Source organism: Zea mays, chromosome 8, assembly GCF_902167145.1.
Source record: "Zea mays cultivar B73 chromosome 8, Zm-B73-REFERENCE-NAM-5.0, whole genome shotgun sequence".
NCBI classification, from domain to species: Eukaryota; Viridiplantae; Streptophyta; class Magnoliopsida; order Poales; family Poaceae; genus Zea; species Zea mays.
The window spans coordinates 99,098,126-99,241,455 of record NC_050103.1 but is presented as its reverse complement, the minus strand read 5'-3'; the positions used below and the strand labels follow the sequence as shown (position 1 = coordinate 99,241,455).

General features: G+C 51.9%; 4 protein-coding genes and 2 pseudogenes across 4 annotated transcripts; 4 read left to right on the top strand and 2 right to left on the bottom strand.

Annotated features, from left to right (window-relative positions):
• Positions 1–36,474: 36,474 nt before the first annotated feature.
• Positions 36,475–37,582, bottom strand: LOC109941986 (dehydrin DHN4). Its single transcript, XM_020543310.2, has 2 exons — positions 36,947–37,582; positions 36,475–36,843 (listed from the first exon to the last, which is right to left on the bottom strand). The coding sequence occupies exons 1-2, from the start codon at positions 37,547–37,549 to the stop codon at positions 36,475–36,477; spliced, it is 972 nt and encodes a 323-aa protein (XP_020398899.1). The 5' UTR covers positions 37,550–37,582.
• Positions 37,583–38,283: 701 nt separating this feature from the next.
• Positions 38,284–117,170, bottom strand: LOC109941455 (ubiquinone biosynthesis O-methyltransferase, mitochondrial-like; annotated as a pseudogene).
• Positions 89,972–103,835, top strand: LOC109941456 (ubiquinone biosynthesis O-methyltransferase, mitochondrial). Its single transcript, XM_020542435.2, has 9 exons — positions 89,972–90,328; positions 90,818–90,907; positions 91,427–91,505; positions 101,147–101,224; positions 101,369–101,417; positions 101,780–101,829; positions 102,333–102,482; positions 103,161–103,241; positions 103,317–103,835. The coding sequence occupies exons 1-9, from the start codon at positions 90,066–90,068 to the stop codon at positions 103,458–103,460; spliced, it is 984 nt and encodes a 327-aa protein (XP_020398024.1). The 5' UTR covers positions 89,972–90,065; the 3' UTR covers positions 103,461–103,835.
• LOC103635599 (dehydrin DHN4) lies at positions 104,520–105,626 on the top strand. Its single transcript, XM_008658012.3, has 2 exons — positions 104,520–105,154; positions 105,258–105,626. The coding sequence occupies exons 1-2, from the start codon at positions 104,552–104,554 to the stop codon at positions 105,624–105,626; spliced, it is 972 nt and encodes a 323-aa protein (XP_008656234.2). The 5' UTR covers positions 104,520–104,551.
• A 9,483-nt stretch (positions 117,171–126,653) lies between the features above and the next one.
• LOC109941457 (ubiquinone biosynthesis O-methyltransferase, mitochondrial) lies at positions 126,654–129,144 on the top strand. The gene is made up of 6 exons (XM_020542436.3): positions 126,654–126,754; positions 126,899–126,947; positions 127,310–127,359; positions 127,863–128,012; positions 128,690–128,770; positions 128,846–129,144. The coding sequence occupies exons 1-6, from the start codon at positions 126,689–126,691 to the stop codon at positions 128,987–128,989; spliced, it is 540 nt and encodes a 179-aa protein (XP_020398025.1). The 5' UTR covers positions 126,654–126,688; the 3' UTR covers positions 128,990–129,144.
• A 10,274-nt stretch (positions 129,145–139,418) lies between these two features.
• On the top strand, positions 139,419–139,806 carry LOC109941832 (uncharacterized; annotated as a pseudogene).
• The last annotated feature ends 3,524 nt before the right edge of the window (positions 139,807–143,330 follow it).

Sequence of the window (143,330 nt, the reverse complement as noted above, 5' to 3'; positions counted from 1 at the left end):
TTGGGTCCTTTTACATTAGAAACAAGTACCTTGGGTACCCAAACACAAGTCTCAGAGCCCTTGTGTTTGCCCCCAATATATTTGGCAACTACTTTGCCTGGTTTGTTAGTAAGCACATATGAAGCATCAAAAGTCTTAAATGAAATGTTATGATCATTTGATGCAATAGGAGATTTCTTCTTAGGCATTTTAACATGTGTAGAACACCTAGAGCTAGAAGCCTCATTCTTATAAATAAAAGCATGGTGAGAATGAGTCTTCTTGGCATGAATTCTCCTAATCTTATCTTCAGGATAACCAGCAGGATATAAAATGTAACCCTTGTTATCCTGAGGCATGGGAGCCTTGCCCTTAACGAAATTAGACAATCTTTTAGGAGGAGCATTAAGCTTGACATTGTCCCCCTGTTGGAAGCCAATGCCATCCTTAATGCCAGGGCGTCTCCCACTATAGAGCATACTTCTAGCAAATTTAAATTTCTCATTTTCCAAGTCATGCTCATTGATTTTAGCAGTTAATGTAGCTATATGATCATTTTGTTGTTTAATTAAAGCAAGGTGATCATGAATAGCATATACATTAACATCTCTACATCTAGTGCATATAGAAACATGATCAACGGTAGATGTAGAAGGTTTGCAATCATTTAATTCAACAATCTTAGCATGTAAAATAGCATTCTCATCTCTAAGATTGAAAATGGAAACATTGCAAATATCTAATTCCTTAGCCTTAGCAATTAATTTTTCATTCTCATTTCTAAGGCTAGCAAGAGAGGCATTCAATTTATCAATAGCATTATCATTTCTAAGATTGACAATTGAATCATCACAAATATTTGACTTCTCAACCTTAGCAATCAAATTAGCATTCTCAATTCTAAGGTTGGAGATAGTGTCATGGCAAGTACTTAGCTCACTTGTTAATTTTTCATTTTTCTCTACCTCCTGAGCATAAGCATTTTTAGTCTTAACATGCTTTTTGTTCTCCTTAATAAGGAAGTCCTCTTGGCTATCCAAGAGTTCATCCTTCTCATGAATAGCACTAATCAATTCATTCAATTTCTCCTTTTGTTGCATGTTAACATTGGCAAAAAGGGTAAGCAAGTTATCCTCATCATCACTAGAATTATCCTCATCACTAGAGGTTGCATATTTGGTGGAGGATCTTGATTTTACCTTCTTCTTCTTGCCATCCTTTGCCATGAGGCACCTGTGGCCGACGTTGGGGAAGAGAAGTCCTTTGTTGACGGCAATGTTGGCGGCATCCTCGTCGGAGGAGGAGTCGGTGGAGCTCTCGTCAGAGTCCCACTCCCAGCAAACATGTGCATCGCCACCCTTCTTCTTGTAATACTTCTTCTTTTCCTTCCTCTTTCCCCTCTTGTCGTTTTCCCTGTCACTATCACTAGACAATGGACACTTAGCGATAAAATGACCGGGCTTACCACATTTGTAGCAAACCTTCTTGGAACGGGACTTGTAATCTTTCCCCTTCTTTTGCTTGAGGATTTGGTGGAAGCTCTTGATGATGAGCGCCATTTCCTCATTGTCGAGCTTGGAGGCATCAATGGGGACCCTACTCGGTGTAGAGTCTTCTTTCTTCTCCTCCGTTGCCTTGAATGCAACGGGTTGTGCCTCGGGTACGGAGGAGGAGGCGCCTTGCTCGATGATCTTCTTTGAGCCTTTGATCATCAATTCAAAGCTCACAAATTTACCTATCACTTCCTCGGGGGACATTAGTTTATATCTTGGATCACCACGAATTAATTGAACTTGAGTACGGTTAAGAAAAACTAGTGATCTTAGAATAACCTTGACCATCTCATGGTCATCCCATTTGGTGCTCCTGAGGTTACGCACTTGATTGACCAAAGTCTTTAGCCGGTTGTACATGGCTTGCGGGTCTTCTCCTTGGTTGAGCATGAAACGACCGAGCTCCCCCTCGATCGTTTCCCTCTTGGTGATCTTGGTCACCTCATCACCTTCATGCATGGTCTTGAGCACGTCCCAAATCTCTTTGGCACTCTTCAATCCTTGCACCTTATTATACTCCTCTCGACTTAGAGAGGTGAGGAGTATAGTAGTTGCTTGGGAATTGAGGTGTTGGATTTAGGCGACTTCGTCTGCATCATAGTCTTTATCCCCTACGGATCGTACCTGTACTCCAAATTCAACAACTTCCCATATACTTGTGTGGAGTGAGGTTAGGTGAAATTTCATCATTTCACTCCACCTAGAATAATCTTCACCATCAAAAGCCGGTGGTTTGCTTAATGGAACGAAAAGTAAGGGAGTATTTTTAGGAATGTGAGGGTAGCGTAGGGGGATCTTACTAAACTTCTTGCGCTCATGGCGCTTTGAAGTGACGGACGGCGCGTCGGAGCCGAAGGTGGATGGCGACGAAGAATCGGTCTCGTAGTAGACCACCTTCTTCATCTTCTTTTTCTTCTAGCCACTCCGATGCGACTTGTGAGAAGGTGATTCCTCCTTCTTCTTGTTGCGGGACTCTCCCGATGGAGCCTTCCCATGGCTTGTGGCGTGCTTCTCGTCGGTCACCATCTCCTTCTTGGCGTGTTCTCCCGACATCACTTCGAGCGGTTAGGCTCTAATGAAGCACCGGGCTCCGATACCAATTGAAAGTCGCCTAGAGGGGGGTGAATAGGCGGAATCTGAAAATTATAAACTTAAGCATAACTACAAGCCGGGGTTAGCGTTAGAAATATAAACGAGTCCAAAAGAGAGGGCGAAAACAAATCACAAGCATATAAGAATAGATGACACGGTGATTTGTTTTACCGAGGTTTGGTTCTTGCAAACCTACTCCCCGTTGAGGTGGTCACAAAGACCGGGTCTCTTTCAAACCTTCCCTCTCTCAAATGGTCACTTAGACCGAGTGAGCTTCCTTCTTTGATTTCCTGGGTCACTTAGACCCCGCAAGGATCACCACATAATTGGTGTCTCTTGCTTCGCTTACAAGGTTTTGAGAGTAAGAATGAGAGAAAGAAGAAAGCCAACCAAGCAACAAGAGCAACAAAAGAACACAAGTCGATCTCCTCACAAGTCCTAAAAACTAGAGTTGAATTAGGGACTTTGATTCGATCGGAGGCTTTGATTTGTGTCTTGGAGTGTTCTGTATTGCTCTTGTATTGAATGAGATGTAGTGAATGCTTGGATGCCTTGAAGAGTGGTGGTTGGGGGTATTTATAGCCCCAACCGCCAAAGTTGTCGTTGGGGAGGCTGTCTGTCGTATGGCGCACCGGACAGTTCGGTGCACCACCGGACAATGTTCGGTGTGCGAGCCACGTCACCCAACCGTTAGGGTTCGACCATTGGAGCTCTGACAAGTGGGGCCACCGGACAGTCCGGTGGTGCATCGGACAGGTCCTGTTCACTATCTGGTGCGCCTTCTTGCGCCTGCTCTGACTTCTGCGCGCGCAGGCGTGCACTGTAGTGCATTTAATGTCCTCTGCAGACGACCGTTGGCGCGAAGGAGCCATTGCTCCGCTGGCACACCGGACAGTCTGATGTCACACCGGATAGTCCAGTGAATTATAGCGGAGCGGCCTCCAAAATTCCCGAAGTTGGCAAGTTCAGAGTCGATCTCCCTGGTGCACCGGACATTGTCCGGTGGTGCACCGGATAGCCCGGTGCGCCAGACTAGGGCTGCCTTCGGTATACTTTGCTCCTTAGTTTTGAACCCTATCTTTTGACTTGTATTGGTTTGTTGTGAACCTTTGGCACCTGTAGAACTCATAATTTAGAGCAAACTAGCTAGTCCAACAATTTGTGTTGGGCAATTCAACCACCAAAATTCATATTGGAAAAGGTTTGACCCTATTTCCCTTCCAAGTATGAACATAACTCTTAATATAATGAGAACGACTAGCAACTTTTCTATCATAGATAAATGCATGGTTCTTTTGAGGACTACTAGCCATAGGGGCCTTCCCTTTCTCCTTGTTGGGAACGGGAGTCCTTTGGCTTGTTAAGTTCTTGGTTTCCTTTCGAAAACTAAGCCCATCCATAATTGAGGGGTGTCTACCAACAGTATAGGCATCCCTAGCAAATTTTAATTTATTAAACTCAATTTTGCAAGTCTTAAGTTGAGCATTAAGACTTGCCACCTCATCGGTTAATTTAGTAATAGAAATAAGATGTTCATTACATGCATCAACATTAAAGTCTTTACATCTATTACAAATACTAACATGCTCTACACATGAACTAGTTTTATTTACTTCCTATAGCTTAGCATTAATTCATCATTTAAACTCTTTAAACTAGAGATAGATTCATGGCAAGCAGATAACTCAGAAGATAGCATTTCATTTCTCTTAGTTTCTAAAGCAAGATATTTTTGCACACTAACAAATTTGTCATGTTCCTCATACAATATGTCCTCTTGCTTTTCTAGTAGTCTATCTTTTTCATTTAGAGCATCGATTAATTCATTAATTTTCTCTACTTTGGCTCTATCTAAACCTTTAAATATACATGAGTAATCTACTTCATCATTGGAGGATTCTTCATCACTAGATGAAGTGTACTTGGGTGTGTCCCGAACACGTACCTTTTTCTCCTTGGCCATAAGACATGTATGGCGTTCGTTGGGGAAGAGTGAGGATTTTGTCGAAGGCTGAGGCAGCAAGTCCTTCGTCGTTGGAGTCGGAAGAGGAGCAGTCCGAGTCCCATTCCTTTCCAATGTGCGCCTCGCCCTTAGCCTTCCTGTAGTTCTTCTTTTTCTCCTTCTTCCCACTCTTCTCTTGTCCCTGGTCATTATCATTATTGGGACATTGAGCAATAAAGTGACCAGTCTTACCGCATTTGAAGTAGGAGCGCTTTCCCCTTGTTTTATTCTTGTTGGGGTACTCTTTGCATCCCTTGAGTGTGATCTTGAAACGTTTGATGATGAGTGCCATCTCATCTTCGTTGAGGCTAGCAGCCTCCACTTGAGCCACCTTGCTTGGTAGCACCTCCCTGCTACTAGTTGCCTTAAGAGCAATGGGTTGAGGCTCGTAGATGGGTAGTGGACCGTTTAGAGCATCGTCCACGTATCGAGCCACCTTCACCATCATGCGCCCGCTCATAAATTTGCCAAGGATCTCCTCGGGCGTCATCTTGGTGTACCTGGGGTTTTCATGAATAAGATTGACAATGGGGGTCAATTACAGTAAATGACCTTAGCATGAGTCGGATGACATCATGATCCGTCCATCTTGTGCTTCCATAGCTTCGGATCTTGTTGACCAGGGTCTTGAGCCTGTTGTATGTCTGAGTTGGCTCCTCTCCCCTGATCATCGCGAATCTCCCTAGTTCGCCTTCCACCAGCTCCATTTTGGTAATCATGGTGGTGTCGTTTCCCTCATGAGATATCTTGAGGGTGTCCCAGATTTGCTTGGCGTTGTCCAAGCCACTCACCTTATTATATTCATCCCTGCATAGAGATGCTAGCAAAATAGTAGTGGCTTGGGCATTTTTATGAATTTGCTCATTAATAAACATGGCATTATCAGTACTATCAAAGTGCATTCCATTTTCAACAATCTCCCAGATACTAGGATGGAGAGAAAATAAATGACTATGCATTTTATGACTCTAGAAAGAATAGTCTTCTCCATCAAAGTGGGGGGGGGGGGGTTTCCCAAGTGGAATTGATAGCAAATGAGCATTAGAATTGTACAGAATACGAGAATAATCAAATGAATAGTTTTGATTAACCGTTTTCTTCTTTGACGAGGAGTCGTCGTTGTCGTGTGGTGAAGAAGACGAGGCATCACTGTCGTAGTAGATGATCTTCTTGATGCGCCTCTTCTTCTTTCCTTCTATTTTCTTGTGACTCAAGCTTGAGTCAGTTGGCTTGTCGTCTCTAGGCTTGTTGAGGAAGGACTCCTTTTCCTTGTCGTTGACCACCATCTCCTTTCCCTTGCGATCCATCTCTTCGGGCAATTAGTCCCTTAAGTGAAGAGTATGGCTCCGATACCAATTGAGAACACCTAGAGGGGGGGTGAATAGGTAATCCTGTAAAATCAAACACTAAATAGCCACAAAACTTAGTTATAGAAGTGTTAGTGCGACTAAGTAGTTTTGAGGCGAGTTCTTGTGGACAAAACAATCACAGAGAAAGCAACACAAGAGACACGTGATTTTATCCCGTGGTTTGGCCAAGTAACACTTGCCTACTTCCACGTTGTGGCATCCCAATGGACAAGGGTTGCACTCAACCCCTTTCAAGTGATCCAATGATCAACTTGAATACCATGGTTTTTTCCTTTAGTGTATTTTCCCGTTTGCGAGGAATCTCCACAACTTGGAGTCTCTCGCCCTTACAATAGAGATCACAAAGAAGGCACAGAGTAAGGTTGGGAAGAGCAACACACACAACACTCAAATCTGTAGCACAACCATGCACACAAGTCATGACTTGAGCTCGAAACACAACACACGGAGTTCGTAACTCAAATGGAGCTCAAATCACTAACACAATGAAGCGAATGCGCGGGAGCGGAGTCTGGATGCTTAAGATCTCCTTGTCGTTGATCACCATCCCCTTGCCCTTAGGATCCATCTCTTCGGGCGGTTAGTCCCTTTCTTGAAGAGAACGGCTTTGATACCAATTGAGAGCACCTAGAGGGGGTGTGAATAGGTGATCCTGCAAAACTTCAAAAACTTATAGCCACAAAAACTTGGTTAATTGTTAGCACAATAATTGCCAAGTGGCTAAAGAGGAATCCTCAACAAAACACAATAACCAACAAGGATCAATCACAGAGATGGCACAGTGGTTATCCCGTGGTTCGGCCAAGACCAACGCTTGCCTACTCCACGTTGTGGCGTCCCAACGGACGAGGGTTGCAATCAACCCCTCTCAAGCGGTCCAAAGACCCACTTGAATACCACGGTGTTTTGCTTGCTTTATCTCAATCCCGTTTGCGAGGAATCTCCACAACTTGGAGCCTCTCGCCCTTACACTTGAAATTCACAAAGAACACGGAGCAAGGGAGGGATTAGCAACGCACACAAGACACAAGAATCAGAGTGTCAACACGCACACAAATCGCAACAAGAGCTCGCAACACGACTCAATGAGTTCACAACTCCACAAGAGCTCTATATGCTATCACAATGAAACGAATGCGCGGAATCGATGTCTTGGTGCTTAAGAATGTTGTAGGAATGCTTGGTGTACTCCTCCATGCGCCTAGGGGTCCCTTTTATAGCCCCAAGGCAGCTAGGAGCCGTTGAGAGCAATCAGGGAAGGCAATTCTTGCCTTCTGTCGTCTGGCGCACCGGACAGTCCGGTGCACACCGGACACTGTCCGGTGCCAGATTTCTTTCCTTAAATGGCGAAGCCGACCGTTGGCAGACCTGGAGCCGTTGGCGCACCGGACATGTCCGGTGCACACCGGACAGTCTGGTGCCCCCTTCTAGCCGTTGGCTCGGCCACGTGTCCCGCGCAGATCGCGTGGCCGACCGTTGGCCCGGCCGACCGTTGGCTCACCGGACAGTCCGGTGCACACCGGACAGTCCGGTGAATTATAGCCGTACGTCGCCGGTGAATTCCCGAGAGCGGCCAGTTCGCTCGAACCAGCCTGGCGCACCGGACACTGTCCGGTGCACCCAGACTCAGCAGATTCTTGGCTGCTCGAGCCAAGACATTTCAAATTGGATTTTTCCTGTTTTCAGCACTTAGACACAATACATTAGTCCATAAAACAATGTACTAAGTCTGAGAAACATACCTTTATCCTTAATTTGTACTTTGTCCACCTCTTTACACTTAGGCACTTGTGTTGGACACTAAATCACCAAAACACTTAGAAATGGCCCAAGGGCACATTTCCCTTTCACAAACGTACATGCAGTGTACATGCATACGTACGCCAGACATGCCATGGAGAAAGAATAGCAACTTCTGTATCGACTGATTGAGTCAGAAGAAAGCAACTCCCACACGCTCCCACGATTAACGCGCTCCGCGATTCAAACTCCGGCGCCGGCATCATTAGCAAAAGAAAATCAAATGCAAAGAGCGCCAAAATTGCTCAGGAACTGCTGGCCTCCCTGCGCTATAAATAGCAGGCCACAACGATCATCCAGGGGACTCGATTCGATACTGCCGTGAGGCTGCCTCCAAATCACCGCAAGACCTGCTGCAGTTCATCTCCAAAAAAAAATAACCATCACCCTGACTCTCTGCCGCACCATCATCAGCCCAGAAGAGGAGTTCGTGGTGAAGGCCGTCGTTGCACGTCGGAGTTCCTGTGAAGGTGAGAAAAAAAAACAGCATGGCGCTCTCTTGATCCCCTTCCTCTCTTCATCTTCGTGGCTCCACGGCGCTCGGCAGCAAGCAAATCTTTATCAACATCTCCATGATCAAGGCCCCACGCCGGATTTGCCTTGCAAACCAGACAGGGAAGAGCATTGTTCTTATGAACAAGAGCTATGTCCACCATCACCTCCATGATCAAGGCCTCATTTGTGGCTTCGCTCCCTCGAGGAAGTCGCTGTGAGATGTCTCAAGGCCCCACGCCGGACTTGTCATACAAGCCGGATAGGGAAGAGTCTTGTTCCCAAGAACGAGAGCTAAGATCAACATGCCGGAAATATTCCTCGCTGTACTCCACGCCTGTGTTCAAATCAACAAGGGCACCTGCCGTGAGATGCACAGGAGGAACTCCAAATCCTATGCCAAATGCTATGCCCGTGTCATTCTTATGTCTAAATATAAATTTGCATGCTGCTTATCCAGTCCATGCATATTCGTCGTGGGTTTTGATAGCTAGTTAGCGTCTTCTGCACAAAGCTAGCAACTGCCACATCTAATGCCATGATGCATTGTAAATCAGTTAGCCATCATGGGTCGGTATATACATGTATTCGAAATCAGCCCTTGCATCACAGATAAGTTAGCTGGCGTCTGTTTGTATATCTGTATGCTAAACTCAGGCCATGCATTGTGGGTCTAGTTCATGCATGTGTGTCTCGTCATTAGCATACATACACTTAGGTAAGTCAGGTGCCTAGAGTCCCGACCTAATCGAAAGTTAAGATGCGGATAAAGAAATCCCCACGCCGGATTTGCCTTGCAAACTGGATAGGGAAGAGCCTTGCTTCTTCCAAGAACAAAGGCTAAAGATCGTAACATGCTATAATATTCCTCACTGCACTCCGTACAGGTGTTTAAATCAACAAAAACACATGTCGTAAGTGGTGCACAGGAGAAAAGCAAGTTCCATGTTAAATGCTATTTTGCTTAGCTATTAAGTATAAATAGAAATCTGCATGTTCTATATTTAGTCCATGAGTATCCGCCATGAGTGTCGCTAGTCTGTTAGCGTCTTGCACACAAGTCTAATCTAGCTAGCACTTGCATGTCCGACCTGCAAAAGACTTTGCACGTTCAAGCCTAAATACATGTGCATCCATCATGAATACGTCTGGCTTACGTCAGTCATGCATGATAAATAATGACAAAATACATATAGCTCAAACGATGATTGTATGAATCATCGTGTCCGAAATAATCCGAACTCTCTCATGGGCACATAAAGTCCATGGTCATAAATCTCGTACGCTGCGCGTGTGTCTTGCATGAACAGCAGCTTGATCAAATTGCCCACATCATATAGGCAAAGTCAATTTAGTATTGCACTAAAATCAGCACGGCGTGCATGCTTGTCCAGGGGTAGCCCTGGTGGTTATTGTCCTAATCAAAATTAAAGGATAGGAAATATTTCCTTTATACGTAATACTCTGCCAAATTGAAACTGAGCTAAACAAATTTAGTTCCATGCCAAAACATAACACCATGACCGCTAATGCTAATTTATTAGCTGTGGCGCCATAATAAAATAAAATAAAATAGCCAAATATATTGACAACTCGTGAATTTGGTTAAACCACATAGACATTCTCAAAAGTAAACCATATGCCCAGTATAGACCTTCCAGGTGATATGCATCATGATCAACTAAAATCTTGCACCTTCGCCTAATTAAATAAATAAATAAATCAACAGTGCCAGCCACGATTGGATCAATCCAAGGCTGCCTTAACCCAAACAAAATATGGCACCACCTGATGAGGGCTTCAAACGTGCTAAAAAATGTCATTCGGCGATCTTGCATGGTGTAACAAGACTATGTCAAATTTACTCTCTAAGTAGAATTACGTGCGTATAAGATACAATGCACTACCGACTAAAAACAAGAGAAATATTGGATAACTGTACACGCCTCGCCGAGCTAGGTGCTGCCTCGGCAAGGTACCTATGCCCAAAAGAAATATAGCACCATGCATGTACCAAGTGCATCCATATATGCCACGACACGTTGTCGCACGATCCAGCAATATAGATTATGTCAAATTTAATCTTCAAGACAAACCACGTGCATGAATACGTGATACGATGCACCAAAAAGATGTTTATCCTCAAATGAATTATTTTCCTTTGTCATGCATATACGCCAAACCATATGCTGCTAAGCACAAACATGGCCAAATAAGTCTCAACGTCATGCTATAGTCTAAAAAATGATATTCACAAAAGAGTGCATGAATTAAATATATGCATCATAGTTTCCGAGAAGCTAGCCAAGCTAGTAACCAAGTCATACAAGGAGTACATGCATGTTAGCTCCTCAACAAATGAAATGCCATTGATAAAGGAAATGACCATCGTCAAGTGCAAGATGTGCATGCATCCACCTGCAACTTCAGGACCGAAGACCTTTTTTTTCTTTTTTTGTAGTTTGTAATAGGAAGCTACATGATGTAATCATCTTTTCATGTACTCATGTTGGAACTCTTAATCAGGGGTGTTCTCTTCGGAGATGTAATTAACATAATTTTTATGCAAATATAAGAATTATGGAAGTATGGACTCGCAATACCCGTTCTTTTACTTTTTGTCCCATGTAAATCTAACTAAAACCAAACTCGTCTCTGTTAACGTGGAGGCGGGCCCTAGCCGCCCGTTTTCCCGACATCAGATTCTGGCACGCCCGGTGGGACATACTTTTCCCCTCATCTTTGAGTTCCAACATGGTTGCATCATATAGCTTGCATCTAAATGGTCAAATGAAATTATGTGCACATGATATTCCATTCAAGAAAACTCATAAATGGGTTTCTTATATGAAGGTATGGCTGCACGTGTTCAAGACTTCGTCACCATCCGCTTCGGTTCCATGTGGGTTGATGTTCCCATGGGTCCCATTCAAGCTTCCAACAGTGCTGGTTCACTCCAAACCACGGCCACGTCGCCGGCTGTAGTTGCTCATGACCAAGAGGTCAATTCCAAAGCTGAAGAGGGGTTCACCCCCGTCATGTCCAAAGTTGCCAAGCGACGGGCAAGAAGAGTTATTGCCAAAGCAAGGGTGGCGGCCACCAACGAATGCGCTGCAAATTGGCACAAGGCTACACCTACTAACTCAACTCCTGATTCATCCAAGTACAAGGGCGCCAAGCCCTCCAGCTTCATGATGACGCCTAAGCTGTTCCACCCTATCACACTGGGGGAGTGGCCCATCTGTGCTAGAAAGGCGCCACCAACCAAGTCAACAGTGCTGATGGTGTCTTCATCTTCTCCAAAGGAAAAGGAAGCGATGCCACCTGCTGTCACTCATGAGAAGCAGGGGTCCGATTCCTCCACACCTTCTCCAAGCATACTGGGGGCACCTCCAAGGAATTCAACATCAACAAAGTCTTTCCCACCTCCAAATGGGGGGATAGTGTTGCAGGACCAACCTCAGGGCTCGCAGCCTCACGGCAAACAAGGGACCGAAGTGGCGGAAGAAATAAACCGCCCACGTCCTATTGACAAAAGAAAGGCTGTGATGGCAGAAAGTGACTCATTGCCCAAGCTCCATAGCGATCCCTCCTGTTTCACGGACCAACACAAGATGATCATAGTCGGTAAAAGTGAGGTCCAAGTCGCAGTCACATCTGCAACCATGACGGTAGAGCGCTTCCTGCGGGATGTCCGCGGCGAGGAGCCTAAGCCCCTCATCGTGGGTTTAGATACCGAATGGTTTGAAAATGACCGTAAGAGGATAGCCCTCATTCAAATATGCGTCGATAAGAAGTGCCTTCTCTTCAAGGTGGGCATTGCTGGTGACATCCCCGACAACCTCAAGAGTTTCCTGGCGGATGAAGATCATGTTTTTGTCGGTGTTGCAATTGCTAATGATTTGGATAGGCTACGGGAAGGCCACCAAATCGAGCTCTCCAACAAGGTGGAGTTACAGGCCATGGCGCCATTCATAATTTCAGATAGACAGTGGAACAATGTGCCAAGCCTGGCAACACTCGCACAAGAGTTGTTGGGCGTGGCCATTGGAGGTAAAGGTACGAACGTACGTTACAAGCATTGGGATAACAAACAGTTGACAGAAAACCAAATCAAGTATGCATGCACTGATGTTGTTGTACCATACATGGTTGGGGACATGATACAAAAGGAGTATGGATGTGACCTTCACGTCACTCAATCCCCTTATCCCAGTACCAACTCCATGGACAACAATGAAGATGGGGAAGTTCAAAGATCACAGTTGCACTTTGTTGAGGATCCACAAACAAAGAGGATTAAAACTTGCCCAGCTTGCCCAGCTGGTGCGAAACAAAAGAATCGGATGTGGAATGAGGTAATTTCTCATGTTGTAAGTCAAGCTGCCTCCGAAAAGGGGAGCGAGGATAACCGAAGGCGCCATAAGTGTTTGCTGCGCAACCATGGTTTCCATGTTGAGACAAGTGACGATAGTGGGTCAAATCCCGAAGAAAGAGGTGAAGCGGTGGAAGAAATAAATCCCCGACATCCGGCTAATGAAGAGAAAGCTATGACGATGGAAAATAGTTTGTCATCTACTGACAGTGATTCATCCACCAAAAGTCGACTTCGGGTCGAAGCTCCAGAATTTATCCCTATGCTGGTCCATAATCCCAGCAATGGTCAACCCAAATATGAACTCCGCTGGCAAGGGCTTCATCTCTCTTTCAATGACATAACAAGGGGACATGTAGATCCAGCTGCATCAATATCTGATCCCATATCATCAGAGGTGGTGGTGTCTTGGCCCTCTGCACAAAATTCAACATCTCCAAAGCGACGTCGCCGAAGACAACGCAACATCCACAAAGCTTGGGCCAATTTTAACAATTCAATAGACTCTTTGACCAATGCACAACGAGCTTATGTGGCTGATTCAATCTTGGCTCAACAAAGAGGAGAGTACCGTAGGATACAAAATGCTGCAATGCAAGCTTTTCAAGCTTCCATAGAAAGGACCATATGCCAAGATTTAAGAAGTTTATTGCCTGGAGCATCTACATCTTCAGATAATGTTGAAGGTGAGCTCATGCGACGTGCCAAAGCTTTAGCAAAGTTACCTGAGCATCATGAGTTCATAAAAAAGGACCCGCGCCGAAGAAAATATGCAAAACAAGCTGCTAATGTGTGTGCAAGACGTGCTAGCTTAAAGCAAAGAGAGCTGGCAATTCCTACAAATTCCATGGCTAGTAAGGCACAAAGGGGTGTGTCCTCAAATCATGCTGGTGGCAAAACAATAGTACCTTACCTTCCTCCTCATAAAAGAGCCTTGAGCAACCGTTTTGAAGTGCTCTCTTCTATGCCGGTGAGTGTTGAGGAAGAAGGCTGCAACACAAGTGATGCTTCTTCCACTTCTGCGCACTTCAAAAGAAAGAAGCCTCGCAAGCAAGTTCCAATGGGTCATCGTCCGGTGACTCGAAGTTTGACAAATTCTGGTAATTCAGAAAATAATATGATCTATGTAGGGTCTTATAATCCCTTGTTTGATGATCATTCTAATTTTGAAAATAAATCATTGGATGTTGCAGACTCGACGAATCTGAACCCATCAAGTGGTGAAGATCCACAGACTGCAACTGATGATGACTTACGGTCTCCGCATAGTGAGGGTGAGCCTAGTGAATCCGAACGTGATGCTGAACAAGTACTTACCACAAATCAAGGTCAGTCCGTTGAAGAGCAAATGAATCAAATGATGGCTGCACTTCAACAAAAGGAAGAAGAGTTGGCTGCCCTCCGTGAGCAAGTGGCTAACACCAGAAATAGAACAAGTGATGCCAATGCCTCAACTAGCCAAGGAGGTCCTCCTCCTCACCCTCCACCTGAAATCTCCCTCAAAAGCATACAAAGGATGATTTCTGAGGGCGTAAGGGCGCAATACATGCAAACACACTACTCCATGCGTCCAGGGTATGTGAAACCATATCCGTCGGAAGTTGACATGGTTCCTTTTCCAAGCAACTATCGGTAGCCACAATTTAGCAAGTTCAATGGAACTGGGTCACCACATGAACATGTGGCCCATTTTCTTGCTGCCTGTCAAGATACTGCACATAATGGAGCTCTTCTCCTCCGCCAATTTGTATAGACATTATCAGGTCCAGCCTTCACTTGGTATAGTAAGTTGGCACCCAGCTCCATCCGTACATGGGAGCAAATGCAAGAGGCTTTCTTAGAACGCTTCTATAGCACTCAAAGGACAGTGGGGATAACCGAACTGACTCAAACCATGCAAAGGGCAAATGAGAAGGCTGCTGACTTCATAAATAGATGGAGGAATTTAAGTCTCCATTGCCCACAACCAATCACAGAACCAGAGGCAGTTCGGATGTGCATGAATAATTTGAGCCCGGACATGGCTATTCATTTGCAAGGTATGAGACCAATAACTTTTGAGGAGTTGTCCTCGAAGGCAACGGATATAGAGAACTACATGAATCATGTGTCTCGTCCGTCAAGGGCATTCAACAAGCCGTTTGACAAAAACAACCAACGGGATAAGCAAGTACCTTCCAAGCCAAAGCAAATGCAAGCAATGGAAGCAACAGTAGCTCCCCACAAATTCCAAACTGGGGGCACTGCTGCAAGATTGCCAAATAAAGGGGGTGCATCAGCTTCTAGGAGGCCAACTCTTAGCGAGCGTCAAAATCAGAAGTTTTCCTTCCCTGCTGAAGAAGTGGAAGACCTCTTTATGGGCTTACGGGACCTAGGACTCATTGAGCTCCCTAAACCAAAAAGACCCGAAGAATCCTCTAAAGTTGATGAACCAAACTTCTGCCACTATCATCGCATCTTGGGTCACACTCTCAAAGACTGTTTCGTGGTTAAGAATATCATACAAAAGCTCATAGACGATGGTACTATAGATGCTGATTTGCTCAAAAGCATGAAGAGCGGGAAGAAAACGGCTACCTCAAATGTCGCCACAGTTCAAAGTGATCCGGTGAGTTGTGCAACTCTAAAAATGTGGCCAACTTATGACAAATTTATGACATCAAAACCTGAGCATGTTAATATGTCTTTCTCAAGGTATCCACAACAGCAAGCTAAGCGCCAGCATGAAGGCAAGGCTTTCTTACGATGGATCCACACCCCAAAAGGTGGATCATCAAGTTCCCAAAGATCAAGAGAGCGTCAACAGCAACTCTCAAGACGACTTGCTCTCCAACGAATGATAGAGTAGGGTGAAGGCCCGCGCATCTACCAAAATGTAGAGAGGTGCGAGGACAACTCCCATAAAAGATATGATGCTTTCCCCATCGGAGTTTTTGAGGATGATGAAGAGTCTCTTCACTTCCCTGAAGAAGAGACACTAGAAGTTGACGAAGTTAAGCTTAGATCAGGCCGTCAATTAGCTAGACCATCTCCTCCACAAAAAGATCCCCTAAATGTCACTCCGAGTGATGTGGCTGACCATACTCATAATGTGTCGGTCAAGTATGATGTAATCTCGCACTTGAAGAAAATACCAGCTATGCTTTCCGTGTATGATGCTTTGTGTCTTTCTTCTGAATTGAGAAATGCATTTATTAGTGCACTTTCCTTCCCTGAAGATTATAAAGTTGAGGTCTCACAAGCAGAAATAAAAGATAAAGCCGAGGTCTCGCAAGCGGAAGTGAAATTACCCCAAACTCAAAGTATTTCATTCAGTGATGAGGATTTATTGTTAGGAAATAAAACGCACAATAGACCCCTCCTGATGTTTGGTGAAATCGATGATCTCGCCATTAATCGCATAATGATAGATGGTGGTTCAGCTATAAATTTGCTACCCTTGCGAACTCTGAAAAAGATAGGGTACTCTAAGGGAGACTTATGTCGATCAAATGTTGTTATTCATGGCTTCAATCAATCAGGCCAAGAAGCATTGGGTACCATATTCCTTATTCTGAAACTTAAAAATTTCACGACATATGTGAAATTTCACATCATCGATGCGGCCACTTCATATAATGCTCTTATTGGTCGCCCGTGGCTACATGAGAATGGAGTTATTCCATCTACTCTTCATCAATGCATCAAGTACAAAGATCAGTCGGGGGATATAGTAAGGATCTTCGCGGATAAGAAGCCATTCACTATAGCGGAAACTTTCTATGCTGACGCAAAGTTCTATTTTGAACCTGTTGATAAAGTCTCAAAGCCAACATCAGCATTGCTATTGGAACAAAACTTTCCAAAGATAGAAGATGACGAGTCTTCGTCAAGCCAAAAAATATACCGATACATACCAAGCAACCAAAGGAAGAAAGGTGATCCGATATTTCGCATTATAAATAAAAAGGCCTCTCAAAATAGAGGTATTTCATTCCCAACTCCCTTACCTCCTTTGGTGCAATATAAAATAAAACAAGCCCAAACTGAAAGGGATAATAAAAATAACAAAATGGCTGCGCAAGTTACTTTCTTAAATAGAGATGATAAAGCATTACCCATCTCTTTATATGATAACAAAGTTCTTTATATTATGCAACAGATGGGATATGATATATCTACCGGTCCTTCTTTATGCGACGGCCGGGGGCAGCTAGCACCTTTCGAAAAGCTGATGTCCCAAGCTCAGTTTAACGCCTTACACCAAGATGGAGTGTTGAAAGAAGAGAAATATGGTTTAGGCTATGAAGTTAATATGACTTCCACCAAACCTCTTGATGCTACTGAAGCACCTTCACAGATTGAAGATGGAAATCAACCAACTGTTGACGAGTTGGAAGAAATTAATATTGGGACAGATGATGATCCTCGTCCAATCTTCATTAGCAAACATTTATCTAAAGAAAGTAAGGAAGAATACCATAAATTCCTTGCTGCAAATAGGGATGTATTTGCTTGGTCTTATGAAGAAATGCCAGGCCTAGATCCAGCGGTGGCTGTACATAAATTAGCAGTTAGAGAGGATGTTCCTCCTGTGAAGCAAGGGAAAAGAATATATCGGCCAGAACTTCTCCCACAAATAGAAGCTGAGGTCGATAAACTCATAGCTGCTAGTTTTATTCGAGAAGTAAAATACCCTAAATGGGTGTCTAGTATTGTTCCCGTGAAAAAGAAAAATGGGAAGATATGTGTATGTGTAGATTTTAGAGATTTAAATAAAGTGTGTCCGAAAGATGACTTTCCAATTCCGATCTCTGAAATCCTTATTGATGCCACTATGGGATATGAAATATTCTCCTTTATGGATGGTTACTCTGGCTACAACCAAATAAAGATGTCGCCAGAAGATGAAGAGTTAACAGCATTCCGCACACCTAAGGGCATATATTGTTATAAAGTAATGCCCTTCGGGTTAAAAAATGCAGGCGCCACGTACCAACGTGCCATGACCATTATCCTTGATGGGTTGCTATATAAGATTGTCGAGTGCTATATAGATGACATTGTCGTAAAATCTAAGCGTGAGAAAGATCACTTAAAGCACTTGGAAATGGTGTTTGAGCGCCTTAGAAAGCATAAATTAAAAATGAATCCTATGAAGTGTGCCTTCGGGGTGTCTTCAGGAAAATTCCTTGGTTTTGTAGTCACTAAGCGTGGCATTGAAATTGATCCAACCAAAATCAAAACAATCGTTAACATGCCTCAACCAACAAATTTACACGAATTGAAAAGCCTCCAAGGTCACTTGGCATATATTAGGAGGTTCATCTCAAATTTGTCCGGGAGGTGCAAGCCCTTTTCTAGGCTCATGAAGAAAGGAGTCCCATTTCAATGGGATCAAGCATGTCAAAATGCATTTGATGATATAAAGAAATACCTAACAAATCCTCCTGTCTTAAGTGCACCTGTTAAAGGGCGGCCACTGATCCTCTATACGGCGGCGATGCCAACTTCGCTAGGTGCTCTTTTAGCACAAACCAACGATGATAGGAAAGAAGTCTCCCTATATTATTTAAGTCGCACCCTGCTGAAGGCAGAGTGCAATTACCCAGACATAGAAAAAATATGCCTAGCACTTGTGTTCGCATCTCAAAAGCTCCGCCATTACATGCTAGAACATACTATACATCTCGTCTCAAGAGCTGACCCACTCCGACATATTCTAAGTAAAATGACATTATCAGGTAGGTTGGCTAAATGGGCAATGTTACTTTCACAATTTGACATTGTGTTTGTGCCTCAAAAAGCTGTTAAAGGCCAAGCCTTGGCTAATTTTCTAGCTGCACATCCCATACCTGATCATTTCCCCATCGATGATGATTTGCCAGATGAAGCAGTCTTCACCACCATGGTAGTGAATCCTATATGGCAAATGTATTTTGATGGCGCCTGCCGAAAATCAGGAGCAGGCGCGGGAATTGTGTTTGTCACGCCTGATGATGCGATACTTCCATATTCTTTCAAACTAACCTCGGCAGTTTCTAACAATGCCGCTGAATACGAAGCATTAATTATCGGCCTTGAAATAGCTCACAATATGGGTTTAAACAAGCTCCTGGCATATGGAGATTCCCAGCTAATAATTAATCAATTGTTGGGAACATACACGGTAAAAAAGGAAGGGCTCTTACCGTACTTTAAAAGGGCAAAATAATTAATGGCTTTGTTTGCTGACCTGAAAATTCAGCATGTTGTAAGAAGTCAAAATGAGAAAGCAGACGCGTTGGCCAGCTTGGCTGCTAGCATGTCACTAAATCCATACCAAAATATAGACGTTCATGTGGAAGAACGAAGAGTTCTCCCAATACTTGCTGAGGAAGAAGATATACCATCTACTTCAGTTATGACTATAGAAACATGTGAAATAGAGACAGGCGATTGGAGAACACCTTTCTTAGATTATCTACTTCATGGATATCTACCACTGGATTCTAATGAAAAGTCTAGGATTCGAAAGAGGTCATTAAATTATACATGCATAAATGACACCCTTTATCGCCGTTCGTGTGATGGTATTTTACTTCGTTGCCTTGCTGGTAGCGAAGTGATCGAAGCCTTAAATGAAGTGCATTCTGGAATATGTGGCGCACACCAATCTGGGCCCAAGTTGCACTACCAATTAAGACATTTGGGTTATTATTGGCCTACAATGTTCGACGATGCCATGAAATTTGCAAAAAGATGCCATGAATGCCAAATACATGGCAACTTCATACATCAGCCCCACGAACCATTACACCCAACCAATATGTCTTGGCCCTTTGAAATGTGGGGAATAGATGTAGTCGGGCCAATAAACCCCCCATCTTCTAAAGGACATAAATTCATCCTTGCTGCAACCGACTACTTCTCTAAGTGGGCAGAAGCTGTTGCACTAAAAGAAGTCAAAGCTGAAAATGTAGAAGATTTTATAAGGACGAACCTTATATATCGGTTCGGGGTCCCAGCTCGAATTATATCTGATAATGGGACATCTTTCAAAAATTACAAAATAGAGAAAATGTGTGCCAAATTCAAGATCAAGCATTCTCCACGGGCTATAATCCGGCTGCTAATGGTCAAGCAGAAGCATTCAATAAGGTGCTATGCAAGTTGCTTAAAAAGGTCGTTGCACAAAATAAGCGACATTGGCATGAAAAGTTACTCGAGTCCTTGTGGGCATATAGAACCACGACTCGGACGCCAACCAAAATGACTCCTTACTCTCTGGTATATGGAGGAGAAGCAGTCCTGCCGTTGGAGGTGCAAATTGCCTCTTTAAGAGTCGTTATTCAAGAAAAGCTCAATGAAGACGAGTCAGTGAAATTACGCCTAAGGGAACTAGACAACCTCGAAGAAACACGACTACGTGCGTTGCAAAACTTAGAGGCATACCAAGCTAGAATGTCTCGAGCTTTTGACAAACGCGTAAAAAGGTCGTTCAAAGAAGGGGATTTGGTTCTCGCGGTAATTCGGCCTATGAATATTACTCATAAGATGCAAAGCAAATTTGAACCTAAATGGGAAGGCCCGTACATTGTAAAAGATGTATACTCTAGCAGCGCTTATCGGATCATATCTCCGGATGGCGAATATTGTCCACCGCCAGTAAATGGGAAGTTCTTAAAGCGCTACTTTGCATAAAAGAATGTTGTGCTCCAACGCTATACGAGCCTAAACTGTTAGCAACAAAAAATAATAATAATAATCATCATCATGCTCCAATGCTATACGAGCCTAAACTGTTAGCAACAAAAAATAATAATAATAATAATCATCATGCTCGCACTATAGGAGCCTAAACCGTTAGCAAAAAAAAATAAAAAAAAAATCACATGTTCCGTTGCTATATACGAGTTCGAATGGTTAGCCAAAAAAAAAATCTCTCCATTGTGGCACGAGCCATCTTAATTGCTGATGGAAAAGTCGATTCATCAATTGGAAGTGATCCTTCAGTTCAGCGTGTATCGAAAGACATGTCACTGATCATAAAAAAAAGGGTATGTAATGAAATAAACGTACGAGCTTCGCCACTGCATTGGAAATAAATAAAGGTTCTGGTGTGCAGTTGAGTTAAACAGGTAGTTCACAGGAGAACAACTGATAGTTACAGACTCAAATTAAACATGACACATGTCCAACAAACTTAAAGGAATAAAAAGTTTAGAACCAACAAATAGTAAAATATTTAAAGCTCAATGGAAAACAAAGCAAGGCTGGTCTAGCTTGATTTATCAATTGCCCGTGGAGGCGAATTGGTTCAGGTCAGTGAATAACTTTTCAGCCTCCCGAACAGGAACCATAGTCTTCTCCTGGAGGTCATCATTGGCTCTCTTGCTCACCTGTGCAGTAGCATCACGCAGTGCCTATTCCTGCTGCTTCACTTCTAAATCCTGAGCTGATTGAAGTTCTGAGAGTTGTTTCTTTTTCTCCCCCTGTTCCAGCAGGGTGAGTTTAAGTTTTTCAATTTCTGCAGAAATTTCAGCTTCCTTCTTTTCAACTGAAGCTATCTCCTCGGCAATAACCTGGAGTGTATTGCTCTTAGCCAAAAGTTCTTGCTTAAACCCCTCAACAGCTTGATCTACTTCTCCAGAGCTTGCGTCCAACGCAGAGTAGGCAAGCTGCAGTTGCTCAGAAATAACAACTAGTTGCTCCAGCATAGCCTTGATCTTGGCAATACTAGGAAAATTGACTGGGAGATTGGCTGATGTACGTCGCAGGTCGGCGCATCGCCCCGGCTCTCTAAGCGTAGTAACATCTAGCCCATGGAGAACCATTTGAACCACCTGCTGGGTAGTCTTGAGGAACATCGTTGTTAGAGGTAAATAATTGTATATGCTTAGGGCTAACCCTAGAGGGTAGCTATATAGTGTTTGTACATGGGCCATATGGGCCTAGCCACATGGGCCTAACCACATATAATCTAACACCCCCCCCCCCCCCCCCCCCCCGCAGTCTGAACATCCGTCGCAGCGGAGTTTACAGACTGGATCCAAAAAGAAGAAGTACATCACACACTAGGATCCCCCCACAGACTCAACTAGCCACTACTGATGTTGAGGCTGGAGCGAAACTCGGCGAAGGTCGAGGACGGGAGACCCTTGGTGAAGATGTCGGCAAACTGGGAGGTGGTCGGGACGTGGAGGACCCGAACATCACCGACGGCGACCAGATCTCGGACGAAGTGTAGATCGATCTCCACATGCTTGGTCCGCTGGTGCTGCACCGGGTTGGTGGAGAGGTAGACGGCGCTGACGTTGTCGCAGTAGACCAACGTGCTCCTGGAGAGGGGACTGTGGAGCTCGGCGAGGAGCTGCCGGAGCCACGCAGCCTCCGCCACGCCGTTGGCCACGGCACGGTACTCCGCCTCAGCGCTCGAGCGGGAGACGACCGGCTGGCGCTTCGACGACCAGGACACCAGGTTACCGCCTAAGAAGACGGCGTAGCCGGAGGTGGAGCGCCGAGTGTCCGGGCACCCAGCCCAGTCAGCGTCGGTGTAGACGACCAGCTCGGAGGAGGTAGACCGGTGAAGAAGCAGCCCGTAGTCGACAGTGCCCCGGAGGTAGCGGAGGAGGCGCTTGAGAGCCGCGAGGTGGGGCTCTCGGGGGTCGTGCATATGGAGACAGACCTGCTGCACAGCGTAGGAGATGTCCGGCCTAGTGAAGGTGAGGTACTGAAGGGCACCGGCAAGACTCCTGTACCCGGTGGGGTCCTCGACTGGGTCACCCATGGCCTCAGAGAGCTTCGCCTGCGTGTCGACTGGGGTAGAGCAGGGCTTGCAGTCAATCATCTTGGCCCGCTCCAGAATGTCAAGAGTGTACTGCCGCTGGTGAAGTAGGAGTCCTGAGGGGCGAGGCTCAGCAGTGACCCCCAGGAAATGGTGAAGCACACCCAGATCCTTAACCGGAAACTCCCGCTGAAGTGCGTCGACAAGGCGGCGAAGAAGTGACTGACTGGAGGCGGTGAGGACAATGTCATCCACGTAGAGGAGCAAGTAGGCAGTCTCCGCTCCATGATGGTGGATGAACAGAGACGTGTCTGACTTGGCCTCCACGAAGCCCAGTGTAACCAGAAACGTAGCCAGTCTGGAGTGCCACGCCCGGGGGGCCTGCTTGAGGCCGTAGAGGGACCTGTTGAGGCGGCAGACCATAGTAGGGCGAGAGGAGTCGACGAACCCCGCTGGCTGACAGCAGTAGACGGTCTCGGTGAGAGCGCCGTGCAGGAAGGCGTTCTTGACGTCGAGCTGGTGAACTGGCCAGGAGCGAGCAAGGGCCAGCGATAGCACCGTGCGAACGGTGGCCGGCTTCACAACCGGGTTGAAGGTCTCATCGTAATCGACTCCGGGGCGCTGAGTGAAGCCCCGAAGAACCCAGCGAGCCTTGTACCGCTCCAGGGTACCATCGGCCCGCCGCTTGTGCGTCCAGATCCACTTGCCGGTGACGACGTTGGTGCCGGGCGGACGAGGCACCAGATCCCACGTCTGGTTGGCGACGAGCGCCGCGTACTCCTCCTCCATCGCTCGACGCCAGTGGGGGTCCAGCAGGGCGGTGCGAACGGAGGAGGGTACCGGAGAAATCTGCGAGTCTGCGGTCATGGCCGCCAGGACACGGGGCGGCAGGGTACCAGCCGCGTGCCGTGTCACCATCGGGTGGACGTGCCGCGGGTCGCGGTGAAGGAGCGGTGGGTGGTACACCGGCGTCTCGACATGGGCCGCGGGTGGCCGAGGCGGAGGTGTGGGTGTCCCTGGCGGGGACTGGGCCACTAGCGGTGACAGCGGCAGGGGCGACGACGGTGGAGGTGCGAACCCCGGCGGCGGCAGCCGGCGCTGGTAGACCCGCACCGGCTGGGCGAAGCGGGCCGGAGGGGTCAGAACCGATGGCCCCGTAGGCGGTGCAGTCCCACCACCCTCGCTCGGCCCGGGGGCGATCGGAGACGGGGCTCCGCGGAGAGGCGACAGCACCGTAGGCGACACCACCAGACCTGAGCAAGGTACCGGGCCGGGGGTAGGACCGACAGGTGGTGAGCGAGTACCTGCAGAGAGAGGAAGGAGAGGTGGCTCGACCACCGTGTCAGTCGGAAAGAGAGTGAAAGGGTCAAGGTCAGGGTCGGAGGAGGGTGGTGTGGTGGTGGAGGAGTAGGGAAATACACATGGCGAGAGATGAGGACCCGGCGAGAGCAGAGGTCAAAGCAGCGGTAGCCTTTGTGGTCCGGGTAGTACCCGAGAAACACACAGAGGGTGGAACGGGGTGCTAGTTTGTGAGGAGCAGTGGCAGTGGTGTTCGGGTAGCAAGCACACCCGAAGACACGGAGGTGGTCATAGCGCGGAGGGGTACCGAAGAGTGCCTGGTGAGGAGTGGGGGCCGGACACGCAGTGGAAGGGAGACGGTTGAGGAGGTAGGTAGAGGTGTGGAGGGCCTCGGCCCAGAAACATGCCGGAAGGTGCGCCTGGAGAAGAAGAGTGCGGATGGTGTCGTTGGTCGTGCGGATCATGCGCTCAGCCTTGCCGTTCTGGGAGGAGGTATACGGGCAAGACATCCGCAACTGCATCCCGTGGGAGAGAAAGAAGTCGCGGGAGGTGGAGTTATCGAACTCCCGACCATTGTCACACTGAACGGCCTTAATGGTGAGGTCGAACTGAGTGAACACCCAGGCGAAGAAGTGGCGGAGAGCGGGGAAAGTCTCAGACTTGGCACGCAAAGGAAAAGTCCACACATAATGAGAAAAATCATCAAATGTTAGAGGTAAATAATTGTATATGCTTAGGGCTAACCCTAGAGGGTAGCTATATAGTGTTTGTACATGGGCCATATGGGCCTAGCCACATGGGCCTAACCACATATAATCTAACAATCGTCTCCATATTGGACAAATCCATAAGCGGTGTATCCCTAGATTGTGCTTGATCGAAGGATGGATGGTTAAGCTGCTGTTCAGAATCTGTAAAAAAAAAAAGTTCATGATGTCAAAATAACATGTGGTTGTTACGTGCAAAGGAAATTTCCAAAGTTCAAGTATGTAAAAAATATATATACACACACATATATATACCATTTAAAAAGATGGAAATTTCAGGTGCATCAACATGAGGACTAGCAGCGCGAGTCATGTTATATGGGGACTTTGAAAAATCCCCACTTGATCCCACAGTGCTGTCAACAAAAGGAAGAGGCTGCAAATTGCCTTTCCTCTTCACTATACCAAAATTTGTGATATCTGTATAATCATCATCCTCAAGAAGCTCGGCACTAGCAGAGGGCTGATTTATAGTATTGATACTACCAATCGAGGCAGGTGCAATGGTTGGGCTACAGTTCTCATCCGTGTCGCCAAAAAGTTTTCGCTTGAGCTTTAGCTTGGTTGGAGGCTTTGCATTGATATTTGGAATAACAATATTGGGCGTTTCCCGCCTCTGAGTATCTTGAGGCAATAAAACAGCCTGATTGTTTATTAAGTTTTCTTGAGCCGGTATGTTGTCAATTAATATAGGGCTAGATGAGGACCCGGCAGGAGGGTCAATGTCAGGGTTGTTTCTTGGTCGCTGAAAAGAGCGTACAGAGCAAGACAAAGAAGTCAGTAAATAAAAAATGAGTGGGCAAAAGTATTAACACCCGGGGAAATGGAGACAATATAACAACCTGATCATCCACCAAGTTCTCTCGAACTAAAATATTTTCCTGTGTTGATACATTTTCAGTCATTATTGGTCTAGATGAAGGACCAGCAGCGGGATCCATCTGAGAACTGCTGAGGTGCTGCAGAAAGCACGCAGAAAATAAGATAAGAAAACTTGGTTTAAAAAAAAAAAGATGCCAAATTTACTAATATTTTGAAGGCAAAAGAGATATGCCTGTTTCAATTGAACTGGAGGAAGGGTTCCCGAGCGTAGGAAATCATAAAGTATTTTCTTCCAAGGGGCATCAATTTCCGCAATTTTTGTTTGAATAAATTCAACATACTTGGTGCGGTGCTCCTCAGACACTTTGTGTACCACAAATAAGGCCCCGTTTCAATCTCACGGGATAAACTTTAGCTTCCTACTAAACTTTAGCTATATGAATTGAAGTGCTAAAGTTTAGTTTCAATTATCACCATTAGCTCTCCTGTTTAGCTTACAAATGGCTAAAAGTAGCTAAAAAAAAGCTGCTAAAGTTTATCTCGCGAGATTGGAACAGGGCCTAAGGCCCTGTTTCAATCCCGTGAGATAAACTTTAGCAGCTTTTTTTAGCTACTTTTAGCCATTTGTAATCTAAACATGAGAGCTAATGGTGATAATTGAAACTAAACTTTAGCACTTCAATTCATATAGCTAAAGTTTAGCCGGAAGCTAAAGTTTATCCCGTGAGATTGAAACGGGGCCTAAGTCACAAGATAAAACCTGACGGCTAACAATGCTTCTGTTAACTGCTAGTCTTGTCCTATCACTGTAAGGCACTCTACCACAAATAATACCATGGCTGAGGCCATCCAAAATTGAGAGAAATGGTTCCGAAAATTTTTTGTACCACTTGAGCCAATATATCGTGGTCCTGCCAGTGCGGTCATCATCTGGGAGAAGATGTAAATTATTCTGTACTGGACGTAGAAGATGCCTCCAATAAGCATGAGCAATTCCAAAATATTCCTCAGTATACAAGCTTGATAATGAAAGATATGGAATCTCTTGGTCAAGTCTAAATTGGCGAGCCACACGATCTGGGTGATACGGTTCAGCAATGCATACGTTAGCTCGCCTCCAAGGAAGCATGCCACGATGGAGAGATAAACAAAATATCCGACTGACCCGTGCTGGAGGAAGTGATCTCCGCGGATCTGAGAAATTTGGTTTATAAGGAGACCAAAGAATGTTCACATCTTTACACAATAGATTGAATGCCTCTACAATACTAAAGTGTTTGGGAGTTCTGAACATAATATTTGCCATCATTGGTTTCTTTGAGGCATGATCATAAGGCGGAACTCGCGTATTTCGCATTTTATCCCCAAAAATGTTCCTGATATATGCATTCATCCAGCCAATGATATAGTGAACTGGCCAACACCTTTTTATATGAGAAGGACCAACCGGATCAGTGCTGATCAGCCTTAAAGAGTAGTATAAAGAGCATAGCGCTGGCTGTGCTAGAGCATATCGACGGCCCATAGCCATCCAAGAGGCCATTACTAATACTCCGGGTCGAATCCACGGCCCTCCCTCAACAACAACAAAGCAACAGAGCCAAAGTGCTAGGAATGCTGCTTTATAGGTGAGTGAAGACTCAATATCATCAAATGAAGGAGAGCTTCCAGGCGCGTTGTGAAAATAATCACACCATTCCTGAAATGAGACCTCACCTCCCACCTCGAGATCTCTCCACACATTTAAAAGTCTCGATAGGATGCTGGGATAAGATAAAAGAGAAGGATCTCGTTCAATACGAGAAGGGACAAATTCCTCGTAGAACTCTCCATCTATGGGCAAACCCCCGATACGAAGCATGTCCAAAAGAGTTATGGTGCGTTCACCATCAACGGATATGAAAGTATTGGTCTCTGGATTCCATGTCTGGAGTAAAAACTTGAGTAATGAAGGCGAGATGGAGTAACGTCCTAAAGAGCAATAAACAGCCCCATAGATATAATCAACACCTTCTCCATCCCCTTTCAAGTTAAAACCGTGACGAGTTAACACTGCGGCACCCCATTAATTCCTCGTATCCTGAAGGAATCGGAACATACTCTATCTCATAGCGCTCCCATCCGAGACCATGAGATATCATGCGATTGCCCAATGTGAATGCTCGTTCGGATGGTGCAGGGGGATAAAAACAACGGCTGGGCAGAGTTGCTACTCCTCTCCATCCACGATCACTATTTTCTCTCTCACCCATCTTTGCCTCACGCGCAATAATTACTGGACTAGCCTCATCACTGAGTGTTGGAGCATATGTGTGAAATCGAATAACTCGAGAGAGTGGCAGCCTCTCAAATGAAGGAGGTAGCTCGGTTGATTCCATCTACACCAAATTTAATACAGCTAGGTAAAGTAAATATGACAATGAAATTTGATTAAAAAAAAACAGAAAGAGGAAAAGGAATACAACACATATGAATATCGACAATCCTATTGTTGGAATTAAATTTATAATCCTACAATGACTCAAGAGAACAGTTCTGACTGTAAGAAAATAAATAGGCTGGAGCAAATCCTAGCCCCAGCTATCTACGTATATAAATCATGTATGCGTATAAAGCATGGTTAAACAAGCAGGTGATAGTGATGCTCAAAAAAAAAAAAAGTACCTCTCTCTGCTGCCGGCAGAGACGGCATGACTGGAATACGAGCTGGGTATAAAGAATTACAGTTGATCCTAGTTTAATCTATACTAGTTCAGCTGAACGACAAATCAGTTGTAAATGACTCTCAAAGATCGCGTATCGATAAAATACATTGGCCAGAAGGGGTTAAATTGACCGTACCTCTTTTGTTACCGATCGCCGCGACAGCAAAGAGATCAACACACCAAAGCTGAAAATTTTCTTAGCCGATCAGATTTTGACGAGATAAAGGGAAACGCAAGGAAATTTCATCGACAGAAAGAGAAGAGTAGAATATATATATATATAAAATATTGGATCAAAGCAAAAATCACCTTGATCCAGGGAAGGTTTGTCAGGGCCGCCGGCAGATTGAGTTCCGCCGACAGGACTTCTTGGTTGATGATAACTGAACGTGAGTAACGGACTCTTAGTTTTAAGCCCTCACCTCCACTTCCTTACATATCGGGGAGTTGGAATAAAGAAATTGTGTCCACGCTAAAAAAAAGAAGAAGAAGAAAAGAAAGAAAAAAATATGTAAAATGTTATACCCTTCAAGAACCTCATGAAACCTGCATAGCCTCCGTATAAGCCGAGACTATGTGCCAAGGCTGGATAAAAAAAATCATTTATATATGTGAATTCGCATACGAATCAAGTGCCCCAATATGTGTCCTAAAAAATGGAGAGATCGTAAAAAAAATGATCTCAAGTTTCGAGATCCGGATCCGTCAAAAAAAAATTAAAAAAAAAATCTTCCGCATCCGGACCTCGAGGGGCATCTGTTGACACTAATTTTGGCGTAACCAAATTTATGATATTATTTATACCATATTTTAATAAATGGTATGGATGATAAGTTTTATCTAAACACGATATAAATCAACAAGAATAATATAATATAATTTCCTTTTAAAAATGATGGAGCGTATATGTATATAAGCATGAGCGTGTTCATGTCATGACAAATAAACAAAGCACAGCAACCTCTTCATGTGCCATATATACACTCGATCAGCCATATGTGCATGTATGCTTTCACGTATACATGGGCTAATTAAATATAAGCCGTGCAATGGACGTATGTGTACAGGCATATGTGATTACGATGGGTACGGCAAAGAAGAAGGAAATGTATACCTATGTATAGGAGTGTGCTCATTGCTTTGATAAAGCAAAATAAAAGCAACGAGACATATCAATTGTACTTTACCAAAATTAAAAAGATGAAAATTCAGTCTTATATGGGCATACATTGCCACGTACAGTGTCAAACGTACATGCAGTGTACATGCATACGTACGCCGGACATGCCATGGAGAAAGAATAGCAACTTCTGTATCGACTGATTGAGTCAGAAGAAAGCAACTCCCACACGCTCCCACGATTAACGCGCTCCGCGATTCAAACTCCGGCGCCGGCATCATTAGCAAAAGAAAATCAAATGCAAAGAGCGCCAAAATTGCTCAGGAACTGCTGGCCTCCCTGCGCTATAAATAGCAGGCCACAGCGATCATCCAGGGGACTCGATTCGATACTGCCGTGAGGCTGCCTCCAAATCACCGCAAGACCTGCTGCAGTTCATCTCCAAAAAAAAATAACCATCACCCTGACTCTCTGCCGCACCATCATCAGCCCAGAAGAGGAGTTCGTGGTGAAGGCCGCCGTTGCACGTCGGAGTTCCTGTGAAGGTGAGAAAAAAAAACAGCATGGCGCTCTCTTGATCCCCTTCCTCTCTTCATCTTCGTGGCTCCACGGCGCTCGGCAGCAAGCAAATCTTTATCAACATCTCCATGATCAAGGCCCCACGCCGGATTTGCCTTGCAAACCAGACAGGGAAGAGCATTGTTCTTATGAACAAGAGCTATGTCCACCATCACCTCCATGATCAAGGCCTCATTTGTGGCTTCGCTCCCTCGAGGAAGTCGCTGTGAGATGTCTCAAGGCCCCACGCCGGACTTGTCATACAAGCCGGATAGGGAAGAGTCTTGTTCCCAAGAACGAGAGCTAAGATCAACATGCCGGAAATATTCCTCGCTGTACTCCACGCCTGTGTTCAAATCAACAAGGGCACCTGCCGTGAGATGCACAGGAGGAACTCCAAATCCTATGCCAAATGCTATGCCCGTGTCATTCTTATGTCTAAATATAAATTTGCATGCTGCTTATCCAGTCCATGCATATTCGTCGTGGGTTTTGATAGCTAGTTAGCGTCTTCTGCACAAAGCTAGCAACTGCCACATCTAATGCCATGATGCATTGTAAATCAGTTAGCCATCATGGGCCGGTATATACATGTATTCGAAATCAGCCCTTGCATCACAGATAAGTTAGCTGGCGTCTGTTTGTATATCTGTATGCTAAACTCAGGCCATGCATTGTGGGTCTAGTTCATGCATGTGTGTCTCGTCATTAGCATACATACACTTAGGTAAGTCAGGTGCCTAGAGTCCCGACCTAATCGAAAGTTAAGATGCGGATAAAGAAATCCCCACGCCGGATTTGCCTTGCAAACTGGATAGGGAAGAGCCTTGCTTCTTCCAAGAACAAAGGCTAAAGATCGTAACATGCTATAATATTCCTCACTGCACTCCGTACAGGTGTTTAAATCAACAAAAACACATGTCGTAAGTGGTGCACAGGAGAAAAGCAAGTTCCATGTTAAATGCTATTTTGCTTAGCTATTAAGTATAAATAGAAATCTGCATGTTCTATATTTAGTCCATGAGTATCCGCCATGAGTGTCGCTAGTCTGTTAGCGTCTTGCACACAAGTCTAATCTAGCTAGCACTTGCATGTCCGACCTGCAAAAGACTTTGCACGTTCAAGCCTAAATACATGTGCATCCATCATGAATACGTCTGGCTTACGTCAGTCATGCATGATAAATAATGACAAAATACATATAGCTCAAACGATGATTGTATGAATCATCGTGTCCGAAATAATCCGAACTCTCTCATGGGCACATAAAGTCCATGGTCATAAATCTCGTACGCTGCGCGTGTGTCTTGCATGAACAGCAGCTTGATCAAATTGCCCACATCATATAGGCAAAGTCAATTTAGTATTGCACTAAAATCAGCACGGCGTGCATGCTTGTCCAGGGGTAGCCCTGGTGGTTATTGTCCTAATCAAAATTAAAGGATAGGAAATATTTCCTTTATACGTAATACTCTGCCAAATTGAAACTGAGCTAAACAAATTTAGTTCCATGCCAAAACATAACACCATGACCGCTAATGCTAATTTATTAGCTGTGGCGCCATAATAAAATAAAATAAAATAGCCAAATATATTGACAACTCGTGAATTTGGTTAAACCACATAGACATTCTCAAAAGTAAACCATATGCCCAGTATAGACCTTCCAGGTGATATGCATCATGATCAACTAAAATCTTGCACCTTCGCCTGATTAAATAAATAAATAAATCAACAGTGCCAGCCACGATTGGATCAATCCAAGGCTGCCTTAACCCAAACAAAATATGGCACCACCTGATGAGGGCTTCAAACGTGCTAAAAAATGTCATTCGGCGATCTTGCATGGTGTAACAAGACTATGTCAAATTTACTCTCTAAGTAGAATTACGTGCGTATAAGATACAATGCACTACCGACTAAAAACAAGAGAAATATTGGATAACTGTACACGCCTCGCCGAGCTAGGTGCTGCCTCGGCAAGGTACCTATGCCCAAAAGAAATATAGCACCATGCATGTACCAAGTGCATCCATATATGCCACGACACGTTGTCGCACGATCCAGCAATATAGATTATGTCAAATTTAATCTTCAAGACAAACCACGTGCATGAATACGTGATACGATGCACCAAAAAGATGTTTATCCTCAAATGAATTATTTTCCTTTGTCATGCATATACGCCAAACCATATGCTGCTAAGCACAAACATGGCCAAATAAGTCTCAACGTCATGCTATAGTCTAAAAAATGATATTCACAAAAGAGTGCATGAATTAAATATATGCATCATAGTTTCCGAGAAGCTAGCCAAGCTAGTAACCAAGTCATACAAGGAGTACATGTTAGCTCCTCAACAAATGAAATGCCATTGATAAAGGAAATGACCATCGTCAAGTGCAAGATGTGCATGCATCCACCTGCAACTTCAGGACCGAAGACCTTTTTTTTCTTTTTTTGTAGTTTGTAATAGGAAGCTACATGATGTAATCATCTTTTCATGTACTCATGTTGGAACTCTTAATCAGGGGTGTTCTCTTCGGAGATGTAATTAACATAATTTTTATGCAAATATAAGAATTATGGAAGTATGGACTCGCAATACCCGTTCTTTTACTTTTTGTCCCATGTAAATCTAACTAAAACCAAACTCGTCTCTGTTAACGTGGAGGTGGGCCCTAGCCGCCCGTTTTCCCGACATCAGAACCGGGTCGAGAACGGCGCCCGTCGTATGGCCCGGCTGAAAGCCTGCGGACCGGGTGGTTCGGGCGAGGGACTCCGATCCTCCCCGCTGTCATAGCGTCCCCCACGCCTGGGGTGGTAGCCTCGGTGCACCCTCTCATCGAGGTGGGCTCGACGGTTGCGGTGGTGGTGCTCATTGCCGAGGCAACCCGGGGTCGCAGGCGCCGTGTTGCGCGTGCGCCGGGTGTGGACTGAGGCTTCCCGCATGAATCGGGAAGTCGCGGCGTGATGCTCCGAGGGGTGCCCCTGCCTTCGGGAGGCAGAGCTTTCGGCCCGTCGGACCGCGGCATCCTCCAGGAGATTCTTGAGCTCTCCCTGGATGCGCCGCCCTTCGGTGGTCGATGGTTCCGGCATCGCGCGGAGTAGTATTGCTGCTGCAGCCAGGTTCTGGCCGACCCCACTGGAAGCCGGTGGCGGCCTTGCCCTGACGTCGTCGGCAATGCGGTGCTGGATGACCTGGGGTAGATGGCGCGCTTCTCCGGCCAGAGCTTGGTCTGCCCATTCCTGCCCGATGTTCCGCCGGAACGGCTCAAGTGTTCCTGCTCCCTCGTCGAGCCTGGCCTGCATCTCGCGGATTTGCTTGAGCTGTGCGTCCTGACCCCCCGCAGGGACTGGGACCACATCTAGCTCCCGAAGGATGTCAATGCGAGGCGCAGGACTAGGGGGATCGCCGTTTTCCGGCATACCAAGATGGTTGCCTTCACCGGGACCCCCTAGATCGACGTGGAAACATTCACGACTTGGGCCACAGTCCTCGTCGCCGAAGCTACGGCTACCATCGGAACAATCGGAGAGGCAGTAGTCACATGCGGTCATGAAGTCCCGCATGGCACTGGGGTTACCGAGCCCGGAGAAGTCCCAACAAAAGTCGGGCTCGTCATCTTCCTCGGAACCCGAGGGTCCGTAGGTCGAGACGGCCGTCAGTCTGTCCCAGGGGGACCGCAGATGGTACCCCGGAGGGTCGGTACATGCCTCTTTGAAGGCTTCCACCGAAGCGAGGTCACTTGGTGGGTCGGAGCTGAATCCAAAAGGCACGAGATGGGAATCGATCGGTACCTCTTGGTCGACGGGTGGTGACGAAGTCGCGTCAGGGGCGGACTGCACCGTCGTCTCAGGTACGAGGGTGACGCCCAGCAAGTCCTTCGCGAGCGTGCTGGCGTCGGTCGTCTGCTTGGGGTTGGCGTGTTGCGGGGAAACGGCGCTCGTCTTCGTCTCAGACGCAAGGTCGAAGCCCGACGTGTCCCCCGCTGGGGCGCCGACGTCGTCGACTTGCTCGACATCCGACGAGGTGCCGCCTCCTGCTTGGCATGGTTGCCCCGCCTCCTCCTCCGTCGGCGGGGGAGGTGACGGGACAAACCCGGATGCTGTTCTTCCGCCACGTGGGGAAGACGTCGTTGATTCCGCCGCCGGCGGGCGGGCTGACGACCGCTATTGTCGTTGTCGCGCGGCGGAGGAAGGAGTATCATGTCGTAGCTGCCGTCGAGGGACATGAACTCAAGACTCCCGAAACGGAGCATCGTCCCGGGTTGGAAAGGTTGCTGGAGACTACCCATCTGGAGCTTGACGGGAAGCTGTTCGTCAACACGCAGCAGGCCCCTACCTGGCGCGCCAACTGTCAGCGTTTCGACCCCGGGGGGTCCCTGGACTGACGAGTAAATTGTCGCCGCGTGCCCTAGCCCAGATGGGTCGGCGCGAGGCGGAGCACGAAGGGGGGGAAGAAACAGGCAAAGGGGAAACCCGCGGCCTTCGTGTTGCCCTACGCCCAGGTCGGGTGCGCTTGCAGTAGGGGGTTACAAGCGTTCGCGTGGGAGAGCCTTGCGCGTCGGCCCGTCCTCCCGCGTGGCCAACCTTCTTGTACGAGAGCCCTGGACCTTCCTTTTATAGGCGTAAGGAGAGGGTCCAGGTGTACAATGGGGGTGTAGCAATGTGCTAACGTGTCTAGCAGAGAGGAGCTAGAGCCCTAAGTACATGCCGTCGTGGCAGTCGGAGAGGTTTTGGCACCCTGTTCATGTGATGTCGTGGTCGTCGGAGGAGAGCTGGAGCCCTGCGGAAGGATAGTTGTCGGGGCTGTCGAGTCCTTGCTGACGTCTCCTTGCTTCCGTAAGGGGCTGAGCGCCGTCGTCATGGAGCACGCGAGGCGCCATCATTATTTGTTTACCGGGGCAAACCAGAGGGGACGCCGGTCTTGTTCCCCGTAGCCTGAGCTAGTTAGGGGTAGGGTAATGATGGCGCCCCCTGTGACGTGGTCGGTCCGAGCCCTAGGTCGGGTGAGGCGGAGGCTCCTCCGAGGTCGAGGTCGAATCCGTCTTCCGAGGTCGAGGCTGAGTCCGACCCCTGAGGTCGGGCGAGGCGGAGCCCGTCTTCCGAGGTCGAGGTTGAGTCCGAGCCCTGGGGTCGGGCGAGGCGGAGTCCATCGTCGTACGGAGCCGAGGCTGTGTCCGAGCCCTGGGGTCGGGCGGGGCGGAGTTCGTCGTCGTCCGGAGCCGAGGCTGAGTCCGAGCCCTAGGGTCGGGCGAAGCGGAGTTCGTCGTCTTCCGGAGCCGAGGCTGTGTCCGAGCCCTGGGGTCGGGCGAGGCAGAGCTTCCTATGGCGCCCGAGGCTGGACTTAGCTGCTGTCAGCCTCACTCTGTCGAGTGGCACAACAGTCGGAGCGACGCAGGCGACGCTGTTTTCTTGTCAGGCCGGTCAGTGGAGCGGCGAAGTGACTGCGGTCACTTCGGCTCTGTCGACTAAAGAGCGCGCGTCAGGATAAGGTGTCAGGCGACCCTTGCATTAAATGCTCCTGCGATTCGGTCGGTTGGCGTGGCGATCTGGCCAAGGTTGCTTCTCTGCGAAGACTGGGCCTCGGGCTGGCCGAAGGTGTGTCCGTTGCTTGAGAGGGCCCTTGGGCGAGACGCGAATCCTCCGGGGTCGGCTGCCTTTGCCCGAGGCTAGGCTCGGGCGAGGCGAGATCGTGTCCCTTGAGCGGATTGAGCCTTGACCTTAATTGCGCCCATCAGGCCTTTGCAGCTTTGTGCTGATGGGGGTTACCAGCTGAGATTAGGAGTCTTGGGGGTACCCCTAATTATGGTCCCCGACAACATGTGAGCGAGAGATATATTAGCTCTATTGCTCAGGTCGTTTACACACGAATTTGCAGGGATGATTCATATTCCCTTCCCCATGTATTTCATCTTTGTTGCTGCTATAGGCCGGAAGATCTCAGGGCACCCCAAATTTTAGATTTAACGTCTAGTTGATCATTCAATTTATAAATAACACCTTTCACTACTACACACCTCAAACGTTTGGAGGGTGTCCTTAATTTACAAATAACACCTTCTACTACTAAACACCTCCAACGTTTAGAGGGTGTCCTTAATCCTTAATTTACAAATAACACCTTCTACTACTACACACCTCCAACATTTAAAGAGTGTCCTTAACAAAATATACTGTTTAAAGAGTGTCCTTAACAAAATATACTGTTTGGAGGGTCAAAACACACCTCCAACGTTATACTGTTTGGAGGGTCAAAATAGATGTTAGATCTAAAATAAACAAAATATACTGTTTGGAGGGTCAAAATATACTAAAGAGACGTTAGATCTAAAATGAGTGGTGCTCCCTTTGCCAATTACACATGTGAGCGGGAGATATGCCAATTACACGTGAGCGGGAGATATATTAGCTCTATTGCTCAGGTCGTTTACACACGAATTTGCAGGGATGATTTATATTCTTTTCCCTGTTTCCGTCGAACCCATGTATTTCATCTTTGTTGCTGCTATAGACCTGCTATAGACCGGAAGATCTTAGGGCACCCTAAAAATGTAGAACCTCTGCATATCCATGATAATAAGATTTGACTCGGAAGCATAATAAAAGTGTAACTTACATCTCATTCCTTCTACTTCGTCACATTAACACACACACACAGGATCATGAACTGAGGTGGTTACAATGCAAACACACAACACATACGTTCGTAGCTGCCGCTTATTCTTCATTGCTTTGTTTATTCTGTATACATGTAGTTATCGGCAGTCGTCAGCCGGGAGAGGCAGTTGCTTAGTGCTGACCTAGGAGTTTCTCCTTGATCTTCTCCATGAAGCCCTTCTTCTCGTGCGTACCCTCAGTCGTCGTCCCATACGTCGTGTCGGTGGTTCCGCCATAGCCACCGCCGCCACCGGTTGCCGCGGTGGTGTGCTGATGCTGGTCGTAGTCCTTGTGGCCGCCTGGGATCTTCTCCTTGATCTTCTCCACCACACCCTTCTTCTCGTGGGGGCCTCCGGTCGTCAGCCCAGCCACGTACCCTGTCCCGCCGTACGCGCCGGTGGCCGTCGCCTGGCCTTCCCTGTGGCCTTCTGGCATTTTCTCCTTGATCTTCTCCTTCAGGCCCTTCTTTCGGCGCCCACCCATGCCGTCGTCTTCAGATGACTGCATGGAGAGAACATGCAACAACCAGGTACTGCATGCACATGCATGGTGTGGGAGTGGATATAGGCGGACGAGAATATTGCGATGGAGCAACGAAACGCACCGAGCTGCTGGAGCTGGAGCTGCTGCCGGAGCGGCGAAGGATGTCGTCGCCCGTCTTGTGCTCAGCTGCATGGGGGAACGCGCCGCCGGTTCCAGATATGCCTGTGGCGCCGGGACGCGTGCCGTGGCCGGCGGGCATGCCGGTGGCCGCGTGCCCTCCGCCGCCTAAGACCCCCGTGTCAAGCATTCCGGTGGCACCGTGCGCGCCAGTACCGGCAGTCGTACCCATGCCTGTTGCGCCATGCAGACCACCACCGGTGAGGCCAGCGGCGCCGTCCTGGATCCCGGTCACGCCGCCATGAGTGCCGTGGGCTCTCGTGCCCGTGGCTGCTCCATACGCACCTGGGCCACCGGCGTCGTGGACGCCCGTTCCGGTAACCCCGTAACCCGGATGGCCCGAGCCGCCGTAGCCCCCGGCGTCATGCGTGCCGGTGCCCGTGGGTCCATACCCGGCCTGCTGCTGGCCGCCGTAGCTGCCGGTGCCTGCGACGCCGTACCCGCCGGCGGATTCACCCAGCTGCTGGCCCTGGACACCGTGGCCCCCAGGGACCGGGTTGCCGTACTCGTCCACTTGCTGCCGCCTCCCCTGCTGGTAGTGCGCCATACTTACTGTCCTCCTCCTGCTCGCTCGCTTCTTCTGAACTTTGGCTGGCTTTACTGAGCTCACTTGTGTCACTGCACGAGATGCGATGGATGAAATGGACGAGGCCGGATCCGTTTATTTATAGACGATACATGCGTGCAACGTGTTGGATCTGGCAGTTTTCGACACGTCGCAGCTACGTGTCCGTCCGTCGTCTAGGCAGCCGAGCTGAGGACGCGTGGACTGGCCGGGTGCCTGCGTACGTGTTGTAGTGTAATAAGAGCAGTAGAGCACTACAACTAGAAGCACCGACGCGGTTTTGGCGTGGGATTGCTTTTCCTATTCCGTTAATCCGTTCCTTCCAAAGAGACCACGCGACCACCGATCAACAACCTATAATAATATAACGGAATCGCAGGCGCTAGCTCATCATCTGGCGACGGTACGCACCGGTACGCCGACATGTAAGTGGCACGCAAGTGCATTTCAAAGTTCGTGGATTTAAGTAACGGTCTTTGACCAGCTAAAGAGCTGCACATGCATTTAGATGGTGTTTAAATGTAATAAACTAATAATTAGCGGTTAAAATTAGCTAAAGACATTTAATAGACTAGCTAATAATTCGGCTATCAGCTACTTTTAGCAAATTATATAATAATTAGTAGCTATTTGTTAGCTAGCTAATTACCCTAGCAATTTTTTAGACAACTACCTATTAGCTTAATACCTATTAGCTTAGTGCATTCAAACACCCCTTAACTGTTAAAAATAGTTACATTTCCAGACAGCAAATCTGTTCAGTTTTCACGTACAGCAGTGTAGTAGTATTTTTATTTAGATCAGTGATTGCCACAAAATTGAGAAAAACTGCCTGAAACATTACCCAAAAAAGGCAGATAGCTCTACTTGTTAGCAGTCACGTGTTGTCAACTTGACTTCTCAATGGCGCTTCCAGGAAGCATCACTCCACAAGCTCCAGTTTCCAAGACTAAAAAGAGCAAGAGAATTATCTTCTGCTACTTGGTTGCATCCTTAGCAGTAAGATTTCAGTGACATGAATTGGTCCTCTGAAAATGATGCCCGACAATTCAAGGTCACGTGTTTTTCTTCAGCTATGATAAATTTGCTTCTCTGTCATTTGTCGATGATGCCTCGCCCTTCTTGACGCCAAAAGCAATGTAGTTCACACTGATATCATCTGACAGGGACCATTCTCCGCTCAACGGATTGTAAACGAACCCTGCCATCTCTTCGACCTGAGGATAGATGTCAAGATATCAGCAACACAACTTATAGTCAAACTCAGTGTGATACAGTGGCTGAAAACTTACGGAGACGGAAGCCTTTTGCAGCATTAGGACAAGCTCCTCCGGGGTAACCAGTTTGGACCACTCATGTGTGCCTCTAGGAAGCTACACAGGTACAAAAGCTCAGAATGAGATATCAATCTTAAGCTGCATTAGTAGTCCACCTCAAGAAAAGCTATGCCAGTATAACTGTAGAACATCATAGCATGGATGTTTCTCTGGAGAAGTGGGAGCTCTTAACCGTCTAGGGCCATTACTGGATTCTAACCTGGGCAACAAAATATCAGAAAGCCAGAAGCCTGAACTGACATGGCCTTGATAGAATGATGATGGATTAGCTCACAGGTTCTCTTCGTTAGATCATAATAAAGAGTTTCAAATTTGAAACAAAGTCTTCAAACCAGACCAACTTTGAGGGGCGTAAACCACTGGTTTATGGATCTAAAGACAGATTATGACAACCGAACCTACAGAAACATGTAGCTGCACAGAACAAGGGGGGCACTCTAGATGTGCAGTCCGTGACATCATATGCTAGGAAGAATAGAAGTATAGAACTACCATGTCCTTTACAACATAACTGAATATTTAATAGATTTGAAATACTGATTTGTTATAGCTCAAGTTCATAAGAAGCATTAGCTGTCAGAGTCCAGACTACAAGTTCCACTCGAGTCAAAACGTCACTAAGCAAGCGTATTTCTCCAATACAATGGGCTACCCAACAAAATTTATTGATCCCAGAAAATGATTCCAAAACATGAAAGAAAGCTAGATACTAACCCATCTGAGGATATACTCAGCAGCAACTATTGCAGTGGCATATGCTCGCATTGATCGGTTGATTGTGGAAATCACAGTGGCACCATTAGGAATTGTCAAAGCCGAGAGGGATTCACAGAACTCCAAAGGATTGGCGACATGCTCAATCACCTGTAAGACATACAAAGTTCAATCCATATTACAGATCCAAATTACATGGGTTAACAAAGCTGTAAGCTAAATGACCCCCACCCCAACAACAAAAAAAGGCAGTGGTCACATGATCTAAAGATTATATTGTTCAGAATAAGCATGCATGCTGATATTTTGTTTCACATTTCACAAGTTTCTCATGATGAGTTATGTTGATGTACACACAGTGCTAATATCCAGATGTATGTGAAGTAAATTAGTCCTATGTAACTTTATGAACAAACTAATACAAGTATAAATATATTCTCTTATGGCTAATACACACAAAAGCATTGTCGTCCTATGATCTAATATTTCTAATAAGTAATTATGCTCAATCAGATAAACAAGATGGTGCAAACAGAAAGCTCCAAGCAATAAAGTGCAGGACCACCATGGTCTTTTTCAGTATTATTGAAACGGCTACTCCATATTATTTTGATGGAGAGGATAAATACTGATGGAACCAAAAGTATGCATACCTCAAGAGAAATTACAGCATCAAACAACCTTTTTCTCTTTTACCAGTCCCTCTGCATATAAACAGTTCTCATATAAATTTCTTCTAGTCACAGTCATAAGAAATATCAGGAATGGATAACTTTGATATCCAAATTCAGTCTCATCAAAATTTGAAAGGTAATGCTCTTTATTTTGTGCTATGACTAGTTCTACATACAATACAATGCATTAAAACTGTAACCACATTAAGTATTAGCAAAGTTTACAGTAAATAATCTGCACAGCTTAACCCACATGCGAACTAAGGACCTTATTCCTTGTAAAAGATTACATCAAAGTATGGTGTCAATGGAAAAGAACTCCCAGGATCAACTCAGTAGCTCATCTATCATTGTTCAACAGATACAATAGGTACATGGAGGGAGGAAAGTACCAGCTGTTGCACAACAATACTCAATCGAAGCAGTTGTTGGATCAGATGCCTGAGAAGATAAGAACAAAGAATCATTGACTGAAGGAATAGTGAAGTTACTGATTATTGTGCTTATAAAAGCCAAAACTAACTCTTGAGACAAACAAACAAACAAACCTAAATTCATATTACATGATCAAGATTTTGCACATACCGCATGAATACTTGCAATCTTTATATTCTTGTCAACAGCATCAATTGCAGTAACCGTAGCACCCATTCGAGCAAGAGGCTGCAATCCAGAAGATAGAATTATTTTAATACCCTTTTCCAGATTGATCACAGAACAAAGAAGCACTTCTTACAGTCTATAATTGCACTCAAAACACCCGAAAGGGATTGCACAAACATTATGATAAAATGTTACTTTCAAACAATTACTTACATTATATTAAGCCATATTTGTAAAATCTATTAAACTAATTAGTAATAGCATGTGCAATGTTCCGAGCTGAACTAATAGGCGTTGATGTTCCGATGTTCATTGATATTTAAAGTTTTGGTGTTTCATCATAACCATTTGGACTAACATTATTTGCTAGTGTCTTTGGTTATAGTTCAAAGAATGCAGAGTAGACTTGGACAAAGGCAAAGTGGTGATCCAGATGATCAACACCTCAAAAAAGACATTAGAAGACTCGTTGAAGACCTACAAAAACATGCAAGAATCTAAGACACGAAATGGAACCGAGCCAGTCGAAAAGATAACGAAGAAATGAAGCAAGAGAAAGGTTTGCAGGCGTCAAATCGAGACATCGAACCATTTCCGAGGGAAGCGTTGAACCATATGGTTGAATACAACCCTAACCGGCATAAAAACAATAAGCTTCCGACACATGTGTCGAACCCACCAAGGCCAGGCAAGGGTGTCAGACCAAAGTTTCCCACTGTTAACACTCATAGAAGGCTTCGGACCATTGTAATAGAGTCTGACAATCATGCTGAAAGGTTCCATAGAGTGAAATAGGGCAACAGACTAGTTCGACTAGGGATATAAATAGCATGAATATTATCCGTCTGTATTCGAATTCGGTTTGTCTAAGGCCTTGTTCGGTTGCATGGGGGCCAGAGGAGATTGAGGGGATTAAATCCCTTTCTATTCAATTTTGACTAGCAAGGGATTTAATTCCCTACAAAAGAGCTTCTAGCTGAGTTGGTTAGGTCGTCTGAGTAGCACTCCTTAGGTCATAGGTTCGACTCCCCTTGGGAGAAAAATTGGTTAAAAAACTTCCTTGTCTGTCCCACGCCAGAGCATAGGTCTAAGGTCCAGTCCCGGTAACGGACGTTTCTCACATGGGCTACGGTGCTGCTATGTATGGGTGGGGTAGGGGATCGAAGGTTTTCTCGACCTGTGTGAGAAGGTCTTCTTAATATAATGCCCTGGGGTTGTCTTACCCCCTGCAGGTCGAGTTTTTAAAGGATTTGATTTCCTCCAATCCCTTTTAATCCACTCCTAACTAAACAATCTCTAAGGCCTTGTTCGTTTGCATGGGGAACAAAGGGGATTGAGGGGGATTAAATCCCCTTCTATTCAATTTTGAGTTTTTGACTAGCGAGGGATTTAATCCCCTGCAATCCACTTCATTCCAATCCACTCCTAACCGAACAAGCCCTAAGAGGGCTGAGATCTAATCTGTATCAAGTCCGGGTATTCAATATCCGATTCGTATCCGATTTATATTCATATTCGTATTCTTGAAGTTGAATATTTAAGATGTCGATATTCATAACTCGATAATATCTGTATTTGATACGAGTCCGAACAGAAATTTGAAAATAAATATGAAACGAGTAATATACGTCCATATCTGATCCAATTACATCCCTAGGTCCGACAGTAGACGTCAGATTATACGGGCTTACCCAACGATCGGCAACGGCTAGTGATGACACTACTAAGCTAGTGTGTTTGGTTGCAATGACAGGACGGGATGGGATGGGACGATCCCTCAAATTAGGTTGTTTGGTTCTGGGTCAAGGGTTAGGACAGTACTATCTAGTGTTGTCCCCTGTTGTCCCTCAAAATTGGAGGGACGAGAGAGGACATCAGGGGACGATCTCGTCCTAGCTGTCCCACAATCAAACACACCCAAGAGACATTGGACCCTAACACAATGGTCATGAAACTCCATGGATAGCCCCGGACCTTCTCCACGCGTAAGTGGTGCTTTGGTGTGGGCTCTCCCGGATGCTCTTCGATGCCTTCACTATCGAGTTTTCGATTGTCGAAAGCCTCGTTCCCTCTAATAAATGGTGGTGGCCACACCATAAACGCGGTTGATGTGATCTCACAAGACTACAAGCCTCTCTGGTACGACTAATACAATTGTGCGTTCTACTCGATACTTTGATAAAAATACCAAAGTCGTTGACAGGAACAGGAGTTCATAACTCTATCGACAAGATTGCTTTTACTCTAATGCAGGTAACATGAATGTTGTTAGGAGTTTCATTAATTTAGAAAATTCAAGTAAGTCAAAATGCACACTGCTAAAAGGTTATTATATATGTGATGATAATCTCAACCTAAACTTTTAACAAGCTTGCCTATACATTAATAGATTTCATCAAGCAATGTTGAAGCTCAATTCTATCTGAAAATCACATATGAAATTCATAGTGTGTAAGCCACAAAGAACTACTACTTTATACCAAATTGTAAGTCATTTCAGGTTTGTCCTACACTTTTGTAGCTTTAACCAAGTTTATAGAAAAATACACAAACATCTACAACATCAAAAAGATTCATTACATACACCATGAAATATATTTTGATAGTGCATCTATTTGATATTTTAGATGTTAATGTATTTTTCTATAGATTTGGCCAAAGTTAGACGATTGTCTTAGGACAAAACTAAAATAACATACAATTTGAAATAGAGGGAGTACATCATAAGCCATATGAATATATGCGTGCACTAAATCACTAACAATCCCATTCTCCAAAGACATCCTCCAAGGAACAAAGTTCATGCATGCACAAGATCAATTAACAAAAAATCACCAAGGTCCACCACCAACTCAATCCACTAAGTAGTATAAAGATATGAGTGCATTGCACAAAATACAAACTCAAAACAATTGGATAAACAAAATGCCAACTACTAGATGTCAGTATCTGTTTCTATAATCTATAACTGTTGTCAAACGATGCACGCACTTGTTCCTTTGTTGGTCTTTTATGTTGGAACCGGACTGCCGACACATGGCGTGTCCGTCGGGGCCGCCCGCACACACGGCGCGCCCACCCAGGCTGTCGGGCCGCGACACACGCGCCCGCACGTATAGCAGCGGGCTTTTAGGTCTCTTGGGCCAACACTCCCCCAAAAAGCTAGCCTTTCAGCGGTTGCACCCTCAACCATATTGTCGGTGTTTCGAGACCGGGGGGTCCCCGAGCCGACGAGTGAGAGTGCCGCGTGCCCCAGCCCAGATGGGTCGAGCGCGTGGGCGAGCGCGAAGGGGGGAACAGGGAGAGAGCGAGAGGTCGGTGGCCGGAGCCGGGTCGCGACGAGGGAGACGGAGATTCCCGCGGCCTTTCGTGTTCGTCCCGCGCCCAGGTCGGGTGCGCTTGCAGTAGGGGGTTACAAGCGTCCGCGCGGGTGAGGGGAGCGAGCGGCCCCAAGAGAGCGCCTGCCCCTGCCCTCGTTCCCGCGAGGCCAACCTTCTCTAAGAAGGCCCTGGTCCTTCCTTTTATAAGCGTAAGGAGAGGATCCAGGTGTACAAAATGGGGGTGTAGCAAGGTGCTACGTGTCTAGCGAGGGAGAGCTAGCGCCCTAAGTACATGCCAAGGTGGCAGCCGGAGAGATCTTGGCACCCTGTTGGTGTGGCGTCGTGGCTGTCGGAGAAGTAACGGAGCCTGATGGAGGGACAGCTGTTGGAACAGCTGTGCTCTTGCTGACGTCTCCCTGCTTTCGTAAGGGAGCTGAGAGTCGCCGTCGTCATGGTCTAGCGGGGCGCCATCATTGCCTATCTGGCGGGGCTGGCCGGATGGGACGCCGGTCTTGTTCTCTGCGACCCAAGTCGGCTCAGGGCAGGGTGATGATGACGCTTCCTGTTGACGTGGCGGTCTTGTGTCCTAGGTCGGGCGTCGTGGAGGCTCCTCCGAAGTCGAGGTCGAGTCCGTCCTGCATGACAGAGGCCGAGCCCGAGCTCTTGGGTCGGGCGAGGCGGAGGTCGTTCGGCAGAGGCCGAGGCGGAGTCCGAGCCCTGGGTCGGGCGAGGCGGAGTTCGTCGTCTTCCGGGGCCTTAGCCCGAGTCCGAGCCCTGGGTCGGGCGGAGCGGAGTTCGCCGTCTTCCGGGGCCTTAGCCCGAGTCCGAGCCCTGGGTCGGGCGGAGCGGAGTTCGCCGTCTTCCGGGGCCTTAGCCCGAGTCCGAGCCCTGGGTCGGGCGGAGCGGAGTTCGCCGTCTTCCGGGGCCTTAGCCCGAGTCCGAGCCCTGGGTCGGGCGGAGCGGAGTTCGCCGTCTTTCGGGGCCTTAGCCCGAGTCCGAGCCCTGGGTCAGGCGGAGCGGAGTTCGCCGTCTTCCGGGGCCTTAGCCCGAGTCCGAGCCCTGGGTCGGGCAGAGCCTCCTATGGCACCTCTGGCGAAGTCTGGTCGCCCGTCGGTCTTACCTTTTGCGTTAAACGCCCCGGGGACTTGGTCGGTTAGCGCAGTGATTTAGTCAGGGTTACTTCTTATCGAAGGCGGGGCCTCGGGCGAGCCGGAGATGCGTCTGCCGTGAAAGAGGAGGCCTCAGGCGAGACGGAGTCATCTTAGGGTCGGCTGCCCTCGCCCGAGGCTAGGCTCGGGCGTGGTGTGATCAAGTCGCTCGTATGGACTGATCCCTGACTTAATCAAACCCATCAGGCCTCTGCAGCTTTATGCTGATGGGGGTTACCAGCTGAGAATTAGGCGTCTTGAGGGTACCCCTAATTATGGTCCCCGACAGTAGCCCCCGAGCCTCGAAGAGAGTGTTAACACTCGCTTGGAGGCTTGCGTCGCACTTTTTTGCAAGGGGACCAGCCTTTCTCGGTGGTACTTTGTTCCGGTGGGTGCGCGCGAGCGCACCCGCCGGGTGTAGCCCCCGAGGCCTCGGAGGAGTGGTTTCACTCCTTCGAGGTCTTAATGCCTTGCGTAATGCCTCGGCTGGTCTGGCGATTCCCTCATGCGAGCAGGGCGTAGCCCAGGTGCACTGTCGGGGCCCAAGTTCTCGGGCTGGTATGTTGACGCTGTCAACGGTTCGGCCGGAGCCGGGTTTGCGAGAGCAGCCCCCGAGCCTCCGCACGGAGCGAGAGGACGATCAGGGACAGACTCGGCTTTTTTACATACGCCCCTACGTCGCCTTTCCGCAAGGAGGAGGGGGGGAGTGCGCCATGTTACCCTCGATGGGCACCGAACATGGTGTCTCCGGTGAGCTGCAATCGGGTAATCCGAGTGGACGTCCGTGCCCCGTTCGTTGGGGGTCGGCTAGGGGCCCGGAGGCACGCCCAAAAGTACCTGCGGGTGATCTGCCGGACCCGGTCCCCTGGCGACGGGGTCCGAGGGCTCGTTGCCTCCCTCCGATGGGATTCCGTTACAGAGTCGTTCCCGCTGGTCTCGGAAATGTCCTAGGGTACCTCGGGAGCGCAGCCCGAGCCTTGGTTATGTATCGAACGTACCCCTGGTCATCCCTCGCTCGGTGTCTGAGGCGACTGTGAACCCTTCGACAGGCCAGCCTTCGAACCCCTGATCAGTAATGGGCGCGGAGCCCGAGTAGCCTGAGGCGGTCGTGGAACCTTTCGGGAGGCCGACCTTCGAACCCCTGACCAGTAGTGGGTGTCGGGCCCACGCAATCTGAGGCGGCTGTTGAACCCCTCGGGGGGCCAGCCTTCGAACCCCTGATCAGTAGGGAGGCTCGGAGCCTAGTTCCTTCACGGGGAAGGATCCCTTTGGGGGTACCCCCTTTCCCGGTCCCTTTTTTAGGTGTGGTCGTTTTGGTGAAGGCGAAGCGTCGCCAGCCGCCCCTGCCAGAAGCATCGCCCGTCCAGCCGCAGAGTTAATGCGCCGGGGCGAGTAGTTGGCGAGGCTGCCGTTGCGCGTGCGCGAGCCGTTCGAGGTACGGGTCACGGGCGCGTCGTCTTCACACCGTGAGAGAGGGTCCTCTCGCTGCCTCCGGATGGGACATGAGCTTGGCCGATGGCGTGACCGCTGCTCTCGCGCGCCTGCCACCGTCATTACTGTCGGCCCACTTTTGACCGCGTTTGACCGCTGCGCCAGGCTGGCGCTGCTGGGTCGCGGGCTGGGTCGCCTCGAATCGCGGTATCGGTTCCGCAGTCGAGGAGGTGCGGTGGTGGTGCAAGCGGCACAGCGGTTTGCATGCAGCACCCGGCGCGCCAGTTGCGCGACGCGTGGGCTCGAGCCGTCGCGCTGGCCTGTTAGGAGTCGGAGAAGCGCGTCCACTTGGCGCGGTTGCATGCCGCCTGCCCCTTTCGCCCGCTGGTCTGGGCAAAAGTGGAGGGTTACTTGTAACCGCTGGGTGGTTGCGTGCGTCGCGCGCGCGGCGGTTCGGCTTCCTCTGCTCGGAGCCGGTCTCCCTGACTTGTGGATCCCAGCCCCCGCGCCGCGGGGGAGGGCTTTAAAGGCGTGTTGGAGAAGACTCGGCTCGTGACGGTTGGGAGCTCAAGCAGGGGGAGTTGCCTTTAAAAGGAGGGCGTCCCCCTTCGTAAGGCGACCATGTCTTCTTCCTCCCTTATGCATCGCGTCTTTCCACCTTTCAAGCCCCCGGATGGGGGAAACCGCCGTCTTTTCGCCCCATCGTTGGAGGAACGCAACTCCGTGGGAGTTGGTACCTTTCAGCCATCGTTCGGCTTCAAGGATTTTCATCATGCAGCCCGGCTGCACCCCTCCACCGGCGGTCACCCAAGAGGGTGGCTTCCGGCTTGATGGTGGGGGAAAGCGAGCCGGGCTGCGGCCTCCGCCCCTCCCTCAGCCTCAAGGATTTTCATCACTAGGCCAAGAGGGAGGACGAGGCGAATCAGGGGGCTGCCTCCGCGTGGGTCGGTTGCCCTCTTCTTCCCCGTTCGTCTGGGGGAGAACGGCATCCTCCAGCATCACGGAGGCTCCCTCCAGCCAGGCCGGGAGAGGCGGGTTGTCGTCGCACAGCCAGGGCGCCATGTCGCGTCCTCCGTCCGGACGACGATTGCGCCGCGCACCGCGAGGGCAGTGCCTACGCCCTGGACGGCCCTGGCATGGGCGAAGACCTGCCGGCGCGGTCCGAGGCGTCGGTGGACGGAGGTGGCATCTCTACCGATGAGATTGCCAATTCCGCCAGTAGCCCTGGATTTCCGTCTCCTGGCCTGAATGGCTGGCTCTCGTCCTCGGGGGGTGAGAGTTTTTCCGCCGCCCCGCAGGCCCGCCCCTGTCGAGTGGGGTTGTTCGTACCTGCGGGGGGGAACCGGAGTTCCCTTTGTAATGGCACTTCGAGTGCCGGGTTTTTTGTTCATTACGGCTTTCGGGGCCTGAACATGTATGTAATTACGGCACGGAGCCGTGTTTTTTCCTCATTTTCGAGCACTAAGACTCGCCTGTTGTTTGTCTGAACCGCTTCACCAAGCGTGAGTCGCCCCGTGTCAAGGTGACGAGTGAGGTATCCGTATCCCGGAGGCGTAGGAGTCCCTCGGCTCGGTCGGACCTGTTGTCCGAGGCTCCTCTAGCTTAGTTAAAGAGACCCCTCGGCCGCTCTTCGACGAGCCGAGGCCAGGGGTAGCGATATCAGCACGAGCAGAGGCGGAGTTGGCTCGGAAATGAAACCTGGTTGGGCGGAGCCTAGCCGGGTTGTCTGTTGGCAAGATTGTCGTCGGAGTTGACCAGCCGAGGCTTCGGACCGGGCTGGCGCCCTCGGAAGGTGGTCGGCCGAGGCCCCGGAGGTGGCCGGCCGAGCCGTCCGCTCGGGCCGGGTTCTCGGAGAAGTCCCTGGCAGAGATTGCTCGGGCGTGGTGATGACGTCGTCCTTCGGAGCGGAGGCCCTCGGACCGCGTCGCCGTCCGAGGCTAGGTCGGGCCTTGCCGAAGGTGCTGTCGATGCCGAGGGTGTCATCGCCCTCTTCCAGCGTCAAGATCCGAGCCTGCAGGGTCAAATCGTCTTGTAGCGTGGGCCTTGTGCGGCCGTCGAGGCCAGAACACACACCCTTGCTGCGTTATAAAGCTGCGTCTCTTTTCCTCTTGTTTCGAGTATCTGGACTTTTTGTCGGTAGCAGGGATGTTAGTGCGAGCGAGAGTTGCTTCTCGCGGAAGGTGATGAGTGAGGTATCCGTATCCCGGAGGCGTGGGAGTCCCTCGGCTCGGTCGGCCTCGCCGCTTACGCGTACTTTCACCCGTCCCTGAGGCCCTGTCACCGACTCGGTCGAGAAGGCTCGAAGAATCGCTTCGACAGAAAGGCTTTCGAACGTAAAGACTTATTCGATCCGCAGAGTCACCTTATCCGAACGCGAGTTACTTATCGCAGAAGGTGATGAGTGAGGTATCCGTATCCCGGAGGCGTAGGAGTCCCTCGGCTCGGTCAGCCTTGGCTGCTTACGTGTACCCCGTCGTTTCCAGGACTCACTTTTCGAAGTAGTCAAAAAGCACGAAAGATGTTCTGGTAAAAGAGATTTTCTTTTCGAGGAAAATTTTGACGCAGAGGGGGTTTCCCCCCTTTTAGCCCCCGAGGGAGGGTCGGGCCTTGCCGAGGCGAGGCCGACCCTTCCTTGTTGACTAAACTTTGCGTGGGTGCGGGGTATATGAACAACTTGGAAACATCTTAAGGGTAGAAGCGACGTAGCTGTTGGATGTTCCAAGCGTTGTCGTAGACCTCGCCTTGACTGTTGGCCAGCTTGTACGTTTCGGGCTTCAGAACTTTGGCGATGATGAACGGCCCCTCCCAGGGGGGCGTGAGCTTGTGCCTCCCTCGGGCATCTTGCCGCAGCCGAAGCACCAGGTCGCCCACCTGGAGGTCTCGGGGTCGGACCCCTCGGGCGTGGTAGCGTCGCAGGGACTGCTGGTACCGCGCCGAGTGTAGTAAAGCCCTGTCCCGAGCCTCGTCCAGCTGGTCCAGCGAGTCTTCTCGGCTAGCTTGGTTACTTTCATCGTCGTAGGCCCTCGTCCTCGGGGAGCCGTATTCCAGGTCCGTGGGCAAGACGGCCTCGGCCCCGTAGACCAGGAAGAACGGCGTGAAACCCGTGGCTCGGCTCGGCATCGTCCTCAGGCTCCAGACCACCGAGGGGAGTTCCTTCATCCACCGCTTGCCGAACTTGTTGAGGTCGTTGTAAATCCGAGGCTTGAGCCCTTGTAGGATCATGCCATTGGCGCGCTCTACTTGCCCATTCGACATGGGATGAGCTACGGTGGCCCAGTCCACCCGGATGTTGTGATCCTCGCAAAAATCCAAGAATTTTTTGCCGGTGAACTGGGTGCCATTGTCGGTGATGATGGAGTTCGGGACCCCGAAGCGATGGATGATGTTGGTGAAGAATGCCACCGCCTGCTCGGACCTGATGCTGTTCAGGGGTCGGACCTCGATCCACTTGGAGAATTTGTCGACGGCGACCAGCAGGTGCGTGTAGCCCCCGGGTGCCTTCTGCAGAGGGCCGACGAGGTCCAGACCCCATACAGCGAAGGGCCAGGTGATGGGTATAGTCTGCAGAGCCTGAGCGGGCAGGTGGGTCTGCTTCGCATAGAATTGGCACCCTTCGCAGGTGCGGACAATCCTAGTGGCGTCAGCCACCGCCGTTGGCCAGTAGAAGCCTTGGCGGAAAGCGTTCCCGACAAGGGTTCGAGGTGCTGCATGATGGCCGCAAGCCCCCGAGTGTATTTCCCGCAGGAGTTCCTGACCTTCGGCGATGGAGATGCATCGCTGGAGGACGCCCGAGGGGCTACGATGGTAGAGCTCCTTCTCATCGCCCAGCAAGACGAACGACTTGGCGCGTCGCGCTACCCGCCGAGCCTCGGCTCGGTTGAGGGGCAGTTCTCCTTGGCGGAGATATTGCAGGTACGGGGTTTGCCAATCTTGATCTGGCATGACCCCGCTCTGCTCCTCCTCGATGCGCAGTGCTTCGCCCTCGGGGGCCGAGGGTTCCTCGGGTCGAGCCGAGGGTGGCTCGGGCTGGGCCGAGGTCGCCTCGGACGGGGCCGAGGGCACCTCGGGCTCGGACGCGTCGCCTATCTTGACGGAGGATTGATGCAGATCCCGGGAGAAGACGTCCGGGGGAACCGTCGTTCACCCCGAGGCTATCTTCGCCAGCTCGTCCGCAGTCTCGTTGTAGCGCCGGGCGATGTGGTTAAGCTCGAGCCCGTAGAACTTGTCTTCCAGGCATCGAACCTCCTCACAGTAGGCTTCCATCTTCGGGTCGCGGCAGTGGGAGTTCTTCATGACTTGGTCGATGACGAGCTGCGAGTCGCCGCGTGCATCGAGGCGTCGGACCCCTAGCTCAATGGCGATTCGCAACCCGTTGATCAGAGCCTCGTACTCAGCCACATTGTTGGACGCCGGGAAATGGAGGCGTAGCACGTAGCGCAGGTGTTTCCCGAGGGGCGAGACGAAGAGCAGGCCCGCGCCGGCTCCCGTCTTCATCAGCGACCCGTCGAAAAACATGGTCCAGAGCTCCGGTTGGATCGGAGCCGTCGGCAACTGGGTGTCGACCCATTCGGCTACGAAGTCCGCCAGTACCTGGGACTTAATGGCCTTCCGAGGGGCGAACGAGATTGTCTCGCCCATAATTTCCACCGCCCACTTTGCGATCCGTCCCGAGGCTTCCCGGCACTGGATGATCTCCCCCAGGGGGAAGGATGACACCACAGTCACCGGATGAGACTCGAAGTAATGTCGCAACTTTCGCCTCATCAGGATCACTGCATACAGCAGCTTCTGAACTTGTGGGTAGCGGATCTTGGTTTCGGACAGCACTTCGCTGACGAAGTAAACTGGCCTCTGAATGGGCAACGCATGCCCCTCTTCTTGCCTTTCGACCACGATCGCGGCGCTAACCACCTGAGTGGTGGCGGCGACATAGACCAAGAGGGCTTCTCCATCAGCCGGGGGTACCAAGATGGGCGCCTGGGTGAGGAGCGCCTTCAGGTTCCCGAGGGCTTCCTCGGCCTCGGGGGTCCAAGTGAAGCATTCGGCCTTCCTTAAGAGACGGTACAGGGGCAGGCCTCTTTCGCCGAGGCGCGAGATGAAACGGCTCAAAGCCGCGAGACATCCCATGACCCTCTGCACGCCTTTTAAGTCCTTGATGGGCCCCATGTTCGTGATGGCTGCGATCTTCTCCGGGTTGGCTTCGATGCCCCGCTCGGAGACGATGAATCCCAAGAGCATGCCTCGGGGCACCCCGAAGACGCACTTCTCGGGATTGAGTTTGACGCCCTTCGCCTTGAGACACCGGAATGTCAGTTCGAGGTCGGAGAGAAGATCGGAGGCTTTCCTCATCTTGACTACGATGTCATCGACGTAAGCCTCGACCGTGCGACCGATGTGTTCGCCGAACACATGGTTCATGCACCGCTGGTACGTTGCACCCGCGTTCCTCAAACCGAACGGCATGGTGACGTAACAGTACATGCCGAAGGGCGTGATGAAAGAAGTCGCGAGCTGGTCTGACTCTTTCATCTTGATTTGATGATACCCTGAGTAGGCATCAAGGAAAGACAGGGTTTCGCACCCTGCAGTGGAGTCCACGATTTGATCGATGCGAGGTAGAGGGTAGGGGACCTTCGGACATGCTTTGTTAAGACCAGTGTAGTCTACACACATCCGCCATTTCCCCCCTTTCTTCCTCACAAGTACAGGGTTGGCAAGCCATTCGGGATGGAATACCTCCTTGATGAACCCTGCTGCCATCAGCTTGTGGATCTCCTCGCCTATCACCCTGCGCCTTTCCTCGTCGAATCGGCGCAGAGGCTGTCTGACCGGTCGGGCTCCGGCCCGAATATCCAGCGAGTGCTCGGCGACATCCCTCGGTATGCCGGGCATGTCCGAGGGACTCCACGCAAAGACGTCGGCGTTTGCGCGGAGAAAGTCGACGAGCACTGCTTCCTATTTGGGGTCGAGCCCGGAACCGATCCGGATCTGCTTGGATGTATCGCCACTGGGGTCGAGAGGGATGGCCTTGACCGTCTCCGCTGGCTCGAAGTTGCCGGCGTGTCGCTTCACGTCCGGCACCTCTCGGGAGAGGCTTTCCAGGTCGGCAATGAGGGCCTCGGACTCGGCGAGGGCCTCGGCGTACTCCACGCACTCCACATCGCATTCGAACGCGTGTTTGTACGTGGGGCCGACGGTGATGACCCTGTTGGGGCCTGGCATCTTGAGCTTCAGGTACGTGTAGTTGGGGACGACCATGAACTTCGCGTAGCATGGCCTTCCCAACACTGCGTGGTAGGTTCCTCGGAACCCGACCACCTCGAACGTCAAGGTCTCCCTTCGGAAGTTGGAGGGTGTTCCGAAGCAGACAGGAAGGTCGATCTGCCCGAGGGGCTGGACGCGCTTCCCGGGGATGATCCCGTGGAAGGGCGCAGCGCCTGCTCGGACGGATGACAGACCGACGCGCAGGAGCCTGAGGGTCTCGGCGTAGATGATATTGAGGCAGCTGCCCCCATCCATCAGGACCTTGGTGAGCCTGACGTCGCCGATGACGGGGTCGACGACGAGCGGGTACTTCCCCGGGCTCGGCACGTGGTCGGGGTGGTCGCCCCGGTCGAAGGTGATGGGCTTGTCGGACCAGTCTAGGTAGACTGGTGCCGCCACCTTCACCGAGCAGACCTCCCGACGCTCTTGCTTACGATGCCGAGCCGAGGCATTCGCCGCATGCCCTCCGTAGATCATGAAGCAGTCGCGGACCTCGGGGAACTCTCCTGCTTGGCGATCCTCCCTTTTATCGTCGTCGTGAGCCCTGTCGCCCTCTGCGGGTGGCCCGACCCGGTGGAAGTGGCGCCGAAGCATGACGCACTCTTCGAGGGTGTGCTTGACGGGCCCCTGATGGTAGGGGCACGTCTCCTTGAGTGCTTTGTCGAAGAGGTTAGCACCTCCGGGGGGCTTCCGAGGGTTCTTGTGCTCGGCGGCGGCGACAAGGTCTGCATCGGGAACGTCGCGTTTCGCTTGCGACTTCCTCCTGCCTTTCTTCTTGGCACCGCGCGGAGTAGACGCCTCGGGAGCATCTTCCGACGGGCGGCCCTGGGGCTGCTTGTCCTTTCGGAAGATGGCCTCTACCGCCTCCTGGCCGGAGGCGAACTTGGTGGCGATGTCCATCAGCTCGCTCGCCCTGGTGGGGGTCTTGCGACCCAACTTGCTCACCAGGTCACGGTAGGTGGTGCCGGCGAGGAACGCGCCGATGACATCGGAGTCGGTGATGTTGGGCAGCTCGGTGCGCTGCTTCGAGAACCGCCGGATGTAGTCCCGAAGAGACTCTCCCGGCAGTTGCCGACAGCTTCGGAGGTCCCAGGAATTCCCGGGGCGCACGTACGTGCTCTGGAAGTTGCCGGCAAAAGCTTGGACCATATCCTCCCAGTTGGAAATCTGCCCCGGAGGCAGGTGCTCCAACTAGGCACGAGCAATGTCGGAGAGGAACAGGGGGAGGTTGCGGATGATGAGGTTGTCGTCGTCCGTCCCACCCAGCTGACAGGCCAGGCGGTAGTCCGCGAGCCACAATTCCAGTCTCGTTTCCCCCGAGTACTTTGTGATAGTAGTCGGGGGTCGGAATCGGGTCGGGAACGGCGCCCGCCGAATGGCTCGGCTGAAGACCTGCGGACCGGGTGGTTCGGGCGAGGGACTCCGATCCTCCCCGCTGTCGTAGCGCCCCCCACGCCTAGGGTGATAGCCTCGGCGCACCCTTTCGTCGAGGCGTGCCCGACGGTCGCGATGAGGGTGCTCGTCGCCGAGGTGGCCCGGGGCCGCAGGCGCGGTGTTGCGCGTGCGCCCGGTATAGACCGAGGCTTCCCGCATGGGTCGGGAAGTCGTGGCATGAGGTTCCGAGGGGTACCCCTGCCTCCGGGAGGCAGAGCTCTCGGCCCGCCGGGCCGCAGCGCCTTCCAGGAGATGCTTGAGCTCTCCCTGGATTCGCCGACCCTCGGTGGTAGATGACTCCGGCATCGCGCGGAGGAGCATCGCTGCGGCTGCCAGGTCCTGACCGGTTCCGCCGGATGCGGGTGGCAGTCTGGCCCTGGCATCGTTGGTGATGCGGTGCTGGAGACCCTGGGGCAGGTGACGTATTTCTCCGGGCGGGGGCTGGCCCGCCCATACCTGCCCGACGTCCCGGCGGATTGCCTCGAGCGCTCCTGCTCCCTCATTGAGCCCGGCCTGCGCCCCGCGGACTTGCTCGAGCTGTGGGTCGTGACCCCCCGCCGGAACGGGGACCACAGCTAGCTCCCGCGGGATGTCGGCGCGAGGCGCTGGCCTAGGGAGATCGCCATCCTCCGGTACGCCGAGATGGCTGCCTCCGGAGGGATCCCCTAGCTCAACGTGGAAACATTCGCGGCTCGGGCCGCAGTCTTTGTCGTCAAGGCTGCGGCTGCCGTCGGAGCAGTCAGAGAGGCAGTAGTCACACGCGGTCAGGAAGTCCCGCATGGCACTAGGGTTGCCAGACCCGGAGAAATCCCAGCAGGTGCTGGGGTCGTCGTCTTCCTCGGACCCAGAGGGCCCGTAGGTCGAGACGCCCGTCAATCGGTCCCAGGGCGACCGCACACGAAACTCCAGAGGGGTTGCACTCGCGTCAACGTGAGTGTCCGCCAAAGCGAGATCGCTAGGCAGGTTGAGGTCGAGTCGAAATGACAAAAGATGGGGAGCAGTCGGTACCTTTTTGTCGACGAGGAGCGACGAAGTCACGTTGGGGGCTGATCGCGCCGTCGTCTTGGGTACGAGGGCGACGTCCTGCAGGCCCTTCGTGAGCGTGCTGGCGTCGTCCACCTGCTCGGGGTCGACGTGTTGCGGGGGGATGGCGCTCGCCTTTGCCTCGAACGTGAGGGTGACGCCTGGCGTGTCCTCCGTTGGGGCGCTGGGGATGTCGATTTGCTCGACAGCCGTCGGAGCGCAGCCTCCCGCTCGGCCCTGGTTGCCCCGCCTCCTCCTCCTCCGACGGCGAGGGAGAGGATGGGGCGAGCTCGAAAGTTGTCCTTCCCCCACGCGGGAAAGACGTCGTCGGTTCCGCCGCCGGCGGGCGGGCTGTCGACCGCCATTGTCGCCGTCGCACGGCGGTGGAAGGAGTACCATGTCGTAGCCGCTGTCGAGAGACATGAACTCGAGGCTCCCGAAACGGAGCACCGTCTCGGGTTGGAGAGGTCGTTGGAGACTGCCCATCTGGAGCTTGACGGGAAACTGCTCGTCAACACGCAGCGTGCCCCTACCTGGCGCGCCAACTGTCGGCGTTTCGAGACCGGGGGGTCCCCGAGCCGACGAGTGAGAGTGCCGCGTGCCCCAGCCCAGATGGGTCGAGCGCGTGGGCGAGCGCGAAGGGGGGAACAGGGAGAGAGCGAGAGGTCGGTGGCCGGAGCCGGGTCGCGACGAGGGAGACGGAGATTCCCGCGGCCTTTCGTGTTCGTCCCGCGCCCAGGTCGGGTGCGCTTGCAGTAGGGGGTTACAAGCGTCCGCACGGGTGAGGGGAGCGAGCGGCCCCAAGAGAGCGCCTGCCCCTGCCCTCGTTCCCGCGAGGCCAACCTTCTCTAAGAAGGCCATGGTCCTTCCTTTTATAAGAGTAAGGAGAGGATCCAGGTGTACAAAATGGGGGTGTAGCAAGGTGCTACGTGTCTAGCGAGGGAGAGCTAGCGCCCTAAGTACATGCCAAGGTGGCAGCCGGAGAGATCTTGGCACCCTGTTGGTGTGGCGTCGTGGCTGTCGGAGAAGTAACGGAGCCTGATGGAGGGACAGCTGTTGGAACAGCTGTGCTCTTGCTGATGTCTCCCTGCTTTCGTAAGGGAGCTGAGAGTCGCCGTCGTCATGGTCTAGCGGGGCGCCATCATTGCCTATCTGGCGGGGCTGGCCGGATGGGACGCCGGTCTTGTTCTCTGCGACCCAAGTCGGCTCAGGGCAGGGTGATGATGACGCTTCCTGTTGACGTGGCGGTCTTGTGTCCTAGGTCGGGCGTCGTGGAGGCTCCTCCGAAGTCGAGGTCGAGTCTGTCCTGCATGACAGAGGCCGAGCCCGAGCTCTTGGGTCGGGCGAGGCGGAGGTCGTTCGGCAGAGGCCGAGGCGGAGTCCGAGCCCTGGGTCGGGCGAGGCGGAGTTCGTCGTCTTCCGGGGCCTTAGCCCGAGTCCGAGCCCTGGGTCGGGCGGAGCGGAGTTCGCCGTCTTCCGGGGCCTTAGCCCGAGTCCGAGCCCTGGGTCGGGCGGAGCGGAGTTCGCCATCTTCCGGGGCCTTAGCCTGAGTCCGAGCCCTGGGTTGGGCGGAGCGGAGTTCGCCGTCTTCCGGGGCCTTAGCCCGAGTCCGAGCCCTGGGTCGGGCGGAGCGGAGTTCGCCGTCTTCCGGGGCCTTAGCCCGAGTCCGAGCCCTGGGTCGGGCGGAGCGGAGTTCGCCGTCTTCCGGGGCCTTAGCCCGAGTCCGAGCCCTGGGTCGGGCAGAGCCTCCTATGGCACCTCTGGCGAAGTCTGGTCGCCCGTCGGTCTTACCTTTTGCGTTAAACGCCTCGGGGACTTGGTCGGTTAGCGCAGTGATTTAGTCAGGGTTACTTCTTATCGAAGGCGGGGCCTCGGGCGAGCCGGAGATGCGTCTGCCGTGAAAGAGGAGGCCTCAGGCGAGACGGAGTCATCTTAGGGTCGGCTGCCCTCGCCCGAGGCTAGGCTCGGGCGTGGCGTGATCAAGTCGCTCGTATGGACTGATCCCTGACTTAATCAAACCCATCAGGCCTCTGCAGCTTTATGCTGATGGGGGTTACCAGCTGAGAATTAGGCGTCTTGAGGGTACCCCTAATTATGGTCCCCGACACATATAAACCATGCTTTCTCACTCTCACCACACAATGTGGGACTATTCCCAATAATCTCCCCCTCACACATTGTGAGCCGAGATTTGTTTGAGAGTGCACTGGGCCAACCTGGCTCTGATACCAATTGTTGGGCCTGAACAGCAATGAACGGCACCGGCGAACACTCGAACTCAGCAGAGGCGAAGAGCTTCACTCACACACACAGTTTCTGGAACAAACTGGACACACGTATTTGGTGCTGCCTGAAAGCGCAACTTTTCTGTTCTATTTGCTTCTCCTTTATTATGCATTACACAGAGGAGGGCTCTGGTAGCCGTCCGCACGACGCGTCCATCCCCACGTCCGCATTTTTCGTTCAGCCCCAGACGCACAGGTCGTGCGGCGAGCGATTCTCGCGGTCACGACCTCCTACGCGCATGGCAGCCACAATCCGGCGCTCGTGCGCATGTATCGCAACAAAACGGAAATATGCAACTAACTACATGTGAGGCTTATCCAACAAATCTCCTCCTAAGCCTTGCATCTCTGCTTAATCTTAACGAGCCCGAGCTTGTCACGCAGTTCGCAGAAACGTTCACGCGCAAGCGCCTTCGTCAAAATGTCCGCCAGCCGGAAGACGTCCCCGAGGCAAGTAAGAAATATGTTTTTCACGAACGCAGCAAACATATAGACACCAGATATCACTTCATTCGTGAGTGCGTCGAGGAAGGTAGGGTGAACGTCGTCTCCATCGACACCACCGAGCAGCTGGCGGACATTTTGACGTCGAGGAAGGTAGGGTGAACGTCGTCTCCATCGATCCCAGGCAAGTATATTTTGACCCTCCAAACAGTATATTTTGTTTATTTTAGATCCAACGTCTATTTTGACCCTCCAAACAGTATAACGTTGGAGGTGTGTTTTGACCCTCCAAACAGTATATTTTGTTAAGGACACTCTTTAAACAGTATATTTTGTTAAGGACACTCTTTAAATGTTGGAGGTGTGTAGTAGTAGAAGGTGTTATTTGTAAATTAAGGATTAAGGACACCCTCTAAATGTTGGAGGTGTTTAGTAGTAGAAGGTGTTATTTGTAAATTAAGGACACCCTCCAAACGTTTGAGGTGTGTAGTAGTGAAAGGTGTTATTTATAAATTGAATGATCAACTAGACGTTAAATCTAAAATTTGGGGTGCCTTGAGATCTTCCGGCCTATAGCAGTAACAAAGATGAAATACATGGGGAAGGGAATATGAATCATCCCTGCAAATTCGTGTGTAAACGACCTGAGCAATAGAGCTAATATATCTCCCGCTCACATGTTGTCGGGGACCATAATTAGGGGTACCCCCAAGACTCCTAATCTCAGCTGGTAACCCCCATCAGCACAAAGCTGTAAAGGCCTGATGGGCGCAATTAAGGTCAAGGCTCAGTCCGCTCAAGGGACACGATCTCGCCTCGCCCGAGCCCAGCCTCGGGCAAAGGCAGCCGACCTCGGAGGATTCACGTCTCGCCCGAGGGCCCTCTCAAGCAACGGACACACCTTCGGCCAGCCCGAGGCCCAGTCTTCGCAGAGAAGCAACCCTGGCCAGATCGCCACGCCAACCGACCGAATCGCAGGAGCATTTAATGCAAGGGTCGCCTGACACCTTATCCTGACGCGCGCTCTTTAGTCGACAGAGCCGAAGTGACCGCAGTCACTTCGCCGCTCCACTGACCGGCCTGACAAGAAAACAGCGTCGCCTGCGTCGCTCCGACTGCTGTGCCACTCGACAGAGTGAGGCTGACAGCAGCTAAGTCCAACCTCGGGCGCCATAGGAAGCTCTGCCTCGCCCGACCCCAGGGCTCGGACACAGCCTCGGCTCCGGAAGACGACGAACTCCACCTCGCCCGACCCTAGGGCTCGGACTCAGCCTCGGCTCCGGACGACGACGAACTCCGCCCCGCCCGACCCCAGGGCTCGGACACAGCCTCGGCTCCGTACGACGATGGACTCCGCCTCGCCCGACCCCAGGGCTCGGACTCAACCTCGACCTCGGAAGACGGGCTCCGCCTCGCCCGACCTCAGGGGTCGGACTCAGCCTCGACCTCGGAAGACGGATTCGACCTCGACCTCGGAGGAGCCTCCGCCTCGCCCGACCTAGGGCTCGGACCGACCACGTCACAGGGGGCGCCATCATTACCCTACCCCTAACTAGCTCAGGCTACGGGGAATAAGACCGGCGTCCCCTCTGGTTCGCCTCGGTAAACAAATAATGATGGCGCCTCGCGTGCTCCATGACGACGGCGCTCAGCCCCTTACGGAAGCAAGGAGACGTCAGCAAGGACTCGACAGCCCCGACAACTATCCTTCCGCAGGGCTCCAGCTCTCCTCCAACGACCACGACATCACATGAACAGGGTGCCAAAACCTCTTCGACTGCCACGACGGCATGTACTTAGGGCTCTAGCTCCTCTCTGCTAGACACGTTAGCACATTGCTACACCCCCATTGTACACCTGGACCCTCTCCTTACGCCTATAAAAGGAAGGTCCAGGGCTCTCGTACGAGAAGGTTGGCCACACGGGAGGATAGGCCGACGCGCAAGGCTCTCCCACGCGAACGCTTGTAACCCCCTACTGCAAGCGCACCCGACCTGGGCGTAGGGCAACACGAAGGCCGTGGGTTTCCCCTTTGCCTGTTTCTTCCCCCCTTCGTGCTCCGCCTCGCGCCGACCCATCTGGGCTGGGGCACGCGGCGACAATTTACTCGTCGGTCCAGGGACCCCCCGGGGTCGAAACGCTGACAGTTGGCGCGCCAGGTAGGGGCCTGCTGCGTGTTGACGAACAGCTTCCCGTCAAGCTCCAGATGGGTAGTCTCCAGCAACCTTTCCAACCCGGGACGATGCTCCGTTTCGGGAGTCTTGAGTTCATGTCCCTCGACGGCAGCTACGACATGATACTCCTTCCTCCGCCGCGCGACAACGACAATAGCGGTCGTCAGCCCGCCCGCCGGCGGCGGAATCAACGACGTCTTCCCCACGTGGCGGAAGAACAACATCCGGGTTTGTCCCGTCACCTCCCCCGCCGACGGAGGAGGAGGCGGGGCAACCATGGCCAAGCAGGAGGCGGCACCTCGTCGGATGTCGAGCAAGTCGACGACGCTGGCGCCCCAGCGGGGGACACGTCGGGCTTCGACCTTGCGTCTGAGACGAAGACGAGCACCGTTTCCCCGCAACACGCCAACCCCAAGCAGACGACCGACGCCAGCACGCTCGCGAAGGACTTGCTGGGCGTCACCCTCGTACCTGAGACGACGGTGCAGTCCGCCCCTGACGTGACTTTGTCACCACCCGTCGACCAAGAGGTACCGATCGATTCCCATCTCGTGCCTTTTGGATTCAGCTCCGACCCACCAAGCGACCTCGCTTCGGTGGAAGCCTTCAAAGAGGCATGTACCGACCCTCCGGGGTACCATCTGCGGTCCCCCTGGGACAGACTGACGGCCGTCTCGACCTACGGACCCTCGGGTTCCGAGGAAGATGACGAGCCCGACTTTTGTTGGGACTTCAACGGGCTCGGTAACCCCAGTGCCATGCGGGACTTCATGACCGCATGTGACTACTGCCTCTCCGATTGTTCCGATGGTAGCCGTAGCTTCGGCGACGAGGACTGTGGCCCAAGTCGTGAATGTTTCCACGTCGATCTAGGGGGTCCCGGTGAAGGCAACCATCTTGGTATGCCGGAAAACGGCGATCCCCCTAGGCCTGCGCCTCGCATTGACATCCTTCGGGAGCTAGCTGTGGTCCTAGTCCCTGCGGGGGGTCAGGACGCACAGCTCAAGCAAATCCGCGAGATGCAGGCCAGGCTCGACGAGGGAGCAGGAACACTTGAGCCGTTCCGGCGGAACATCGGGCAGGAATGGGCAGACCAAGCTCCGGCCGGAGAAGCGCGCCATCTACCCCAGGGCATCCAGCACCGCATTGCCGACGACGTCAGGGCAAGGCCGCCACCGGCTTCCAGTGGGGTCGGCCAGAACCTGGCTGCAGCAGCAATACTACTCCGCGCGATGCCGGAACCATCGACCACCGAAGGGCGGCGCATCCAGGGAGAGCTCAAGAATCTCCTGGAGGATGCCGCGGTCCGACGGGCCAAAAGCTCTGCCTCCCGAAGGCAGGGGCACCCCTCGGAGCATCACGCCGCGACTTCCCAATTCATGCGGGAAGCCTCAGTCCACACCGGGCGCACGCGCAACACGGCGCCTGCGACCCCGGGTTGCCTCGGCAATGAGCACCACCACCGCAACCGTCGAGCCCACCTCGATGAGAGGGTGCGCCGAGGCTACCACCCCAGGCGTGGGGGACGCTATGACAGCGGGGAGGATCGGAGTCCCTCGCCCGAACCACCCGGTCCGCAGGCTTTCAGCCGGGCCATACGACGGGCGCCGTTCTCGACCCGGTTCCGAACCCCGACTACCACCACAAAGTACTCGGGGGAGACGAGGCCGGAACTGTGGCTCGCGGACTACCGACTGGCCTGCCAGCTGGGTGGAACGGACGATGACAACCTCATCATCCGCAACCTCCCCCTGTTCCTCTCCGACACCGCTCGGGCCTGACTAGAGCATCTGTCTCTAGGGCAGATCTCCAACTGGGACGACCTGGTCCAAGCCTTCGCTTGCAAATTCCAGGGCACGTACGTGCGCCCTGGGAACTCCTGAGATCTCCGAGGCTGCCGCCAGGAGCCGGGAGAGTCTCTCCGGGACTACATCCAGCAATTCTCGAAGCAGCGCACCGAGCTGCCCAACGTCACCGACTCGGACGTCATCGACGCGTTCCTCGCCAGCACCACCTGCCGTGACCTGGTGAGCAAGCTGGGTCGCAAGACACCCACCAGGGCGAGCGAGCTGATGGACATCGCCACCAAGTTCGCCTCTGGCCAGGAGGCAGTTGAGGCCATCTTCCGGAAGGACAAGCAGCCCCAGGGCCGCCAGCCGGAAGACGTCCCCGAGGCAAGTTACCGAGCAGCTGGCGGACATTTTGACGAAGGCGCTTGCGCGGGAACGTTTCTGCGAACTGTGCGACAAGCTCGGGCTCGTCAAGATTAAGCAGAGATGCAAGGCTTAGGAGGAGATTTGTTGGATAAGCCTCGCATGTAGTTAGTTGCATATTTCTGTTTTGTTGCGATACATGCGCATGAGCGCCGGATTGTGGCTGCCGTGCGCGTAGGAGGTCCTGACCGCGAGAATCGCTCGCCGCACGACCTGGGCGTCTGGGGCTGAACGAAAGATGCGGACGTGGGGATGGACGCGTCGTGCGGACGGCTACCAGAGCCCTCCTCTGTGTAATGCATAATAAAGGAGAAGCAAATAGAACAGAAAAGTTGCGCTTTCAGGCAACACCAAATACGTGTGTCCAGTTTGTTCCAGAAACTGTGTGTGTGAGTGAAGCTCTTCGCCTCTGCTGAGTTCGAGTGTTCGCCGGTGTCGTTCATTGCTGTTCAGGCCTAACAATTGGTATCAGAGCCAGGTTGGCCCAGTGCATTCTCAGACAAATCTCAGCTCATAATGTGTGAGGGGGAGATTGTTGGGAATAGTCCCATATTGTGTGGTGAGGGTGAGAAAGCATGGTTTATATGGTTGAGGGTGCAACCCCTGACAGGCTAGCTTTTTGGGGGAGTGTTGGCCCAAGAGACCTAAAAGCCCGCTGCTATACGTGCGGGCGCGTGTGTCGCGGCCCGACAGCCTGGGTGGGCGCGCCGTGTGTATGCGGGCGGCCCCGACGGACACGCCATGTGTCGGCGGTCCGGTTCCAACAATTGGTATACCCGCGGCGCCCATGGCATCTCCACCGCGCCCACGAGGACGCTCCCCGACACAGAAGGAGAAGGGCACGGACTCAGGCACCAAGACGCCGCCGCGCATGCCTACTCCGCCACGCCGACCACGCACGCGCGACGGGCGTCGCTCGCGCACCCGTGGTGCACGCCATCAGCGGGAGGTGGTGATCGAGCGCGTCATCCGAGAGGGCAGCAGCTCCGGCAACTGGCCGCAGTTGACGAAGACAAACTACCACGAGTGGTTCCTTCGCATGAGGCTGAAGCTGCAGGCACGCCATCTCTGGGACGCCATCGAGTTCGATGACGTGGAGTATGACGACGACCGCAGTGCGCTCGACGCGATCTGCAGCGGAGTTCCGGCGGAGATGGTTCCCGTGCTGGTGGCCAAGCCATCCGCAAAGGAAGCCTGGGAGGCCATCAAAACCTTCTGCATCGGTGATGACCGAGTGAGGAAGGCGACGGCGCAAAACCTTCGCGCCGAGTACGAGACGATCAAGCTGCGAGACGGAGAAGCAATCGAGGATTTCGCGCTCCGTCTGACGGGAATTGTCCAGCGGCTGGCATCGCTGGGTGATCCCGAGCCAGACGACAAGGTCGTGGCCAAGTATCTGCGCGTCGTTCGATCGAGGTACATGCAGCTCGTCATTTCCATTGAGACGCTCCTTGACATCTCCCAGCTCTCGGTCGAGGAAATCACCGGAAGGCTGAAGGCGACGGACGACGTCGAGCCTACGCCGCCTCAAGCCGCTGGTGGGAGCCTGCTGCTCACGGAGGAGCAGTGGATGGAGAGGTACAAGCAGAAGGGGTCGGACTTCGGACGCGGTGGTGCGCGTGCTGGAGGACGGGGCAAGCACCGCGGCAAGCCACGAGGCCGCGGAGGCCGTAACAACGGCGCTGCAAACTCCGGCACGAGCTCGAGTCGTGCCAGCCCGGATGACGAATGCAGGCGATGCGGGCAAAAGGGCCATTGGGCTCGCAATTGTCGTGGACAATTGAAGGTGGAGGAGCAGGCACACGTGGCTCAGGACGACGAGCCCACGCTAATGTTTGCCCTCGACATTGAGGACCCTGGCGGCGCTGCGAACACGTCTTCTCCGACACCTGTCGATGCTGCTGTGAACATCGACGGCCCCACAAGTGTCCACACGCCACATCACGTGAACCTTGTGGAGGCAAAGGTGTTCGCCTCATTCGACGCGGCTGGGCACCGGGACTCACGACGATGGGTCCTGGACACTGGCGCCACGAACCATATGATCGGATGTCGTGGTTGTGGCAGAACCTCCCAAGTTATTGGGCCCACATGCACCTGTCCTTGTCTCAAAGACCTCAGACTGCTATGCATGTGCACCAGATAACTTAACAGGATCCGTCCGATTGCCCAAGGACATCAGATAAACCACGAACAACCAGAACCGCGGGATTAAGTAACACAAATCACACACACAACATTTTTGCAGCGGAAATCTTATTACCAAATTTTACAGGTTACAAAAATTTTACATTATTTTATCGGAGTGATTACAAAAGTATAAGTTTGAAATATATGCTAGCTTAAGGGATCATCCTCAATAAGAAGTATAGAAGGGTTACTTAGACTTATAAGAAGGCCGAGCCCACCGGCACTTAACACCATCAACAACAGCACAAAGTTAAAACCTGAAAAACAACAGGGAATAAAACCCTGAGTATGGAATTACTCAGCAAGTCTTACCCGACTAAGGAAAAGACTCTCAAGGGTATGCTGGATAAATAGGAGTCAAGGAGAGGCTTTAGCAAAAATCAACTTATACTTTTGCAGAAGCAGCTTACTAAAGTGAGTCCTTACTTTCAATCTTTTAACGCCATATTAAGTATTAATAGACTCTATTTGCATCTAGTCTAATTTCAACATCTCATCCATACAACATCATTTTTATCCATAGTGTTCACATCCTGACTTTAGGTTGCAGGGCAGTGACCAAGTCTTCATAACCGCGAAGGTACGGCGATCCGAATCGATTATACTCAGCTGAGGATCTCCAATCACACGACATATGTAGCACTTAACCCTTGCATATGTCAACCCGCCACCGGGGTTCTTAAGACCGGATCAGGTTCACGCAAACCGAGAGCACAGATACACCACCGTCCAGCCTCTTGCCACGGAGGGTACACGCTACTCTCGCCACCGCTCCACGCCCATTTCGTGTTATCTTATTCTGGCCTTAGTCTGCCCGAGGCAAGGCTTACCCATGACGAGGCATGTGACCAGTTAAAGGGTCCTCGATCATCAAGCCTACATACGCGTTAATCCTTAATCAACCTGGGTAGAACATCACCTGTTCCTAACCCAAGTCTCGATTTACATACTTCCATCCTTAGGATTGTTTCTGTTCCCAAGGATGAAAAGAGCATCACAGGGAGCTTTGCAGTAAGATCCCACCATTGCTCCAAATGAAAATATTCTTGCAGGTAGAAGCCATCCTTTCTCGAGTTAAATTAAGGACAACCTCTAACCACAAGATCTAAGCAAGGCTAAGCATTTTTGTAAATCATATTTTGATACTTCACAGAAGTATCTATAAAGGTATGGATATCAAGGAAAGCAATGCATCAAAGGGTTTCAAGCAATTCCTATGAACCTAATGCACATTTCACTAGACTTAAGTGTGCGAAAAGTATTTAAAAACACAAGGAAAGGGGTTGCATGCACCGGGGCTTGCCTGGAATAAACACTATGTTAGTGTTTGTTAGATGACGTCCACTTGACGACCATCTTCAGGTTTGTCCATCAGCTTCACCATGCGGAGTAGCCTGCGCTTGGGGTCGACTTGGCTTGTCTTCCGCATCGCGCGATTAATTAACGTACCTAAATGAAATGCATTATGCACATGAATGCATATAGACAGGAATATCAAAAACCCTAAATAGTGCTACGCCGACAAGAATTAAATACTTAGTGACGAAGCGTCGTACTATTTTATACGAAAACACTAGCTATCGACGTATGACTAAGCGTAATAATCACGGTTTTCTAGATTAAACGAACCTAACGCAAACATCACGAACAACACATCATACACTTTAAACATGATTAGCCTAAACACAACTTATCAGCTACTTAATTAATTGAATTCTAAACTTATCTCTTGCTTTATAAATTATACTACATCTTTATAAGTGATTAAAATATTTTATTAACACACATGCCTACTCATATTCTACTCGGTACACTAATTTAACTACTTGATCGGAATAGCGAGATAACTCGCTATAACTGAACCTGGCTCGATAATCGCAAGAACTGCGAAGTCGACGAGAGTTTCGTGACTTACGCAATTTATCGAGCACCTAATGAGCATCGCACTAGCAATTTATTTATTCATCGATTGAACTATTCTGAATAATTCATCAGCTTACCGCTTCAGCAGCTGACACAATCTGCGAGATCGGTAGCAATTTTCCGATCCAGACAATTTGTCGAACACTTGGGGAGTATCGTGTTGCTAGCCTCGTCTTCACTCGATTCTTGGGGTTTCTTGATGACACACGGATCGACGACGATCTTCGATTGATGTCTTCAACCGAGTACTTGATAAGCGATACACAGGGGTCTCGCTTATTTTTGTCTAATATCCGGAATTCGGTGTTCGACGAGAGCGAGCAGAGAAGAACGAGGCTCGACGGGCTCGACAACACGCGAAGCGACGACAGTCGAATCAGCAACAAAGCGTTGGCGAATTCGATGAACACGACCATAGTCGCGTGCTGACGCGGATGAGACAACAACGACTGATGAGTTGGAGCATCAGCGAGTGGCCGACGCGGTGAGCAAAGGAGGCAGGACAACGAGCTGGGGCGAACTGCGACGCGCGGAGCTGGGCACGGTCCGAGCAGAGAGGGAGATGAGCGCCGAGCTGAAGGAGGAAGCCGCGGCGTGAGGGAGCTGCTTGGCTGCTTCTCTCCCCAGTTCACCGTGCCAGACTCCAGAAACTCAGTGTGGCGCGGCAGGCAAGCATGGCCAGGGCGAGTGGAGGAGGACCATGGACGGGACGCTGAGGGAGCTTGGTATGGGCGAGCTCGGTACCAGAGAGGGCGCGGCCATGGCTAGTGAAGGCTCTGCGTAGCCAGCAGAGGAGCAACCGAGTGGAAGACAGAGGCTGAGGCGGACTCCATGGCCATGAGTTGAAAGCGACTCGAGCAGGCAGGTGCAATGGTGTTCGGCGGCTTGAGGTCGTGGCAGCGATAGGAGATAAGGCAGATGTGAGCGTCGTGATGAAGATACAAGCAAGCAGGGGACGTGTACGTGACTCGACATGGAAAGATAGAGCCAAGGCAAGGGCGGTAGGGATAAGAATGCAGACCAACAAAAATCAACGCAGCAGAAGGGCGGTGAGATATTGGCGATGAAGATTTTTTTAGAGATGAGACACGGCAAGAGATAACAACGAGCTGAGATTATGGAATACGGCTAGAAGCATTTAGACGGTTGGGAATGGATATTACGTACAACTTTCCAAATAGTGAACGCTGGATAAGAATGCCACATAAACCAACGTGATAATTCCAGATAAAATGAATGTGATCGTAGTATAGAGGAGCAAGCGGTATGGGATTAAAAAAAATGAGAAGCATGAGCACTCGCGAAATTTCCAAGAGCTAGCGTGGGAGAGAAAAGTAAATAAAGGTTTTCTTCTTTTCTTTAACAACATCACGTATAGATAAACATAGGTTCTAGAATTATGGTCTAAAAGATGTATCAAAGAGTCGAACCAAAATGTGATTGACCACAATATTTGGATAGGATTTGATTTGGTAAATTCTCGAGGGTTAGATGAATTTTTACCCGTTATTTATATCCGAGGATTTGGATCGGGACGCGAAACAACAGACCGAATTAAACTGATTTCGGCACTGATAATTTGTTCTGCGTGGTTCGACCGAAATTAGTCGAAACCAGATCCGCTAATGTATACGCGATTTCATCGTCAAAATAGCGCGCTGAAGGATAAATTGGATCATATTCACGCGCACGATTTCACTCAGACGACGCGCGATCCTAATTATTTTGCTCCGAATAATTTTATTCGTTGAGCTCAAATTAATTTGCCCGGAATAAAAATCATCCGAGTGGTTCAGGCTTCCGAATTCGTATTTGCGCGAGCGACGAATTTTAAATAATCATCGGACGCACCGATCTTCGAAACAGCTATGTTCCGAATATCACGAAAATTTTAGGAAGAGCCCGGACGATTAAAAACAAAAACGACGTCGCACTCGCGACAGAGGAAACATATGCGATATTAAAATCGCAATAGGCGAAGATGTTTAAAATTTAAAATCCGTTTTATCCACTGATATTGCGTGCTTAAGTTCATACTCGTTGTCGAGCGGAATATAAACACCTGGGGTGTTACAGTGGTGTCTTCTCAGACCTCGACAAGAACATCGCCGGCACGGTGCGCTTCGGAGACGGATCCATCGTCAACATCGAAGGCCGGGGCACCATCCTCTTCGCCTCCAAGAACGGGGAGCATCACACCCTCGCAAATGCATATTACATTCCCCGCCTCACTACGAGTATAATCAGTGTTGGCCAGCTCGATGAGGTGGGGTTTGAGGTGCACGTAAGGGGAGGAGTGATGCGGATTCATGACAAGGCGCGTCGTCTGCTCGCCAAGATCTACCGGAGCCCAAGCCGGCTCTACATCCTCGACGCCGAGATTGCTCGACCAGTGTGCTTGGCGGCACACGCGAAGGAAGATGCGTGGTTGTGGCACGCCCGATTCGGGCATGTCAACTTCACTGCGCTAAGGAAGATGGGCCGGGAGAGGCTTGTTCGAGGCATGCCTCTGCTCGACCAGGTGGAGCAGGTGTGCGACGCCTGCCTGGCAGGGAAACATAGGCGCTCGCCGTTTCCCCAGCACGCCCTGTCGCGCTCCACGGAGGTGCTTCAGCTGCTGCACGGGGACCTCTGTGGTCCAATCTCGCCACCGACGCCGAGTGGGAACCGGTACTTTCTTCTCATCGTCGATGACTACTCACGCTATATGTGGATCGCACTGCTTCCTAGCAAGGATGGCGCGGCCGCGGCGATCAAGCGTATCCAAGCCGCGGCGGAGCGGAAGACAGGCAAGCGGGTACGTGCGCTCCGCACTGACCGCGGTGGGGAGTTTCTGGCGGGCGACTTCGAGCAGTACTGCGTTGATATCGGCATCCGCCGTGAGCGCACGGCGCCCTACTCGCCCCAACAAAATGGCGTCGTCGAGCGACGAAACCAGTCAGTGGTTGGCACTGCTCGGTGCATGCTCAAGGCGAAGGGGTTGTCGGGCATGTTCTGGGGCGAGGCTGTTACAACAGCAGTATACCTGCTGAACCGATCCTCATCCAAAAGCGTTGGCGGCAAGTCCCCATACGAGCTCTGGACCGGGAGCACACCGGGAGTCCAACACCTGCGGACGTTTGGGTGCGTCGCACACATGAAGCTCACGGCGCCGCATCAGAAGAAACTGGATGATCGAAGCAGGCGTACCATCTTCGTCGGGTACCAGGCAGGCTCCAAGGCCTACCGCCTGTACGACCCGTCGACGCGGCGAGTCCACATCAGCCGTGACGTCGTCTTCGACGAAGGCGCGCAATGGTGCTGGACCGGAGAACAGGCCAGCGAGGAGGACTTCAACATCCAGGAGGCTGTTGCTGTGTCGCCCCAGGGGATCACTGCGACCTCTACGTCTGCAGGCATGACGTCAAGTCCAGCATCATCTGCGTCGCCACCCTCTCCAGCTCAGTACGTTGCTGGTCAAGACGAGCCCATCACTCCAGCGCACGGCGCAGGAGGAGTGGCGGACTTCGCGTCGCCACCAGAAGGTTTTGATGAGAACCTGGACGCCGATCATGAAGAGGATGCACCACTCAGGTTCAAGAGGATGAACAACCTGCTGGGCTCTGCATCAGCACCTGGGCTGGCACGAAGAGAGCTGAAGGAGCATCTTTTTTTGACCAGCGACGCGGAGCCGTCGTGTTTCGATGAGGCACAGAAGCACGAGTGCTGGCGCCACGCCATGCTCGATGAAATGACGGCGATCGAGGCGAACGGTACATGGGAGCTCGTCGACCCTCCGCCACGTTCCCGACCCATTGGGCTCAAATGGGTGTACAAGGCAAAGAAGGACGCAACCGGGTTCATCTCCAAGTATAAAGCCCCGCTGGTCGCGAAGGGCTACGTCCAGCGACAAGGCGTCGACTTCGACGAGGTGTTCGCGCCCGTCGCGCGCATGGAGTCCGTGCGGCTTCTCCTGGCGCACGCTGCAAGCGAGGGCTGGGCCGTGCACCATATGGACGTTAAGTCCGCGTTCCTCAACGGCGAGCTGCAGGAGGAAGTCTTCGTCGAACAGCCGCCGGGGTTCGTGCTAAAGGGCCAAGAAGGGAAGGTCCTGCGCCTCGTCAAGGTGCTGTACGGGCTCTGTCAAGCTCCTCGCGCCTGGTACGCCAAACTGGACAGCTCCCTGCTGGAACTTGGGTTCCAACGCAGCAGCTCCGAGCATTCTATGTACTTCCGCGGTGCTGGCGCACGTCGCCTCGTCGTGGGAGTGTACGTCGACGACCTGGTGATCACCGGCGGCACCCAGGACGACATCGACAAGTTCAAGGTCCAGATGAAGGGCACATTCCACATGAGCGACCTGGGGCTGCTCCACTGCTACCTCGGTCTGGAGGTGAACCAGACTAGGGACGACATCACGCTCGGGCAGAGGGCGTACGCGGCGAAGATATTGGAGAACGCCAGCCTAGCTGGGTGCAATCCCAGCTGCATCCCCATGGAGCCGCGCCTCAAGTTGAGCAAGGCGAGCACGGCTCCCGCCGTCGATCCAACAGCGTACAGGAGCATCGTCGGCTCGCTCCGGTACCTGGTGAACACAAGGCTGGACCTAGCATTCTCGGTGGGCTACGTGAGCCGCTTCATGGAGAAGCCCACCACCGAGCATCTGGCGGCTGTGAAGAAGGTGCTGCGCTACATCGCCGGCACGCTAGACTACGGCTGCTACTACACCAGGAAAAAGGAGGGTCAGCTCGTCGGGTTTAGTGATAGCGATCACGCCGGCGACGTCGACACGCGCAAGAGCACATCAGGCACTCTGTTCTTCCTCGGCGACAATGCGATCACCTGGCAGAGCCAAAAGCAAAAGGTGGTCGCCCTCAGCTCCTGCAAAGCTGAGTACATCGCGGGCACAGCAGCTGCCTGCCAAGGCACTTGGCTCACACGTCTCCTGTCAGAGCTGAGAGGCAAGGAGGGTGCGATCACGATCTTTATCGACAACCAGTCTGCCATCCAGCTCAGTAAGAACCCTGTTTTTCACGAACGCAGCAAACATATAGACACCAGATATCACTTCATTCGTGAGTGCGTCGAGGAAGGTAGGGTGAACGTCGTCTCCATCGACACCACCGAGCAGCTGGCGGACATTTTGACGAAGGCGCTTGCGCGTGAACGTTTCTGCGAACTGCGCGACAAGCTCGGGCTCGTCAAGATTAAGCAGAGATGCAAGGCTTAGGAGGAGATTTGTTGGATAAGCCTCGCATGTAGTTAGTTGCATATTTCCGTTTTGTTGTGATACATGCGCACGAGCGCCGGATTGTGGCTGCCGTGCGCGTAGGAGGTCGTGACCGCGAGAATCGCTCACCGCACGACCTGGGCGTCTGGGGCTGAACGAAAGATGCGGACGTGGGGATGGACGCGTCGTGCGGACGGCTACCAGAGCCCTCCTCTGTGTAATGCATAATAAAGGAGAAGCAAATAGAACAGAAAAGTTGCGCTTTCAGGCAGCACCAAATACGTGTGTCCAGTTTGTTCCAGAAACTGAGTGTGTGAGTGAAGCTCTTCGCCTCTGCTGAGTTCGAGTGTTCGCCGGTGCCGTTCATTGCTGTTTAGGCCCAACAATTGGTATCAGAGCCAGGTTGGCCCAGTGCACTCTCAAACAAATCTCGGCTCACAATGTGTGAGGGGGAGATTATTGGGAATAGTCCCACATTGTGTGGTGAGAGTGAGAAAGCACGGTTTATATGGTTGAGGGTGCAACCGCTGAAAGGCTAGCTTTTTGGGGGAGTGTTAGCCCAAGAGACCTAAAAGCCTGCTGCTATACGTGCGGGCGCGCCGTGTGTGCGGGCGGCCCCGACGGACACGCCATGTGTCGGCAGTCCGGTTCCAACATAAAAGACCAACAAAGGAACAAGTGCGTGCATCGTTTGACAACAGTTATAGATTATAGAAACAGATACTGACATCTAGTAGTTGGCATTTTGTTTATCCAATTGTTTTGAGTTTGTATTTTGTGCAATGCACTCATATCTTTATACTACTTAGGGGATTGAGTTGGTGGTGGACCTTGGTGATTTTTTGTTAATTGATCTTGTGCATGCATGAACTTTGTTCCTTGGAGGATGTCTTTGGAGAATGGGATTGTTAGTGATTTAGTGCACGCATATATTCATATGGCTTATGATGTACTCCCTCTATTTCAAATTGTATGTTATTTTAGTTTTGTCCTAAGACAATCGTCTAACTTTGGCCAAATCTATAGAAAAATACATTAACATCTAAAATATCAAATAGATGCACTATCAAAATATATTTCATGGTGTATGTAATGAATCTTTTTGATGTTGTAGATGTTTTTGTATTTTTCTATAAACTTGGTTAAAGCTACAAAAGTGTAGGACAAACCTGAAATGACTTACAATTTGGAATAAAGTAGTTGTTCTTTGTGGCTTACACACTATGAATTTCATATGTGATTTTCAGATAGAATTGAGCTTCAAGCAATATAGAATTGAGCTTCAACATTGCTTGATGAAATCTATTAATGTATAGGCAAGCTTGTTAAAAGTTTAGGTTGAGATTATCATCACATATATAATAACCTTTTAGCAGTGTGCATTTTGACTTACTTGAATTTTCTAAATTAATGAAACTCCTAACAACATTCATGTTACCTGCATTAGAGTAAAAGCAATCTTGTCGATAGAGTTATGAACTCCTGTTCCTGTCAACGACTTTGGTATTTTTATCAAAGTATCGAGTAGAACGCACAATTGTATTAGTCATACCAGAGAGGCTTGTAGTCTTGTGAGATCACATCAACCGCGTTTATGGTGTGGCCACCACCATTTATTAGAGGGAACGAGGCTTTCGACAATCGAAAACTCGATAGTGAAGGCATCGAAGAGCATCCGGGAGAGCCCACACCAAAGCACCACTTACGCGTGGAGAAGGTCCGGGGCTATCCATGGAGTTTTATGACCATTGTGTTAGGGTCCAATGTCTCTTAGGGTGTGTTTGATTGTGGGACAGCTAGGACAAGATCGTCCCCTGATGTCCTCTCTCGTCCCTCCAATTTTGAGGGACAACAGGGGACAACACTAGATAGTACTGTCCTAACCCTTGACCCAGAACCAAACAACCTAATTTGAGGGATCGTCCCATCCCATCCCGTCCTGTCATTGCAACCAAACACACTAGTAGTGTCATCACTAGCCGTTGCCGATCGTTGGGTAAGCCCGTATAATCTGACGTCTACTGTCGGACCTAGGGATGTAATTGGATCAGATATGGACGTATATTACTCGTTTCATATTTATTTTCAAATTTCTGTTCGGACTCGTATCAAATACAGATATTATCGAGTTATGAATATCGACATCTTAAATATTCAACTTCAAGAATACGAATATGAATATAAATCGGATACGAATCGGATATTGAATACCCGGACTTGATACAGATTAGATCTCAGCCCTCTTAGGGCTTGTTCGGTTAGGAGTGGATTGGAATGAAGTGGATTGCAGGGGATTAAATCCCTCGCTAGTCAAAAACTCAAAATTGAATAGAAGGGGATTTAATCCCCCTCAATCCCCTTTGTTCCCCATGCAAACGAACAAGGCCTTAGAGATTGTTTAGTTAGGAGTGGATTAAAAGGGATTGGAGGAAATCAAATCCTTTAAAAACTCGACCTGCAGGGGGTAAGACAACCCCAGGGCATTATATTAAGAAGACCTTCTCACACAGGTCGAGAAAACCTTCGATCCCCTACCCCACCCATACATAGCGGCACCGTAGCCCATGTGAGAAACGTCCGTTACCGGGACTGGACCTTAGACCTATGCTCTGGCGTGGGACAGACAAGGAAGTTTTTTAACCAATTTTTTCTCCCAAGGGGAGTCGAACCTATGACCTAAGGAGTGCTACTCAGACGACCTAACCAACTCAGCTAGAAGCTCTTTTGTAGGGAATTAAATCCCTTGCTAGTCAAAATTGAATAGAAAGGGATTTAATCCCCTCAATCTCCTCTGGTCCCCATGCAACCGAACAAGGCCTTAGACAAACCGAATTCGAATACAGACGGATAATATTCATGCTATTTATATCCCTAGTCGAACTAGTCTGTTGCCCTATTTCACTCTATGGAACCTTTCAGCATGATTGTCAGACTCTATTGCAATGGTTCGAAGCCTTCTATGAGTGTTAACAGTGGGAAACTTTGGTCTGACACCCTTGCCTGGCCTTGGTGGGTTCGACACATGTGTCGGAAGCTTATTGTTTTTATGCCGGTTAGGGTTGTATTCAACCATATGGTTCAACGCTTCCCTCGGAAATGGTTCGATGTCTCGATTTGACGCCTGCAAACCTTTCTCTTGCTTCATTTCTTCATTATCTTTTCGACTGACTCGGTTCCATTTCGTGTCGTAGATTCTTGCATGTTTTTGTAGGTCTTCAACGAGTCTTCTAATGTCTTTTTTGAGGTGTTGATCATCTGGATCACCACTTTGCCTTTGTCCAAGTCTACTCTGCATTCTTTGAACTATAACCAAAGACACTAGCAAATAATGTTAGTCCAAATGGTTATGATCAAACACCAAAACTTTAAATATCAATGAACATCGGAACATCAACGCCTATTAGTTCAGCTCGGAACATTGCACATGCTATTACTAATTAGTTTAATAGATTTTACAAATATGGCTTAATATAATGTAAGTAATTGTTTGAAAGTAACATTTTATCATAATGTTTGTGCAATCCCTTTCGGGTGTTTTGAGTGCAATTATAGACTGTAAGAAGTGCTTCTTTGTTCTGTGATCAATCTGGAAAAGGGTATTAAAATAATTCTATCTTCTGGATTGCAGCCTCTTGCTCGAATGGGTGCTACGGTTACTGCAATTGATGCTGTTGACAAGAATATAAAGATTGCAAGTATTCATGCGGTATGTGCAAAATCTTGATCATGTAATATGAATTTAGGTTTGTTTGTTTGTTTGTCTCAAGAGTTAGTTTTGGCTTTTATAAGCACAATAATCAGTAACTTCACTATTCCTTCAGTCAATGATTCTTTGTTCTTATCTTCTCAGGCATCTGATCCAACAACTGCTTCGATTGAGTATTGTTGTGCAACAGCTGGTACTTTCCTCCCTCCATGTACCTATTGTATCTGTTGAACAATGATAGATGAGCTACTGAGTTGATCCTGGGAGTTCTTTTCCATTGACACCATACTTTGATGTAATCTTTTACAAGGAATAAGGTCCTTAGTTCGCATGTGGGTTAAGCTGTGCAGATTATTTACTGTAAACTTTGCTAATACTTAATGTGGTTACAGTTTTAATGCATTGTATTGTATGTAGAACTAGTCATAGCACAAAATAAAGAGCATTACCTTTCAAATTTTGATGAGACTGAATTTGGATATCAAAGTTATCCATTCCTGATATTTCTTATGACTGTGACTAGAAGAAATTTATATGAGAACTGTTTATATGCAGAGGGACTAGTAAAAGAGAAAAGGTTGTTTGATGCTGTAATTTCTCTTGAGGTATGCATACTTTTGGTTCCATCAGTATTTATCCTCTCCATCAAAATAATATGGAGTAGCCGTTTCAATAATACTGAAAAAGACCATGGTGGTCCTGCACTTTATTGCTTGGAGCTTTCTGTTTGCACCATCTTGTTTATCTGATTGAGCATAATTACTTATTAGAAATATTAGATCATAGGACGACAATGCTTTTGTGTGTATTAGCCATAAGAGAATATATTTATACTTGTATTAGTTTGTTCATAAAGTTACATAAGACTAATTTACTTCACATACATCTGGATATTAGCACTGTGTGTACATCAACATAACTCATCATGAGAAACTTGTGAAATGTGAAACAGAATATCAGCATGCATGCTTATTCTGAACAATATAATCTTTAGATCATGTGACCACTGCCTTTTTTTGTTGTTGCGGTGGGGGTCATTTAGCTTACAGCTTTGTTAACCCATGTAATTTGGATCTGTAATATGGATTGAACTTTGTATGTCTTACAGGTGATTGAGCATGTCGCCAATCCTTTGGAGTTCTGTGAATCCCTCTCGGCTTTGACAATTCCTAATGGTGCCACTGTGATTTCCACAATCAACCGATCAATGCGAGCATATGCCACTGCAATAGTTGCTGCTGAGTATATCCTCAGATGGGTTAGTATCTAGCTTTCTTTCATGTTTTGGAATCATTTTCTGGGATCAATAAATTTTGTTGGGTAGCCCATTGTATTGGAGAAATACGCTTGCTTAGTGACGTTTTGACTCGAGTGGAACTTGTAGTCTGGACTCTGACAGCTAATGCTTCTTATGAACTTGAGCTATAACAAATCAGTATTTCAAATCTATTAAATATTCAGTTATGTTGTAAAGGACATGGTAGTTCTATACTTCTATTCTTCCTAACATATGATGTCACAGACTGCACATCTAGAGTGCCCCCTTGTTCTGTGCAGCTACATGTTTCTGTAGGTTCGGTTGTCATAATCTGTCTTTAGATCCATAAACCAGTGGTTTACGCCCCTCAAAGTTGGTCTGGTTTGAAGACTTTGTTTCAAATTTGAAACTCTTTATTATGATCTAACGAAGAGAACCTGTGAGCTAATCCATCATCATTCTATCAAGGCCATGTCAGTTCAGGCTTCTGGCTTTCTGATATTTTGTTGCCCAGGTTAGAATCCAGTAATGGCCCTAGACGGTTAAGAGCTCCCACTTCTCCAGAGAAACATCCATGCTATGATGTTCTACAGTTATACTGGCATAGCTTTTCTTGAGGTGGACTACTAATGCAGCTTAAGATTGATATCTCATTCTGAGCTTTTGTACCTGTGTAGCTTCCTAGAGGCACACATGAGTGGTCCAAACTGGTTACCCCGGAGGAGCTTGTCCTAATGCTGCAAAAGGCTTCCGTCTCCATAAGTTTTCAGCCACTGTATCACACTGAGTTTGACTGTAAGTTGTGTTGCTGATATCTTGACATCTATCCTCAGGTCGAAGAGATGGCAGGGTTCGTTTACAATCCGTTGAGCGGAGAATGGTCCCTATCAGATGATATCAGTGTGAACTACATTGCTTTTGGCGTCAAGAAGGGCGAGGCATCATCGACAAATGACAGAGAAGCAAATTTATCATAGCTGAAGAAAAACACGTGACCTTGAATTGTCGGGCATCATTTTCAAAGGACCAATTCATGTCACTGAAATCTTACTGCTAAGGATGCAACCAAGTAGCAGAAGATAATTCTCTTGCTCTTTTTAGTCTTGGAAACTGGAGCTTGTGGAGTGAGGCTGACAGCAGCTAAGTCCAGCCTCGGGCGCCATAGGAAGCTCTGCCTCGCCCGACCCCAGGGCTCGGACACAGCCTCGGCTCCGGAAGACGACGAACTCCGCCTCGCCCGACCCTAGGGCTCAGACTCAGCCTCGGCTCCGGATGACGACGAACTCCGCCCCACCCGACCCCAGGGCTCGGACACAGCCTCGGCTCCGTACGACGATGGACTCCGCCTCGCCCGACCCCAGGGCTCGGACTCAACCTCGACCTCGGAAGACGGGCTCCGCCTCGCCCGACCTCAGGGGTCGGACTCAGCCTCGACCTCGGAAGACGGATTCGACCTCGACCTCGGAGGAGCCTCCGCCTCGCCCGACCTAGGGCTCGGACCGACCACGTCACAGGGGACGCCATCATTACCCTACCCCTAACTAGCTCAGGCTACGGGGAACAAGACCGGCGTCCCCTCTGGTTTGCCCCGGTAAACAAATAATGATGGCGCCTCGCGTGCTCCATGACGACGGCGCTCAGCCCCTTACGGAAGCAAGGAGACGTCAGCAAGGACTCGACAGCCCCGACAACTGTCCTTCCGCAGGGCTCCAGCTCTCCTCCGACGACCACGACATCACATGAACAGGGTGCCAAAACCTCTCCGACTGCCACGACGGCATGTACTTAGGGCTCTAGCTCCTCTCTGCTAGACACGTTAGCACATTGCTACACCCCCATTGTACACCAGGACCCTCTCCTTACGCCTACAAAAGGAAGGTCCAGGGCTCTCGTACGAGAAGGTTGGCCACGCGGGAGGACGGGCCGACGCGCAAGGCTCTCCCACGCGAACGCTTGTAACCCCCTACTGCAAGCGCACCCGACCTGGGCGTAGGGCAACACGAAGGCCGCGGGTTTCCCCTTTGCCTGTTTCTTCCCCCCTTCGTGCTCCGCCTCGCGCCGACCCATCTGGGCTGGGGCACGCGGCGACAATTTACTCGTCGGTCCAGGGACCCCCCGGGGTCGAAACGCTGACAGTTGGCGCACCAGGTAGGGGCCTGCTGCGTGTTGACGAACAACTTCCCGTCAAGCTCCAGATGGGTAGTCTCCAACAACCTTTCCAACCCGGGACGATGCTCCGTTTCGGGAGTCTTGAGTTCATGTCCCTTGACGGCAGCTACGACATGATACTCCTTCCTCCGCCGCGCGACAACGACAATAGCGGTCGTCAGCCCGCCCGCCGGCGGCGGAATCAACGACGTCTTCCCCACGTGGCGGAAGAACAACATCCGGGTTTGTCCCGTCACCTCCCCCGCCGACGGAGGAGGAGGCGGGGCAACCATGGCCAAGCAGGAGGCGGCACCTCGTCGGATGTCGAGCAAGTCGACGACGCCGGCGCCCCAGCGGGGGACACGTCGGGCTTCGACCTTGCGTCTGAGACGAAGACGAGGGCCGTTTCCCCGCAACACGCCAACCCCAAGCAGACGACCGACGCCAGCACGCTCGCGAAGGACTTGCTGGGCGTCACCCTCGTACCTGAGACGACAGTGCAGTCCGCCCCTGACGCGACTTCGTCACCACCCGTCGACCAAGAGGTACCGATCGATTCCCATCTCGTGCCTTTTGGATTCAGCTCCGACCCACCAAGCGACCTCGCTTCGGTGGAAGCCTTCAAAGAGGCATGTACCGACCCTCCGGGGTACCATCTACGGTCCCCTTGGGACAGACTGACGACCGTCTCAACCTACGGACCCTCGGGTTCCGAGGAAGATGACGAGCCCGACTTTTGTTGGGACTTCTCCGGGCTCGGTAACCCCAGTGCCATGCGGGACTTCATGACCGCATGTGACTACTGCCTCTCCGATTGTTCCGATGGTAGCCGTAGCTTCGGCGACGAGGACTGTGGCCCAAGTCGTGAATGTTTCCACGTCGATCTAGGGGATCCCGGTGAAGGCAACCATCTTGGTATGCCGGAAAACGGCGATCCCCCTAGGCCTGCGCCTCGCATTGACATCCTTCGGGAGCTAGCTGTGGTCCCAGTCCCTGCGGGGGGTCAGGACGCACAGCTCAAGCAAATCCGCGAGATGCAGGCCAGGCTCGACGAGGGAGCAGGAACACTTGAGCCGTTCCGGCGGAACATCGGGCAGGAATGGGCAGACCAAGCTCCGGCCGGAGAAGCGCGCCATCTACCCCAGGGCATCCAGCACCGCATTGCCGACGACGTCAGGGCAAGGCGGCCACCGGCTTCCAGTGGGGTTGGCCAGAACCTGGCTGCAACAGCAATACTACTCCGCGCGATGCCGGAACCATCGACCACCGAAGGGCGGCGCATCCAGGGAGAGCTCAAGAATCTCCTGGAGGATGCCGCGGTCCGACGGGCCGAAAGCTCTGCCTCCCGAAGGCAGGGGCACCCCTCGGAGCATCACGCCGCGACTTCCCGATTCATGCGGGAAGCCTCAGTCCACACCGGGCGCACGCGCAACACGGCGCCTGCGACCCCGGGTTGCCTTGGCAATGAGCACCACCACCGCAACCGTCGAGCCCACCTCGATGAGAGGGTGCGCCGAGGCTACCACCCCAGGCGTGGGGGACGCTATGACAGCGGGGAGGATCGGAGTCCCTCGCCCGAACCACCCGGTCCGCAGGCTTTCAGCCGGGCCATACGACGGGCGCCGTTCTCGACCCGGTTCCGAACCCCGACTACCACCACAAAGTACTCGGGGGAGACGAGGCCGGAACTGTGGCTCGCGAACTACCGACTGGCCTACCAGCTGGGTGGAACGGACGATGACAACCTCATCATCCGCAACCTCCCCCTGTTCCTCTCCGACAACGCTCGGGCCTGACTAGAGCATCTGTCTCTGGGGCAGATCTCCAACTGGGACGACCTGGTCCAAGCCTTCGCTTGCAACTTCCAGGGCACGTACGTGCGCCCTGGGAACTCCTGGGATCTCCGAGGCTGCCGCCAGGAGCCGGGAGAGTCTCTCTGGGACTACATCCGGCAATTCTTGAAGCAGCGCACCGAGCTGCCCAACGTCACCGACTCGGAGTCATCGGCGCGTTCCTCGCCAGCACCACCTGCCGTGACCTGGTGAGCAAGCTGGGTCGCAAGACACCCACCAGGGCGAGCGAGCTGATGGACATCGCCACCAAGTTCGCCTCTGGCCAGGAGGCAGTTGAGGCCATCTTCCGGAAGGACAAGCAGCCCCAGGGCCGCCAGCCGGAAGATGTCCCCGAGGCGTCCGCTCAGCGCGGCACCAAGAAGAAGAACAAGAAGAAGTCGCAAGCGAAACGCGACGCCACCGATGCAGACCTTGTCGCCGCCGCTGAGTACAATAACCCTCGGAAACCTCCCGGAGGTGCCAATCTCTTCGATAAGATGCTCAAGGAGCCGTGCCCCTATCATCAGGGGACCGTCAAGCACACCCTTGAGGAGTGCGTCATGCTTCGGCACCACTTTCACAAGGCCGGGCCACCTGCGGAGGGTGGCAGGGCCCACAACAATGACAAGAAGGAGGATCACAACGTAGATGAGTTCCCCGAGGTCCACGACTGCTTCATGATCTACGGTGGGCAAGTGGCAAACGCCTCGGCTCGGCACCGCAAGCAAGAGCGTCGGGAGGTCTGCTCGGTAAAGGTGGCGGCGCCAGTCTACCTAGACTGGTCCGACAAGCCCATCACCTTCGACTAGGGCGACCACCCCGACCTTGTGCCGAGCCCGGGGAAATATCCTCTCGTTGTCGACCCCGTCATCGGCAACGTCAGGCTCACCAAGGTCCTCATGGACGGAGGCAGCAGCCTCAACATCATCTACGCCGAGACCCTCGGGCTCCTGCAGATCGATCTGTCCTCGATCCGGGCAGGCGCGACGCCTTTTCACGGGATCATCCCCGGGAAACGCGTCCAACCCCTCGGACAACTCGATCTGCCCGTCTGCTTCGGGACTCCCTCCAACTTTCGAAGGGAAACCCTCACGTTCGAGGTGGTCGGGTTCCGAGGAACCTACCACGCAGTACTGGGGAGGCCATGCTACGCCAAGTTCATGGCCGTCCCCAACTACACCTACCTCAAGCTCAAGATGTCGGGCCCCAACGGGGTCATCACCGTCGGCCCCACGTACCGACACGCATACGAATGCGACGTGGACGTGGAGTACGCCGAGGCCCTCGCCGAGTCCGAGGCCCTCATCGCCGACCTGGAGAGCCTCTCCAAGGAGGCGCCAGACGTGAAGCGCCACGCCGGCAACTTCGAGCCAGCAGAGACGGTTAAATCCGTCCCCCTCGACCCCAGCAACGACGCCTCCAAGCAGATACGGATCGGCTCCGAGCTCGACCCCAAATAGGAAGTAGTGCTCCTTGACTTTCTCCGCGAGAACGCCGAAGTCTTCGCGTGGAGTCCCTCGGACATGCCTGGCATACCGAGGGATGTCGCCGAGCACTCGCTGGATATCCGAGCTGGAGCCCGACCCGTGAAGCAGCCTCTGCGCCGATTCAACGAAGAAAAGTCCAGAGCCATAGGCGAGGAGATCCACAAGCTGATGGCCGCAGGGTTCATCAAAGAGGTATTCCATCCCGAATGGCTTGCCAACCCTGTGCTTGTGAGAAAGAAAGGAGGGAAATGGCGGATGTGTGTAGACTACACTGGTCTAAACAAAGCATGTCCGAAGGTTCCCTACCCTCTGCCTCGCATCGATCAAATCGTGGATTCCACTGCTGGGTGTGAAACCCTGTCTTTCCTCGATGCCTACTCAGGGTATCACCAAATCAGGATGAAAGAGTCCGACCAGCTCGTGACTTCTTTCATCACACCTTTTGGCATGTACTGCTACGTTACTATGCCATTTGGTTTGAGGAATGCGGGTGCGACATACCAAAGGTGCATGAACCACGTGTTCGGAGGAGCACATTGGTCGAATGGTCGAGGCTTACGTCGATGACATCGTAGTCAAGACGAGGAAAGCCTCCGACCTCCTCTCTGACCTTGAAACGACATTTCGGTGTCTTAAGGCGAAAGGCGTAAAACTCAATCCCGAGAAGTGCGTCTTCGGAGTCCCCCGAGGCATGCTCTTGGGGTTCATCGTCTCCGAGCGGGGCATCGAGGCCAACCCGGAGAAAATCGCGGCCATCACCAACATGGGGCCCATCAAGGACTTGAAAGGCGTACAGAGGGTCAGGGGATGCCTTGCGGCTCTGAGCCGCTTCATCTCGCACCTCGACGAAAGAGGCCTACCACTGTACCGCCTCTTAAGAAAGACCGAGTGCTTCACTTGGACCCCTGAGGCCGAGGAAGCCCTTAGGAACCTGAAGGCGCTCCTTACGAACGCACCCATCCTGGTGCCTCCCGCTGCCAGAGAAGCCCTTTTGATCTACGTCGCCGCTACCACTCAGGTGGTCAGCGCCGCGATCGTGGTCGAAAGACGAGAAGAAGGGCATGCATTGCCCGTCCAGAGGCCGGTCTACTTCATCAGTGAGGTACTGTCCGAGACCAAGACCGCTACCCACAAATTCAGAAGCTGCTGTACATAGTGATTCTGACACGACGGAAGTTGCGATACTACTTCGAGTCTCATCCGGTGACTGTGGTGTCATCCTTCCCCCTAGGGGAGATCATCCAGTGTCGAGAGGCCTCAGGTAGGATTGCAAAGTGGGCGGTGAAAATCATGGGCGAGACAATCTCATTCGCCCCTCGGAAGGCCATCAAGTCCCAAGTCTTGGCGGACTTTGTGGCTGAATGGGTCGACACCCAGCTTCCAACGGCTCCGATCCAACCGGAACTCTGGACCATGTTTTTCGACGGGTCGCTGATGAAAACAGGGGCAGGCGCGGGCCTGCTCTTCATCTCGCCCCTCGGGAAGCACCTCCTCTACGTGTTGCGCCTCCATTTCTCGGCGTCCAACGACGTGGCTAAGTACGAGGCTCTGGTCAACGGGTTGCGCATCGCCATCGAGCTAGGGGTCCGACGCCCCGACGCTCGCGGTGACTCGCAGCTTGTCATCGACCAAGTCATGAAGAACTCCCACTGCCGCGACCCGAAGATGGAAGCCTACTGCGACGAGGTTCGGCGCCTGGAGGACAAGACGGGCTCGAGGTCAACCACGTCGCCCGACGATACAACGAGACTGCGGACGAGCTGGCTAAGATAGCCTCAGGGCGGACAATGGTTCCCCCGGACGTCTTCTGCCGAGACCTACATCAACCCTCAGTCAAGACAAACGACACGCCCGAGCCCGAGAAGGTCTCGACCCTGCCCGAGGTGCCCTCGGCTCAGCCCGAGGCACCCTCGGCTCAGCCAGAGGCACCCTCGGCCCCCGAGGGTGAGGCACAGCGCATCGAGGAAGAGCGGAATGGGTCACGCCTAACCGAAACTGGCTGACCCCGTACCTGCAATATCTCCACCGAGGAGAGCTACCCCTCGACAGAGCCGAGGCTCGGCGACTGGCGCGGCGCGCCAAGTCATTCGTCTTGCTGGGTGACGGGAAGGAGCTCTACCACCGCAGCCCCTCCGGCATCCTCCAGCGATGCATATTCATCGCCAAAGGTCAGGAGCTCTTACAAGAAATACACTCGGGGGCTTGCGGTCATCACACAGCGCCTCGAGCCCTTGTTGGAAACGCTTTCCGACAAGGTTTCTACTGGCCGACCGCGGTGGCCGACGCCACTAGAATTGTCCGCACCTGCCGAGGGTGTCAATTCTACGCAAGGCAGACCCACCTGCCCGCTCAGGCTCTGCAGACAATACCCATCACCTGGTCGTTTGCTGTGTGGGGTCTGGACCTCGTCAGTCCCTTGTAGAAGGCACCCGGGGGCTACACGCACCTGCTGGTCGCCATCGACAAATTCTTCAAGTGGATCGAGATCCGACCCCTAAACAGCATCAGGTCCGAACAGGCGGTGGCGTTCTTCACCAACATCATCCATCGCTTTAGGGTCCCGAACTCCATCATCACCGACAACGACACCCAGTTCACCGGCAGAAAGTTCCTGGACTTCTGCGAGGATCACCACATCTGGGTGGACTGGGCCGCCGTGGCTCACCCCATGACGAATGGGCAGGTAGAACGTGCCAATGGCATGATTCTGCAAGGACTCAAGCCGAGGATCTACAACGAGGTCAACAAGTTCGGCAAGCGATGGATGAAGGAACTCCCCTCGGTGGACTGGAGTCTGAGGACAACGCCGAGCCGAGCCACAGGCTTCACACCGTTCTTTCTAGTCTATGGGGCCAAGGCCATCTTGCCCACAGACTTAGAATACGGTTCCCCGAGGACGAGGGCGTACGACGACCAAAGCAATCGAACCAACCGAGAAGACTCACTGGACCAGCTGGAAGAGGCTCGGGACATGGCCTTACTACACTCGGCGCGGTATCAGCAGTCCCTGCGACGCTACCACGCCTGAGGGGTTCGGTCCCGAGACCTCCAGGTGGGCGACTTGGTGCTTCGGCTGCGACAAGACGCCCGAGGGCGGCACAAGCTCACGCCTCCCTTGGAAGCGCCGTTCGTCATCGCCAAGGTTTTGAAGCCTGGGACATACAAGCTGGCCAACAGTCAAGGCGAGGTCTACAGCAACGCTTGGAACATCCGACAGCTACGTCGCTTCTACCCTTAAGATGTTTTCAAGCCCTTCATACACCTTGTTTACATATGAAGTCTAACCATCAAGGAAGGGTAAGCCTTGCCTCGACAAAGCCCGACCCTCCCTCGGGGGCTAGAAGGGGGGAGCCCCCTCCGCGTCAAAATTTTCCTCGGAAAAGGTCTTTCTGCCAGAACGTCTTTCGTGCTTTTCGACTACTTCGAAAGTGGGATCCTGAAAACGACGGAGTACACGTAAGCAGCCAAGGCCGACTGAGCCGAGGGACTCCTACGCCTCCAGGATACGGATACCTCACTCATCACCTTCTGCGATAAGTAACTCACGCTCGGATAAGCGATTCCGCCGACCGAACAAGTCTTAATGCTCAGAAACTTTTCTGCCGAAACGATTTTTCGTGCCTTCTCGACTATATCGATAGCAGAATCCTACGGACGAGTAAGAGTACACGTAAGCGGCAAGGCCGGCCGAGCTGAGGGACTCCTACGCCTCCGGGATACGGATACCTCACTCATCACCTTCCGTGAAAAGTAACTCTCGCTCGGACAAACAATTCTATTACCAACAAATAAGTCCGGATACTCGAAACAAGAGGAAAAGAAACGCAGCTTTACAACGCGACAACAGTATGTTTGGGCCTCGGTGGCCGCAAAAAACATATGCATACTACAGGCGAACTGATCCTGCAGGCTCAGACGTCGATGGAGGGGGAGCAGCAGCACCCTCGACGTCAACTCCACCTTCGGCGAAGTCCGACCGAGCCTCGGACGGCAACACGGGCGAAGGATCTCCGCTCCGAAGGACGACGTCAGCACCATGCCTGGGCCATCACCGCCAGGGTCTCCTCCAGAAATCTGACCCGAGCAGACGGCTCGGCCGGCCGCCCCGAAGCCTCAGCCAGCTGTCCCCCGAGGACACCAGCCCGGCTCATGGCCTCGGCAACTCGACTCTGGCGCTGGTCCCGCCAGTGGACGGCCCGACCAGGCTCCCGCCGACGAAGTCTTCTTTTCGAGCCAACTCTGCCTCTGTCCATGCTGACACCGCTGCCCCCGGCTCCGGCTCACCGCAGAGCGGCCGAGGGTTCCTTTAACTAAGCAAGAGAAGCCTCGGGCGGCAAGGCCGACCGAGCCGAGGGACTCCTACGCCTCCGGGATACGGATACCTCACTCGTCACCTTCGCACGAGGCAACTCACACTTGGTGAAGCGGTTCAGTTAGCCGACAGGCGAGTCCTAGTGCTCGAAATGAGGAAAAAACACGGCTTCATGCCAAAATACATACATGTTCAGGCCCCGACAGCCACAATGAACAGACACCGGCACTCAAGGTGCCATTACAAACGGAACTCCGGTTCCGCCCCCGCAGGTACGAACAACCCCCCACATTGGAGGGCCTGCGGGGCAACGAAACCCCAGGTGGCTCGCCGACGCCCGCTCCGGCAGCAGCGACAATGACCTCCGCTCAGGTGGCCAAACAACAGCAGTGATGGCCTCACGGCGGACGCTGCTGCAACAAGGCCCTCGCCCACGCCCCCGCTCGAGGGGCGAGGACAAGCCTCCAAGGCCGTGGAGTTGGAGGTCAGTCCGCGGGTGGCTCCGACTATCTCGTCGGCGGAGAAACCTCTTCCGGCTGCCTCGGTGGGAGGTGGCACCGGAAGCAGCACCGAAGCCGCTCAGGCCGGAAAGCCAGACACGCGGCAGCTGCCAGCGCCACGAACGGCGAATGCCCTTCCCCCCGATCACTGAGAGAAGGAGCGGGCCGCTCCCCGCGCGGAGACAGGCCCCAACTCGGCGCACTCCCCTCCCCAGCATTGATGATGAACATCCTTGAAGCTGAGGGAGGGGCAGAGGCCGCAACCCGGCTTGCTTCTCCCCACCCTGGAACTGGTGGTCACCGTCTTGGGTGACCACCGGCGAGGGGATGCAGCCGGGCTGCCTGATGAAAATCCTTGAAGCCGAACGATGGCTGAAAGGTAGCAACTTCCGCGAAGTTGCGTTCCTCCAACGATGACAAGGCGGAAGAACCGCGGGCGCTCCCCATCCGGGGGCTCGGAAGGTGGAAGGATGCGATGCATGAAGGGAGTGCGAAGACATGGTTGCCTTCCAAGGGGGTCACCCTCCTTTTAAAGGCAACTCTCCCCACTTGTGTCCTCAGCCGGCGCGGACCGAGTCTTCTCCAACACGCTCCAAGGTCCTCCCCCTACGACACGGGGGTTGAGTCCCACGAGTCATGCAAGCTGGCCCAGGGCAGAAGAAGCCAAACCGCCGCGCGCGGTGCGCGTAACTGCCCAGCGGTTACAAGCGTAACTGCCCAGCGGTTACTGGGAAGATATTGCAACTATTAAGTCCTTCTTTGAGGCAAACCTTGCTCTTGCTAAACATGTACGTGTTTAATGATTATTGGCTTTCTGCAAACTCTTCAAGTAACTCTTTGTACTGCTTTTGTTGCAGAGCTTGTAGTGACCCGTACGCCTGTAGTGACCCGTACTACTTTTGGCGGAAGGAGAAGGTGAGGCACACCTGTAGTGACCCGTACGCGGTCGCTCTTGTTGCAAAGCTTGTAGCCTTGTAGAGGTGGAGCAGCTACCGGAGCCCAAACGAGAAAAGAAAGAAGAAACAAATGGAATCTAGAGAAGCAAGAACACTGACAGCACAACGCATGCCTAGGAGAAGCAGAAGAAGAAGGAACCCGCTACGCTAGGGATCTCATCTCAGACGACCATGGCGAAGCAAGCGAGCGTGAGCCCATCGTCGGGCCTGGCGGTGGCGGCGGTCCCAACGAGTGTCCCGAGGAGGCGGTGGAACGCGACCACGGGAAGGGGATGCAGAGCGGGCCCGGACACGCGTACATGTACTCTTGCGTGGCACGGCGGAGCAGCTCGACGATGGGTGGGCGGCCCAGCAGCTCGGCAGGGATGACGAATCACTGCGTATCCTCCCCTCCACGCCGACCACCACAGGCACGTGCCCCACCGGCACCTTCCCGCAGGTGGCCCCCGGCAACGCCGGCACCGGCTTCACCACGGCGCCCGGCGCCACCCTACACACCCTCGTGGACACGCACCGGAGCAGTGCAGGTCTACAGCGACAGGACGAGGAGGAGAGGTGAGGCACAACACAACGCGGGCGGGGAGGGAGGCAAGCGAACGGCGGGGAGGGAGGGAAGCGGGCGGCGGGGACGTGTGCTCTATGCTCTGTGGGCGTTGCTATATAACCCCGGCTGCATGCGAGGATGGCGGGGGTGGCCGCGCAGATCCATGAATGGTGCCTTCCATCTAGAGAGAACGTGGTGGGGGCGAGGATGGTGTCTCCGATGGAAGGGGACCGCGGGGAGCGGGGCGAGGATGGCGGCGCGGTGGTGAAGCGGGGCGTGGAGAAAGGCAGAAAGCGCGGCGTGCGGGCAGGACGCGGTTTGGGCAGAACATCCTAGTGTGCACGCCTACATTAGGCACTTAAGTAGTAGTAGAGATTAAAAGAGTAAAAATAAAATATATCTATATTTTTTAAAACTTTGAATTTTTTTGTTAGTTTAATTGTAAGATGGTTGCATGAGAAACTTAGGCCTAATTTGGTGGAAGGGAAATGTAGGGGATCTATAGGGAGAAATTACCTTGCTACTCAAAATAAATAGCAAGATAATTACTCTCCCATTGATCACCTCCAATTCTTCTTCCACCAAACTAGCCCATAAAAACTAATTTGGTGGGATCCATGGGGTTTCTCTCCCATATATTCCCTCTAATCCTCTTGTTACCAAAACAATAGTAACTGTACAATAGTCTTTGTTTTAAGTCAAATCATAAACTAGGTGTTCGAGAAAGACAAATAGAATTGGTGTATTCATGATTTTGCATCATAAAACCTTTGTTTGGTTACAAGGGATGAAATTTCACTATGGATTTAATCCGGGTCTGAATTGTGTAAATCCATACCTCACATCCAATCTTACGATGGAATTAAATTCATCGTTTATTCCTGTATATCTCAAAGCTAGTTATTCTTTTGATCCATTGATTCTAATATAAACACGTGTAATATCTTTATGGATTTGTTCTATACCTAATGAGTTATGGATATAATCCATGCATTTCATAGTTTAAAAAATTCCTAACCCTTGGGTTCTAATTCATGAGTTTAACCAAATTAATTTTTTAGTAGGCTTGGATTATGACATAGATTTAATTTCAATCCATACTAATCTAGAGTTGGATTGATGTAAACGAATAAGGATTAAAGGGGCGCACGCTTTATTTTTCCACAAGAAAGTAACCAGGGAAAATAATAATCCTTACCACACTTTCGTCTCATCTGAGCCACTCGATTCCGCATCCAATGGCGTATGTGTTCTCCGAGGTCCGACTAGCAAAGTGGAAAATTGATTTGTCCACATTTCAGGCGGACACCACCGTGTTGCCCCCGCGTCCTAAACTTCTCACCTCGCCGGGGTCCGGTAGCCGCGAACGATGCTCCGCCGCGCGCTCCTCTCCTCCGTCTCCCCACTCCACGGAACGGTACGAATCCCGAGCCCCAGCTACTCTCCTATCCAAGCCCTTCTCGCTCAATGGAGCAGGTACGCCTCCGTGGTCTCATCCTCGGCCCCGCCGACGCCGCCGCCGCCCCCTCCATCTCCGCCTCGAGGTCCATCGAGGTCGAGCGGTGGAGGTCCCACTTCCTCGTCGCTGAACCCTGCAGAGGTCGCCAAGTTCGCCTCCATCGCCGAGACCTGGTGAGAAATGAGATCCTTCCTTACTTTGCCTAGGACGACGACCTCCCGTGCTTGTTCGTGGACGTTTGGATAAATTTTTGAGCGTGTGTGAGATTGGGCGACAGCATGGTTGAGCGCGTGCGTGTATTCGAAGGATGGTGGTGAAACAGCTACAGCCTATGTAACATGGGAGGCAAAGTTTAAACAGATCAGTTGGCAACCCGTTTCCGAACGCATTTGAACAGAATCCCTACCATCCTTCATTTACTTACTGCCCTTGGTTGCGGTATGGATGGATATAGACAATGATGCTATAACTAGTGTTGGATCACCACCCATGTTTATGAATACCGGCAAGGAATCACGCAATTAGACCTGAGTAAGGTAGGACTGTTCAGCTAACACTGTAACTTAGAATCACAGATGAAATGCTAAATCGGTGGCGAACTACAGGTATCTCTTTGTATGTTTTAGCTCATTGACATGGTGCTATTCTTCTGGAATAAACAGGTGGGATTCTAGTGGCCCATTCAAACCTTTGCATGTGATGAATCCAACCCGACTGTCTTTTATCCGCTCCACTCTCTGTAGACATTTCAGGTACAATTGTGCACCCCTTGATCTTGTTCATTTTTGTTGGTACCACAGTGAGCCGCCTGAAATATACATGAAATCTACTGCCAGCTGTATTTCTCATGGTATACGAATAAATTAAAGGTTGAATCGACATTATTTCACTTCTCCGGCCATTTAACACATTCGTTTTACCAATCATGAACAATGATTTCTAATGTTCCTTTGATGGTGTATCTTACCATCTTAAAGCCAGAGTTGATAAATCATGCTGTTTGTGAATATCATCTCTTAAGGCGTTCTTGGTCTACATTGGCAGTGTTTTCCTATAGAATTGATTTCTTGATTGAGCTGATTAATTAGTATGCTTTACTAGACTAATGAAATCAGTAATGGTGTTCGTAAATTTGTGTGGTATTCCATTTGCATTTATGTCTGGGATCAAACTTCTTTGTTTCGACTGTAAACTGATATAGCTTATGAAACAGCACATGTTATTTGTTAACGTTTTGCTAACTGCATAAGTGTGCATAATTGTTCAACCAGGAGGGATCCAAATTCATCTAAGCCACTTGAAGGTCTCAAAGTTATTGATGTTGGATGTGGAGGTGGCATTCTGTCAGAGGTAGAAAGCTTCTCTGTGTCAATCATTTCTGAGAATCGCTATTGGCACTTAACATAGTATAAAATATTGGGAATAGTCCCACATTGTGTGGTGAGAGTGAGAAAGCATGGTTTTATATGGTTGGGGGTGCAACCCCTGAAAGGCTAGCTTTTTGGGGGAGTGTTGGCCCAAGAGACCTAAAAGTCCGCTGCTATACGTGCGGGCGCGTGTGTCGCGGCCCGACAGCCTAGGTGGGCGCGCCGTGTGTGCGGGCAGCCCTGACGGACACGCCATGTGTCGGCGGTCCGGTTCCAACAATTGGTATCGGAGCCAGGTTGGCCCAGTGCACTCTCAGACAAATCTCGGCTCACAATGTGTGAGGGGGACATTGTTGGGAATAGTCCCATATTGTGTGGTCAGGGTGAGAAAGCATGGTTTATATGGTTGAGGGTGCAACCCCTGACAGGCTAGCTTTTGGGGGAGTGTTGGCCCAAGAGACCTAAAGCCCGCTGCTATACGTGCGGGCGCGTGTGTCGCGGCACGACAACCTGGGTGGGCGCGCCGTATGTGCGGGCGGCCCCAACGGACACGCCATGTGTCGGCGGTCCGGTTCCAACAATGAGGAGGGTGCGATCACGATCTTTATCGACAACCAGTCCGCCATCCAGCTCAGTAAGAACCCTGTTTTTCACGAACGCAGCAAACATATAGACACCAGATATCACTTCATTCGTGAGTGCGTCGAGGAATGCAGGGTGAACGTCGTCTTTATCGACACCACCGAGCAGCTGGCGGACATTTTGACGAAGGCGCTTGCGCGGGAACGTTTCTGCGAACTGCGCGACAAGCTCGGGCTCGTCAAGATTAAGCAGAGATGCAAGGCTTAGGAGGAGATTTGTTGGATAAGCCTCGCATGTAGTTAGTTGCATATTTCCGTTTTGTTGCGATACATGCGCATGAGCGCCGGATTGTGGCTGCCGTGCGCGTAGGAGGTCGTGACCGCGAGAATCGCTCGCCGCACGACCTGGGCGTCTGGGGCTGAACGAAAGATGCGGACGTGGGGATGGACGCGTCGTGCGGACGGCTACCAGAGCCCTCCTCTGTGTAATGCATAATAAAGGAGAAGCAAATAGAACAGAAAAGTTGCGCTTTCAGGCAGCACCAAATACGTGTGTCCAGTTTGTTCCAGAAACTGTGTGTGTGAGTGAAGCTCTTCGCCTCTGCTGAGTTCGAGTGTTTGCCGGTGCCGTTCATTGCTGTTCAGGCCTAACAATTGGTATCAGAGCCAGGTTGGCCCAGTGCATTCTCAGACAAATCTCAGCTCACAATGTGTGAGGGGGAGATTGTTGGGAATAGTCCCATATTGTGTGGTGAGGGTGAGAAAGCATGGTTTATATGGTTGAGGGTGCAACCCCTGACAGGCTAGCTTTTTGGGGGAGTGTTGGCCCAAGAGACCTAAAAGCCCGCTGCTATACGTGCGGGCGCGTGTGTCGCGGCCCGACATCCTGGGTGGGCGCGCCTTGTGTGCGGGCGGCCCCGACGGACACGCCATGTGTCGGCGGTCCGGTTCCAACAATTGGTATACCCGCGGCGCCCATGGCATCTCCACCGCGCCCACGAGGACGCTCCCCGACACGGAAGGAGAAGGGCACGGGCTCAGGCACCAAGACGCCGCCGCGCATGCCTACTCCGCCACGCCGACCACGCACGCGCGACGGGCGTCGCTCGCGCACCCGTGGTGCACGCCATCAGCGGGAGGTGGTGATCGAGCGCGTCATCCGAGAGGGCAGCAGCTCCGGCAACTGGCCGCAGTTGACGAAGACAAACTACCACGAGTGGTCCCTTCGCATGAGGCTGAAGCTGCAGGCACGCCATCTCTGGGACGCCATCGAGTTCGATGACGCGGAGTATGACGACGACCGCAGTGCGCTCGACGCGATCTGCAGCGGAGTTCCGGCGGAGATGGTTCCCGTGCTGGTGGCCAAGCCATCCGCAAAGGAAGCCTGGGAGGCCATCAAAACCTTCCGCATCGGTGATGACCGAGTGAGGAAGGCGACGGCGCAAAACCTTCACGCCGAGTACGAGACGATCAAGCTGTGAGATGGAGAAGCAATCGAGGATTTCGCGCTCCGTCTGACGGGAATTGTCCAGCGGCTGGCATCGCTGGGTGATCCCGAGCCAGACGACAAGGTCGTGGCCAAGTATCTGCGCGTCGTTCGACCGAGGTACATGCAGCTCGTCATTTCCATTGAGACGCTCTTTGACATCTCCCAGCTCTCGGTCGAGGAAATCACCGGAAGGCTGAAGGCGACGGACGACGTCGAGCCTACGCCGCCTCAAGCCGCTGGTGGGAGCCTGCTGCTCACGGAGGAGCAGTGGATGGAGAGGTACAAGCAGAAGGGGTCGGACTTCGGACGCGGTGGTGCGCGTGCTGGAGGACGGGGCAAGCACCGCGACAAGCCACGCGGCCGCGGAGGCCGTAACAACGGCGCTGCAAACTCCGGCACGAGCTCGAGTCGTGCCAGCCCGGATGACGAATGCAGGCGATGCGGGCAAAAGGGCCATTGGGCTCGCAATTGTCGTGGACAATTGAAGGTGGAGGAGCAGGCACACGTGGCTCAGGACGACGAGCCCACGCTAATGTTTGCCCTCGACATTGAGGACCCTGGCGGCGCTGCGAACACGTCTTCTCCGACACCTGTCGATGCTGCTGTGAACATCGACGGCCCCACAAGTGTCCACACGCCACATCACGTGAACCTTGTGGAGGCAAAGGTGTTCGCCTCATTCGACGCGGCTGGGCACCGGGACTCACGACGATGGGTCCTGGACACTGGCGCCACGAACCATATGATCGGATGTCGTGGTGTCTTCTCCGACCTCGACAAGAACATCGCCGGCACGGTGCGCTTCGGAGACGGATCCATCGTCAACATCGAAGGCCGGGGCACCATCCTCTTCGCCTGCAAGAACGGGGAGCATCACACCCTCGCAAATGCATATTACATTCCCCGCCTCACTACGAGTATAATCAGTGTTGGCCAGCTCGATGAGGTGGGGTTTGAGGTGCACGTAAGGGGAGGAGTGATGCGGATTCATGACAAGGCGCGTCGTCTGCTCGCCAAGATCTACCGGAGCCCAAGCCGGCTCTACATCCTCGACGCCGAGATTGCTCGACCAGTGTGCTTGGCGGCACACGCGAAGGAAGATGCGTGGTTGTGGCACGCCCGATTTGGGCATGTCAACTTCACTGCGCTAAGGAAGATGGGCCGGGAGAGGCTTGTTCGAGGCATGCCTCTGCTCGACCAGGTGGAGCAGGTGTGCGACGCCTGCCTGGCAGGGAAACATAGGCACTCGTCGTTTCCCCAGCACGCCCTGTCGCGCTCCACGGAGGTGCTTCAGCTGCTGCACGGGGACCTCTGTGGTCCAATCTCGCCACCGACGCCGAGTGGGAACCAGTATTTTCTTCTCATCGTCGATGACTACTCACGCTATATGTGGATCGCACTGCTTCCTAGCAAGGATGGCGCGGCCGCGGCGATCAAGCGTATCCAAGCCGCGGCGGAGCGGAAGACAAGCAAGCGGGTACGTGCGCTCCGCACTGACCGCGGTGGGGAGTTTCTGGCGGGCGACTTCGAGCAGTACTGCGCTGATATCGGCATCCGCCGTGAGCGCATGGCGCCCTACTCGCCCCAACAAAATGGCGTCGTCGAGCGACAAAACCAGTCAGTGGTTGGCACTGCTCGGTGCATGCTCAAGGCGAAGGGGTTGTCGGGCATGTTCTGGGGCGAGGCTGTTACAACAGCAGTATACCTACTGAACCGATCCTCATCCAAAAGTGTTGGCGGCAAGTCCCCATACGAGCTCTGGACCGGGAGCACACCGGGAGTCCAACACCTGCGGACGTTTGGGTGTGTCGCACACATGAAGCTCACGGCGCCGCATCAGAAGAAACTGGATGATCGAAGCAGGCGTACCATCTTCGTCGGGTACGAGGCAGGCTCCAAGGCCTACCGCCTGTACGACCCGTCGACGCGGCGAGTCCACATCAGCCGTGACGTCGTCTTCGACGAAGGCGTGCAATGGTGCTGGACCGGAGAACAGGCCAGCGAGGAGGACTTCAACATCCAGGAGGCTGTTGCTGTGTCGCCCCAGGGGATCACTGCGACCTCTACGTCTGCAGGCATGACGTCAAGTCCAGCATCATCTGCGTCGCCACCCTCTCCAGCTCAGTACGTTGCTGGTCAAGACGAGCCCATCACTCCAGCGCACGGCGCAGGAGGAGTGGCGGACTTCGCGTCGCCACCAGAAGGTTTTGATGAGAACCTGGACGCCGATCATGAAGAGGATGCACCACTCAGGTTCAAGAGGATGAACAACCTGCTGGGCTCTGCATCAGCACCTGGGCTGGCACGAAGAGAGCTGAAGGAGCATCTTTTTTTGACCAGCGACGCGGAGCCGTCGTGTTTCGATGAGGCACAGAAGCACGAGTGCTGGCGCCATGCCATGCTCGATGAAATGACGGCGATCGAGGCGAACGGTACATGGGAGCTCGTCGACCCTCCGCCGCGTTCCCGACCCATTGGGCTCAAATGGGTGTACAAGGCGAAGAAGGACGCAACCGGGTTCATCTCCAAGTATAAAGCCCGGCTGGTCGCGAAGGGCTACGTCCAACGGCAAGGCGTCGACTTCGACGAGGTGTTCGCGCCCGTCGCGCGCATGGAGTCCGTGCGGCTTCTCCTGGCGCACGCTGCAAGCGAGGGCTGGGCCGTGCACCATATGGACGTTAAGTCCGCGTTCCTCAACGGCGAGCTGCAGGAGGAAGTCTTCGTCGAACAGCCGCCGGGGTTCGTGCTAAAGGGCTAAGAAGGGAAGGTCCTGCGCCTCGTCAAGGCGCTGTACGGGCTCCGTCAAGCTCCTCGCGCCTGGTACGCCAAACTGGACAGCTCCCTGCTGGAACTTGGGTTCCAACGCAGCAGCTCCGAGCATTCTGTGTACTTCCGCGGTGCTGGCGCACGTCGCCTCGTCGTGGGAGTGTACGTCGACGACCTGGTGATCACCGGCGGCACCCAGGACGACATCGACAAGTTCAAGGTCCAGATGAAGGGCACATTCCACATGAGCGACCTGGGGCTGCTCCACTGCTACCTCGGTCTGGAGGTGAACCAGACTAGGGACGGCATCACGCTCGGGCAGAGGGCGTACGCGGCGAAGATATTGGAGAACGCCGGCCTAGCTAGGTGCAATCCCAGCTGCATCCCCATGGAGCCGCGCCTCAAGTTGAGCAAGGCGAGCACGGCTCCCGCCGTCGATCCAACAGCGTACAGGAGCATCGTCGGCTCGCTCCGGTACCTGGTGAACACAAGGCCGGACCTAGCATTCTCGGTGGGCTACGTGAGCCGCTTCATGGAGAAGCCCACCACCGAGCATCTAGCGGCCGTGAAGAAGGTGCTGCGCTACATCGCCGGCACGCTAGACTACTGCTGCTACTACACCAGGAAAAAGGAGGGTCAGCTCGTCGGGTTTAGTGATAGCGATCACGCCGGCGACGTCGACACGCGCAAGAGCACATCAGGCACTCTGTTCTTCCTCGGCGACAATGCGATCACCTGGCAGAGCCAAAAGCAAAAGGTGGTCGCCCTCAGCTCCTGCGAAGCTGAGTACATCGCGGGCACAACAGCTGCCTGCCAAGGCACTTGGCTCACATGTCTCCTGTCAGAGCTGAGAGGCAAGGAGGGTGCGATCACGATCTTTATCGACAACCAGTCCGCCATCCAGCTCAGTAAGAACCCTGTTTTTCACGAACGCAGCAAACATATAGACACCAGATATCACTTCATTCGTGAGTGCGTCGAGGAAGGCAGGGTGAACGTCATCTCCATCGACACCACCGAGCAGCTGGCGGACATTTTGACGAAGGCGCTTGCGCGGGAACGTTTCTGCGAACTGCGCGACAAGCTCGGGCTCGTCAAGATTAAGCAGAGATGCAAGGCTTAGGAGGAGATTTGTTGGATAAGCCTCGCATGTAGTTAGTTGCATATTTCCGTTTTGTTGCGATACATGCGCACGAGCGTCGGATTGTGGCTGCCGTGCGCGTAGGAGGTCGTGACCGCGAGAATCGCTCGCCGCACGACCTGGGCGTCTGGGGCTGAACGAAAGATGCGGACGTGGGGATGGACGCGTCGTGCGGACGGCTACCAGAGCCCTCCTCTGTGTAATGCATAATAAAGGAGAAGCAAATAGAACAGAAAAGTTGCGCTTTCAGGCAGCACCAAATACGTGTGTCCAATTTGTTCCAGAAACTGTGTGTGTGAGTGAAGCTCTTCGCTTCTGCTGAGTTCGAGTGTTCGCCGGTGCCGTTCATTGCTGTTCAGGCCCAACAATTGGTATCAGAGCCAGGTTGGCCCAGTGCACTCTCAAACAAATCTCGGCTCACAATGTGTGAGGGGGAGATTATTGGGAATAGTCCCACATTGTGTGGTGAGAGTGAGAAAGCATGGTTTATATGGTTGAGGGTGCAACCGCTGAAAGGCTAGCTTTTTGGGGGAGTGTTGGCCCAAGAGACCTAAAAGCCCACTGCTATACGTGCGGGCGCGTGTGTCGCGGCCCGACAGCCTGGGTGGGCGCGCCGTGTGTGCGGGCGGCCCCGACGGACACGCCATGTGTCGGCAGTCCGGTTCCAACATAAAAGACCAACAAAGGAACAAGTGCGTGCATCGTTTGACAACAGTTATAGATTATAGAAACAGATACTGACATCTAGTAGTTGGCATTTTGTTTATCCAATTGTTTTGAGTTTGTATTTTGTGCAATGCACTCATATCTTTATACTACTTAGGGGATTGAGTTGGTGGTGGACCTTGGTGATTTTTTGTTAATTGATCTTGTGCATGCATGAACTTTGTTCCTTGGAGGATGTCTTTGGAGAATGGGATTGTTAGTGATTTAGTGCACGCATATATTCATATGGCTTATGATGTACTCCCTCTATTTCAAATTGTATGTTATTTTAGTTTTGTCCTAAGACAATCGTCTAACTTTGGCCAAATCTATAGAAAAATACATTAACATCTAAAATATCAAATAGATGCACTATCAAAATATATTTCATGGTGTATGTAATGAATCTTTTTGATGTTGTAGATGTTTTTGTATTTTTCTATAAACTTGGTTAAAGCTACAAAAGTGTAGGACAAACCTGAAATGACTTACAATTTGGAATAAAGTAGTAGTTCTTTGTGGCTTACACACTATGAATTTCATATGTGATTTTCAGATAGAATTGAGCTTCAAGCAATATAGAATTGAGCTTCAACATTGCTTGATGAAATCTATTAATGTATAGGCAAGCTTGTTAAAAGTTTAGGTTGAGATTATCATCACATATATAATAACCTTTTAGCAGTGTGCATTTTGACTTACTTGAATTTTCTAAATTAATGAAACTCCTAACAACATTCATGTTACCTGCATTAGAGTAAAAGCAATCTTGTCGATAGAGTTATGAACTCCTGTTCCTGTCAACGACTTTGGTATTTTTATCAAAGTATCGAGTAGAACGCACAATTGTATTAGTCGTACCAGAGAGGCTTGTAGTCTTGTGAGATCACATCAACCGCGTTTATGGTGTGGCCACCACCATTTATTAGAGGGAACGAGGCTTTCGACAATCGAAAACTCGATAGTGAAGGCATCGAAGAGCATCCGGGAGAGCCCACACCAAAGCACCACTTACGCGTGGAGAAGGTCCGGGGCTATCCATGGAGTTTCATGACCATTGTGTTAGGGTCCAATGTCTCTTAGGGTGTGTTTGATTGTGGGACAGCTAGGACGAGATCGTCCCCTGATGTCCTCTCTCGTCCCTCCAATTTTGAGGGACAACAGGGGACAACACTAGATAGTACTGTCCTAACCCTTGACCCAGAACCAAACAACCTAATTTGAGGGATCGTCCCATCCCATCCCGTCCTGTCATTGCAACCAAACACACTAGCTTAGTAGTGTCATCACTAGCCGTTGCCGATCGTTGGGTAAGCCCGTATAATCTGACGTCTACTGTCGGACCTAGGGATGTAATTGGATCAGATATGGACGTATATTACTCGTTTCATATTTATTTTCAAATTTCTGTTCGGACTCGTATCAAATACAGATATTATCGAGTTATGAATATCGACATCTTAAATATTCAACTTCAAGAATACGAATATGAATATAAATCGGATACGAATCGGATATTGAATACCCGGACTTGATACAGATTAGATCTCAGCCCTCTTAGGGCTTGTTCGGTTAGGAGTGGATTGGAATGAAGTGGATTGCAGGGGATTAAATCCCTTGCTAGTCAAAAACTCAAAATTGAATAGAAGGGGATTTAATCCCCCTCAATCCCCTTTGTTCCCCATGCAAACGAACAAGGCCTTAGAGATTGTTTAGTTAGGAGTGGATTAAAAGGGATTGGAGGAAATCAAATTCTTTAAAAACTCGACCTGCAGGGGGTAAGACAACCCCAGGGCATTATATTAAGAAGACCTTCTCACACAGGTCGAGAAAACCTTCGATCCCCTACCCCACCCATACATAGCGGCACCGTAGCCCATGTGAGAAACGTCCGTTACCGGGACTGGACCTTAGACCTATGCTCTGGCGTGGGACAGACAAGGAAGTTTTTTAACCAATTTTTTCTCCCAAGGGGAGTCGAACCTATGACCTAAGGAGTGCTACTCAGACGACCTAACCAACTCAGCTAGAAGCTCTTTTGTAGGGAATTAAATCCCTTGCTAGTCAAAATTGAATAGAAAGGGATTTAATCCCCTCAATCTCCTCTGGTCCCCATGCAACCGAACAAGGCCTTAGACAAACCGAATTCGAATACAGACGGATAATATTCATGCTATTTATATCCCTAGTCGAACTAGTCTGTTGCCCTATTTCACTCTATGGAACCTTTCAGCATGATTGTCAGACTCTATTGCAATGGTCCGAAGCCTTCTATGAGTGTTAACAGTGGGAAACTTTGGTCTGACACCCTTGCCTGGCCTTGGTGGGTTCGACACATGTGTCGGAAGCTTATTGTTTTTATGCCGGTTAGGGTTGTATTCAACCATATGGTTCAACGCTTCCCTCGGAAATGGTTCGATGTCTCGATTTGACGCCTGCAAACCTTTCTCTTGCTTCATTTCTTCGTTATCTTTTCGACTGACTCGGTTCCATTTCGTGTCTTAGATTCTTGCATGTTTTTGTAGGTCTTCAACGAGTCTTCTAATGTCTTTTTTGAGGTGTTGATCATCTGGATCACCACTTTGCCTTTGTCCAAGTCTACTCTGCATTCTTTGAACTATAACCAAAGACACTAGCAAATAATGTTAGTCCAAATGGTTATGATGAAACACCAAAACTTTAAATATCAATGAACATCGGAACATCAATGCCTATTAGTTCAGCTCGGAACATTGCACATGCTATTACTAATTAGTTTAATAGATTTTACAAATATGGCTTAATATAATGTAAGTAATTGTTTGAAAGTAACATTTTATCATAATGTTTGTGCAATCCCTTTCGGGTGTTTTGAGTGCAATTATAGACTGTAAGAAGTGCTTCTTTGTTCTGTGATCAATCTGGAAAAGGGTATTAAAATAATTCTATCTTCTGAATTGCAGCCTCTTGCTCGAATGGGTGCTACGGTTACTGCAATTGATGCTGTTGACAAGAATATAAAGATTGCAAGTATTCATGCGGTATGTGCAAAATCTTGATCATGTAATATGAATTTAGGTTTGTTTGTTTGTTTGTCTCAAGAGTTAGTTTTGGCTTTTATAAGCACAATAATCAGTAACTTCACTATTCCTTCAGTCAATGATTCTTTGTTCTTATCTTCTCAGGCATCTGATCCAACAACTGCTTCGATTGAGTATTGTTGTGCAACAGCTGGTACTTTCCTCCCTCCATGTACCTATTGTATCTGTTGAACAATGATAGATGAGCTACTGAGTTGATCCTGGGAGTTCTTTTCCATTGACACCATACTTTGATGTAATCTTTTACAAGGAATAAGGTCCTTAGTTCGCATGTGGGTTAAGCTGTGCAGATTATTTACTGTAAACTTTGCTAATACTTAATGTGGTTACAGTTTTAATGCATTGTATTGTATGTAGAACTAGTCATAGCACAAAATAAAGAGCATTACCTTTCAAATTTTGATGAGACTAAATTTGGATATCAAAGTTATCCATTCCTGATATTTCTTATGACTGTGACTAGAAGAAATTTATATGAGAACTGTTTATATGCAGAGGGACTGGTAAAAGAGAAAAGGTTGTTTGATGCTGTAATTTCTCTTGAGGTATGCATACTTTTGGTTCCATCAGTATTTATCCTCTCCATCAAAATAATATGGAGTAGCCGTTTCAATAATACTGAAAAAGACCATGGTGGTCCTGCACTTTATTGCTTGGAGCTTTCTGTTTGCACCATCTTGTTTATCTGATTGAGCATAATTACTTATTAGAAATATTAGATCATAGGACGACAATGCTTTTGTGTGTATTAGCCATAAGAGAATATATTTATACTTGTATTAGTTTGTTCATAAAGTTACATAAGACTAATTTACTTCACATACATCTGGATATTAGCACTGTGTGTACATCAACATAACTCATCATGAGAAACTTGTGAAATGTGAAACAAAATATCAGCATGCATGCTTATTCTGAACAATATAATCTTTAGATCATGTGACCACTGCCTTTTTTTGTTGTTGGGGTGGGGGTCATTTAGCTTACAGCTTTGTTAACCCATGTAATTTGGATCTGTAATATGGATTGAACTTTGTATGTCTTACAGGTGATTGAGCATGTCGCCAATCCTTTGGAGTTCTGTGAATCCCTCTCGGCTTTGACAATTCCTAATGGTGCCACTGTGATTTCCACAATCAACCGATCAATGCGAGCATATGCCACTGCAATAGTTGCTGCTGAGTATATCCTCAGATGGGTTAGTATCTAGCTTTCTTTCATGTTTTGGAATCATTTTCTGGGATCAATAAATTTTGTTGGGTAGCCCATTGTATTGGAGAAATACGCTTGCTTAGTGACGTTTTGACTCGAGTGGAACTTGTAGTCTGGACTCTGACAGCTAATGCTTCTTATGAACTTGAGCTATAACAAATCAGTATTTCAAATCTATTAAATATTCAGTTATGTTGTAAAGGACATGGTAGTTCTATACTTCTATTCTTCCTAACATATGATGTCACAGACTGCACATCTAGAGTGCCCCCCTTGTTCTGTGCAGCTACATGTTTCTGTAGGTTCGGTTGTCATAATCTGTCTTTAGATCCATAAACCAGTGGTTTACGCCCCTCAAAGTTGGTCTGGTTTGAAGACTTTGTTTCAAATTTGAAACTCTTTATTATGATCTAACGAAGAGAACCTGTGAGCTAATCCATCATCATTCTATCAAGGCCATGTCAGTTCAGGCTTCTGGCTTTCTGATATTTTGTTGCCCAGGTTAGAATCCAGTAATGGCCCTAGACGGTTAAGAGCTCCCACTTCTCCAGAGAAACATCCATGCTATGATGTTCTACAGTTATACTGGCATAGCTTTTCTTGAGGTGGACTACTAATGCAGCTTAAGATTGATATCTCATTCTGAGCTTTTGTACCTGTGTAGCTTCCTAGAGGCACACATGAGTGGTCCAAACTGGTTACCCTGGAGGAGCTTGTCCTAATGCTGCAAAAGGCTTCCGTCTCCGTAAGTTTTCAGCCACTGTATCACACTGAGTTTGACTGTAAGTTGTGTTGCTGATATCTTGACATCTATCCTCAGGTCGAAGAGATGGCAGGGTTCGTTTACAATCCGTTGAGCGGAGAATGGTCCCTGTCAGATGATATCAGTGTGAACTACATTGCTTTTGGCGTCAAGAAGGGCGAGGCATCATCGACAAATGACAGAGAAGCAAATTTATCATAGCTGAAGAAAAACACGTGACCTTGAATTGTCGGGCATCATTTTCAGAGGACCAATTCATGTCACTGAAATCTTACTGCTAAGGATGCAACCAAGTAGCAGAAGATAATTCTCTTGCTCTTTTTAGTCTTGGAAACTGGAGCTTGTGGAGTGATGCTTCCTGGAAGCGCCATTGAGAAGTCAAGTTGACAACACGTGACTGCTAACAAGTAGAGCTATCTGCCTTTTTTGGGTAATGTTTCAGGCAGTTTTTCTCAATTTTGTGGCAATCACTGATCTAAATAAAAATACTACTACACTGTTGTACGTGAAAACTGAACAGATTTGCTGTCTGGAAATGTAACTATTTTTAACAGTTAAGGGGTGTTTGAATGCACTAAGCTAATAGGTATTAAGCTAATAGGTAGTTGTCTAAAAAATTGCTAGGATAATTAGCTAGCTAACAAATAGCTACTAATTATTATATAATTTACTAAAAGTAGCTGATAGCCGAATTATTAGCTAGTCTATTAAATGTCTTTAGCTAATTTTAACCGCTAATTATTAGTTTATTACATTTAAACACCATCTAAATGCATGTGCAGCTCTTTAGCTGGTCAAAGACCGTTACTTAAATCCACGAACTTTGAAATGCACTTGCGTGCCACTTACATGTCGGCGTACCGGTGCGTACCGTCGCCAGATGATGAGCTAGCGCCTGCGATTCCGTTATATTATTATAGGTTGCTGATCGGTGGTCGTGTGGTCTCTTTGGAAGGAACGGATTAACGGAATAGGAAAAGCAATCCCACGCCAAAACCGCGTCGGTGCTTCTAGTTGTAGTGCTCTACTGCTCTTATTACACTACAACACGTACGCAGGCACCCGGCCAGTCCACGCGTCCTCAGCTCGGCTGCCTAGACGACGGACGGACACGTAGCTGCGACGTGTCGAAAACTGCCAGATCCAACACGTTGCACGCATGTATCGTCTATAAATAAACGGATCCGGCCTCGTCCATTTCATCCATCGCATCTCGTGCAGTGACACAAGTGAGCTCAGTAAAGCCAGCCAAAGTTTAGAAGAAGCGAGCGAGCAGGAGGAGGACAGGAAGTATGGCGCACTACCAGCAGGGGAGGCGGCAGCAAGTGGACGAGTACGGCAACCCGGTCCCTGGGGGCCACGGTGTCCAGGGCCAGCAGCTGGGTGAATCCGCCGGCGGGTACGGCGTCGCAGGCACCGGCAGCTACGGCGGCCAGCAGCAGGCCGGGTATGGACCCACGGGCACCGGCACGCATGACGCCGGGGGCTACGGCGGCTCGGGCCATCCGGGTTACGGGGTTACCGGAACGGGCGTCCACGACGCCGGTGGCCCAGGTGCGTATGGAGCAGCCACGGGCACGAGAGCCCACGGCACTCATGGCGGCGTGACCGGGATCCAGGACGGCGCCGCCGGCCTCACCGGTGGTGGTCTGCATGGCGCAACAGGCATGGGTACGACTGCCGGTACTGGCGCGCACGGTGCCACCGGAATGCTTGACACGGGGGTCTTAGGCGGCGGAGGGCACGCGGCCACCGGCATGCCCGCCGGCCACGGCACGCGTCCCGGCGCCACAGGCATATCTGGAACCGGCGGCGCGTTCCCCCATGCAGCTGAGCACAAGACGGGCGACGACATCCTTCGCCGCTCCGGCAGCAGCTCCAGCTCCAGCAGCTCGGTGTGTTTCGTTGCTCCATCGCAATATTCTCGTCCGCCTATATCCACTCCCACACCATGCATGTGCATGCAGTACCTGGTTGTTGCATGTTCTCTCCATGCAGTCATCTGAAGACGACGGCATGGGTGGGCGCCGAAAGAAGGGCCTGAAGGAGAAGATCAAGGAGAAAATGCCAGGAGGCCACAGGGAAGGCCAGGCGACGGCCACCGGCGCGTACGGCGGGACAGGGTACGTGGCTGGGCTGACGACCGGAGGCCCCCACGAGAAGAAGGGTGTGGTGGAGAAGATCAAGGAGAAGATCCCAGGCGGCCACAAGGACTACGACCAGCATCAGCACACCACCGCGGCAACCGGTGGCGGCGGTGGCTATGGCGGAACCACCGACACGACGTATGGGACGACGACTGAGGGTACGCACGAGAAGAAGGGCTTCACGGAGAAGATCAAGGAGAAACTCCCAGGTCAGCACTAAGCAACTGCCTCTCCCGGCTGACGACTGCCGATAACTACATGTATACAGAATAAACAAAGCAATGAAGAATAAGCGGCAGCTACGAACGTATGTGTTGTGTGTTTGCATTGTAACCACCTCAGTTCATGATCCTGTGTGTGTGTGTTAATGTGACGAAGTAGAAGGAATGAGATGTAAGTTACACTTTTATTATGCTTCCGAGTCAAATCTTATTATCATGGATATGCAGAGGTTCTACATTTTTAGGGTGCCCTAAGATCTTCCGGTCTATAGCAGGTCTATAGCAGCAACAAAGATGAAATACATGGGTTCGACGGAAACGGGGAAAAGAATATAAATCATCCCTGCAAATTCGTGTGTAAACGACCTGAGCAATAGAGCTAATATATCTCCCGCTCACGTGTAATTGGCATATCTCCCGCTCACATGTGTAATTGGCAAAGGGAGCACCACTCATTTTAGATCTAACGTCTCTTTAGTATATTTTGACCCTCCAAACAGTATATTTTGTTTATTTTAGATCTAACGTCTATTTTGACCCTCCAAACAGTATAACGTTGGAGGTGTGTTTTGACCCTCCAAACAGTATATTTTGTTAAGGACACTCTTTAAACAGTATATTTTGTTAAGGACACTCTTTAAATGTTGGAGGTGTGTAGTAGTAGAAGGTGTTATTTGTAAATTAAGGATTAAGGACACCCTCTAAACGTTGGAGGTGTTTAGTAGTAGAAGGTGTTATTTGTAAATTAAGGACACCCTCCAAACGTTTGAGGTGTGTAGTAGTGAAAGGTGTTATTTATAAATTGAATGATCAACTAGACGTTAAATCTAAAATTTGGGGTGCCCTGAGATCTTCCGGCCTATAGCAGCAACAAAGATGAAATACATGGGGAAGGGAATATGAATCATCCCTGCAAATTCGTGTGTAAACGACCTGAGCAATAGAGCTAATATATCTCCCGCTCACATGTTGTCGGGGACCATAATTAGGGGTACCCCCAAGACTCCTAATCTCAGCTGGTAACCTCCATCAGCACAAAGCTGCAAAGGCCTGATGGGCGCAATTAAGGTCAAGGCTCAGTCCGCTCAAGGGACACGATCTCGCCTCGCCCGAGCCCAGCCTCGGGCAAAGGCAGCCGACCCCGGAGGATTCGCGTCTCGCCTGAGGGCCCTCTCAAGCAACGGACGCACCTTCGGCCAGCCCGAGGCCCAGTCTTCGCAGAGATGCAACCTTGGCCAGATCGCCACGCCAACCGACCGAATCGCAGGAGCATTTAATGCAAGGGTCGCCTGACACCTTATCCTGACGCGCGCTCTTTAGTCGACAGAGCCGAAGTGACCGCAGTCACTTCGCCGCTCCACTGACCGTCCTGACAAGAAAACAGCGTCGCCTGCGTCGCTCCGACTGCTGTGCCACTCGACAGAGTGAGGCTAACAGCAGCTAAGTCCAGCCTCGGGCGCCATAGGAAGCTCTGCCTCGCCCGACCCCAGGGCTCGAACACAGCCTCGGCTCCGGAAGACGACGAACTCCGCCTCGCCCGACCCTAGGGCTCGGACTCAGCGTCGGCTCCGGACGACGACGAACTCCGCCCCGCCCGACCCCAGGGCTCGGACACAGCCTCGGCTCCGTACGACGATGGACTCCGCCTCGCCCGACCCCAGGGCTCGGACTCAACCTCGACCTCGGAAGACGGGCTCGCCTCGCCCGACCTCAGGGGTCGGACTCAGCCTCGACCTCGGAAGACGGATTCGACCTCGACCTCGGAAGACGGATTCGACCTCGACCTCGGAGGAGCCTCCGCCTCGCCCGACCTAGGGCTCGGACCGACCACGTCACAGGGGGCGCCATCATTACCCTACCCCTAACTAGCTCAGGCTACGGGGAACAAGACCGGCGTCCCCTCTGGTTCGCCCCGGTAAACAAATAATGATGGCGCCTCGCGTGCTCCATGACGACGGCGCTCAGCCCCTTATGGAAGCAAGGAGACGTCAGCAAGGACTCAACAGCCCCGACAACTGTCCTTCCGCAGGGCTCCAGCTCTCCTCCGACAACCACGACATCACATGAACAGGGTGCCAAAACCTCTCCGACTGCCACGACGGCATGTACTTAGGGCTCTAGCTCCTCTCTGCTAGACACGTTAGCACAATGCTACACCCCCATTGTACACCTGGACCCTCTCCTTACGCCTATAAAAGGAAGGTCCAGGGCTCTCGTACGAGAAGGTTGGCCACGCGGGAGGACGGGCCGACGCGCAAGGCTCTCCCACGCGAACGCTTGTAACCCCCTACTGCAAGCGCACCCGACCTGGGCATAGGGCAACACGAAGGCCGCGGGTTTCCCCTTTGCCTGTTTCTTCCCCCCTTCGTGCTCCGCCTCGCGCCGACCCATCTGGGCTGGGGCACGCGGCGACAATTTACTCATCAGTCCAGGGACCCCCCGGGGTCGAAACGCTGACAGTTGGCGCGCCAGGTAGGGGCCTGCTGCGTGTTTCCACCTCTCCGATTGTTCCGATGGTAGCCGTAGCTTCGGCGACGAGGACTATGGCCCAAGTCATGAATGTTTCCACGTCGATCTAGGGGGTCCCGGTGAAGGCAACCATCTTGGTATGCCGGAAAACGGCGATCCCCCTAGGCCTGCGCCTCGCATTGACATCCTTCGGGAGCTAGCTGTGGTCCCAGTCCCTGCGGGGGGTCAGGACGCACAGCTCAAGCAAATCCGCGAGATGCAGGCTAGGCTCGACGAGGGAGCAGGAACACTTGAGCCGTTCCGGCGGAACATCGGGCAGGAATGGGCAGACCAAGCTCCGGCCGGAGAAGCGCGCCATCTACCCCAGGGCATCCAGCACCGCATTGCCGACGACGTCAGGGCAAGGCCGCCACCGGCTTCCAGTGGGGTCGGCCAGAACCTGGCTGCAGCAGCAATACTACTCCGCGCGATGCCGGAACCATCGACCACCGAAGGGCGGCGCATCCAGGGAGAGCTCAAGAATCTCCTGGAGGATGCCGCGGTCCGACGGGCCGAAAGCTCTGCCTCCCGAACGCAGGGGCACCCCTCGGAGCATCACGCCGCGACTTCCCGATTCATGCGGGAAGCCTCAGTCCACACCGGGCGCACGCGCAACACGGCGCCTGCGACCCCGGGTTGCCTCGGCAATGAGCACCACCACCGCAACCGTCGAGCCCACCTCGATGAGAGGGTGCGCCGAGGCTTCCACCCCAGGCGTGGGGGACACTATGACAGCGGGGAGGATCGGAGTCCCTCGCCCGAACCACCCGGTCCGCAGGCTTTCAGCCGGGCCATACGACGGGCGCCGTTCTCGACCCGGTTCCGAACCCCGACTACCACCACAAAGTACTCGGGGGAGACGAGGCCGGAACTGTGGCTCGCGGACTACCGACTGGCCTGCCAGCTGGGTGGAACGGACGATGACAACCTCATCATCCGCAACCTCCCCCTGTTCCTCTCCGACACCGCTCGGGCCTGGCTAGAGCATCTGTCTCTGGGGCAGATCTCCAACTGGGACGACCTGGTCCAAGCCTTCGCTTGCAACTTCCAGGGCACGTACGTGCGCCCTGGGAACTCCTGGGATCTCCGAGGCTGCCGCCAGGAGCCGGGAGAGTCTCTCCGGGACTACATCCGGCAATTCTCGAAGCAGCGCACCGAGCTGCTCAACGTCACCGACTCGGACGTCATCGGCGCGTTCCTCGCCAGCACCACCTGCCGTGACCTGGTGAGCAAGCTGGGTCGCAAGACACCCACCAGGGCGAGCGAGCTGATGGACATCGCCACCAAGTTCGCCTCTGGCCAGGAGGCAGTTGAGGCCATCTTCCGGAAGGACAAGCAGCCCCAGGGCCGCCAGCCGGAAGACGTCCCCGAGGCAAGTTACCATATATACATTTTTCTGCGAACCTGGTCCAAGCCTTCGCTTGCAACTTCCAGGGCACGTACGTGCGCCCTGGGAACTCCTGGGATCTCCGAGGCTGCCGCCAGGAGCCGGGAGAGTCTCTCCGGGACTACATCCGGCAATTCTCGAAGCAGCGCACCGAGTTGCCCAACGTCACCGACTCGGACGTCATCGGCGCGTTCCTCGCCAGCACCACCTGCCGTGACCTGGTGAGCAAGCTGGGTCGCAAGACACCCACCAGGGCGAGCGAGCTGATGGACATCGCCACCAAGTTCGCCTCTGGCCAGGAGGCAGTTGAGGCCATCTTCCGGAAGGACAAGCAGCCCCAGGGCCGCCAGCCGGAAGACGTTCACCCTGCCTTCCTCGACGCACTCACGAATGAAGTGATATCTGGTGTCTATATGTTTGCTGCGTTCATGAAAAACAGGGTTCTTACTGAGCTGGATGGCGGACTGGTTGTCGATAAAGATCGTGATCGCACCCTCCTTGCCTCTCAGCTCTAATAGGAGACGTGTGAGCCAAGTGCCTTGGCAGGCAGCTGCTGTGCCCGCGATGTACTCAGCTTCGCAGGAGCTGAGGGCGACCACCTTTTGCTTTTGGCTCTGCCAGGTGATCGCATTGTCGCCGAGGAAGAACAGAGTGCCTGATGTGCTCTTGCGCGTGTCGACGTCGCCGGCGTGATCGCTATCACTAAACCCGACGAGCCGACCCTCCTTTTTCCTGGTGTAGTAGCAGCCGTAGTCTAGCGTGCCGGCGATGTAGCGCAGCACCTTCTTCACGGCCGCCAGATGCTCGGTGGTGGGCTTCTCCATGAAGCGGCTCACGTAGCCCACCGAGAATGCTAGGTCCGGCCTTGTGTTCACCAGGTACCGGAGCGAGCCGACGATGCTCCTGTACGCTGTTGGATCGACGGCGGGAGCCGTGCTCGCCTTGCTCAACTTGAGGCGCGGCTCCATGGGGATGCAGCTGGGATTGCACCCAGCTAGGCCGGCGTTCTCCAATATCTTCGCCGCGTACGCCCTCTGCCCGAGCGTGATGCCGTCCCTAGTCTGGTTCACCTCCAGACCGAGGTAGCAGTGGAGCAGCCCCAGGTCACTCATGTGGAATGTGCCCTTCATCTGGACCTTGAACTTGTCGATGTCGTCCTGGGTGCCACCGGTGATCACCAGGTCGTCGACGTACACTCCCACGACGAGGCGACGTGCGCCAGCACCGCGGAAGTACACAGAATGCTCGGAGCTGCTGCGTTGGAACCCAAGTTCCAGCAGGGAGCTGTCCAGTTTGGCGTACCAGGCGCGAGGAGCTTGACGGAGCCCGTACAGCGCCTTGACGAGGCGCAGGACCTTCCCTTCTTGGCCCTTTAGCACGAACCCCGGCGGCTGTTCGACGAAGACTTCCTCCTGCAGCTCGCCGTTGAGGAACGCGGACTTAACGTCCATATGGTGCACGACCCAGCCCTCGCTTGCAGCGTGCGCCAGGAGAAGCCGCACGGACTCCATGCGCGCGACGGGCGCGAACACCTCGTCGAAGTCGACGCCTTGCCGCTGGACGTAGCCCTTCGCGACCAGCCGGGCTTTATACTTGGAGATGAACCCGGTTGCGTCCTTCTTCGCCTTGTACACCCATTTGAGCCCAATGGGTCGGGAACGCGGTGGAGGGTCGACGAGCTCCCATGTACCGTTCGCCTCGATCGCCGTCATTTCATCGAGCATGGCGTGGCGCCAGCACTCGTGCTTCTGTGCCTCATCGAAACACGACGGCTCCGCGTCGCTGGTCAAAAAAAGATGCTCCTTCAGCTCTCTTCGTGCCAGCCCAGGTGCTGATGCAGAGCCCAGCAGGTTGTTCATCCTCTTGAACCTGAGTGGTGCATCCTCTTCATGATCGGCGTCCAGGTTCTCATCAAAACCTTCTGGTGGTGACGCGAAGTCCGCCACTCCTCCTGCGCCGTGCGCTGGAGTGATGGGCTCGTCTTGACCAGCAACGTACTGAGCTGGAGAGGGTGGCGACGCAGATGATGCTGGACTTGACGTCATGCCTGCAGACGTAGAGGTCGCAGTGATCCCCTGGGGCGACACAGCAACAGCCTCCTGGATGTTGAAGTCCTCCTCGCTGGCCTGTTCTCCGGTCCAGCACCATTGCGCGCCTTCGTCGAAGACGACGTCACGGCTGATGTGGACTCGCCGCGTCGACGGGTCGTACAGGCGGTAGGCCTTGGAGCCTGCCTCGTACCCGACGAAGATGGTACGCCTGCTTCGATCATCCAGTTTCTTCTGATGCGGCGCCGTGAGCTTCATGTGTGCGACGCACCCAAACGTCCGCAGGTGTTGGACTCCCGGTGTGCTCCTGGTCCAGAGCTCGTATGGGGACTTGCCGCCAACGCTTTTGGATGAGGATCGGTTCAGCAGGTATACTGCTGTTGTAACAGCCTCGCCCCAGAACATGCCCGACAACCCCTTCGCCTTGAGCATGCACCGAGCAGTGCCAACCACTGACTGGTTTCGTCGCTCGACGACGCCATTTTGTTGGGGCGAGTAGGGCGCCGTGCACTCACGGCGGATGCCGATATCAGCGCAGTACTGCTCGAAGTCGCCCGCCAGAAACTCCCCACTGCGGTTAGTGCGGAGCGCACGTACCCGCTTGCCTGTCTTCCGCTCCGCCGTGGCTTGGATACGCTTGATCGCCGCGGCCGCGCCATCCTTGCTAGGAAGCAGTGCGATCCACATATAGCGTGAGTAGTCATCGACGATGAGAAGAAAATATCGGTTCCCCTCGGCGTCGGTGGCGAGATTGGACCACAGAGGTCCCCGTGCAGCAGCTGAAGCACCTCCGTGGAGCGCGACAGGGCGTGCTGGGGAAACGGCGAGCGCCTATGTTTCCCTGCCAGGCAGGCGTCGCACACCTGCTCCACCTGGTCGAGCAGAGGCATGCCTCGAACAAGCCTCTCCTGGCCCATCTTCCTTAGCGCAGTGAAGTTGACATGCCCGAATCGGGCGTGCCACAACCACGCATCTTCCTTCGGGTGTGCCGCCAAGCACACTGGTCGAGCAATCTCGGCGTCGAGGATGTAGAGCCAACTTGGGCTCCGGTAGATCTTGGCGAGCAGACGACGCGCCTTGTCATGAATCCGCATCACTCCTCCCCTTACGTGCACCTCAAACCCCACCTCATCGAGCTGGCCAACACTGATTATACTCGTAGTGAGGCGGGGAATGTAATATGCATTTGCGAGGGTGTGATGCTCCCCGTTCTTGCAGGCGAAGAGGATGGTGCCCCGGCCTTCGATGTTGACGATGGATCCGTCTCCGAAGCGCACCGTGCCGGCGATGTTCTTGTCGAGGTCGGAGAAGACACCACGACATCCGATCATATGGTTCGTGGCGCCAGTGTCCAGGACCCATCGCCGTGAGTCCCGGTGCCCAGCCGCGTCGAATGAGGCGAACACCTTTGCCTCCACAAGGTTCACGTGATGTGGCGTGTGGACACTTGTGGGGCCGTCGATGTTCACAGCAGCATCGACAGGTGTCGGAGAAGACGTGTTCGCAGCGCCGCCAGGGTCCTCAATGTCGAGGGCAAACATTAGTGTGGGCTCGTCGTCCTGAGCCACGTGTGCCTGCTCCTCCACCTTCAATTGTCCACGACAATTGCGAGCCCAATGGCCCTTTTGCCCGCATCGCCTGCATTCGTCATCCGGGCTGGCACGACTCGAGCTCGTGCCGGAGTTTGCAGCGCCGTTGTTACGGCCTCCGCGGCCGCGTGGCTTGCCGCGGTGCTTGCCCCGTCCTCCAGCACGCGCACCACCGCGTCCGAAGTCCGACCCCTTCTGCTTGTACCTCTCCATCCACTGCTCCTCCGTGAGCAGCAGGCTCCCACCAGCGGCTTGAGGCGGCGTAGGCTCAACGTCGTCCGTCGCCTTCAGCCTTCCGGTGATTTCCTCGACCGAGAGCTGGGAGATGTCAAGGAGCGTCTCAATGGAAATGACGAGCTGCATGTACCTCGGTCGAACGACGCGCAGATACTTGGCCACGACCTTGTCGTCTGGCTCGGGATCACCCAGCGATGCCAGCCGCTGGACAATTCCCGTCCGACGGAGCGCGAAATCCTCGATTGCTTCTCCGTCTCGCAGCTTGATCGTCTCGTACTCGGCGCGAAGGTTTTGCGCCGTCGCCTTCCTCACTCGGTCATCACCGATGCGGAAGGTTTTGATGGCCTCCCAGGCTTCCTTTGCGGATGGCTTGGCCACCAGCACGGGAACCATCTCCGCCGGAACTCCGCTGCAGATCGCGTCGAGCGCACTGCGGTCGTTGTCATACTCCGCGTCATCGAACTCGATGGCGTCCCAGAGATGGCGTGCCTGCAGCTTCAGCCTCATGCGAAGGGACCACTCGTGGTAGTTTGTCTTCGTCAACTGCGGCCAGTTGCCGGAGCTGCTGCCCTCTCGGATGACGCGCTCGATCACCACCTCCCGCTGATGGCGTGCACCATGGGTGCGCGAGCGACGCCTGTCGCGCGTGCGTGGTCGGCGTGGCGGAGTAGACATGCGCGGCGACGTCTTGGTGCCTGAGTCCGTGCCCTTCTCCTTCCGTGTCGGGGAGCGTCCTCGTGGGCGCGGTGGAGATGCCATGGGCGCCGCGGGTATACCAATTGTTGGAACCGGACCGCCGACACATGGCGTGTCCGTCGGGGCCGCCCGCACACACGGCGCGCCCACCCAGGCTGTCGGGCCGCGACACACGCGCCCGCACGTATAGCAGCGGGCTTTTAGGTCTCTTGGGCCAACACTCCCCCAAAAAGCTAGCCTATCAGGGGTTGCACCCTCAACCATATAAACCATGCTTTCTCACCCTCACCACACAATATGGGACTATTCCCAACAATCTCCCCCTCACACATTGTGAGCTGAGATTTGTCTGAGAATGCACTGGGCCAACCTGGCTCTGATACCAATTGTTAGGCCTGAACAGCAATGAACGGCACCGGCGAACACTCGAACTCAGCAGAGGCGAAGAGCTTCACTCACACACACAGTTTCTGGAACAAACTGGACACACGTATTTGGTGCTGCCTGAAAGCGCAACTTTTCTGTTCTATTTGCTTCTCCTTTATTATGCATTACACAGAGGAGGGCTCTGGTAGCCGTCCGCGCGACGCGTCCATCCCCATGTCCGCATCTTTCGTTCAGCCCCAGACGCCCAGGTCGTGCGGCGAGCGATTCTCGCGGTCACGACCTCCTACGCGCACGGCAGCCACAATCCGGCGCTCATGCGCATGTATCGCAACAAAACGGAAATATGCAACTAACTACATGCGAGGCTTATCCAACAAATCTCCTCCTAAGCCTTGCATCTCTGCTTAATCTTGACGAGCCCGAGCTTGTCGCGCAGTTCGCAGAAACGTTCCCGCGCAAGCGCCTTCGTCAAAATGTCCGCCAGCTGCTCGGTGGTGTCGATGGAGACGACGTTCACCCTGCCTTCCTCGACGCACTCACGAATGAAGTGATATCTGGTGTCTATATGTTTGCTGCGTTCGTGAAAAACAGGGTTCTTACTGAGCTGGATGGCGGACTGGTTGTCGATAAAGATCGTGATCGCACCCTCCTCATTGTTGGAACCGGACCGCCGACACATGGCGTGTCCGTTGGGGCCGCCCGCACATACGGCGCGCCCACCCAGGTTGTCGGGCCGCGACACACGCGCCCGCACGTATAGCAGCGGGCTTTAGGTCTCTTGGGCCAACACTCCCCCAAAAGCTAGCCTGTCAGGGGTTGCACCCTCAACCATATAAACCATGCTTTCTCACCCTCACCACACAATATGGGACTATTCCCAACAATCTCCCCCTCACACATTGTGAGCCGAGATTTGTTTAAGAGTGCACTGGGCCAACCTGGCTCCGATACCAATTGTTGGAACCGGACCGCCGACACATGGCTTGTCCGTCAGGGCCGCCCGCACACACGGCGCGCCCACCCAGGTTGTCGGGCCGCGACACACGCGCCCGCACGTATAGCAGCGGACTTTTAGGTCTCTTGGGCCAACACTCCCCCAAAAAGCTAGCCTTTCAGGGGTTGCACCCTCAACCATATAAAACCATGCTTTCTCACTCTCACCACACAATGTGGGACTATTCCCAATATTTTATACTATGTTAAGTGCCAATAGCGATTCTCAGAAATGATTGACACAGAGAAGCTTTCTACCTCTGACAGAATGCCACCTCCACATCCAACATCAATAACTTTGAGACCTTCAAGTGGCTTAGATGAATTTGGATCCCTCCTGGTTGAACAATTATGCACACTTATGCAGTTAGCAAAACGTTAGCAAATAACATGTGCTGTTTCATAAGCTATATCAGTTTACAGTCGAAACAAAGAAGTTTGATCCCAGACATAAATGCAAATGGAATACCACACAAATTTACGAACACCATTACTGATTTCATTAGTCTAGTAAAGCATACTAATTAATCAGCTCAATCAAGAAATCAATTCTATAGGAAAACACTGCCAATGTAGACCAAGAACGCCTTAAGAGATGATATTCACAAACAGCATGATTTATCAACTCTGGCTTTAAGATGGTAAGATACACCATCAAAGGAACATTAGAATTCATTGTTCATGATTGGTAAAACGAATGTGTTAAATGGCCGGAGAAGTGAAATAATGTCGATTCAACCTTTAATTTATTCGTATACCATGAGAAATACAACTGGCAGTAGATTTCATGTATATTTCAGGCGGCTCACTGTGGTACCAACAAAAATGAACAAGATCAAGGGGTGCACAATTGTACCTGAAATGTCTACAGAGAGTGGAGCGGATAAAAGACAGTCGGGTTGGATTCATCACATGCAAAGGATTGAATGGGCCACTAGAATCCCACCTGTTTATTCCAGAAGAATAGCACCATGTCAATGAGCTAAAACATACAAAGAGATACCTGTAGTTCGCCACCGATTTAGCATTTCATCTGTGATTCTAAGTTACAGTGTTAGCTGAACAGTCCTACCTTACTCAGGTCTAGTTGCGTGATTCCTTGCCGGTATTCATAAACATGGGTGGTGATCCAACACTAGTTATAGCATCATTGTCTATATCCATCCATACCGCAACCAAGGGCAGTAAGTAAATGAAGGATGGTAGGGATTCTGTTCAAATGCGTTCGGAAACGGGTTGCCAACTGATCTGTTTAAACTTTGCCTCCCATGTTACATAGGCTGTAGCTGTTTCACCACCATCCTTCAAATACACGCACGCGCTCAACCATGCTGTCGCCCAACCTCACACACGCTCAAAAATTTATCCAAACGTCCACGAACAAGCACGGGAGGTCGTCGTCCTAGGCAAAGTAAGGAGGGATCTCATTTCTCACCAGGTCTCGGCGATGGATGCGAACTTGGCGACCTCTGCAGGGTTCAGCGACGAGGAAGTGGGACCTCCACCGCTCGACCTCGATGGACCTCGAGGCGGAGATGGAGGGGGCGGCGGCGGCGGCGGCGGGGCCGCGGATGAGACCACGGAGGCGTACCTGCTCCATTGTGGGAGAAGGGCTTGGATAGGAGAGTAGCTGGGGCTCGGGATTCGTATCATTCCGTGGAGTGAGGAGACGGAGGAGAGGAGCGCGCGGCGGAGCATCGTTCGCGGCTACCGGACCCCGGCGAGGTGAGAGGTTTTCGCGGGGGCGACACGGTGGTGTCCGGCTGAAATGTGGATAGATCGATTTTCAACCTTGCTAGTCGGACCTCGGAGAACACATAAACCATTGGATGCGAAATCGAGTGGCTCAGATGAGACGAACACATAAACCATTGTTTAGAAGAGTTTCACAAGAGTTTTAAGTTTATTTTAGCTTCTTCTGTCTAAACAGTGTCAGCCTGATGAGCTCTAGATTCAAAAAAAAATGAAAATAGAGATTAGTTTCATGAAAGTTTCCAAGCTTCTCAAAGAATGCTTCAAAAACAGTGTTTTATAATTCCTCATGAAGTTGCACAAAAATTACCCAACATATCATTGGTTACATGGCCTATCGATTCATGTCTCTTTCTCCACCCTCTAATTATCAAAAGTAATTAAGTAAACTCACACATATTAATGGTATTACAGAAGCTAGAGTTTACAAGCCAACCACTCTTTGAAACCGCCTTATCAATATGTTTAAGTTGTTTCGTGTTGAAGCTAGAAAATCGAAATTGTTATTTCTAAAGTGAAGCCCTCTCAAATAGGACCTAAAAACCGCTCAGAATGAAGAGCTAGAGCCAGTTTAATTCCTAGGAGCCGGAGCCCAAAATAATAGCTCCATGCTGCTCTTCCTCGCGCTCAGGGTCCGTCGTCGTATGCGACGAGCAGGTTGGTTCTTCCGGCGGCGGCTCCTTGCACTCGCCCTTCCCAACGTTGCGCTGGACCTCACTGTTTTTTCCACGTAGCTTTATGCCGACGTCCATTACTTATGGAGAGCTATGCCTATACGAAAATGAAAAGACTTGATTTCTCATGGGAGTAACAGGCGCGACCATTATTCTATAAAATATTTTTTCAACATGTTTTTTTGTCTCGTACACAAATCAAATAATATACGAGGAACCGTTTTGCCAAACGATTTGTGTCGGCGTTTTGAGACCGGGGGTCCCTAAGCCGACGAGTGAGTGTGCCATGTGCCCCAGCCCAGATGGGTCGAGCGCGTGGGCGAGCGTGAAGGGGGGAAAGCGAGGTGGCCGGAGACGGGTCGAGAGAGAGGTGGAAGTCCCGCGGCCTTCGTGTTCGTCCCGCGCCCAGGTCGGGTGCGATTGCAGTAGGGGGTTACAAGCGTCCACGCGGGTGAGGGAAGCGAGCGGCCCCAAGAGAGCGCCTGCCCCGTCCTCGTCCCCGCGCGGCCAACCTTCTCTAAGAAGGCCCTGGTCCTTCCTTTTATAGGCGTAAGGAGAGGATCCAGGTGTACAATGGGGGTGTAGCAGAGTGCTACGTGTCTAGCGGGGGTGAGCTAGCGCCCTAAGTACATGCCAATGTGGCAGCCGGAGAGATCTTGGCACCCAGCTGGTGTGGTGTCGTGGCTGTCGGAGGAGCAACGGAGCCTGGCGGAGGGACAGCTGTCGGAGCGGTTGGGTCCTTGCTGACGTCCCCCTGCTTCCGTAAGGGAGCTGAGAGCCGTCGTCGTCACGGGTCTAGCGGGGCGCCATCATTGCCTATCTGGCGGAGCTAGCCAGATGGGACGCCGGTCTTGTTCTCTGCGGCCCGAGTCGGCTCGGGGTAGGGTGATGATGGCGCTTCCTGTTGACGTGGCGGACTTGTGCCCTAGGTCGAGCGACGTGGAGGCTCCTCCGAAGCCGAGGTCGAGTCTGTCTTCCATGGTCGAGGCCGAGCCCGAGATCCTGGGTCGGGCGAGGCGGAGGTCATTTGGCAGAGGCCAGGGCGGAGTCCGACCCCTGGGGTCGGGCGAAGCGGAGTTCGTCGTCTTCTGGGGCCTAGCCCGAGTCCGAGCCCTGAGTCGGGCGGAGCGGAGTTCGCCGTCTTCTGGGGCCTAGCCCGAGTCCGAGCCTTGGGTCGGGCGGAGCGGAGTTCGCCGTCTTCCGGGGCCTTAGCCCGAGTCCAAGCCCTGGGTCGGGCGGAGCGGAGTTCGCCGTCTTCCGGGGCCTTAGCCCGAGTCCGAGCCCTGGGTTGGGCGAAGCGGAGTTCGCCGTCTTCCGGGGCCTAGCCCGAGTCCGAGCCCTGGGTCGGGCGGAGCTTCCTATGGCGCCTTTGGCAAGGCCTGACTGCCTGTCAGTCTCACTCTGTCAAGTGGCACTGCAGTCGGAATGGCGCAGGCGGCGCTGTCCTTCTGTCAGACCGGTCAGTGGAGCAGCGAAGTGACGGCGGTCACTTCGGCTCTGCCGGGGGGTGCGCGTCAGGATAAAGGTGTCAGGCTACCTTTGCGTTAAATGCCCCTGCGACTCGGTCGGTCGGCGCGGCGATTTAGTCAGGGTTGCTTCTTAGCGAAGGCAAGGCCTCGGGCGAGCCGGAGATGTGTCTGCCGTTAAAAGGGGGCCTCGGGCGAGACGGAAACATCTCGGGGTCGGCTGCCCTTGCCCGAGGCTAGGCTCGGGCGAGGCGTGATCGAGTCGCTCGTATGGACTGATCCCTGACTTAATCGCACCCATCAGGCCTCTGCAGCTTTATGCTGATGGGGGTTACCAGCTGAGAATTAGGCGTCTTGAGGGTACCCCTAATTATGGTCCCCGACAGTAGCCCCCGAGCCTCGAAGGGAGTGTTAGCACTCGCTTGGAGGCTTTCATCGCACTTTTTTGCAAGGGGACCAGCCTTTCTCGGTTGCATTTTGTTCCGGTGGGTGCGCGCGAGCGCACCCGCCGGGTGTAGCCCCCGAGGCCTCGGAGGAGTGGTTTCACTCCTTCGAGGTCTTAATGCCTTGCGTAATGCTTCGGCTGGTCTGGTGGTTCCCTCATGCGAACTGGCCGTAGCCCGGGTGCACGGTCGGGGCCCAAGTTCTCGGGCTGGTATGTTGACGCTGTCAACGGTTTGGTCGGAGCCGGGTTTGCGAGAGCAGCCCCCGAGCCTCCGCACAGGGCGAGAGGGCGATCAGGGACAGACTCGGCTTTTTTGCATACGCCCCTACGTCGCCTTTCCGCAAGGAGGAGGGGGGGAGAGTGCCATGTTACCCTCGATGGGCACCAAACATGGTGTCTCCGGTGAGCTGCAAGCGGGTAATCCGAGTGGACGTCCGTGCCCCGTTCGTTGGGGGTCGGCTAGGGGCCCAGAGGCACGCCCAAAAGTACCTGCGGGTGATCTGCCGGACCCGGTCCCCTAGCGACAGGGTCCGAGGGCTCGATGCCTCCCTCCGATGGGATTCCGTTACAAAATCGCTCCCGCTGGTCTCGGAAATGTCCTAGGGTACCTCGGGAGCGCAGCCCGAGCCTCGGTTATGTATCGAACGTACCCCTAGTCATCCCTCGCTCGGTGTCTGAGGCGACTGTGAACCCTTCGGGGGCCAGCCTTCGAACCCCTGATCAGTAATGGGCGCGGAGCCCGAGTAGCCTGAGGCGGCCGTGGAACCCTTCGGGGGGTCGGCCTTCGAACCTCTGACCAGTAGTGGGTGTAGGGCCCACGCGATCTGAGGCGGCTGTTGAACCCTCCGGGGGGCCAGCCTTCGAACCCCTGATCAGTAAGGAGGCTCGGAGCCTAGTTCCTTCACGGGGAAGGATCCCTTTCGGGGTATCCCCCTTTCCCGGTCCCTGTCGCAAGAGATAGAGAAAGAGGAAAAAAGGAAAAAGGATACGAAACCGAACGACGCGGCGTACCTTTTTTGGCGCGGTTGTTTCGGCGAAGGCGAAGCGTCGCCCGCTGCTCCTGCCAGAAGTGCCGCCTGTCCAGCCGCGGAGTTAATGCGACGGGGCGAGTAGTTGGCGGGGCTGCCGTTGCGCGTGCGCGAGCCGTTCGAGGAACGGATCACAGGCGCGTTGTCTTCACGCCGTGAGAGGGGGTTCTCTTGCTGCCCCCGGATGGGACGCGAGCTTGGCTGACGACGTGTCCGCTGCTCCCGCGCGCCTGCCACCGTCATTACTGCCGGCCCACCTTTGGCCGCGTTGGCCGCTGCGTCAGGCTGGCGCTGCTGGGTCGCGCGCTGGGTCGCCTCGAGTCGCGGTATTGGTTCCGCGATCGAGGAGGCGCGGTGGTGGCGCAAGTGGTACAGTTGCTTGCATGCGGCATCCGGCGCGCCGGTCGCGCGACGCGTGGGCCTGGGCCTCCATGCTGGCGTGTCGGGAGTCGGAGAGGTGCGTCCACTTGGCGCGATTGCATGCCGCCTGCATGGCTGCCCGCCCCTTTCGCCCGTTGGTCTGGGCAAAAGTGGGGGGTCACTTGTAACCGCTGGGCGGTTGCGTGCACCAAATTACATGGGTTAACAAAGCTGTAAACTAAATGACCCCCACCCCAACAACAAAAAAAGGCAGTGGTCACATGATCTAAAGATTCTATTGTTCAGAATAAGCATGCATGCTGATATTCTGTTTAAGATTTCACAAGTTTCTCATGATGAGCTATGTTGATGTACACACAGTGCTAATATCCAGATGTATGTGAAGTAAATTAGTCTTATGTATGAACAAACTAATACAAGTATAAATATATTTTCTCTTATGACTAATACACACAAAAGCATTGTCGTCCTATGATCTAATATTTCTAATAAGTAATTATGCTCAATCAGATAAACAAGATGGTGCAAACAGAAAGCTCCAAGCAATAAAGTGCAGGACCACCACGGTCTTTTTCAGTATTATTGAAACGGCTACTCCATATTATTTTGATGGAAGGATAAATACTGATGGAACCAAAAGTATGCATACCTCAAGAGAAATTACAGCATCAAACAGCCTTTTCTCTTTTACCAGTCCCTCTGCATATAAACACTTCTGATATAAATTTCCTCTAGTCACAGTCATAAGAAATATCAGGAATGGATAACTTAGATGTCCAAATTCAGTCTCATCAAAATTTGAAAGGTAATGCTCTTTATTTTGTGCTATGACTAGTTCTACATACAATACGATGCATTAAAACTGTAACCACATTAAGTATTAGCAAAGTTTACAGCAAATAATCTGCACAGCTTAACCCACATGCGAACTAGGGACCTTATTCCTTGTAAAAGATTACATCAGAGTATGGTGTCAATGGAAAAGAACTCCCAGGATCAACTCAGCAGCTCATCTATCATTGTTCAACAGATACAATAGGTACATGGAGGGAGGGAAGTACCAGCTGTTGCACAACAATACTCAATCGAAGCAGTTGTTGGATCAGATGCCTGAGAAGATAAGAACAAAGAATCATAGACTGAAGAAATAGTGAAGTTACTGATTATTGTGCTTATAAAAGCCAAAACTAACTCTTGAGGCAAACAAACAAACATACCTAAATTCATATTACATGATCAAGATTTTGCACATACCGCATGAATACTTGCAATCTTTATATTCTTGTCAACAGCATCAATTGCAGTAACCGTAGCACCCATTCGAGCAAGAGGCTGCAATCCAGAAGATAGAATTATTTTAATAGCCTTTTCCAGATTGATCACAGAACAAAGAAGCACTTCTTACAATCTATATAATTGCACTCAAAACACCCGAAAGGGATTGCACAAACATTATGATAAAATGTTACTTTCAAACAATTACTTACATTATATTAAGCCATATTTGTAAAATCTATTATACTAATTAGTAATAGCATGTGCAATGTTCCGAGCTGAACTAATAGACGTTGATGTTCCGATGTTCATTGATATTTAAAGTTTTGGTGTTTGATGATCATCATAACCATTTGGACTAACATTATTTGCTAGTGTCTTTGGTTATAGTTCAAAGAATGCAGAGTAGACTTGGACAAAGGCAAAGTGGTGATCCATATGATCAACACCTCAAGCAAGACATTAGAGGACTCGTTGAAGACCTACAAAAGCATGCAAGAATCTAAGACACGAAATGGAACCGAGTCAGTCGAAAAGATAACGAAGAAATGAAGCAAGAGAAAGGTTTGCAGGCGTCAAATCGAGACATCGAACCATTTCCGAGGGAAGCGTCGAACCATATGGTTGAATACAACCCTAACCGGCATAAGAACAAGAAGCTTCCGACACATGTGTCGAACCCACCAAGGCCAGGCAAGGGTGTCAGACCAAAGTTTCCCACTGCTAACACTCATAGAAGGCTTCGGACCATTGCAATAGAGTCTGACAATCATGCTGAAAGGTTCCATAGAGTGAAATAGGGCATCAGACTGGTTGGACTATTGATATAAATGGCATGAATATTATCCGTCTGTATTTGAATTCGGGTTGTCTAAGGCCTTGTTCGGTTGCATTGCAAGGGGACCAGAGGAGAATGAGGGGATTAAATCTTTTTCTATTCAATTTTGACTAGCAAGGGATTTAATTCCCTACAAAAGAGCCTCTAGCTGAGTTGGTTAGGTCGTCTGAGTAGCACTCTTCAGGTCCTAGGTTAGACTCCCCGTGGGAGAAAATTTTGGTTCAAAAAACTCCCTCATCTGTCCCACGCCAGAGCATAGGTCTAAGGCCTAGTCCTGGTAACAATCGTTTCTCACATGGGCTACGGTGCCGCTATGTATGGGTGGGGTAGGGGTTCGAAGGTTTTCTCGGCCTGTGTGAGAAGGTATTCTTAATATAATGTCCGGGGGTTGTCTTACCCCCCACAGGTCGAATTTTTAAAGGATTTGATTCCCTCCAATCCCCTTTAATCCACTCCTAACTAAACAATCCCTAAGGCCTTGTTCGGTTGCATGGGGAACAAAGGGGATTGGGGGGATTAAATCCCCTTCTATTCAATTTTGAGTTTTTGACTAGCAAGGCATTTAATCCCCTACAATCCACTTCAGTCAAATCCACTCCTAACCGAATAAGCCCTAAGAGGGTTGAGATCTAATCCGTATCCGAGTTCGGGTATTCAATATCCGATTCGTATCCGATTTATATTCATATTCGTATTCTTGAAGTTGAATATTTAAGATGTCGATATTCATAACTCGATAATATCTGTATTTGATACGAGTCCGAATCTATAGAAAAATACATTAACATCTAAAATATCAAATAGATGCACTATCAAAATATATTTCATGGTGTATGTAATGAATCTTTTTGATGTTGTAGATGTTTGTGTATTTTTCTATAAACTTGGTTAAAGCTACAAAAGTGTAGGACAAACCTGAAATGACTTACAATTTGGTATAAAGTAGTAGTTCTTTGTGGCTTACACACTATGAATTTCATATGTGATTTTCAGATAGAATTCAGCTTCAACATTGCTTGATGAAATCTATTAATGTATAGGCAAGCTTGTTAAAAGTTTAGGTTGAGATTATCATCACATATATAATAACCTTTTAGCAGTGTGCATTTTGACTTACTTGAATTTTCTAAATTAATGAAACTCCTAACAACATTCATGTTACCTGCATTAGAGTAAAAGCAATCTTGTCGATAGAGTTATGAACTCCTGTTCCTGTCAACGACTTTGGTATTTTTATCAAAGTATCGAGTAGAACGCACAATTGTATTAGTCGTACCAGAGAGGCTTGTAGTCTTGTGAGATCACATCAACCGCGTTTATGGTGTGGCCACCACCATTTATTAGAGGGAACGAGGCTTTCGACAATCGAAAACTCGATAGTGAAGGCATCGAAGAGCATCCGGGAGAGCCCACACCAAAGCACCACTTACGCGTGGAGAAGGTCCGGGGCTATCCATGGAGTTTCATGACCATTGTGTTAGGGTCCAATGTCTTTGATTGTGGGACAGCTAGGACGAGATCGTCCCCTGATGTCCTCTCTCGTCCCTCCAATTTTGAGGGACAACAGGGGACAACACTAGATAGTACTGTCCTAACCCTTGACCCAGAACCAAACAACCTAATTTGAGGGATCGTCCCATCCCATCCCGTCCTGTCATTGCAACCAAACACACTAGCTTAGTAGTGTCATCACTAGCCGTTGCCGATCGTTGGGTAAGCCCGTATAATCTGACGTCTACTGTCGGACCTAGGGATGTAATTGGATCAGATATGGACGTATATTACTCGTTTCATATTTATTTTCAAATTTCTGTTCGGACTCGTATCAAATACAGATATTATCGAGTTATGAATATCGACATCTTAAATATTCAACTTCAAGAATACGAATATGAATATAAATCGGATACGAATCGGATATTGAATACCCGGACTTGATACAGATTAGATCTCAGCCCTCTTAGGGCTTGTTCGGTTAGGAGTGGATTGGAATGAAGTGGATTGCAGGGGATTAAATCCCTCGCTAGTCAAAAACTCAAAATTGAATAGAAGGGGATTTAATCCCCCTCAATCCCCTTTGTTCCCCATGCAAACGAACAAGGCCTTAGAGATTGTTTAGTTAGGAGTGGATTAAAAGGGATTGGAGGAAATCAAATCCTTTAAAAACTCGACCTGCAGGGGGTAAGACAACCCCAGGGCATTATATTAAGAAGACCTTCTCACACAGGTCGAGAAAACCTTCGATCCCCTACCCCACCCATACATAGCGGCACCGTAGCCCATGTGAGAAACGTCCGTTACCGGGACTGGACCTTAGACCTATGCTCTGGCGTGGGACAGACAAGGAAGTTTTTTAACCAATTTTTTCTCCCAAGGGGAGTCGAACCTATGACCTAAGGAGTGCTACTCAGACGACCTAACCAACTCAGCTAGAAGCTCTTTTGTAGGGAATTAAATCCCTTACTAGTCAAAATTGAATAGAAAGGGATTTAATCCCCTCAATCTCCTCTGGTCCCCATGCAACCGAACAAGGCCTTAGACAAACCGAATTCGAATACAGACGGATAATATTCATGCTATTTATATCCCTAGTCGAACTAGTCTGTTGCCCTATTTCACTCTATGGAACCTTTCAGCATGATTGTCAGACTCTATTGCAATGGTTCGAAGCCTTCTATGAGTGTTAACAGTGGGAAACTTTGGTCTGACACCCTTGCCTGGCCTTGGTGGGTTCGACACATCTGTCGGAAGCTTATTGTTTTTATGCCGGTTAGGGTTGTATTCAACCATATGGTTCAACGGTTCCCTCGGAAATGGTTCGATGTCTCGATTTGACGCCTGCAAACCTTTCTCTTGCTTCATTTCTTCATTATCTTTTCGACTGACTCGGTTCCATTTCGTGTCTTAGATTCTTGCATGTTTTTGTAGGTCTTCAACGAGTCTTCTAATGTCTTTTTTGAGGTGTTGATCATCTGGATCACCACTTTGCCTTTGTCCAAGTCTACTCTTCATTCTTTGAACTATAACCAAAGACACTAGCAAATAATGTTAGTCCAAATGGTTATGATCAAACACCAAAACTTTAAATATCAATGAACATCGGAACATCAACGCCTATTAGTTCAGCTCGGAACATTGCACATGCTATTACTAATTAGTTCAATAGATTTTACAAATATGGCTTAATATAATGTAAGTAATTGTTTGAAAGTAACATTTTATCATAATGTTTGTGCAATCCCTTTCGGGTGTTTTGAGTGCAATTATAGACTGTAAGAAGTGCTTCTTTGTTCTATGATCAATCTAGAAAAGGGTATTAAAATAATTCTATCTTCTGGATTGCAGCCTCTTGCTCGAATGGGTGCTACGGTTACTGCAATTGATGCTGTTGACAAGAATATAAAGATTGCAAGTATTCATGCGGTATGTGCAAAATCTTGATCATGTAATATGAATTTAGGTTTGTTTGTTTGTTTGTCTCAAGAGTTAGTTTTGGCTTTTATAAGCACAATAATCAGTAACTTCACTATTCCTTCAGTCAATGATTCTTTGTTCTTATCTTCTCAGGCATCTGATCCAACAAGTGCTTCGATTGAGTATTGTTGTGCAACAGCTGGTACTTTCCTCCCTCCATGTACCTATTGTATCTGTTGAACAATGATAGATGAGCTACTGAGTTGATCCTGGGAGTTCTTTTCCATTGACACCATACTTTGATGTAATCTTTTACAAGGAATAAGGTCCTTAGTTCGCATGTGGGTTAAGCTGTGCAGATTATTTACTGTAAACTTTGCTAATACTTAATGTGGTTACAGTTTTAATGCATTGTATTGTATGTAGAACTAGTCATAGCACAAAATAAAGAGCATTACCTTTCAAATTTTGATGAGACTGAATTTGGATATCAAAGTTATCCATTCCTGATATTTCTTATGACTGTGACTAGAAGAAATTTATATGAGAACTGTTTATATGCAGAGGGACTGGTAAAAGAGAAAAGGTTGTTTGATGCTGTAATTTCTCTTGAGGTATGCATACTTTTGGTTCCATCAGTATTTATCCTCTCCATCAAAATAATATGGAGTAGCCGTTTCAATAATACTGAAAAAGACCATGGTGGTCCTGCACTTTATTGCTTGGAGCTGTCTGTTTGCACCATCTTGTTTATCTGATTGAGCATAATTACTTATTAGAAATATTAGATCATAGGACGACAATGCTTTTGTGTGTATTAGCCATAAGAGAATATATTTATACTTGTATTAGTTTGTTCATAAAGTTACATAAGACTAATTTACTTCACATACATCTGGATATTAGCACTGTGTGTACATCAACATAACTCATCATGAGAAACTTGTGAAATGTGAAACAAAATATCAGCATGCATGCTTATTCTGAACAATATAATCTTTAGATCATGTGACCACTGCCTTTTTTTGTTGTTGGGGTGGGGGTCATTTAGCTTACAGCTTTGTTAACCCATGTAATTTGGATCTGTAATATGGATTGAACTTTGTATGTCTTACAGGTGATTGAGCATGTCGCCAATCCTTTGGAGTTCTGTGAATCCCTCTCGGCTTTGACAATTCCTAATGGTGCCACTGTGATTTCCACAATCAACCGATCAATGCGAGCATATGCCACTGCAATAGTTGCTGCTGAGTATATCCTCAGATGGGTTAGTATCTAGCTTTCTTTCATGTTTTGGAATCATTTTCTGGGATCAATAAATTTTGTTGGGTAGCCCATTGTATTGGAGAAATACGCTTGCTTAGTGACGTTTTGACTCGAGTGGAACTTGTAGTCTGGACTCTGACAGCTAATGCTTCTTATGAACTTGAGCTATAACAAATCAGTATTTCAAATCTATTAAATATTCAGTTATGTTGTAAAGGACATGGTAGTTCTATACTTCTTTTCTTCCTAACATATGATGTCACAGACTGCACATCTAGAGTGCCCCCTTGTTCTGTGCAGCTACATGTTTCTGTAGGTTCGGTTGTCATAATCTGTCTTTAGATCCATAAACCAGTGGTTTACGCCCCTCAAAGTTGGTCTGGTTTGAAGACTTTGTTTCAAATTTGAAACTCTTTATTATGATCTAACGAAGAGAACCTGTGAGCTAATCCATCATCATTCTATCAAGGCCATGTCAGTTCAGGCTTCTGGCTTTCTGATATTTTGTTGCCCAGGTTAGAATCCAGTAATGGCCCTAGACGGTTAAGAGCTCCCACTTCTCCAGAGAAACATCCATGCTATGATGTTCTACAGTTATACTGGCATAGCTTTTCTTGAGGTGGACTACTAATGCAGCTTAAGATTGATATCTCATTCTGAGCTTTTGTACCTGTGTAGCTTCCTAGAGGCACACATGAGTGGTCCAAACTGGTTACCCCGGAGGAGCTTGTCCTAATGCTGCAAAAGGCTTCCGTCTCCGTAAGTTTTCAGCCACTGTATCACACTGAGTTTGACTGTAAGTTGTGTTGCTGATATCTTGACATCTATCCTCAGGTCGAAGAGATGGCAGGGTTCGTTTACAATCCGTTGAGCGGAGAATGGTCCCTGTCAGATGATATCAGTGTGAACTACATTGCTTTTGGCGTCAAGAAGGGCGAGGCATCATCGACAAATGACAGAGAAGCAAATTTATCATAGCTGAAGAAAAACACGTGACCTTGAATTGTCGGGCATCATTTTCAGAGGACCAATTCATGTCACTGAAATCTTACTGCTAAGGATGCAACCAAGTAGCAGAAGATAATTCTCTTGCTCTTTTTAGTCTTGGAAACTGGAGCTTGTGGAGTGAGGCTGACAGCAGCTAAGTCCAGCCTCGGGCGCCATAGGAAGCTCTGCCTCGCCCGACCCCAGGGCTCGGACACAGCCTCGGCTCCGGAAGACGACGAACTCCGCCTCGCCCGACCCTAGGGCTCAGACTCAGCCTCGGCTCCGGATGACGACGAACTCCGCCCCGCCCGACCCCAGGGCTCGGACACAGCCTCGGCTCCGTACGACGATGGACTCCGCCTCGCCCGACCCCAGGGCTCGGACTCAACCTCGACCTCGGAAGACGGGCTCCGCCTCGCCCGACCTCAGGGGTCGGACTCAGCCTCGACCTCGGAAGACGGATTCGACCTCGACCTCGGAGGAGCCTCCGCCTCGCCCGACCTAGGGCTCGGACCGACCACGTCACAGGGGACGCCATCATTACCCTACCCCTAACTAGCTCAGGCTACGGGGAACAAGACCGGCGTCCCCTCTGGTTTGCCCCGGTAAACAAATAATGATGGCGCCTCGCGTGCTCCATGACGACGGCGCTCAGCCCCTTACGGAAGCAAGGAGACGTCAGCAAGGACTCGACAGCCCCGACAAATGTCCTTCCGCAGGGCTCCAGCTCTCCTCCGACGACCACGACATCACATGAACAGGGTGCCAAAACCTCTCCGACTGCCACGACGGCATGTACTTAGGGCTCTAGCTCCTCTCTGCTAGACACGTTAGCACATTTCTACACCCCCATTGTACACCTGGACCCTCTCCTTACGCCTATAAAAGGAAGGTCCAGGGCTCTCGTACGAGAAGGTTGGCCACGCGGGAGGACGAGCCGACGCGCAAGGCTCTCCCACGCGAACGCTTGTAACCCCCTACTGCAAGCGCACCCGACCTGGGCGTAGGGCAACACGAAGGCCGCGGGTTTCCCCTTTGCCTGTTTCTTCCCCCTTCGTGCTCCGCCTCGCGCCGACCCATCTGGGCTGGGGCACGCGGCGACAATTTACTCGTCGGTCCAGGGACCCCCCGGGGTCGAAACGCTGACAGTTGGCGCGCCAGGTAGGGGCCTGCTGCGTGTTGACGAACAACTTCCCGTCAAGCTCCAGATGGGTAGTCTCCAGCAACCTTTCCAACCCGGGACGATGCTCCGTTTCGGGAGTCTTGAGTTCATGTCCCTCGACGGCAGCTACGACATGATACTCCTTCCTCCGCCGCGCGACAACGACAATAGCGGTCGTCAGCCCGCCCGCCGGCGGCGGAATCAACGACGTCTTCCCCACGTGGTGGAAGAACAACATCCGGGTTTGTCCCGTCACCTCCCCCGCCGACGGAGGAGGAGGCGGGGCAACCATGGCCAAGCAGGAGGCGGCACCTCGTCGGATGTCAAGCAAGTCGACGACGCCGGCGCCCCAGCGGGGGACACGTCGGGCTTCGACCTTGCGTCTGAGACGAAGACGAGGGCCGTTTCCCCGCAACACGCCAACCCCAAGCAGACGACCGACGCCAGCACGCTCGCGAAGGACTTGCTGGGCGTCACCCTCGTACCTGAGACGACAGTGCAGTCCGCCCCTGACGCGACTTCGTCACCACCCGTCGACCAAGAGGTACCGATCGATTCCCATCTCGTGCCTTTTGGATTCAGCTCCGACCCACCAAGCGACCTCGCTTCGGTGGAAGCCTTCAAAGAGGCATGTACCGACCCTCCGGGGTACCATCTACGGTCCCCCTGGGACAGACTGACGACCGTCTCGACCTACGGACCCTCGGGTTCCGAGGAAGATGACGAGCCCGACTTTTGTTGGGACTTCTCCGGGCTCGGTAACCCCAGTGCCATGCGGGACTTCATGACCGCATGTGACTACTGCCTCTCCGATTGTTCCGATGGTAGCCGTAGCTTCGGCGACGAGGACTGTGGCCCAAGTCGTGAATGTTTCCACGTCGATCTAGGGGATCCCGGTGAAGGCAACCATCTTGGTATGCCGGAAAACGGCGATCCCCCTAGGCCTGCGCCTCGCATTGACATCCTTCGGGAGCTAGCTGTGGTCCCAGTCCCTGCGGGGGGTCAGGACGCACAGCTCAAGCAAATCCGCGAGATGCAGGCCAGGCTCGACGAGGGAGCAGGAACACTTGAGCCGTTCCGGCGGAACATCGGGCAGGAATGGGCAGACCAAGCTCCGGCCGGAGAAGCGCGCCATCTACCCCAGGGCATCCAGCACCGCATTGCCGACGACGTCAGGGCAAGGCGGCCACCGGCTTCCAGTGGGGTTGGCCAGAACCTGGCTGCAGCAGCAATACTACTCCGCGCGATGCCGGAACCATCGACCACCGAAGGGCGGCGCATCCAGGGAGAGCTCAAGAATCTCCTGGAGGATGCCGCGGTCCGACGGGCCGAAAGCTCTGCCTCCCGAAGGCAGGGGCACCCCTCGGAGCATCACGCCGCGACTTCCCGATTCATGCGGGAAGCCTCAGTCCACACCGGGCGCACGCGCAACACGGCGCCTGCGACCCCGGGTTGCCTTGGCAATGAGCACCACCACCGCAACCGTCGAGCCCACCTCGATGAGAGGGTGCGCCGAGGCTACCACCCCAGGCGTGGGGGACGCTATGACAGCGGGGAGGATCGGAGTCCCTCGCCCGAACCACCCGGTCCGCAGGCTTTCAGCCGGGCCATACGACGGGCGTCGTTCTCGACCCAGTTCCGAACCCCGACTACCACCACAAAGTACTCGGGGGAGACGGGGCCGGAACTATGGCTCGCGGACTACCGACTGGCCTACCAGCTAGGTGGAACGGACGATGACAACCTCATCATCCGCAACCTCCCCCTGTTCCTCTCCGACAACGCTCGGGCCTGACTAGAGCATCTGTCTCTGGGGCAGATCTCCAACTGGGACGACCTGGTCCAAGCCTTCGCTTGCAACTTCCAGGGCACGTACGTGCGCCCTGGGAACTCCTGGGATCTCCGAGGCTGCCGCCAGGAGCCGGGAGAGTCTCTCTGGGACTACATCCGGCAATTCTCGAAGCAGCGCACCGAGCTGCCCAACGTCACCGACTCGGAGTCATCGGCGCGTTCCTCGCCAGCACCACCTGCCGTGACCTGGTGAGCAAGCTGGGTCGCAAGACACCCACCAGGGCGAGCGAGCTGATGGACATCGCCACCAAGTTCGCCTCTGGCCAGGAGGCAGTTGAGGCCATCTTCCGGAAGGACAAGCAGCCCCAGGGCCGCCAGCCGGAAGATGTCCCCGAGGCGTCCGCTCAGCGCGGCACCAAGAAGAAGAACAAGAAGAAGTCGCAAGCGAAACGCGACGCCACCGATGCAGACCTTGTCACCGCCGCTGAGTACAAGAACCCTCGGAAACCTCCCGGAGGTGCCAATCTCTTCGATAAGATGCTCAAGGAGCCGTGCCCCTATCATCAGGGGCCCGTCAAGCACACCCTTGAGGAGTGCGTCATGCTTCGGCACCACTTTCACAAGGCCGGGCCACCTGCGGAGGGTGGCAGGGCCCACAACAACGACAAGAAGGAGGATCACAACGCAGATGAGTTCCCCGAGGTCCACAACTGCTTCATGATCTACGGTGGGCAAGTGGCAAACGCCTCGGCTCGGCACCGCAAGCAAGAGCGTCGGGAGGTCTGCTCGGTAAAGGTGGCGGCGCCAGTCTACCTAGACTGGTCCGACAAGCCCATCACCTTCGACTAGGGCGACCACCCCGACCGTGTGCCGAGCCCGGGGAAATATCCGCTCGTTGTCGACCCCGTCATCGGCAACGTCAGGCTCACCAAGGTCCTCATGGACGGAGGCAGCAGCCTCAACATCATCTACGCCGAGACCCTCGGGCTCCTGCAGATCGATCTGTCCTCGATCCGGGCAGGCGCGACGCCTTTTCACGGGATCATCCCCGGGAAACGCGTCCAACCCCTCGGACAACTCGATCTGCCCGTCTGCTTCGGGACTCCCTCCAACTTTCGAAGGGAAACCCTCACGTTCGAGGTGGTCGGGTTCCGAGGAACCTACCACGCAGTACTGGGGAGGCCATGCTACGCCAAGTTCATGGCCGTCCCCAACTACACCTACCTCAAGCTCAAGATGTCGGGCCCCAACGGGGTCATCACCGTCGGCCCCACGTACCGACACGCGTACGAATGCGACGTGGACGTGGAGTACGCCGAGGCCCTCGCCGAGTCCGAGGCCCTCATCGCCGACCTGGAGAGCCTCTCCAAGGAGGCGCCAGACGTGAAGCGCCACGCCGGCAACTTCGAGCCAGCAGAGACGGTTAAATCCGTCCCCCTCGACCCCAGCAACGACGCCTCCAAGCAGATACGGATCGGCTCCGAGCTCGACCCCAAATAGGAAGTAGTGCTCCTTGACTTTCTCCGCGCGAACGCCGAAGTCTTCGCGTGGAGTCCCTCGGACATGCCTGGCATACCGAGGGATGTCGCCGAGCACTCGCTGGATATCCGAGCTGGAGCCCGACCCGTGAAGCAGCCTCTGCGCCGATTCGACGAAGAAAAGTCCAGAGCCATAGGCGAGGAGATCCACAAGCTGATGGCCGCAGGGTTCATCAAAGAGGTATTCCATCTCGAATGGCTTGCCAACCCTGTGCTTGTGAGAAAGAAAGGAGGGAAATGGCGGATGTGTGTAGACTACACTGGTCTAAACAAAGCATGTCCGAAGGTTCCCTACCCTCTGCCTCGCATCGATCAAATCGTGGATTCCACTGCTGGGTGTGAAACCCTGTCTTTCCTCGATGCCTACTCAGGGTATCACCAAATCAGGATGAAAGAGTCCGACCAGCTCGTGACTTCTTTCATCACACCTTTTGGCATGTACTGCTACGTTACTATGCCATTTGGTTTGAGGAATGCGGGTGCGACATACCAAAGGTGCATGAACCACGTGTTCGGAGGAGCACATTGGTCGAACGGTCGAGGCTTACGTCGATGACATCGTAGTCAAGACGGGGAAAGCCTCTGACCTCCTCTCCGACCTTGAAACGACATTTCGGTGTCTTAAGGCGAAAGGCGTAAAACTCAATCCCGAGAAGTGCGTCTTCGGAGTCCCCCGAGGCATGCTCTTGGGGTTCATCGTCTCCGAGCGGGGCATCGAGGCCAACCCGGAGAAAATCGCGGCCATCACCAACATGGGGCCCATCAAGGACTTGAAAGGCGTACAGAGGGTCAGGGGATGCCTTGCGGCTCTGAGCCGCTTCATCTCGCGCCTCGACGAAAGAGGCCTACCTCTGTACCGCCTCTTAAGAAAGACCGAGTGCTTCACATGGACCTCCGAGGCCGAGGAAGCCCTTAGGAACCTGAAGGCGCTCCTTACGAACGCACCCATCCTGGTGCCTCCCGCTGCCGGAGAAGCCCTTTTGATCTACGTCGCCGCTACCACTCAGGTGGTCAGCGCCGCGATCGTGGTCGAAAGACGAGAAGAAGGGCATGCATTGCCCGTCCAGAGGCCGGTCTACTTCATCAGTGAGGTACTGTCCGAGACCAAGACCGCTACCCACAAATTCAGAAGCTGCTGTACATAGTGATTCTGACACGACGGAAGTTGCGACACTACTTCGAGTCTCATCCGGTGACTGTGGTGTCATCCTTCCCCCTGGGGGAGATCATCCAGTGTCGAGAGGCCTCAGGTAGGATTGCAAAGTGGGCGGTGAAAATCATGGGCGAGACAATCTCGTTCGCCCCTCGGAAGGCCATCAAGTCCCAAGTCTTGGCGGACTTTGTGGCTGAATGGGTCGACACCCAGCTTCCAACGGCTCCGATCCAACCGGAACTCTGGACCATGTTTTTCGACGGGTCGCTGATGAAAACAGGGGCAGGCGCGGGCCTGCTCTTCATCTCGCCCCTCGGGAAGCACCTCCTCTACGTGTTGCGCCTCCATTTCCCGGCGTCCAACGACGTGGCTAAGTACGAGGCTCTGGTCAACGGGTTGCGCATCGCCATCGAGCTAGGGGTCCGACGCCCCGACGCTCGTGGTGACTCGCAGCTTGTCATCGACCAAGTCATGAAGAACTCCCACTGCCGCGACCCGAAGATGGAAGCCTACTGCGACGAGGTTCGGCGCCTGGAGGACAAGACGGGCTCGAGGTCAACCACGTCGCCCGACGATACAACGAGACTGCGGACGAGCTGGCTAAGATAGCCTCAGGGCGGACAATGGTTCCCCCGGACGTCTTCTGCCGAGACCTACATCAACCCTCAGTCAAGACAAACGACACGCCCGAGCCCGAGAAGGTCTCGGCCCTGCCCGAGGTGCCCTCCGCTCAGCCCGAGGCACCCTCGGCTCAGCCAGAGGCACCCTCGGCCCCCGAGGGTGAGGCACAGCGCATCGAGGAAGAGCGGAATGGGTCACGCCTAACCGAAACTGGCTGACCCCGTACCTGCAATATCTCCACCGAGGAGAGCTACCCCTCGACAGAGCCGAGGCTCGGCGACTGGCGCGGCGCGCCAAGTCATTCGTCTTGCTGGGTGACGGGAAGGAGCTCTACCACCGCAGCCCCTCCGGCATCCTCCAGCGATGCATATTCATCGCCGAAGGTCAGGAGCTCTTACAAGAAATACACTCGGGGGCTTGCGGTCATCACGCAGCGCCTCGAGCCCTTGTTGGAAACGCTTTCCGACAAGGTTTCTACTGGCCGACCGCGGTGGCCGACGCCACTAGAATTGTCCGCACCTGCCGAGGGTGTCAATTCTACGCAAGGCAGACCCACCTGCCCACTCAGGCTCTGCAGACAATACCCATCACCTGGTCGTTTGCTGTGTGGGGTCTGGACCTCGTCAGTCCCTTGTAGAAGGCACCCGGGGGCTACACGCACCTGCTGGTCGCCATCGACAAATTCTTCAAGTGGATCGAGATCCGACCCCTAAACAGCATCAGGTCCGAACAGGCGGTGGCATTCTTCACCAACATCATCCATCGCTTTAGGGTCCCGAACTCCATCATCACCGACAACGACACCCAGTTCACCGGCAGAAAGTTCCTGGACTTCTGCGAGGATCACCACATCTGGGTGGACTGGGCCGCCGTGGCTCACCCCATGACGAATGGGCAGGTAGAACGTGCCAATGGCATGATTCTGCAAGGACTCAAGCCGAGGATCTACAATGAGGTCAACAAGTTCGGCAAGCGATGGATGAAGGAACTCCCCTCGGTGGACTGGAGTCTGAGGACAACGCCGAGCCGAGCCACAGGCTTCACACCGTTCTTTCTAGTCTATGGGGCCAAGGCCATCTTGCCCACAGACTTAGAATACGGTTCCCCGAGGACGAGGGCGTACGACGACCAAAGCAATCGAACCAACCGAGAAGACTGACTGGACCAGCTGGAAGAGGCTCGGGACATGGCCTTACTACACTCGGCGCGGTATCAGCAGTCCCTGCGACGCTACCACGCCTGAGGGGTTCGGTCCCGAGACCTCCAGGTGGGCGACTTGGTGCTTCGGCTGCGACAAGACGCCCGAGGGCGGCACAAGCTCACGCCTCCCTTGGAAGCGCCGTTCGTCATCGCCAAGGTTTTGAAGCCCGGGACATACAAGCTGGCCAACAGTCAAGGCGAGGTCTACAGCAACGCTTGGAACATCCGACAGCTACGTCGCTTCTACCCTTAAGATGTTTTCAAGCCCTTCATACACCTTGTTTACATATGAAGTCTAACCATCAAGGAAGGGTAAGCCTTGCCTCGACAAAGCCCGACCCTCCCTCGGGGGCTAGAAGGGGGGAGCCCCCTCCGCGTCAAAATTTTCCTCGGAAAAGGTCTTTCTGCCAGAACGTCTTTCGTGCTTTTCGACTACTTCGAAAGTGGGATCCTGAAAACGACGGAGTACACGTAAGCAGCCAAGGCCGACTGAGCCGAGGGACTCCTACGCCTCCAGGATACGGATACCTCACTCATCACCTTCTGCGATAAGTAACTCACGCTCGGATAAGCGATTCCGCCGACCGAACAAGTCTTAATGCTCGGAAACTTTTCTGCCGAAACGATTTTTCGTGCCTTCTCGACTATATCGATAGCAGAATCCTACGGACGAGTAAGAGTACACGTAAGCGGCAAGGCCGGCCGAGCTGAGGGACTCCTACGCCTCCGGGATACGGATACCTCACTCATCACCTTCCGTGAAAAGTAACTCTCGCTCGGACAAACAATTCTATTACCGACAAATAAGTCCGGATACTCGAAACAAGAGGAAAAGAAACGCAGCTTTACAACGCGACAACAGTATGTTTGGGCCTCGGTGGCCACAAAAAACATATGCATACTACAGGCGAACTGATCCTGCAGGCTCAGACGTCGATGGAGGGGGAGCAGCAGCACCCTCGACGTCAACTCCACCTTCGGCGAAGTCCGACCGAGCCTCGGACGGCAACACGGGCGAAGGATCTCCGCTCCGAAGGACGACGTCAGCACCACGCCTGGGCCATCACCGCCAGGGTCTCCTCCAGAAATCTGACCCGAGCAGACGGCTCGGCCGGCCGCCCCGAAGCCTCAGCCAGCTGTCCCCCGAGGACACCAGCCCGGCTCATGGCCTCGGCAACTCGACTCTGGCGCTGGTCCCGCCAGTGGATGGCCCGACCAGGCTCCGGCCGACAAAGTCTTCTTTTCGAGCCAACTCTGCCTCTGTCCATGCTGACACCGCTGCCCCCGGCTCCGGCTCACCGCAGAGCGGCCGAGGGTTCCTTTAACTAAGCAAGAGAAGCCTCGGGCGGCAAGGCCGACCGAGCCGAGGGACTCCTACGCCTCCGGGATACGGATACCTCACTCGTCACCTTCGCACGAGGCAACTCACACTTGGTGAAGCGATTCAGTTAGCCGACAGGCGAGTCCTAGTGCTCGAAATGAGGAAAAAACACGGCTTCATGCCAAAATACATACATGTTCAGGCCCCGACAGCCACAATGAACAGACACCGGCACTCAAGGTGCCATTACAAACGGAACTCCGGTTCCGCCCCCGTAGGTACGAACAACCCCCCACATTGGAGGGCCTGCGGGGCAACGAAACCCCAGGTGGCTCGCCGACGCCCGCTCCGGCAGCAGCGACAACGACCTCCGCTCCAGGTGGCCAAACAACAGCAGTGATGGCCTCACGGCGGACGCTGCTGCAACAAGGCCCTCGCCCACGCCCCCGCTCGAGGGGCGAGGACAAGCCTCCAAGGCCGTGGAGTTGGAGGTCAGTCCGCGGGTGGCTCCGACTATCTCGTCGGCGGAGAAACCTCTTCCGGCTGCCTCGGTGGGAGGTGGCACCGGAAGCAGCACCGAAGCCGCTCAGGCCGGAAAGCCAGACACGCGGCAGCTGCCAGCGCCACGAACGGCGAATGCCCTTCCCCCCGATCACTGAGAGAAGGAGCGGGCCGCTCCCCGCGCGGAGACAGGCCCCAACTCGGCGCACTCCCCTCCCCAGCATTGATGATGAACATCCTTGAAGCTGAGGGAGGGGCAGAGGCCGCAACCCGGCTTGCTTCTCCCCACCCTGGAACTGGTGGTCACCGTCTTGGGTGACCACCGGCGAGGGGATGCAGCCGGGCTGCCTGATGAAAATCCTTGAAGCCGAACGATGGCTGAAAGGTAGCAACTTCCGCGAAGTTGCGTTCCTCCAACGATGACAAGGCGGAAGAACCGCGGGCGCTCCCCATCCGGGGGCTCGGAAGGTGGAAGGACGCGATGCATGAAGGGAGTGCGAAGACATGGTTGCCTTCCAAGGGGGTCACCCTCCTTTTAAAGGCAACTCTCCCCACTTGCGTCCTCAGCCGGCGCGGACCGAGTCTTCTCCAACACGCTCCAAGGTCCTCCCCCTACGACACGGGGGTTGAGTCCCACGCGTCATGCAAGCTGGCCCAGGGCAGAAGAAGCCAAACCGCCGCGCGCGGTGCGCGTAACTGCCCAGCGGTTACAAGCGTAACTGCCCAGCGGTTACTGGGAAGATATTGCAACTATTAAGTCCTTCTTTGAGGCAAACCTTGCTCTTGCTGAACAGGTACGTGTTTAATGATTATTGGCTTTCTGCAAACTCTTCGAGTAACTCTTTGTACTGCTTTTGTTGCAGAGCTTGTAGTGACCCGTACGCCTGTAGTGACCCGTACTGCTTTTGGCGGAAGGAGAAGGTGAGGCACACCTGTAGTGACCCGTACGCGGTCGCTCTTGTTGCAAAGCTTGTAGCCTTGTAGAGGTGGAGCAGCTACCGGAGCCCAAACGAGAAAAGAAAGAAGAAACAAATGGAATCTAGAGAAGCAAGAACACTGACAGCACAACGCATGCCTAGGAGAAGCAGAAGAAGAAGGAACCCGCTACGCTAGGGATCTCATCTCAGACGACCATGGCGAAGCAAGCGAGCGTGAGCCCATCGTCGGGCCTGGCGGCGGCGGCGGTCCCAACGAGTGTCCCGAGGAGGCGGTGGAACGCGACCACGGGAAGGGGATGCAGAGCGGGCCCGGACACGCGTACATGTACTCTTGCGTGGCACGGCGGAGCAGCTCGACGATGGGTGGGCGGCCCAGCAGCTCGGCAGGGATGACGAATCACTGCGTATCCTCCCCTCCGTGCCGACCACCACAGGCACGTGCCCCACCGGCACCTTCCCGCAGGTGGCCCCCGGCAACGCCGGCACCGGCTTCACCACGGCGCCCGGCGCCACCCTACACACCCCCGTGGACACGCACCGGAGCAGTGCAGGTCTGCAGCGACAGGACGAGGAGGAGAGGTGAGGCACAACACAACGCGGGCGGGGAGGGAGGCAAGCGAACGGCGGGGAGGGAGGGAAGCGGGCGGCGGGGACGTGTGCTCTATGCTCTGTGGGCGTTGCTATATAACCCCGGCTGCATGCGAGGATGGCGGGGGTGGCCGCGCAGATCCATGAATGGTGCCTTCCATCTAGAGAGAACGTGGTGGGGGCGAGGATGGTGTCTCCGATGGAAGGGGACCGCGGGGAGCGGGGCGAGGATGGCGGCGCGGTGGTGAAGCGGGGCGTGGAGAAAGGCAGAAAGCGCGGCGTGCGGGCAGGACGCGGTTTGGGCAGAACATCCTAGTGTGCACGCCTACATTAGGCACTTAAGTAGTAGTAGAGATTAAAAGAGTAAAAATAAAATATATCTATATTTTTTAAAACTTTGAATTTTTTTGTTAGTTTAATTGTAAGATGGTTGCATGAGAAACTTAGGCCTAATTTGGTGGAAGGGAAATGTAGGGGATCTATAGGGAGAAATTACCTTGCTACTCAAAATAAATAGCAAGATAATTACTCTCCCATTGATCACCTCCAATTCTTCTTCCACCAAACTAGCCCATAAAAACTAATTTGGTGGGATCCATGGGGTTTCTCTCCCATATATTCCCTCTAATCCTCTTGTTACCAAAACAACAGTAACTGTACAATAGTCTTTGTTTTAAGTCAAATCATAAACTAGGTGTTCGAGAAAGACAAATAGAATTGGTGTATTCATGATTTTGCATCATAAAACCTTTGTTTGGTTACAAGGGATGAAATTTCACTATGGATTTAATCCGGGTCTGAATTGTGTAAATCCATACCTCACATCCAATCTTACGATGGAATTAAATTCATCGTTTATTCCTGTATATCTCAAAGCTAGTTATTCTTTTGATCCATTGATTCTAATATAAACACGTGTAATATCTTTATGGATTTGTTCTATACCTAATGAGTTATGGATATAATCCATGCATTTCATAGTTTAAAAAATTCCTAACCCTTGGGTTCTAATTCATGAGTTTAACCAAATTAATTTTTTAGTAGGCTTGGATTATGACATAGATTTAATTTCAATCCATACTAATCTAGAGTTGGATTGATGTAAACGAATAAGGATTAAAGGGGCGTTCGCTTTATTTTTCCACAAGAAAGTAACCAGGGAAAATAATAATCCTTACCACACTTTCGTCTCATCTGAGCCACTCGATTCCGCATCCAATGGCGTATGTGTTCTCCGAGGTCCGACTAGCAAAGTGGAAAATTGATTTGTCCACATTTCAGGCGGACACCACTGTGTCGCCCCCGCGTCCTAAACTTCTCACCTCGCCGGGGTCCGGTAGCCGCGAACGATGCTCCGCCGTGCGCTCCTCTCCTCCGTCTCCCCACTCCACGGAACGGTACGAATCCCGAGCCCCAGCTACTCTCCTATCCAAGCCCTTCTCGCTCAATGGAGCAGGTACGCCTCCGTGGTCTCATCCTCGGCCCCACCGACGCCGCCGCCGCCCCCTCCATCTCCGCCTCGAGGTCCATCGAGGTCGAGCGGTGGAGGTCCCACTTCCTCGTCGCTGAACCCTGCAGAGGTCGCCAAGTTCGCCTCCATCGCCGAGACCTGGTGAGAAATGAGATCCTTCCTTACTTTGCCTAGGACGACGACCTCCCGTGCTTGTTCGTGGACGTTTGGATAAATTTTTGAGCGTGTGTGAGATTGGGCGACAGCATGGTTGAGCGCGTGCGTGTATTCGAAGGATGGTGGTGAAACAGCTACAGCCTATGTAACATGGGAGGCAAAGTTTAAACAGATCAGTTGGCAACCCGTTTCCGAACGCATTTGAACAGAATCCCTACCATCCTTCATTTACTTACTGCCCTTGGTTGCGGTATGGATGGATATAGACAATGATGCTATAACTAGTGTTGGATCACCACCCATGTTTATGAATACCGGCAAGGAATCACGCAATTAGACCTGAGTAAGGTAGGACTGTTCAGCTAACACTGTAACTTAGAATCACAGATGAAATGCTAAATCGGTGGCGAACTACAGGTATCTCTTTGTATGTTTTAGCTCATTGACATGGTGCTATTCTTCTGGAATAAACAGGTGGGATTCTAGTGGCCCATTCAAACCTTTGCATGTGATGAATCCAACCCGACTGTCTTTTATCCGCTCCACTCTCTGTAGACATTTCAGGTACAATTGTGCACCCCTTGATCTTGTTCATTTTTGTTGGTACCACAGTGAGCCGCCTGAAATATACATGAAATCTACTGCCAGCTGTATTTCTCATGGTATACGAATAAATTAAAGGTTGAATCGACATTATTTCACTTCTCCGGCCATTTAACACATTCGTTTTACCAATCATGAACAATGATTTCTAATGTTCCTTTAATGGTGTATCTTACCATCTTAAAGCCAGAGTTGATAAATCATGCTGTTTGTGAATATCATCTCTTAAGGCGTTCTTGGTCTACATTGGCAGTGTTTTCCTATAGAATTGATTTCTTGATTGAGCTGATTAATTAGTATGCTTTACTAGACTAATGAAATCAGTAATGGTGTTCGTAAATTTTTGTGGTATTCCATTTGCATTTATGTCTCGGATCAAACTTCTTTGTTTCGACTGTAAACTTATATAGCTTATGAAACAGCACATGTTATTTGTTAACGTTTTGCTAACTGCATAAGTGTGCATAATTGTTCAACCAGGAAGGATCCAAATTCATCTAAGCCACTTGAAGGTCTCAAAGTTATTGATGTTGGATGTGGAGGTGGCATTCTGTCAGAGGTAGAAAGCTTCTCTATGTCAATCATTTCTGAGAATCGCTATTGGCACTTAACATAGTATAAAATATTGGGAATAGTCCCACATTGTGTGGTGAGAGTGAGAAAGCATGGTTTTATATGGTTGGGGGTGCAACCCCTGAAAGGCTAGCTTTTTGGGGGAGTGTTGGCCCAAGAGACCTAAAAGTCCGCTGCTATACGTGCGGGCGCGTGTGTCGCGGCCCGACAGCCTGGGTGGGCGCGCCGTGTGTGCGGGCAGCCCTGACGGACACGCCATGTGTCGGCGGTCCGGTTCCAACAATTGGTATCGGAGCCAGGTTGGCCCAGTGCACTCTCAGACAAATCTCGGCTCACAATGTGTGAGGGGGACATTGTTGGGAATAGTCTCATATTGTGTGGTCAGGGTGAGAAAGCATGGTTTATATGGTTGAGGGTGCAACCCCTGACAGGCTAGCTTTTGGGGGAGTGTTGGCCCAAGAGACCTAAAGCCCGCTGCTATACGTGCGGGCGCGTGTGCCGCGGCACGACAACCTGGGTGGGCGCGCCGTATGTGCGGGCGGCCCCAACGGACACGCCATGTGTCGGCGGTCCGGTTCCAACAATGAGGAGGGTGCGATCACGATCTTTATCGACAACCAGTCCGCCATCCAGCTCAGTAAGAACCCTGTTTTTCACGAACGCAGCAAACATATAGACACCAGATATCACTTCATTCGTGAGTGCGTCGAGGAAGG

What these genes read in the sequence shown, in the direction of transcription:
- LOC109941986 (XM_020543310.2), bottom strand. Translation starts at nt 37,549, where the DNA reads ATGGCGCACTACCAGCAGGGGAGGCGGCAGCAAGTGGACGAGTACGGC. An exon ending in GCTCCAGCTCCAGCAGCTCG is followed by an intron (nt 36,844 to 36,946) that starts GTGCGTTTCGTT and finishes CTCTCCATGCAG; the next exon opens with TCATCTGAAGACGACGGCAT.
- LOC109941456 (XM_020542435.2), top strand. Translation starts at nt 90,066, where the DNA reads ATGCTCCGCCGCGCGCTCCTCTCCTCCGTCTCCCCACTCCACGGAACG. An exon ending in ACTCTCTGTAGACATTTCAG is followed by an intron (nt 90,908 to 91,426) that starts GTACAATTGTGC and finishes TTGTTCAACCAG; the next exon opens with GAGGGATCCAAATTCATCTA. An exon ending in GTATTGTTGTGCAACAGCTG is followed by an intron (nt 101,418 to 101,779) that starts GTACTTTCCTCC and finishes GTTTATATGCAG; the next exon opens with AGGGACTGGTAAAAGAGAAA.
- LOC103635599 (XM_008658012.3), top strand. Translation starts at nt 104,552, where the DNA reads ATGGCGCACTACCAGCAGGGGAGGCGGCAGCAAGTGGACGAGTACGGC. An exon ending in GCTCCAGCTCCAGCAGCTCG is followed by an intron (nt 105,155 to 105,257) that starts GTGTGTTTCGTT and finishes CTCTCCATGCAG; the next exon opens with TCATCTGAAGACGACGGCAT.
- LOC109941457 (XM_020542436.3), top strand. Translation starts at nt 126,689, where the DNA reads ATGGGTGCTACGGTTACTGCAATTGATGCTGTTGACAAGAATATAAAG. An exon ending in AGATTGCAAGTATTCATGCG is followed by an intron (nt 126,755 to 126,898) that starts GTATGTGCAAAA and finishes TTATCTTCTCAG; the next exon opens with GCATCTGATCCAACAAGTGC. An exon ending in ATGCTGTAATTTCTCTTGAG is followed by an intron (nt 127,360 to 127,862) that starts GTATGCATACTT and finishes TATGTCTTACAG; the next exon opens with GTGATTGAGCATGTCGCCAA.